Source organism: Marmota monax, unplaced genomic scaffold (genome assembly GCF_021218885.2).
Source record: "Marmota monax isolate L192 unplaced genomic scaffold, Marmota_monax_Labrador192_F-V1.1 WCK01_AAM20220418_F8-fsc00021, whole genome shotgun sequence".
In the NCBI taxonomy this organism is placed as follows: domain Eukaryota; kingdom Metazoa; phylum Chordata; class Mammalia; order Rodentia; family Sciuridae; genus Marmota; species Marmota monax.
Window position 1 is genome coordinate 15,422,584 of NW_026695228.1, and position 143,598 is coordinate 15,566,181.

At 45.8% G+C, this 143,598-nt stretch overlaps 3 protein-coding genes and 1 pseudogene across 6 annotated transcripts; 3 read left to right on the forward strand and 1 right to left on the reverse strand.

Moving 5' to 3' along the window:
- The first annotated feature begins 7,141 nt into the window (after positions 1 to 7,141).
- Positions 7,142 to 64,241, forward strand: Gask1a (golgi associated kinase 1A). 3 transcript variants are annotated; one of them, XM_046437668.2, is made up of 5 exons: positions 7,145 to 7,714; positions 43,281 to 44,576; positions 61,505 to 61,627; positions 62,803 to 62,906; positions 63,246 to 63,472. In XM_046437668.2, the coding sequence occupies exons 1-5, from the start codon at positions 7,712 to 7,714 to the stop codon at positions 63,349 to 63,351; spliced, it is 1,632 nt and encodes a 543-aa protein (XP_046293624.1). In that variant the 5' UTR covers positions 7,145 to 7,711; the 3' UTR covers positions 63,352 to 63,472. The 3 variants fall into 3 exon arrangements, with proteins under 3 accessions (XP_058432586.1, XP_046293624.1, XP_046293623.1); XM_046437667.2 differs by lacking the exon at positions 63,246 to 63,472 and adding an exon at positions 63,500 to 64,241 and having other exon boundaries at positions 7,149 to 7,714; XM_058576603.1 differs by lacking the exons at positions 61,505 to 61,627; positions 63,246 to 63,472 and adding an exon at positions 63,500 to 64,241 and having other exon boundaries at positions 7,142 to 7,714.
- Positions 64,242 to 71,208: 6,967 nt separating this feature from the next.
- LOC124087623 (small ribosomal subunit protein uS13-like) lies at positions 71,209 to 71,645 on the forward strand (annotated as a pseudogene).
- Positions 71,646 to 73,663: 2,018 nt separating this feature from the next.
- Pomgnt2 (protein O-linked mannose N-acetylglucosaminyltransferase 2 (beta 1,4-)) lies at positions 73,664 to 98,570 on the reverse strand. 2 transcript variants are annotated; one of them, XM_046437431.2, is made up of 2 exons: positions 98,387 to 98,570; positions 73,664 to 75,961 (listed from the first exon to the last, which is right to left on the reverse strand). In XM_046437431.2, the coding sequence occupies exon 2, from the start codon at positions 75,855 to 75,857 to the stop codon at positions 74,115 to 74,117; it is 1,743 nt and encodes a 580-aa protein (XP_046293387.1). In that variant the 5' UTR covers positions 75,858 to 75,961; positions 98,387 to 98,570; the 3' UTR covers positions 73,664 to 74,114. The 2 variants fall into 2 exon arrangements, with proteins under 2 accessions (XP_046293387.1, XP_046293388.1); XM_046437432.2 differs by lacking the exon at positions 98,387 to 98,570 and adding an exon at positions 96,008 to 96,496.
- Positions 98,571 to 100,872: 2,302 nt separating this feature from the next.
- Positions 100,873 to 103,090, forward strand: LOC124087826 (akirin-1-like). Its single transcript, XM_046436951.2, has one exon. The coding sequence runs from the start codon at positions 100,984 to 100,986 to the stop codon at positions 101,560 to 101,562; it is 579 nt and encodes a 192-aa protein (XP_046292907.1). The 5' UTR covers positions 100,873 to 100,983; the 3' UTR covers positions 101,563 to 103,090.
- The last annotated feature ends 40,508 nt before the right edge of the window (positions 103,091 to 143,598 follow it).

Here is a 143,598-nt window from a genome sequence, read left to right on the forward strand (position 1 = left end):
CATGAAACCCTTCGTTGGGACCTGAAAAACCCTAGCTTTTGGTAATGGGCAGGGAAGATTGAGGGTAAATATACAACTCACATTGCCTGAAAAATAGGAGTTGAAAGCAGTCCTGTGTTTAGGATAAGACATAGTTTATCTGCCTTTTGTAACTGCTGATGCTTATTTTTCTCTTGACCCTTGATGTTGGGAACCATGGTTTATGGTTCACAGCAATGGAAAATTCATTGTAGTGTCACCCCAGCTGATGGGTCTTGGGTGTCTGACTTAGGTGTGTTGTAATCATGGCATTAACAGTCTTTTTAAATTTTGTCTATAGATTAATCATTGGTTTAATTTTGAACATCATAAATATTATGACCACGTTTTCAAAGAGTTCAGATAATGAAAATAAGAATGATTATCAAATCATTGCCAGCATGACCCAGACATCTCTGTGGTTTAAAAAAAAATGGCTAAATGACTTACTTTAATGACAGATGGAGAGATGCAACTGAATTAAGGAGGTGAGTAACCAAAACAGAGCTTACTACACACTATATGGGAAAGAATTTGGGATTGAGCACACTGGAGAAGGAGATATGAAAGCCCGTATTTAGCCTGGATCTCACAAGCTAGGCAGGCAAATGCCTCAAAATCAATCAAAGGTGGTTTTGTTTGTGTTTCTGTTTTTCCCTTGCCCTCCCCTAAGGACATCAATGCTTGGTCAAAAATAGAGGCCACTGATCTTGTTTGGGTCACTCCCTTGATTGCTTTATGAAAGTAAGTAAAATTATTGCATTAATCAGCCTTTTGTCACTGCGATGAAGTGCCTTCGGCAGACTGCTTATGGGGAAGAGTTTTATTTAGCTCACAGTTCTGGAAGTTCCAGGGCACAGTAGCTGCATCAGCTCAGTCTCATCCTGGCAGGTGGAGATGGAGAAAGTACACACAGTGTTATGCATTATGTCACATAACAGGAAGCCCTTTGGAGACAGGGTGGCCTGGCCTCAGGCTCTTATAACAGTCCTCCCACAAGAGCTACCTTAATCTCTTCCCAAGGCCAGCACCTTAGTCAACCTAAGAACCTCCCAATAGACCCACATCATCTCCCACTACCACCTTGGGGACCAAGCTTCCAGCCCATGAAACTTTGGAAGACAAATGACATCCAAATCATAGCATTCTGTGCCTGGTTGCCAAGGTTCATGTCTGTCTCATAATTCAAAATGAATTCATTTCATCTCTGGTAGTCCCAAAGTCTTAACTGTTCTATCATCACTCAGAGGTCCAAGTCTGAAGTCTTCTGAAAGTCAAGGCAGACTCTTCTAGCTCTGAGCCCCTGTAAAATCAAAACACAAGTTATATACTTCTGGAAGATAATGGCAGAACAGAGAGAGGTTAAACATTCCTGTTTCCAAAAAGGAGGAATAGGGAAGTTGAAAGGCATAATTGGCTCAAAGCAGGACTGAAACCTAAACCCAGCCAGGCAATGTTAAATCACAAATTCCAAGATCATATCTGTGCACCCTGCATGGAGGGTTGGAGACCCTAAGGCCATGAGCATCCCTGCCTCTACTGCTCTGCTGGTCACTGCCCACATGGCTGCTCTCTGGGGCTGCAAGCTGATGTTGGCGCCTTTCCCTATTGGCTGTTGCGCATTATTGGTCTCTGTATTTCTGGGTTCTCCCCATTAGCTCCCCTCCCTCAGCTCTACTAGGCACGGCCTCATCAGGTTGTCTTTGTGGGGAGAGTCTTTGGCAGGCAGTTTTCTTCCAGGCCTTCCCAGGTCCTTCTTGGAAATCTTGGTGGGAGCTGTCATGACTCTTGCATCCTGCAAAGTCAACATCATGTGAACAATGACACCATGGTCTTCTGCCAGCACAAGCTGTGCCTGAGAACTTGAGCCACAACTGCAGGAGGCTTCTCCAATTGAATGCAGGGAAACAAATCTCCAAGTGGTCCTGGGTGGTGAACCTGCATAGAGTGCATTATTTCTCTGAAACAATTCTGCCCTGGAACATTTCTAAAGCAAATTTGCACTTGTGGGCTTTTGGGCCTGTGATGGCAGAAATTGCCTCAAAGATTTCTGAGATGCTTTTGAAGCCATCTTTTCGTTTGTCCTGTTGAAAAGCACTTGGCTTCTTTTTATTGCACTAATGTCTTCAATAAGTAGTTTGCCTATACCCTTGACTCTTGTACACATTTTTTTTTTTTAATTTCCTAGTCAGGTTGTAGGTTTTCCAAATTTTCTACTTTGCTTCTTTTTGCTCTCCAATTTCACTGCAAGTCTAACTAAAAGCAGTCAATACCCATGCTACAGCCTGCTCTGCTGTTGAAGTTGTCAAAGGGTGTGGACACAATGTAGCCAAGTTCTTTGCCAGGAAGTAACAAGGCTAGCCTTTTGTCCAATTTCCATATTTCCATCAGAGATTGCTTCCCTGGAGTCCTGCCATCTGTGCCCTTACCAGAATTACCCATAACATTATTTGTAGCATTCTAGGCTTTTCCTGGCCTGCTCCTCCAGAATCTTCCAAACTCTACCAATAAACAAGTTCCAAAGCTTGATCCACATTTTTAGGTATGGTAACAACTCCATTCCTCGGTACAAATTTTCTGTTTTTTTTAAATCACTATAATGAAATATCTGAGACCAGCTAATTTGAGAAAAAAAGAAGTTTTGGAGGCTTAGGGTATGGTACCTGCATTTGGTGAGGGTCCTCTTACCTGCATCACATCATGATGGATAGCAATGGTGGGAACAAGTGATTAGCTCTGAAATGGGAATCCAGAGAGAGCTGGGTAGGTCAGACTCTGGTTGTTCTCACAACCTTATCCTGAGAACTACCAAGGGATTACACAAGAAGTACCTTAATCCTTTCCAAGGGCAGGGCTCTTCATGACCTAAGGATCACCACTAAGCTCCTCCTCCTAAAGGTTCCATCAGCTCCAAATACCACCACACCTAGGACCAAGCCTCCAACAAACGACATCTAAACCAGAGCAGTTATATTCCTGATTACAGAGGTTGCAACTAAAATGTCCTGTGGGCAAACAAAGGGAGATAATATTATGAATGTGTTGGGCCCTTAGAGTGCAGAGCTCATTCTGAACAATCATACTTTCTATGATTATCTACATCAAATGATATGTCAAATCATGGCAACGACAGCAAAAGTTGTCCCTAGTCATTAGATGCTTGGATTTGAAAACTGGAGTATCAAATTGTCTTCTTGATTTCTATTAAGATCTTAATGAAACTGTGAGAAGCATAAAAAATTGTTGATATCGTGTCCAAGCATAAACTAGACTTTCCTTTTCAATCTGCCTATTAGGCAGACAGTGCAAATATAAATCTTTGGCAAATTCCATTCATCTGGTCTATGATCTTCATCCTAAAGAAAAAGAAAAGGCCTTGCCTGATACATGGCCTGCATATCTTGGCACACTGTCAGAATGGGGTGTCATGTGCTCACTTGGGATATTGAACCTTTTAAATTGAAATTGGCCACTTTAAAATTGCCTCAATGCCTATAGAAGCACTTCATGAGATTTTTGTTTTTACAGAAATGGAACTTTCTAGACCTTTATAGATGTGACTAATTGTTGTTATCCATAGAAAACATTAAAATATTAGGCTGGAGGTGTGGCTCAGTGGTAGTGCACTTGCCTAGCACATGTGAGGGACTGGGTTTGATCCACAGCACCACATACAAACAAATAAATAAAATAAAGGTATTGTGTCCATCTACAACTAAAAAAAAATAAAGAATTTAAAAAGATATTAAAATATTGGCCGCCAGAAAATCAAATTTTCAAAGTGTGAGACAAGAAGGGCATCTGATTTAGTTTGCTTGGGCTGCCATAACAAAATCTCATAGACTGGGTAGCTTAAACAATGAAAAATTATTTTCTCATGGTTATGGAGACTAAGATCGAGGTGATATCAGCGTTGGTGTCTGGTGAAGGTTCCCCTCTTGGGTTTCTTGGGTTATAGATGGCTTCTTGTGGTGTGCTCACATGATATTGTTGTGCCATACAGGATGGAGGATGGGGGTGGTGGTGGGGGGTTGTGGTGGGAATGGAACACAGCAGACTCTCATAAAGATCTTACTCCTACAGGATCCCACCATTAGGACCTCCATTAGCCTTAATTACTTCCTTAGAGGACCTATTTCCAAATACTTCCACACCAGGGATTAGGGCTTTAATATATGAAGTTTGGAGAACAGAACTATCTAGTCCATGATGATGTCCTTTGATTTCAAAATATATTGAGGATGAGAATAGAGAAAAATGATTCTAGTAAAACCAAAGTTTCTCCAAAACTCTTTCAGGAGGCCACAGGGAACCTGAAAAGATTACCTCTGAGTTATGTGATGTTATGTGCTAAGATGTGACAAAAACTCATATAGCAAAACTTGCTTTTAGAAGTAAGACTGCTTCAGAACTCCAAAACTGCCACCAAAGGAGGATAGCCAAGATGAGCAGGAATTTTCAGTTTCTTTATTAGAAGTTGTAATTTATTTAGACTTCAACTTCAATTTCAAAAGATCCCATTACCTCTGTGCTTGTTTTCACTTGGCAAATCAAATACCAGGATGCATGCAATGCTGCACAATTGCTCGTTTCTGTCTGCTCATGCCCTATCAGTCAAAGTTAGTCTGTGGCCAAACCCAACAACAAAGGAACAAAGATCCAAGCTCTGCTCACTGCAGGGGGAAGAAGAGTGAACATTTGCTAAACAATAATCTAAATTACTCCAGCCCCCTTCAAGAGCTTTCTGTAGGCTTCTCTCGATGATTTCCATTTACTCTTTGGCTGTCCTCTTTTGCAAGGAAGATTGTGAAATAAGTCATTTTTTTTGACCAGGTACACTTCTGTCCCTAAATTATAGGGGTTCAGCAAATGATGAAAAAAAAAGGAACATAAACTGGATGTTTGCAAACTCGGTTGCAAAATAAGCTCCTTTCTCATTTATTATTCACGGATTCAACAATTATTTTTCCATGTTGACCTTGAGAAAAGCCCTGTCCTGGATGATGTAACTTACTTGAACATATTCCATGGTCATAGGAACCCAGGGAGGTGGGCTGGGTAAGGTTGATGTTCCTTATTTGTCAGATGAGGAACCTGAAGTCAGTGGAGGGGAAGTTGCTTAGCTGAGGACCCAGAGACCCAGGGTGATGGAGGCTTCACCTTGACATATACTTTTTAGTCACTGACTAAAGGAAGGAATGTGGTCAATCATGCCTGGGTTCTTACAGCTTCCAACCAGAACTGATGTCACTTCCTTTCCCATCTCTTTGGCCAAAGCTAGAAAGATATCCACACCTAATTTCAATTGGGGTAGAGAGCATATCCTAACCATTGTCCGAAAGGTGGAGAGTTAGGTGTTGATTAAACAGCTCTAGTGACTACCATAAATTAGCAACTTGGAAACAGGGCCTTCCAAATCTCCATTGCAATATAACTAAGAGACCCTTTGATATCTACGTGATATGAGGTGGGTCAGGAACAGTTTAAAGGAGATCTTGCTTTCTAGAATGAAACAATTAAGTCAAACACTGTGGCACACACCTATAGTTCCAGCTACTCAGAAGGTCAGGAATTTAAGGCCAGAGTGGACAATTTAGGAAGACTACTGTCTCAAAAGAAAGGAGAGAGAGGGAGGAGAGGAGGGGAGGGGAGGAGGTAAGGTAAGAGGGGAAGAAAGAAAAGAATAGTTAGACTTACAGGCATAAGTCTACACCTCTTACAAAACTGCCTGGGTCAAAACTTTAAAATTGTACTTTTTTTTTCACCCTCATGGGGTTGCAAAGCCCACAGGGGTGAGAGGTTCTGCTAGAAGATCCTGTCTTCAGCACAGGGAGGTACCCCTGAGATGGGGATGGAAATGACAGAAGATCTAATTCTTTGCACCTTCTCTGTCCTCTTAATTGTGTCCTGATGTTTGTAGACCTGCATCCTGCCTTTTGTTCTTGCCTTAAAAATATCTTCCTCTTCATTATACTCTAGATTTGGGTTTGCTAAACCACTTAATATCTGGCCTCAGGAAAGTCATTTCAGTCTCCTAATCCTCAGTTTCTTCATTTATAAAATGATCATCAAGCCGGGCTTGGTGGTGCGTGCCTATAATCCCAACAGCTCGGGAGGCTGAGGCAGGAGGATCACGTGTTCAAAGCCAGCCTCAGTGACCGTGAGGCTGCTAAGCAACTCAGTGAGACCCTGTCTGTAAATAAAATACAAAATAGGGCTGGGGATGTGGCTCAGTGGTTGAGTGTCCCTGAGTTCAATTCCTGGTATCTGCCCCCCCCCAAAAAAAAAAGATCAATTTTTTCTGTTAGGATTGCTTGTGATGATTGAATAAAATAACGAACAGAAGATACCTGCAACATTAAGGGCTGATTACTTTCCCTTCCCCTGCCCTGGCCCCAATATGTAACCAAAGAGAACCCTCTGGGTCTTTGTTTCCCTTTTGAAACACCATGGTCAATGATGACCTCCAATCATTCTGGGGCAGAGGACTATTGGAAAGATGTCAGTTTTAGTCATCTAGTGATGTTCCTGTTAATTTCAATCTTGGAGTGTAATTTTTCAGGCTGGTCCACAGATTCTCTCAGGGCATCCTACTGCTGACTCTTCCCCTACTCCCACCCATTGCCTGTAGGTTCTTAAGAATCCTGAGTTCAAAATACTGGGCTACCTAGGGAGGGAAGTCCAGGGACTAGTTGAAAGCCACCTAGCTGTGAATAGTGAAGCCAACCTGGTTCTGGGCTAAGAGCTCAAGTGCAGTGCTCTCTCCAACAAGGAGCATGCAGACCCTAGGGTCCTGCCCTGATTGTGCCACGGTGGGCAGTAAGTAGGCCACTCAGGAGACATGCAGGAACGGTCTACACATCCGAAGAGGAGAATGTCACCGTATCCACCTCTTACTCCAGCAACTGTAACAGTGATTAGTTCTCCAGTTTCTCCAGAGGAAAATCTGTTCATTGTTAATGACCTTAAGCGGTCAACGGATTTTTCTTCCAAACCGCCCTTGGGAGCTGAGCCCAAACCAGGCGAAGAGGTGCCAATAAAAGAGACTTGTCTTTCCGAGGCTTTGCAGCAGAGGCGGTTTGAGGGAACCTCAGACAGGCGGTCGCAAGCTCATAAAGCATCCGCACACCTTACAGGAGGGATTGGGGCGACGCATCCAGGAGCCTTCGCAGGCTTGGCGCTTCACCCTGCGGGCGGGCAGGGAGGAGCCCTTTCCTTCCCCGCACCTGGGCCCCTATTCCCGGCAACTGTGGCTGGCTGAGCCCCGAGCAGGGCTCTTATTGTGAAAGGAGCTTCCCCCTCCCTCACTTCAGGGGGGAATGGGGGTGCTGGGCCAGGACTTGCAGCGGTGACTTTGCAAACTCCGCAAGCGTCCCCAGCAGATCTAGGAGGCTCCAGGGTGCGGGAGGGCTAGGGCAGAACTGCAGATATTGGCATCTGCACAAATCCCGCGTTAGCACCTGGCTCTTCACCCGTTGAACATCCCAGGACTCATTGCACGCCCGGGAGTTGGCGCCGGGCCACCTGGCCGCCAGAGAGGTGTGGACCTTCAGTACGCGAAACCCAAGCCGAGTGCAGCAGCCGCGTGTCCTGGGACGCCTGGAGAGCCACGGCGCCGGGGCCGCCCGGAGGTGGCGGGATGAGTTTGCAAGGCGGCTGAGCGCGAAGGAACTGGCCCAGTCACCGCAGGGACATGGTAGGATGGCCCAAGGGGGTGCGCGCAGCGGGTAGGGCGGGCACCTGGACAGGTGGTTTCTAGGGCGCACACTGTCTCTGCGGCGAGTCCGCGCTGTCTTCTGGGGCCTGTTATTCCCCGAAAGTTGCAAGGGCCGCCGGCGGTTTTCTTTTCTGCCCAGAACTGGGAGAGGTCAGAGTTGCTGGTTCCCTTGCTGGGAGCACCTTGGTGGCTTTCATTGTTTTTGGACTCACACTTGTTGGTTGAACCATAACCCACACGAAGTGCTACTCAAATTTCATCCAATCCACAGAGAAGGGAAATGGAAATATTCTGTATGGCATCCGAGGCTCCTGACGATGGGCAAGAAGCCTTTGAAGTCACAAGGCTTTCTCTGGAAAATGCATGTGAATTCTAAATATGGAATTATATTTCTACAGTTTAGCTGTGTGTCCATATTTAAAAAACAATGCCTTATTGTTTTTTTCTTTTTTCCTTTTTTACCACGTAGATGCTCTACTAAGGTTCCTCGCCTGGCTCTCAGTGCCCCCACCTCCCTCTACCTGCTGGTCAGAGGACTGTTTAGGGCAGAGGTGGGAGACTGGTCAGTCTGAGATGTCACTGATGAAGCTGGATCTGTGGACTGATAAACCTCAGAGATACCAACAAAAGGAAAGATTAAAAACCCTTTGAGAATTTGGCCAGGCAGTTTAGCTAAAACACTTAGGTAAACCCAAGGAAGAGACTCCCCCTAGGACTGGCTCAGATTTGATCTACTTCCAGAAACCATTTGAGAATTTGGCCAGGCAGAAAACCAGTGGTTCCCACCTGGTTTTCTGAGTGCACTGAGCTCCCCTGTTTCTATGTCCTCCCTCCTCCCTTCCCTTCCCCTTCAGGCTCACCGAGGACACATTAGAGCTCCACAGAGATGCTGTGGGCCTGGAATTTAGAAGGATATCTCAATACTGGATCTGAGATGCTTTATCCAGTAATTCCTTTATGCCGTCATATTACTGATCCAAGGTATACAAGGTGGGAAATGTGGGTTAGAAATATAAAGCTGAAAGTTTGGAAACCTTCAGTGTCTTTTAGAAAATGAACCTGAATTGCAAGACCTGTGGGGCATTTTTGATCATCTGGAGGTGGGTGTGGTTTTCTGCCAGGGCTGGGTGTGTATATTTCAAAAGCTAAGATTCAGACAGTTGCCATTTTCTTTCTTTGCACCAGTAGTGGGAGATTTGATGTATGCCAAGGGCTCTGAACTTGGATAAAAAAGACTGATAGAAATTAAGCTATTACTACTAGGGCTGGGGATGTGGCTCCTGATAGAGCACTTTCCTATTATACATGAAGCCCCTAGGTTCAATCCCGAGCACCAGGAAAAAAAGAAATGTTTTCCTTCTGTATCTTTGAAAAAATATACAATATATACAACTTCTGCCGGTACCATGATTATCACTGGGCATGTTTCCTACTTTTCTTTTTTTTTTGGACTGGGTATTGAACTCAGAGGTCTTTAACCACTGAACTACATACATCCCCAGGCCTTTTTATTTTTTTATTTTGAGACAGTGTCTCGCTAAGTTGCTTAGGGCCTCATTAAGTAGCTGAGGCTGGCTTCCAGAACCTGCAATCCTCCTGCCTCAGTCTCCCATGCTGCTAGGATTACAGGTGTGTGCCACTGCTCTGGCTTTCTTACTCTTTTTGAATATTATTTTAAAGAGATGAGATTTTATCAAATGTGCAATTTTGCATCTGCTTGGTATTTATTCATAGTAAAGCATGTTTCCATGTCTGGAAGATCTCTAAAGAAATCTTTATAACCCCACCTTTAATGTTTAGCATCATGATTTTGGTCACTAGCTCCTTGTTTGGGGGAAATATGAGTGGTTTCCAGTTTGGGGTTGTTTTCAGTAGTGTGTGGCCAGCGTCCTGATTGTGGAAATGGGGATCTGAGTATCCAGCAAAGTGGAACTCAGGTGAATTCCATTGTAACCACCTTCCAGGACCCAGAGAGTGTGTTGTGGAAGTTTGTATGGCATTTTACTCTGTCATGTGGGCATGTGATCAGGTGGGCAGTCACAAGGATGGGATCCCAGGGGAGCCCATACATGGGCCAGTCTTTTTGAGAAGAGCCAAAGCCAAAAATCCCTGGAGATTAAGATTCAGAGGGGGAGGAGCTGAGCCCCCATCCCGTCTTAATCTCTTTGGGGTCACTCAGAGTTAGTGAGGACCCAGTCTCCTCCTCTACTCCTTTGAAGGCTCCGCAGACATCCCAGACTGCTTATATTAGTTGTGGGATTGGTGTAGTAAACAGTAGAGGAAAGGCCCAGGGTTTGTGCCAAGCAGGTCATAGCCTAGTTCTGGCAAAGCAGTCCATTATTCTGAACCTCAGTACTCATCTGTAAAATGGATTGTTATGGGGAGCAAATAGAATCATAGAAGCAAAAACACTTAGTGCCCCATAGATGATATGTGTTGGAGTCTTGTGGGACACATGCATTTTTTTTTTTTGTCTGAACCTAAAAGAAGTAAAAAAAAAAAAAAATGCCTTTTTCATTCAATGCCAGTCCATGCTTCTGGATGCTTCTCCAGGGTGGATCAAGTAGAACAGATTTAATCCCCCAATAGTTGTCTGGCTCCTTTCAGCCTCTCTTCTCGGTAGGCAGGAGAAACCCAGTCTACAGAGATGCTTGTCCTGCTGTGAATGCTGCTTCCTGGGAGTGGACAGCCCACAGACCCAGCAGGCCCTGGGTCTGTCTGGGTGCCCTAGCAGTTGCCCGAGCTGAATAAGTCCCAGATGTTCTCAGAATCAACAGGAGAAGAGGTTAAACCAGTTTTGGAATCAAGAGTTGAGAACCTTGAAATCCAGCTGCTGAGCTTAGAGAATTTGATTCTCTCTCTCTCCCTCTCCCTCTCCCTCTCCCTCTCCCTCTCCCTCTCCCTCTCTCTCCTTTGGGCACTTCCTGCTGCATGCACTCAGCTCTGTGTAGGGCTGGGCTGGAGCAGAGGCTCTTTAACAATCTCCCACCCCCTAAGCAGACCACCAAACTGAGCAGGGGTTGGTCCACAAATCGGTGGCTGGGCAAGAGGGGTGGAAATAGGCCACGCAAAGAAATTAGTTCCTTACTTATATCAGGAACCAGTGAGAGAAACATACTGTAATTAGGTCTCAAAGAAGATGATGAACCCTCAGGATAGGCCTGGAAGACCCAGTCCAACTCCCCACTGAACTACAAGTAGACACAGAGCATCAGTTTTCTTCAGGGCTTGGGTGCTGAGAGTGACAGGGGGCTATCTTTACTTGGGTCATTTTTTGAGTGACTGCTAAAATGTTCCCACCAGGAAAGTTTGGGATGCAATTCCTACGTTGTCCCTGCACGTGCACAGGCCTGCATGCAAAGGACCAGCTGGCCTGAAGTAAAGATGGAAACCTTGATTTGTGGATAATCCCCAGATGCCTTTCTGAGTGTGGAATCCATCCCCCAGCCATACACACCTACTCTTGGGGTCTGGCCTTATTTCCCAGGACTCTGCCTGGTGGCTCAGAGTTGCTTGCTGAGCAAAAGAAGAAATGGGCTTTAAGACAGCAGCTGTCGGGTCCTGGGGTTAAAAGTGGTAGGTAGGGAGGAGGGGGATGTGGAGGTGTGGAAACACTGAAGGCCTCAGGCTGGTCCCAGGCCTCCACTGGATTTGAAGGAACAGGGGCTCCCTTGGGCAGGGGCTGGGTCTTACCCCCAAAAGGCTTTGGAATTCTTGCATGATGTGTTAAGAAGGCCACAAAAGGGGATTTATAATCCATGTGTAAATATACGTTAATGCTCCCTTCATTCCCAGCTGCCTTGCCATTCACTTACTCACTCACTCACTCATTCATGAAATGCCTACCTTGAACCTGAGGTGGTGCTGGGGCAGAAAATAAAAAAATAAAAACACATGCCTTAAAAATTAAAAAACAAAAAACAAAAAACAAAAAACAAAAAACACATGCCTTGCTCCCAGGGACTGCAGAATCTAATGAGGCTGCCTATGGGTACCTGTGGGTGCCTGGGGGTGTGGATGGGGATCAGGAGCTGGTGGTTGGTTTAGAAGAAAGGGAAGCACAAAATGTTTCAGTCCTGTGAACTAAATGTTCTGATGAGGACACAGAGGAAGGGTGGACCCAGACTGAGAGGAGTGGGGACACAGGGAGACCCCAGGACAGGGAGTATTTGAGGATGACCTGGATCTTTTCAAATGAAGAAAGGAAAAACCATTATACGTCTATTATAATAGGTAAAAAGCAAAACAAAACATCCTGACAGTATCAAGAGCTGGTCAGGATGTGGAGCAACTGGAACTCTGTACACTAAGAATTGTTTCCCCTGTGTGGCAATGATACGGCCACATGAGAAAACAGTTTGCCAGTTTTTTTTTTTCTTTTTTCTTTCTGGTGCTGGTGATTGAACCCAGGGCCTTGTGCATGCTAACTACTCCAGAGTAGTTGGGATTATAGGCAGGCACCACTGCTATGCCCAGCCAACTCACTATCTCCCCCCCACACACCCATGACTGAGAATTAAACCACAGACTAGCACATGCAAAGTACTCCACTGCTGAGCTATAGTTTATTATAAAGTTTATTATGAAGTTAAGCATGCACTTATCAGATAACCCAGCAATCTTGTTCCTAGGCATTTATGCAAGAGGAATGAAAACATATGTCTACACAAAACCCTGGATGCAAATAGTTATCATGGCTTTACTCATAATTGCCCCAAATTAGAAACAACCCAAATCCCATATGCTCCTCTACTGTGGACTGGATAAATAAACGGTGGTAAACTTAAAAGCTTTTTCTGTGTGTTTCCATGTATACAGCATTGTAGACGAGGCAAAACTATAGAGATGCAGAACAGATCAGTGGTTGCAGGGGTTAGGGATGGGGAGGCTGTGATTGCAAAGGGCCAGTACAAAGATTTTTGGAGGGATGGAAATGTTGGGTTCTGATTGTGGTGGCGGATGCATGAATCAGTCTGTATATCGAAACTCAAAGAACCGTACACACAGAAGTTTAGCCTTACTATATGTAGATTAAAAGACAATATAATCAAAAGAGGAGTGGAAAGCCCTCTAGCAGATGAAACAGCATGTTCATTTTGCCCCGGAGAAAAAAAGTGAACTGTTAAAAGCTCCTCTGAAAGGGTGTACAACCAGAGATATGAAAAATTGTGCTGTCTGTGTAATATGAATTGTAATGCATTCTGCTGTCATATATAGCAAATTGGAAAAAAAAAAAAAGTTGTCTGGAAGGGACTAGGGAAGACCACAAGGGAACCTCTGGGAGATGGGACTGTGGACAGAGCCTAGTTCTTGGATGTGGGAGGAGGTCTCTCCACTGAGTTAGGTATTTGTGTTATTGTCCTGAAGACAGAGCAGGCAGTGGAAAGGTTTTTGAGCTTGGAGAGATAAGACTGTGTTTGCATTTTGGAGAGTAGTTTTAGGACTGGGAGGAAGGGTTACTGAAAGGAGTGGGGTGTCTGGGGAGTGACTCAGGTGGCCCATAGGCAAAAGGTAAGAGGGATATTTGGGCAGGAGAAGCTGCAGCCTTTGGTAATCTCAGCTTCTGAGTATGTGGCTTTCTGCCATCTTTCACCATCTTCATTTTTATTTATCTTTTGTTGTCTCTTAACTATCATACTTAGAAGTAATTATGATATAGCCAGGCACAGTGGCACATACCTGTAATCCCAGCAACCAGGAGGCTGAGGCAGGAGGAAAGAAGTTTAAGGACAGCCTCAACAACTTAGCATGATCTTGCATCACAATTAAAGAGAAGTGCTGGGGATACAGCTCAGTGATAAAGTCCCCTCTCCTGCCCCGGGGTTCAATCCCCAGGACCACCCCCCAAAAATAATTATGATATAATATAGAAGTAGCTTCTTTTAAAAATAACTTATCATTTGAATTCTATGAAGTAGATTATTAGGTTATTCTTTTTTTTTTTTTTTTCAGTACTGGGATTTGAATCCAGGGGAGCTCTGCACCCCTCAGCTTTTTGAAAGCTTTTTTTTAAAAAAATATTTTGAGACAGGATCTTGCTAAGTTACCAAGGCTGACCTTGAACTAGTGATCCTCCTGTTTCAGCCTCCCAAAACACTGTACCATTGCATCTGGCTATTAAGTTATTCTTAAAAGGAAGTGGTATCTCTCCCTCAGTCCTCTGAATTGACTTTGTTCATATTGTCTTTATAATCAGAAGAGTAGGATGGAGACAATCCTAATAATAAGTGAGTACAGGGTTGCATATGTCACCTGCGTGGCCTTGCCTGTGATGTCTGATGCCTCCACTGGACCATACATCCAGCTGGTTCCCTTCCTCCTGGCCTCCAGACCCTGCCAACCAGCCCTGCTAGAGGCCAGGCAGGGGCAGTGGCTGCTACTCCTCTTCTAACCCAGCTTCTCTGATGCTTGGGTTTCTGCTAAGTGGCCGTGGGAAAGGACTGTGTCACATGCTATTTACTTGTGGGCAGTTTTTGTTTGGCTTTGGAGGGTGTTTGCTTGCAATGAGCAAACAGCCTCTTCCAGAACCATCTGGAGAATTCAAATACTCCTATCTTGGCTGGGGCAGCAGGTTCGTGGTTCTGTGTTTAGGAGCCAAGTCGGGTAGCAATTTTTCTAGAAATGCCATCAGCCAAAGACTGGTCAAATACAGCAGAATGGCTAGGGCTAGATGACAGACAGGGAGTGGTAAACAAAGAGAGGAGTCCCAGATGATGGATGTGTGATGGAAAGAGGGAGGCCCAGGACGAGACTGGCTCTATGAAGGGCCTTTCACCTGGGGGCACCGTGGGAGCAGCAGGTGGCCTTTGCAGCCTGTGCGTGGGCCATGTGGCAGGGGCTCTGGGCTGTGCTGGGTATAGTGATCTGAGCTGGAGTTCGTCAGTGGTGTCAGCCTTTGGTGGAGCAGTGGTGTTTCTGCAGGTCTGGCTGGCGAGGGCTGCCTGTGCCGCCTCTCTTGTGCTCAGGAAGAGCCCTGTAGGCCTGCTGGGGAGGCATGATCAGCAGACAGTTCTGGCTCTTTCCAGTGGTGGTCTTGGCTCTGCCAGGCTGGTTTTGCTCCAATGCTGTGAGGTGACTTCTAATGCACTGGGCACTAGGAAATTCTCAAGATATATGTGTAAGGATTTAAAAAGTTGCCTTAGTACCTATAAAAGCTCTTGATGCCTTTGAGGTGGAAAGGGAAGACAGTCAAATCGGCAACATCAGAGTCATAATTTCAAGAAGTGCAGAATCTATAATTGCCTTTGTCTTTTTCCCCAAAGGAGATGAATGAACACCAGGCCCAGGGCTCATGTGAGAACCTGTCACTGCCAGGTGGGGAGGGGGAGCACCTTGTGGAGGGAGCAAGGAATGTTTTGTATAAAACTCAGAGGAGGTGTGTCCTGGGGAGGGGCCTGTCCTCCCACTTGCTGTGCTCTGGTCTGGGCCATCTTGTCCCTCTAGGCCTCCATTCTGTCTGTCTGGATTTCTCTTTCAGGGTTCATGTTAATGCATTTTGTGTGTGTGTGTGTGTGTGTGCGAGAGAATGTGTGTGAATATAGAGTTGTAGAATTTTAAAAACTTGTTTTTTGAATATTACTGCTTCTCTAATTATAGAGGAACCCGTTTGAAACTTTTATTTATTTATTTACTCATTTTGGTACAGGGGATTGAACTCAGGGGTGCTTTTCCGCTGAGCTCCATCCGCAGCCCTTTTTATTTTGTCTTTTGAGCCAGGGCCTCATTAAGTTGCTGAGGCTGGCTTTGAACTCGCAATTCTCTTGCCTCAGGCTCCCAAGTCACTGGGATTACAGGCATGTACCAATGCACATGGCCATTTTTGAGACTTTTGAGACCTGATAGTATTTTGAAAATCTCTTGTTTTATCTTCTTTGCTGCTTTTTTTTTTTTAGTGATAAAAGCAATCTCTGCTTGTTGTGGAAAGTCCCACCTGCTTTTGGGTCTCTTTGGAGGAGTCTCTGAGCGGTGTGTCCACAGTAGAGCCTGCTGGTGGGTCCCATGTGCTCTTGGAGGGAGCTCCCCACCAGCTTCTCAGAGTGCTGCTCTCTGGCTGCTCCTGGGTCAGTGGTCGCAGTTGTTTATAGTGGAGGGAGGGGGTATAAAGAGAACCCAAATTAACTAAGTTTACTTATGGGAGAGGCATATGCCTGCAAGTGCCCAGGTCATGTAAGAGCATTGAAAAGGGAATGAGGAGCCCCAGGTCTGGGTAGGGAAGGGACCAGGCATAGTCAGTGCCCTGACTGGGCCTTAGATGTGATATTCTGTGTCCACCAGTGTTGCTCTGTGGTCCAGGCCCATTGTTCTGTGGGTCAGGGTCTTGTTCTGTTGACATGATTCTGCCTTTTTTGGGGGGTAGGGAGTACCAGGGATTGAACTCAAGGGCACTTGATCACTGAGCCACATCCCCAGCCCTGCTTTGTATTTTATTTAGAGACAGGGTCTCACTGAGTTGCTTAGCGTCTCGCTTTTGCCGATGCTGGCTTTGAACTTGTGAGGGTGTCATGTGGGGTCTGGGGGCTTCTCTACCACCCATCTCTTTTTCTTGCTTGTATCTCAGCTTATTCACAGCCTCTACAGAGGCCTGCTCTCTCACACACTCACTCCACACCGTCACATACAACCACATGCTCACACTGACACACATACCCTCACACATACACTCACATAGCGGCTGCAGAGGTGCTATGTGGGATCACAGTGGCCTGCTGTAAGGTGAGCTGTTCAGAAGGTTAGGAGGGTGGGACCCAGGCTCATGCTGTGCCTGGGCTGTGGTGGGGGCTGTGGGTCATACCACCTGGCTGCCTGGGACCAGAGGAGGTAGAGACTGCAGGCAATTGAGGGCTTGAGGCTGGGGTGGCCAGTGAATGGACCATTGGTTGTCTGTCCCTGTGCTGGGTGGAAGGTGGGCAGGACATGCACACCTCTTCCTCCAGGACAGAGCTGCTCTGTCATCTGTCCACACAGAGCTCAGTGTGTGCTCCTGGGGGCTTGGACCCCACTCAGGGACTGGCTACCAGCAGGACTCTCTCCTGGATGGCACAGTGCTCCCTCCAACCCCCACCTCCACATCCGGCCACTGGCTGCTGGCTTTGGTCCAAGTTGGCTGTAAGGTTAGCCATGACACTCACACCCCCGCAACCCCCACTTCTCCTGGTGGCCCATATCCTATTGCATCTACAAAGGTGCTGTTGTGTTCCTTTCTTTCAGAGCATTCTCCCTTGAAACTCTAGTTAGAATCTTCCCTCTCCTTGCAGAGAGAGTGCTGATGTCTGGCTGGGCAGCGACACCCTGTCTAGTCACTTCCTTGTGACTAGAAGCTTCTGGCTTCTCATTAACACATTCTTTCCCCCCAGGCAGTGGCCCAATATGACTAGGTTTAGACTAATTGTCACAGTACCTTAGTAGAGCGTGAAGGGCTCAGAAGGTGGGTTATAATCAGAACTGAATTCAAACCCTGCTTCCCACCTGGGGCAGGTCAGTGAATCTTTTACCTCTCAGCCTCGGTTTCCTTTGCAGAACACTGCCTCCTTGTGGAGCCTTATGCTCCATGCCATCTGAGCGTGAAGGGCCTTGCACAGTATTTTGCAGCCTGGAGCACTGAGCTGTGGACATTGAACTTAGATGGCAGACAGGGCTGGAGACACAGCAAGACCTGGGCCTCCAGGACTGCCCTTGGGTCCTTCAGTGCACCAGGGGGAGCAGGAGTGGGGAAGCCTGGGACTTTAGCTCCCACACAGAAGGCGTTTTGGTGGGGAGTATCTGCTATCAAGATCAGCACTGTGAACTAGAGAAAGATGGAATTGGAGCAAGGGGGAGAGCTCCAGGGCCTAGTACAATGGTTCATGACCTGGGGGTCCATGAATACTACTCAGGGGAACCCTAAACTTGATTGAAGAACAATTAACATCTTTATTCTCTCTATATACTAGATACTGAATTTCTCTAACTGAAATTCAGTATTTCTTCAATAATGAATGTGGGAACCTGTTTTTTGTCATTGTATCATTATGGTGGAAATACAGACATTTTGAAATATAGTCTTCACACATCACTACCTTGAAAGTACATTTGTTACGAGATGTGCTGATCGACTGTGTTATTTAATGTTTTGGTAGAGGAGCCCATATATGATCAGATCACAGATTTGTACTTTAGAAGATTTTAGTTGTCATGTTTCAGTGTCAGTGATTACCTTTGTTATCCTGTCATTCATTTTATACATTTTAACATAGCATCCTGAGACGGGTCCACAGCTTTACCAAATGGTCAGAAGCATCTTTGGTATTAAAATCTAGAAGTCCTGCTTTTGTATGGTACCTATCAGTGTGATCCAGTTGTTGGGGATACCCAAAGTCCATTTTGCCTAAAAGTCTTTCCCCAGCCTCCACTCCGGGGTCATTAAAAATAATCTCCAGCAAAATTCTAGCATGTGTTGCTAATTAGAAGAGAATTTCCCCTCAATAGTGAGAACGACATACTGTGTATATAACTTGTATTATTCTAACAACATCAAAACAACCATATCATAAGCCCTGGGCTTTCTTGCTTTCTCTCTCACAATCCCATTGAATCCCCTCAAATATTCAGACTGGGAACATTAGAAATCAATAAATATAGGCCCAGTGAGGTTGAGTAATGGCCAAGTCGTGCAGTCCTCAAGTCTGAAGCCCTTCAACCATAAATGTGATGCTCTTCTCAATCAGTTCACCTCCAAATCCTCCCACTTGGATGGAGCCTTTTCATTAGAGATTATCTATTAAATGTAAATATCTTTGGAATCAGTTTGTTGAGTAGAGGGTCTCCCAGAGGGTCTGGGTCCCAGGAGCATCTTGGGTAGATAGACAGGGAAGGGTAAGGCTGGAGCAGGGGGACCTGGAGTAGGGGCCTTATTCGGATATGGGGAAGCCTGGGAAGAGGACATTCCCACAGAGGAGGTTGGGGATGGGGAAGCCAGTGTTGGAAGGAGGCATTCCTAAGAAGGAGGAGCTCTGAAGCCGGACTTGACCCTGTGCACTGGCACATGTGGGGCTGAGCCCCTGTCATCTAAACACCTTCTGCGAGGTGCCGAGGGAGCTCCCATTTCTGGAGGCCTGAGAGTTTCTGTCTGGGACTGGGCCGTGAGGGCAGTGGCAGTAGAGAAACCGCGTTTTCTTTGTGTTATGGACACAGAAGCCTGCTTTTCTTCCCTGCCTTCAAGAGGGTCCCCGTGATGCCCACAGGACACTTTCCAGAGCCTCTCGTCTTTAGTTATGGCTCTCTCCTTAATTAGGGAGTTCCTGGGAGGCAGCAGTCCCAGTGCATATCACTTCCCCCCACAGTGCCCAGCATAGTGTAGAAGGCCAAGGATGTGTGCAACAATTGTTCCGATTGCTTGGTAGCCTTCCATGTCTCACATTTAAATCTCTCCAGAGTTGACTGATATAACTTTCTCAGCTGATGAAATATTCTATCCTATGAGGTCAACAGAGTAGCTACGACTCACAGGTGGCCCTTGAGCTCTTGAAATGTGACTGGTGGGGCCAGATATGGAAGTGTTTAATTTCAAGGCATTCCTATGTAAATTGTACCCTGTGGCTAGTGGCTCTCATGTTGGACCGGTGCAGCCCTGGAATAAGAGATGGAAATTGAGGTGCTAACGGAGCTCGGGCTGCTGGCAAAGGTGAATGAAGTAGACTGACCACAGTTTAAAACAATCCAAGTTTAACCGAACAGTGATCAGAGAAGTTTTCATCTTCTGTAAGAACAATAAAGCAAATGAGATGCCAAGGCACCTTGGTGCTGGGGGACAATATGGAGGGGTGGGGCCTGGGGTGAACTGCAGTGTTGTGTCATTGAGAGAGGAAGCCATGTTCTACTCCAGCCATGCAGGAAGCCATGCTCAAAACGTGGCTGAAGTTCCCCCTTTCCGAGGAAAGCTGGAAATCTGAATTTTTATGTAAAATATCCTAGATTTTATACATTAGCTCAAATATATTTACAACACTTTAGGTCAAATAAAACATACCTACAGGCCACATTTGGCCCATGGATCTGATTTACAAAGTCTCCTCTAGGTCTATAGCAGTCCATAGACTTGTTGGAGACTGAGATAGACTTAAGGCAAAGAGAGAGGTGCATTCGGTCCTGAGGCCTCCCTGATCGACTCTGCCTCCTCCCTTGTCACCAATTTGTTCAGAGGGGAGGGCGGATGAAAGATACAGAGCCCCCTCCTCCACTCGTCTCTGTATCTTGGCCTCAGAGCAGCCAGAGAGTAGAATCTCTGGAAGGCTGGAAAAGAGCAACCCAGAGAAAAACCTGTTTTATTGTTTTTTTTAGCCACAATCCCTATCCCCTCTGGCCTCAGTTCCACTTTCCGGCCTGAAAGCAAAATGTGTAGCTCTTAATACGAAGGCAGCCAGAGAAAATTTCCAACAAATGACAGGGTCTCCCAAATTCCATCTGGCCTGCATGTTCCCACACTGGTGCTCTTGTGAACTGGAACAAAATGCTAATTCAACTATGGATTGAGCCGCAAAGCCCCAACCTATAATCAACGTAGAGGCTGGAGGAGAGCAAGCAGCTAAGGCCCAGGAGATGAGGGACACTCCTCTAACTCCTCATCTCAGGAGCGGCAGAGGGTTAACATTCGCACCTATAGGGCATTGGTTCTCAGCCCAGGATCTCTGCCCCAGAGCCAATCCCATGGCATTGCTAGAAAATCCCCGTTATAGTAATGGTAACGAGGTTAGCAACAGCTAACATTGATGAAACTTAACCATGTAGCAGGCTCTCTTGTGAAGGCTTCATCTACAATAGCTCATATAACTCTCATGTACTTAGTTGAGTGACTTTATTTTTATGAGTGACAAATAACATTGTTATCCCATCAGAATTGCGCCACCATAAGGGGAGGACTTTGGTCTGTTTTGTTTGTAGTGCATCGCTCCTTCCTGGGAACAATATTTATCTCAGGGAACATCTGCTCAATGAATGGTCAAATAGACCCCCCCCTACAAGGTACTGTTATCATCCCCAGTGTACAGATGAAGACACCAAGACCCAAGGTCACACAGCAAGGGCGCAGGGGAGTTGGGCTTGGTGCCCAGGCAGGCTGGCTCTCGTGTTATTAACAACTACATTCACTGTGAGCAGATCAGGGTTTCAGTGGGGCTCTCTGGGACATTTTAGATTCAGGGTTCTCATTTCCTGGCTCAGCCTGTACCCTGTGGGCCTTGGGCTGTCCATGCTGAGCCTGAGGACTTGTGGCCTCCCTGGAAAATGTGTACAAACCCTGAGAGACTGTTTGTCTTTCTGATGACAAGTAGGTCCCTCTGTTCCAGGAGCAGAGATCTGGCAGCATGTGTGAAGGGCCAGCGCAGCACATTCCATGTCCCCTCCCAGCTGAGCAGGCGGGCAGGACTGAGCTCAGGCTGGAATAATGTCCCTCTGTGTGGGGGCCCAGGGGCAATCCCATAGCTGGGGCTCCCTGGATTGGGTGGGAGATGGGGAGTTTTCCTTTCCTGCCCACCTCACCCTTCACCTTCTGCAACCCAGACTTGGGTAACATCTGCAAGTTCCTTTCAGAAACTCACAGAGAAGTCATTTAGTGTGTGATGTGTCTGGGGATTGGCGAGGGGGGCCTGGGATCAAGTTGCCAGATCTGGGAGTGAGAAGGCCCTCAGCCAGTCTTGCTGGGCCCACCTCTGGCCTCTGCTCCCTGCTCTGTGGGGCTCCCTTTTGGCTTGAATTTGCAAGTGAGCGTCATTATGTGTACAAGCTTCTATGGCGGGGGTGGGGTGGGAGCAGGTGGGGTGGAGAGAAAGAAGGATAGATGTGGGATCCACAGAATTGGTGAGATTCTTCAGATTGCAAAACAACACATTCTTTTCCAAAATTGTACCTCCCAAGGGCCTTTTACCAAGGGCTGCTGTGACTCAGTGGACAGACTCTTCCCCACCTATGCCTCACATGACAGCTGCCCAGGGGAGGAATCCTCCTCTTCTTTCTGCTCTTTGTTGACATTTATTGAACATCTACTATGAGTGGAGAAATTTTAAGTGTTTGACAGTTATAATTCAATTAGCATCATTGCCATAAAGTTGTGTCCTCTTCTAAGGGCTTCCTCAGGGGGAGACCTTGAGACCACTATTTCAGTGTGAGTAGGTCTGTGGGAGACATCAGGAGGGAGGAAGTGAGACAGGAGAGGTAGCTGGGGCCGGCATGTGGGTGAGCAGGTGGTTGCTATGGACAGCTGGGGCAGGGTCTTGTGGAGACTTCTGGGAGACCATGTAGAATATGCCCCAGGTCGGAGTCATGCTCCACCAGGGGTCTACCAATTCCTGTCTGTCAGGGGCGGAGGGCTGCTCCTGTGGGTATTTACTTCCCAGCAAGCATACTGCTGCTAACTACTTCTGAAGAACGGGGAGGGTGCAGGAGAAGGGGTGGAGGAGGGAGGGGTCAAGGCCAGCAAAGGAGACCTGTCTCCAGTAAAGCTCAGTCCTGGTGCGCGCGCGTGCGCGCGCGCGCGTGTGTGTGTGTGTGTGTGTGTGTGTGTGCGTGCGCGCGTGCATGCGCCTAGTTTGCTCTTTGTCCTAGTTCATTCTCAGTGGCATGATGTTAATAATGGTAGCTGTCATATTTTGAATGGTTACAATGGTCCTGTGACTCTTACAGAGTTTTTACACATTAACTTATTATCATTTGGATATGAAGTATCCCTCCACCCAAAGCTCATGTGTTAGTCAATGTTCAGGAGTGAATGATTAGATTATGAGAGCTGTACCCTAATCAGTGGATTAATCAATTTGATGGATTAATAATTTGAAAGGACTGTCTGGTTGGAAACTATATATGCAGCTAGGCTGTGGTGTGAAGAAGTAGGTCACTAGGGGCATAACCTTGGACTCTATTTTGTCTCTAGTTTCTCTCTCTCTCTTTCTGTCTCTTCCTCTTTCTCTCTCTGCTTCCTGGCTGCCATGAGCTGACCAATTTTCCTCCCATGCCCTTATCCCATGATGTTCTGCGTCACCTCAAGCCCAGAGCAATGGAATCAGCTGACCATGCACTGAACCTGTGAAAATGTGAGCCCCAAACCAACCTTTCCTCTTCTAAGATATTCTTGTAGGGGATATTGGTCACAGTGACAAAAAGCTGACTAACATGCTCATTAATCATTTGCATCAACCATAGGAGGTGGGTGCAATTATTTCCATCATTTTAGAAATGAAGAGTTACAGCACCCATCCTGGGTGTCCTCCCTAGAAACAATGTGAGGGACAGTCTCTTCCTTCTGTCTTCTGGTATGATGGGCACAGTCTTGTGTGGGTGGCCCTCTTCCTGGTGGGTCTTCCTCCCCACTGCTCACCCCTCTTCCCTGTGACCTTGGTGCTAACCTGGGGTTTACCGGGGTGAGTTCACCTGATATCACCCCTGTCATCATAGCTGGTGCTGAGGTGGTCTCTATGCTCAGACTTGGGTGTGGGGACTTTCCATTCAGTGTCAGCTTTCTTAGAATACACAGGCTGGGCAAAACCTGTTTCTTGACTGTCACAACTGTGTCATTTCACCCATTAGCTTTGGCATTTTTTTTCTACTAATGTGCATAGAATGCATTTTACATTGTGACCTAGTGTGTGCATGAACACACTCACACACACACATGCTTGTGCATGTGCATAGATAAATGAAAGTAAAATTTCATGAAATAATGCTCCATGACATTTTTTCCCTCTTTTCTTTCTTCCTTTTCCTACACTTAAAAAAAATTCAGGTAATGACCCAGACACCACTAATAAATCCTAACCACAATGTGACAACTTGTTTGAACTCTTCTCTCATTTTAATGTCTCCCTTCTGGAACTTGGCTCAGGTCCCATAATGAAGCAAGTTTAGAAGGCAAATGCATGCGTTTGCATTGTCAAGTCACCATGCCTCCCTGCCAATGTATAGTCCCTCTTTGGGACCCAGCTAGTGCACATGGTGCTTCCTCTCCAAGATGAGTGAGTACCCCAGAGTGAAGGTGCTCAGATGCCAGTCCTGGGCCCAGCTGTCAGCACCAACCCTGCTCTCCTCCCCACTCTTCCTTCTGGGCAGGTTTAGAGGGAGGGGGTGTCTATCGGTGTTCCAGTGGCTGCTTCCCAACTGCCCACACTAATGCAAAACTCAGGTTCCCAAAGTGGGGTGTGCCAGTTATGGACCTTATGGAACCCTGTGGCTTAGGAACTCCTGCAGTGGACAGATATCTTAAAGAAAGCCAGGTGGTTAGTCCACAGCAGCCAGGGTAGGAGGTTGTATTAGTATCCTATTGCTGCTGTAACAAATGAACACACATTTAGTGGCTCAAAACAATGTAAATTTGTTTTCTGATGGTTCTGGCTGGAAGTCCAAAATCAGAGTCACTGGGCTGAAGGTGTGAGAAGGTCTGACTCCTCCTGGTGGCACTAGGGGGTAATTCTTTTCCTTGCCTTTTCCAGCTTCCAGTAGCTGCCTATATGCCTGACTTGTGCCCCCTTCAGAGACCACTATTCTGATCTTGCTTCCATCACTAGATCGCCTTCTCCTCTTCTGTCATCCTTTTCCCTCTTCTAAGGACACTTGTCATTTTCACTTGGAGCCACCAGGTAGTCCAGGATGGTCTCTCCATCTCAAGATCCTTAATCGTATCATAGCTGCAAAATCTCTTTTTTTAGATGGAGTAACATAGGTCCAGGGATAAGGGCCTGGATATCTTTTGGAGGCATTGTTCAGTTAATGGTGGGGGTCACCCAGCCTCTGCTTTGAGGATCATGAATTACTTACCCCTTCAACAGCTTGCCTGCCATTGAGATTGGGCTGGCGTCATGTGCTCCTAGGGGGCAGGTGAGACCAATGTGACTTCTTCATTGCTTTCCTACTTGCATCTACCAAAAATAAGGAAAATCACTAGTTATGAGATATTGAAGAAACAACTATGGTGTTCTTCCACTTCCAGGGCTAGATTTTCACTCTTCAGCCAAGTTCTTCTGTGGAAAGACAGGGAGCCCCGTCTTACAAGTGGAAGAAACTTAAAGATTGTGTAAGTCAGAGTCTCAAACTGGTGGCCCTGGGCAAAATAAATGAGATTCTCTAGGCTTGGCCCTTGATGCTGAAGAGAGAGAGATGAAAGAATCTGGAGAATTTTCCCTCAAGACAGCAGCCATGTGCACAAAGCCATGCATTTCCACATAATTCCATGTCACATGCCAGAAGATAAACGTGCTCTTGGTGGAACTCTTAACATGTCTTTGTCACAATCCTCTGTAACACTCCCAGGTGGATGGATAAGGTTCTTGGAAGGCAAACAGGACAAGTCCATTAATACTTTGAAAATGCTATCCTTCTTAGATGAGTTGTTTTGGCATGGTGCTCCATGGAATTAACTGTGTAATCATTCAACCAGTGGCTGAGATTATGATCGATTTAATTTTAGTTTTTTTTTTTTTTGGGGGGGGGTAGGATGGGGCATGAAGGACAGTGACAATGAATTTCTCCCACCTGTTAGTTAAGTCTTTTTCCTGACCTTTCCCCCTCAACTAAATTGTACTTTTTTTTTGAGGACAGGGAGAATTTTATGGTTTTGGAGGCCCTCACAGCACTATCATGATCTGGTGGAGGGGCCTATGTACCTGTCATAGGAAGGAAGAGGGAGTTGTGCCCCCATGTGCCTAGGAAGAGTGCTCTTTCCTGGGGTCTTTTTGTCCTCTTCCACCTTTGCCCTGGCCCTGTCCACCAGATACACCGTTACGAGAGGCTCCAATGCTGGGGATACCCAGGACCAGATCTTCACCTTGTCAGCACTCTGACCAGAGACCTCGTAGTGTGGGCTAGTTAGCCTGCCCTGGGTCAGGCATCGTAACAGGTTCTACTTCATGATGTGAGAAAGGAGCAACAGCCTTCCAGCTCCTGCTTTTCTTGGGAGAACTTTGCCATACATAGTCCAGGAAGGGGATCATTCCTTCTAATACTGGATGCATTTAACCCAAACAGCATGTGGTTATATCAAGCCTGAAATGGACTTGGCCTCACCAGAACAGAGGAAGAAGCGCCAGATGTTAAGAAATATTGTTCTGTGCTCAGTGGGCTTGCACAGCCTTTAGCAAGTGTGTGGATGAGGTGGGGTACCTGCTTATTTATTTTCAAATACAGAGCTGAAGATAAGGGCTGGTGTTGATTGGCTTTGCCCCTTTCATAAGATAACTGAGCAGGGTGTGGTGGTGCATGCTTGTAATCCCAGGGATTTGGGAGGCTGAGGCAGGAGGATCCCAAGTTCAAAGGTAGCCTCAGCAACTTAGCGAGGCCCTTGTCCCGACCAGCAGGACACATCAATGAGGGCAGCGAACCTAGATGGGGAGGAATGAAGGCACAAGAGACACAAAGGATGACAGCAAGACAGGAATTCTGATCAAGCTGCAAACTTTTATTGTTCACACAGGGGTATTTATATGCTGGGGATGGGGAAGCTCTCTTATGGGCAGTTGCTGGATGTCTGCACAAAGTGAGATAACCGCAGGATGTCTCAGGGAGATAGATGGCTGCAGGGTGTCTCCCAGGCAGGATGTCTCCCAGGGAGCTGTTTCTTGTAAATGCAGACTATTCTTTGAAGGAGGACTTCCTTCTAGCCCCTGACAGGCCCTAAGAAACTTAGTGAGACCCTAAGAAACTTAGCAAGACTCTGTCTCAAAATAAAAACATAAAAAGGCTGGGGATGTGACTCAGTGTTTAAGTGCCCCTGGAATCAATCCACAGTACCCCCCCCCAAAAAAAAAAAATTACAAAAAAACCCAAACAAAACAAAATACAAAAATCCTGAAATTCAAGGAGAGTTGGTAACTTCTAGAGCACTTAATTTCTCTAGGAGCTCAGTGAGAAACCATGGGTGGTGAAGAAGAAAAAGGTGAGGGTCAGAACAGGTGGACTTCTGAGGGCATGATTACAGTGCTGGCATTGGAGGCCTCTGGGGCTAAAGGTACTTTTTCTGTTTCTGTAGCCAATGAGAAGTGGGTCAAGCTTACTTTGGAGAAGGAATTTCTGAGAGCTGGGGAGGCTTCCTGTCATTTGGATCTTTGGTTCGCCCCTTCCTCTTATCCTGCAGATGCCAGGTATCTGGCTGCTGCCTCTCCTCACCTCCCCTCTCTCCCACCTGGGGTTCTGCCTCCCCATGGCTTCCTGGGCACATGAGGCATGTTCCTGACCCCCTACCACATTCTACTCCTACCCTCCCTTCCTTTTAGATGCTTTTTGTTGCTAGAAACTACATAACATGGAAAACTTGTTGATTGGAAATCTGGTCAATTATGAATGGAACTGGGTAGATCTGCATTCAAATGTTCTTCTTCCCAGAATCCCTCATTAGATGATGTTGCTTATTTTACAAGACTACAATGTTGGAGACTGAGTCTACCATAAGAATTTTCCAAATCTAGTTTCATTTTGTTGCTATAGAAGATTCAGTATCTGTTCTAAGACTCAGGGGAAATGGATGGGTTTACCAATCTCTTTTTTAAGGGTTATTTTCCAAGAGTAATTTGGCTCTACACTTAATTTTTGCCTAATTTGATATATTTAGAATCTGACTTTCCCAAAAGTTGTACTCAACTGTCATGAGTACCTGCTTGCCTTTTTGTTTGTGTTTATATTCGCACTGGTACAGTTTATCCTTTAAAACAGCATTTCTCCACACCCTCTGGGCTCCAAGGATCTCTGCCTTGGTGTGGAGCTGTGCTGTTCAATATGGTAGCCACCAGCCATATGCTAGTCTGCATTGAGATGTGCTGTATGTGTGAGATTCACACTGGACTTTGTTATGGTGTGAATCTGGAATGTCCCTCCAAAGCTCCTGTTTTGAAAGCATTGTCCCCAGTGTAGCAAGATTTAGAGATGGGGCTTTTAGGCAATGGTTAGATCATGAGGGCTCTGATAAAAATCAGTGAATTAATTCACAGATGAATTAATCCATTGATAGCTGGATGGACTACTGAGAAGTGGCATGTAGTTGGAGGAATGCCATGGAAAGGTTTATCTTCTCTCCCTCCCTTTCTATTTCTCTTCACTTCCCTGGCTGCCATGAATTGAACAGCTTTCCTCTGCCACACCCTTCCACCATGAGGTTCTGCCTCATCTCAGACCCAGAGCCATGGGGTCAATTGACCATGCACTGAATTCTCTGAAACCATGAGCCAAAGTAGAATTTTTCTCTTCTGAGTTGTTCTTGTCAAGTATTTTGGTCACTGCATTGAAAAGCTGACTAACACACACTTCAAAGACTTATTATAAGCATTGCGAAATATGTAATTAAGAGGTTTTATGTTGGCAACATGTTGAAATGATAATGTTTTGGATATGTTGAGTTAGATAAAAATATATATATTTAGATCAATTTCCTATGGTTTTTTTTGTAATTTTAAAATGTGGCTACTAGAAAAATTTTAATATCAGATATGGTTTACATTATATTTCTGTTGAATGGGTCAGAGTTAGAGAATACTGGCTCATAGCTGAGCCTCGTTCCCCCAGTATTCTGGCTTTCAGTCTCATAGAACAAACCCCCAGTTTTTGATGGATGTTGTCCAACTTGCCAATACAGAACAAGAGATCAGGGTGTCTAGCTTATTAGGTAGACTTCCAACCAATCCGCTGTTTGTTTGTTTTGATTCATCTTCACTACCCTCATCAGAGGCACCTTGATCAGTAGGTGGCTTCTGTGATATAAGTCGTGGTGTCTTGAGCTTCTGTCTTCCAGTTTAGGATTCACTTTTGTGGATCTGCTAAGGTTGTCCCCACTCATTCACCTCTTTCCAGCTTCCTAAATTTTTCTTGTTTGCCTTCTCTCTTTTCTCATTGTCCTTCAGGGTTTGTCACTTAGAATAAAAATGCTTGGGCTAGGTTATAGCTCAGTGGTAGAGTACATGAGGCCCTGGGATCAATTCCCAGCATCACAGGCGGGAAAAAAAAAAAAAAAGAATGCTTTGCTGCCATTTCACAAGACTTCAGGGGCAAGACAAGGAATAGCATGTGCTTAAATCACCAGTTTTGGCTGAACAACAGAATTTTTGTTTTAGCGTTGTGTCACTGTGACCAAAAGACCTGACAAGAACATTTTATAAGAGGAAAATTTTATTTTGGCTCACAGTTTCGGAGATTCAGACCATGGTTGGCCAATTCCATAGCTCTGGGCCCAAGGTGATAAACAACATCATGGCAGGAGGGCCTGCTACAGGAAAGCGGCTCAGGACATGGAAACCAGGAAGAAAAGAGAGAGCTCCACTCACCAGAGACAAAATATAAACCCCAAAGGCACGTCCCCAGTGACCTACTTCCTCCAGCCATACCCTTACCTTCCTACAATTACCACCTAGTTAATCTATCAGTGGATTAATCCACTGATGAGGTTAAAGCTATCATAACCTAATCATTTCACCTCTTGCATTGTCTCACATGTGAACTTTTTTTTGGGGGGGGGGGCTCATATTTAGACCATAACAACAGCATTGCTTCTCTGAGTCCAGTATCTGCCTCTGAGCCTGTCCTCCTCTACGTGACCCAGGATCAGTTAGATGACCCAGCTCAATTTGTCTCCAGAACTTGTTTGGCTTTTGAAGGCAAAGTCCTCCCCACCCCTTTTTTTTCCTCCTGGGACAGGAAGAACTATGTTTCAGCTCTGCAGGTTTGCTTACTCATTGGGGGGAGAAGGGAGGGAGAGGGGAAACAACTTTTGTTCTTTGAGTCTTTTATAATAGTAGGGACAAAAATCCAGTTAGTATACAGATGGAAGAAGCCAGATTGGAGCTTGAGTCCAGCTTCTAGACTTAGATATAAGGCCATGAGAAAGTGACTGAAACTGTCTGTGCCTCAGTTTCCTCAGTTGCCAAAGTGAGTGATGACTCTTTCCTCATTAGAAAGTCTTAGCTCATATAATCATGAAGAGACAGATCCAATTATTTCTAGGTCTTCTAACACCTGTGCCAGCAATAGAGGAATTGAGCTTGGCAATGCTAGCTACAGGCAATGTCCTAGAGTCTCCTGAGGGGGGTTACTTTCATGTCTCCAAGATGGTGACATGTGTTCCCAGACATGACTGCTTATACTTCCTCCCTAATCAACTTCAGCCTGAAGCCATCTGTCTGGAATGAGCTCTATGCCACATAGTTGTCAGGAAATACCCACGAACCTACTCACTTCAGGGTCCCTTGATCCCACTGAGTCTACCACCACCTATCTGTAGGAAAAGGTAAGAATTTATTTTTTTCATCTCAGGTTCCAAGCACAGTTTATTTAGTCTGAATCTTCCTGAAGGACAGTCTTCCAGGGGTGCCATGGCTCTCCTATGGTGGCCATCCTCCCAGGAGTTCTTTAACCCTCCTCAGGGCTCTGCAAGAGTCCACAGAGCAGCTGGTTGCAGAAGTCTTCCTCATTGGACTACAAAGAAAGGGGGTTCAGAAGCTGCTCTTTTAGTCACCCAAGCAAGTGGTGCTCCCAAGGAGGGATCTCGACATCAGTTCCTAATACTGTTGTCAATCTTTCTTCCCTTTCTTTTTCAACCATGGATTATCAATTCTCAGAATGCAGGGACACTGTTTTCAGCCCATTCATAGATGGAAAGAATGAGGCCCAGAGTAGTATATTAAAACTTATTGACTTCTCACTACAGCACTTTAAGGTAGGAACTGTCATTATAGCCATTTTTCAGATGGGGAAGCTGATGTTAAGTTACGGTTGTCAGTGGCAGAGCTGAGATCTGGCCCTAGATATACCAGCTTCTACATATCCTTCTCCAAATCCTTCCAGATACTGCCTTTAAAGTGTGTGTAATTGCAGCCAGCCCTCACTGTCTGAAGGTCACGTTTCATGGATTTAACCAATATCTGGGTTGAAAATATTCAGGAAAAAATGTGTCTGTACTGAATCTGTGCAGAATTTCCTTCTTGCCATTATCCCCTAAACAATATAGTATGACAACAATTTCCATAGCACTTACATTGTATTGGGTAGTATAAGTCATTTAGAGATCATTTAAAGTAAAGACTATTTAAAGGAGGTGCCTAAGTTAAATGCAAATACTACATCAGTTTATATAAAAGACTTGAACATCTGTGAAATTTGGTATCCTCAGGTGTCTTAGAACCAATCTTCCTCTAATTCTGAAGAACAACTGTGTTTGTCCATTGTCTCAGTCAGTATCCCTCTAGCTCAGTCTGCTGGTAAGGGCTTGGTTTCTGGAGGCTGAAGGCCTCAATGGAAATCCCAGCTCTTCCACTTAGTTGCCATGTCACCTTAAGCAAATTAGTAGGTCTTTCTGAGTCTTGAGTTCCTCATCTGTAAAATGGGCATGATGAGAATTCCTTCTTATCATCCAGAGTCATTGTGAGATATACGGAAACAATATCTTTCTACTTATAATAGTGAAAATGCTAAACAAACATTATTATCAGTCAGTGGAGTCCATAGGAGGTGGCACCCAGCTCTGCTCCCTGGTCTTCTATTCTTTGCCAGCTCTGCCCCAAGCTTGAACAGATACATGGCCTGAATGTAGACAAGGCCAGTTTTGTGGGAGAATTTGAGGTTAGGCAACACTGGAGCAGGGGGTGGGGGGGGAATGAATATCATTCACGTTTTTACTATGAGACAGTGAGTTGATTGAGGGCAGGGGCCACACCTTCTTGACACTGGTGTCCCTATTTCCTGGTCTAGTGCTTGGCATTGGGGCGATCAGAATATAAGGATAAAATTTTGATGTAGCAGAATTGTCCCTTTGGAGGCAACTGCCTGCATCGTATCTCTGGATACCTAGGATTCCCACACTTGTACCCCAAGGGTCTCAGAAGTGCCTGTTGTCACATGGTTTTCCCAGTGTCCTCTATTCTGTGGCACCACCCAGACATGTGTTGGGTTCAGGTAGTTGTAGATAACAGCTCAGCTACCAATAACAGAAGCCACTCTGGTGAAGGAGGGAGAGTGAAAAGGTGAACCCCCTTCAGGTTACCCTGCAAGAGCCTCCTTCCTGCTAGACAGTGGGATCCTAATGTTTTCAATGGCTGCTTCTTGAGTCTTTCTCAAATCCCCAAATTTGAGAAATACTATTATATTAAATACCATTATAGCATGTATGTATAAAAATACAATAAAGTGGGCTGAGAGAGTTAAATTTCAATTTTTATTGCTGTTCTTGAAATATAATTTTTATTTTGGCAAAAGATCTACATGAAACAATTTCTTGAATTGCTTTTTCATTTCATGAGGGCATGGAAATTCGTTTGAGGGCTGGGGATGTGGCTCAAGCGGTAGCGCGCTCGCCTGGCATGCGTGCGGCCCGGGTTCGATCCTCAGCACCACATACAAACAAAGATGTTGTGTCCGCCGAAAACTAAAAAGTAAATATTAAAAAATTATTATCTCTCCCTCCCTCTCTCTCTCACACTCTCTCTTTAAAAAAAAAAAAAAAAAGAAAAGAAATTCGTTTGGATTGCAGGTTTCTGCTGTCTCTAAATTTGACATTCCTTTCTTTATTATTTTTAAAACTAGTATTTTCTGTGGCTTGTCTCCTTGTTTCTTTTTTTTCCTCTTGACAGGAAATAGTCACTTTCTAAACTTATTTGGGTCTTCATTTCCATCTCAGCACTAGCTATTGTTATTAGCTCACCAGAGGAGTTTCCATTCCATCACAGGGATACTGTGTCCCTGATGTCATCTGTGGACACTAGCAGCAGAATCTGATGGAGAGTGTGGGCTCGTTCCACCATGTTTGCTTGGGGAAAATGAGACCAGATCTGAGCTTCAGAGGTATTTCAAATGCCATGGACCTTCACCCCATCCAATCTCCAATAAATCCCCTAAGTTGAGACATCTATAGTCACTTTGCCTGTTCAAAATACTTTTTTTTCTCCCCCAAATATACCAAGGGCATTTACTTGGGAAGATTAAGGAAAAGGATAAGGAGGAGATCAAAAAAGATGTTTGTTTTCAGTAGGAACTTTTTTTCTGTCCTGAAGAATCTACTTTGTGGGCTGCCATCATCGATGAGGCTGGACTGGCTCCTTTGACTCAACACCCACTGAATTACTGCATGTCAGGGACACCTGAAGTCATTGGAAGGGGCTGGAGTTTACCCTCATCATTCTGATGTGAAGTAACAAGTATATGAAGTTTGGGGAACATTTAAGTCCTGCCAGCCACTTGCTAGTTGTGTGACCTTGAGAAAGGTACTTTACTTCTTTAAATTGGAATGTTTGCAATATAGTCACTCCATTAGTGCATGGTGGTAGGGTTTTGAGAGAGCCTTGTGCGTGGTGGGCACCCAGAGTGGTTACTGTTTTTAAGGATTACTATATTTACCCCATAAGTCAGCTGTTTTCAATTTCCTGGCCTGTAGTTGAGAATGCTTGGGCTGGAAGGAACTGGGCCACCACCTGGTTCTGGAACAAGCAAGAGGCCTAGAATCTGCCTGATTGTGAGATCAAGCCTCAGTCTCAATTAGGGGATAACAAGTTATTAGGAAGCTGATTCTGAGGCTGCCTCTCAAATATGCCTAGATTTGAGTGGGTCAAATGGTGGCATTTCTCATTGATATCCTTCTATTTATAGGAGTAAAGTAAGGCAAGAGACACAAATTAATTTTTGTTTTGAATGGAAAACATGAAGCCCACAAACATTTTTAATTTCCCTCAATTAATTTGCCCTGATGCAGAAAGGTGGCCACCCACCTTTGGTCTCATTCAAGTCTTATTTTACAGATGAACAGATCACTCCCAAACAGAGAGGACTCCTTTGAGAGAGGGGCCTCTACAACCAAGCGCGTAGTCTTTTGGAGTTAGGGCTGGAGCAGGGGCTGTGGGTGGCAGCCCCTTCTCAGGGCAGCACAGCAATCAAGCCAGGGGCTCAGGCCAAGCTGCTTGGGTTCACCTCCTAATGCTGCCCTCGCTAGCTGTGAGCCTTGTTTTCCTCACCTATAAAATGGGGATATTTGTATTAGTACCTGCCCCATAACTCCAGTCTGAGGATTAAATGAGGCTTCTTCCCCAAACAGTTTCAGGCACAGTGAACACTGAATAAAAGTTAGTTATCATTCCTTTGGTTTTGTTTCTTTTTTCCCCTCTAACTTGGCTGGGTCAGAAATTACAGGGGCAAAAGTCCTTTCTTGCCTTGAAGTTGCTGATGTGGAAGGAAAATCACAGCCCTCTAATGGAGCTAAGCAAGGGAGCCTGGCCCGGAGGTGGCTTTGGAGACAGGCAGCCTGGGATTCTGCCTGCAGTGGAAGGAGTGACTCCAGTACCCCAGCACCCAGAAGATCTGATCAGGAGGGGGCTGCGGGGGTGCTTGGTGGCTCTAAGGGCTGGGCCCATGCCCTTTTTGCCCCTGGGGGCTTATGTCAGTCCAGCTTTCTCTGCCTGGGGCCTAGCTCTGGGAAGCTAAGGGCAGCAGAGCCCCACCACGGCCTGTAGACTTGCTCCGAGGACTCTGACATGTGGTTTTAATCCAGGCTCTGAAAATCTGCTCATGCATTCTCTCTCACCCCAGGCATAGTTTTGCTGTGACAGTTATTCAGCTAAACTTTAAAAAAAGAAAAAAATGGCACAGAAACTCCGATTTCTCAAGTCACTGCCAGTTTCAGCCAGAGTCTGAATAGTGATAAATCAGTGATCAATTAGTTGATGGGGAGGTGCTGTTTAGAAGAGGGCAAAAGCTGGGGACGATGCAAAGGGCTGCCAGCCCCTTAGTGATGACCCCAGAGTCAGAGTAAAACTCGGCTTCTACTAAACACACACACACACACACACACACACATATCACTAGGCTTCCCACATCCCTTCTCTCACTCAGAAAGCTCCTAAGAAATGCTTGGTGAGTGCTCTGCAGTGCTATCTGTGGGGTAGGGACAGGAGTGTGTGGTCTCTGCCCTCCACAGATTATGACTTCAACTTGAAAACATATTCTTTTTTTTTTTTTTTAAAGAAGAAGGAGGAACCCAAACAAGCATTTCATGGTCATCCTGCCATCCTACGATCCCACTCTCCATGACAGTTTGGTTGAGGACCAGGTTTCTGCCATCTTTTTCTGGTCTCTAGTAGCTGAGAAGAGATGACTTTGCCTCTGTCTCTGCCAGGTCATCCCTGTGCTGCCAACTGGCTGGAATCATGTTTGTTAAGCTCCGGGGCTGTCGGGGGGTAGAGGCAGTGTCAGCAAGGGAGAGCTGGTGCCAAAATGTGAGCCAAATCCAACTGGGTTTTCCAGCAGTAGAAGAGCTTCCTTTTCCCTGTGACCCTATAGAAATGAGAAAAGTCTTCTGTTGGCATCATAGTAGAAACTATCATGAAGCTCAGCATTCCTGTTTCTCAAACTGTCTGTTCAAAGGTCACTAGCTTGGGTTAGAATTTTTTTTTTTTTTAAATCCTTCTTGAGAGCACTCCCTGGTTTCCATTTAACCGGAGGCTCCTTCCAGGTCATCTTCCCATTTCATGGTAAAAAGCAATTTTCCTGTTAGTCCTTCCACACCCTTCTGTGTCTGTGGTCAGGTGAGACCATCAGCCTCATCACAGCCTAAACCCTATCTGTAGTGACAGCACCACACCCTTCTTAGTCCAGGGAGGGTGTTGTGCTTCATTACTAAACTGCCTTGATGTTACCTGACCAAGTGCACACATTGAGCCCAAGAGAGACTTTTGAAGCCAGAAGTCTATAGAGTTGGGTTTTGCTGAGATAATGCTGCCTAGCAAGAGACCCATAATCTCAATGGCTCAGAACAACATATACCTGTATCTTGGCTCCAGGGCTCTGGGTAAACTGAGCCCCAGAGGAGTGGCTGGGTTGACCCCAGGCAGAGGTTGGGATCAGGTCTGCTTCAAATGCCTCCCCTGGAGTTCACTCTTCCCACAGGACAGGTTTGCAAGGAAGTAAGCAAACCATGCAAGCAAGTTTAAAGTCCACTCGTTGGATCCACTCATATTCTAATAACAACGTTAAGTCACATGGCCAAGGTCAGAGAGAGTAGGCAGGTAAGGATTCTCCATCTGCAGCAAAACCACCACAAGGAGGAGAGGAAGAATTGTGAACAGATACCACCATCAGTGACATTGTCCTTCACTTCCTGTTGAGAGCTGTCTTCCATCCTATGGAGGTTGTGGTGGGGTGTGCTCAGTACAGCCTCAGCTTCCCAGTGGGCTGGGGCCTTTTGATTACCATTCTCCTGGCCTCCCTTTGAATCAACCCTGGGGAGCTTCAACCCCACACCTGTCTGAATGTGTCTTTTCCTGTTAGTCCCTCCACCCACTTCCCTCCTGGCTCCCACTCTGTTAACTTCATCTTTCCATATGCTTCTAAGCCAAGCGCTTCCTCCCCATCACATCCTGGTTGTCTCTGGACAGAGCCTCTGCAGAACATTGAGATCCTCCTTATTGCCAGGTGGCCTCCTACTGGCTTACTCTGTAGGTTTAGTATAAAAAACCTTTTTTTCTCCCTCTTTCTTGGGTTGGGCTCCAAAATGTCCCCATTTTTACCCTGACATTACAATGTGCCAATACCTGGGAAGAGGAGTGGGTATTTTACATACCCCAGAAAAATAATGTCTAAAAAATGGGGAGAGAATAACTCGGACACCACCACTCATGCAAATGGACCAAGGGCCACATCCACCCACAGCCCCTTGATGGGCCCTTTACACATTTTGACTCATTTACATAGTTACATATTTCTTCCTTGGAGGGAGAAATGGTCTCATTTCCCTATTCTATAACTCAGGCCATGGAGCAGAGGCAGTGTGTGATTTGCACATGGTACGCAACTTAGAAGGGCAGGCACAGAACTCGGTGGAGTCTTTCCTAAGCCTGTGCTGTTGGTTCTTCTGGCTGATTCCTTTTCTCACTCCTCCTCCACAGCTGTGGGTGGATGTGGCCCTTGGGCCAGTGGGCATCTTCTCTGAGGAATTAATGGGGAGTCCTGCCAAAGGGTTAGATGGTAGGGAATTGAGAGGGAAGAAGCAATAGAGCAGCTGTAGGAGAAGACAGAGAAGGACACACCATTTCACTGCAGGGCAGAGGACAGTGGGAGTGTTTGGATGGTGAGAATCGGGGGGAGCAGGAAGCCTCACCCAGCCAGTGTGCAGCTGGGGTCAGCCGGGGTCCCACCAACAAACGTTCCAGCATATTAGGCATCAATCCCTGCTCTTTTTTTTTTTTTTTCTAATGCATTTTTTTTTTATTCAGCTGAATATTTCTCTACAGAGGATTTTTTTTTTTTTCAGTTTGATCAAAGCTGCCTTTCATTTCTCAAAGCTTTACTTGGGTGGCCCTACCAGGGACATCTGCTCATGGCGGTTCTGAACCTCTCTCCCTGCAACTGCCAACTTTCCCCAGGTTGTCCGAAGCCAAGTAAGGCCGAGAGCAGGATCAAAACAGCCTGTCTCCTTGGAACATCTTTAGAAGATGATTTATTTCTCCCAGTGGTATCTAGTAGTTCGAGAATACAGATTATGACTTCAACTTGAAAACACATTTTTTTTTTTAAAGAAGAAGAAGGAACCCAAACAAGCATTCCATGGCCATTTTCCCCTGCAGTATTGATTTAGAATACTGGTATTCCTGCCAACTCTGTGACCCTAGGCAAACATTAGCTCTCTGGACTTTTTTGTTTTCTCAGCTGCAAAATAGGAATTAAATAATTCCAATTTCCATAGGTGGTTGTGCAGATTAAAGGAGATAATAACCGCCATACAGTGGAACGGGACCCAACAACTTCCTTTCTTAGTGTCTCCTCTATGGAAATAATCAGGATTTTCCCTGGAGAGATGTGTACCAGATATTCCATGCAGCATTGTTTGTTATGAAAAAAAAAAAAGGCAATTGCCAACACCTTGGTTTTGACTATGAAACTGACTTGAAACTTGGCTTCCAGAACTGTGAGGATATACACTTCTGTTGTCTTAAGTGGTCAGATCTGTATAGTTTGTTACAGCAGCTACAGGAAACTGATACACTGTGATGGAGGCCTATATTGTAACGCAGGGAAAAGAAAGGCCTGGAGAGATGTATCCTCAAATGGCTAACTGTGGCTCCTTCTGGGTAGGGGAAGCAGATGTTCACTCTTGGCTCCAATTTCATAGTATTATTTGGATTTGTCATAGGCAATTTTTTCTATATGCATGCTTTACTTGTGTGTGTTTTTAAAATGGTAAGAAAACCAAATTAAAAAGATATCTGACCTGGACAAAACTTTGGACTCTGACTTCAAAATGGTTATCAGATAAAGGCATCTTAGGGATGATATTCATTGCTTGATCAGGTTTGGTTCCACTGAGGACCCGGGGTTATACCATACAGAGTGCCTCTCAGAATTGTCTCTCTGAAGGATGGAGGCCGACTTTTGTCTCCTAGTGACTTAAAGTTTTCACAAAAGGCATTAATTTCTTTCTTTAAGAGAGAGAGAGAGAGAATTTAAATATTTATTTTTTAGTTTTCGGCGGACACAGCATCTTTGTTTGTATGTGGTGCTGAGGATCGAACCCGGGCCGCACGCATGCCAGGCGAGCGTGCTACCGCTTGAGCCACATCCCCAGCCCAAAAGGCATTAATTTCTCCTGCAAGAAGGCAGAGAGTGATTCAGGCCTTGAGGTGGCAGCTGATGTTGTGCAGGAGGATTGTCCGCTGGGGATGTAACATGAGTATGATAACTTTGATTTCCTCTTTTCTATATTCTTGATGCTCTGCTCTCCAAGGCCTTGCTGCTCAGGAAGGTCCTGTTTTTGTAGTGTTAGGTAATTCCTAGATATAGTAGACTTGCCTCTGAGTGTGACTTCATAAGTGAACCAACCAATCCTGGGTCCATATCCTCACCTGCTCCTTCTATCAGGCGTCTGCAGTCTGGGACACTATTCCCATCCCTCAACTCCCCCAGGATCAAGGGGAACCACACACCTGTAGCCCAAAGCCAGAGGAAATTAGTCATGCAGCCCTGAACCTGCTCAGCTTCCTTCCTTTCTTTCCCTATTCTTCCAGGGGCCACCCGTCTCTCTCTCTGCCTGTTTTTCTCCCTGTCTGTGCTTCACCTTGTGGCCCTTTGTGGCATGCCATGCCTCCTGTTTCTAGGGGACCTTGAGTTTAATAAAAACTTCTTTCATCCCAATCATTTTTATGTCTGTGTGTCAAACCACACCTGTTTGAAACGAATCTGAGTACCTTAGGATTGGAGGAGTCCCCTTGGCCATCAGGTTAGCCAGGGAACAGTGTTTGCATCTCCCTGATAACCCCTCTTATCTGAAGCTCATTTCATAGAGAGCTTCCTGTGTCCCAGGCACTGTGCCAGTCCTGAGATGCAATGACAAGTGGGTCAGGGTCTTGTCGACCTGAATCAACCCATCCATTGGGAGAGATGACTGTTAAATGATAAAATACCGAACAAAGAGTGAAAAGTGTTGTGCCTGGGAGGAGCAATGAATTACGGGAGCACACAGAGAGGGTGTCCAACCCGTGGAGGGGCCTCCAGGGAAGACTTCCAGGGGACGGGTCTAAGCTGAGACCTGAAGAATAGCAGGCAGGAGAGGAATGTCCTGGATTAAAGGAACAGTAGGTGTGAAGGTGTGGAGACAGGATGCCTCTGTCCAGAATTAGAAGAAGCTCAAGATGGCTGGAGCACTGAGGCATGCGCACTTTCTCTAAAGAGCTCTGAGGGTGTAATCCAGCTGCAGAGAGTGGATCACACAAGAGCGGGAGTTTGGCACGGAGGCCAATCAGGGGGCTGTTGGCTGTTGCCAGTGTCCTTGATTCAGTCAAGTCAGCACAGTGAGAAATGGACTGACTGAAGAGATGTGTAGAAGGAAAAAGTGTGCTTGGGTATATGGGGCAGAAGAAGGTGTGGAATGAAGGTCAGGCTTCTGGTTTAGGTATCTGAGTGGACAATGCTACCTTTTAGCCTGGTAAGAAACAGAAGCTATTTTGGTAAAATGTGTGTGTGTGTGTGTGTGTGTCGGGGGGACGAGTGCACAGCACACAAAGTCCTCTCTTAAACTCCTGCCTCGAGGTCGACCATGATGCAACTCCCTTAGTAAGTTTGAAAACCATTTTTCTAATGCATCTCCAGTAAGAAGGAAAAGATTCTGGTGAAATCCAGGTTTGGGGAGCACAGTTTTTTTAGGACCACACATTTTCAAGGAAAATCTCCAGGCTCCTTCTCCCCTCAAGGTATCCCTCAAGGACCCAAATTGCCTTAGGGGGTGTTGGTGTTGGGGTTCCTCATGTCTAGCTTTGCTCTGCTGTAGATGCTTAACAGGGGTGGGTGGGTCAGGGGAAGGTCCATGAGGGCCCACATGTGGGTCAGTCCACTTCCAGTGTCCACCTGAATTGGAATCACTGGCTATTGTGGGGAAGGAGCCCTTAGGGTCATTCCATCCAAGCTGGCCCTTTGTAGTGAGGGAGGCTGGTCCAGAGAGTGAGGTCAGGCAGCCAACACACACGCCTCTGCTGACTCCTTTTCTCCCTAACACTATACACTGGCTCCCTGCAGCCAAGGTATCCGGCATGAAGAGGGTCCACAAGACATTAATGCACCAGCCCTGGGGTGGTGAGAGGGAGATGTTGGCCTCATTTCCAAAAGACAGGAAGACCTGGGACAGGGAAGGCATGAGTGTGGAGGAACTGGAGGCAGGAGGGGGCCGTGGGATATTCTGAGGCTTTCCCACTTCCTTTTGCTCATCTTCTGATGTTCAGGGTGCTGAGAAGAGAATGTGTTTCGTTCCTGTAGAAACTGCCACTGGCTCAGAAAGAGACTGAAAACAGACAAAAAGGAAAATGCATCCGGGGGCCATTCCTCCAGGTCACATGGTTGAAGGGAAGTGGAGGGCCTAATGGTGACTCAGGGAGGCTGGGGATGCTCTTCATTGCACAGGGAAGGGACCTCTGAGATGATCTTATGAGGCCTTTTTGGTTGCCTGTAGCAGGAGTGCACATGGTCCATGGCTCCAGTACAGAGAGGATGGGTTACATTGGATTTGCTGAGTCCCATGGAGTCCAGGCAGTAAGTGCAGCTCCCAAGGGCCAGGCTCAGGACTGGGCCTGCAGCTCCAGGAAGCTGGCCAGGCTCCCTTCTGTTTCTGTCACTGGTTGTCTGTAGAAGTCCTCCCTTCTCTCTCCCTGCAGTCTGGCTCTCGACAGAACAGACCAACTGCTGTCATACTTGCTGGGTGGCCACGGGCCCCTACTTTCATTTGATGAGCAGAGCAAGTCAACCTTACCACAATTCCAAGTTCCCAGGGCTGAGGACAGGGGCGAGGATCTGTTGGCCCAGAACTGGTCAGGGTCCAGGACCACCCCATCAGCTTTGGTCCGGGGTCAGGGGGCCTGGACAAATGTTGCTGCTGGGGTGGATTGTGGGGGACAGAACTGGCACTTTTGAGAGAAACTGGGAGTCTATTGATGCTGGACATTCACTGCAGAACTGATCCCGAACAATCCCCTTTTGTCACCCACAAAGGGACTTTTCAGAACAGTGAGCACATACATGAGAAAAATGGAGCAGGGTTTGTTCTGTTGGCCTGGTTTCCTCTTTAAGGGAGATTTTTTAATAATTTTTTTTAAAGAGAGAGAGAATTTTAATATTTATTTTTTCTAGTTTTCGGCGGGCACAACATTTTTGTTTGTATGTGGTGCTGAGGATTGAACCTGGGCCGCACGCATGCCAGGCGAGCGTGCTACCACTTGAGCCACATCCCCAGCCCTAAGGGAGATTTTTAAATTCTGTCTGCTTTGTGCCTAGTTTTCTATGCATTCCAGAAACTTGTCCCATATTTCACGTAGTATCAAAACTCTCTGAGAAGAATCTGGCAAATGCAATAAGTATATTTAATCTGGGGAGAGTTTTTGTGATGTGGGCTACATTTTTTTTTTTTTTATTCATTCAGTCGCCACATAGTCATTGATTCTCACTATATATGAGTGCTCTGCTGGCAGGTGCCATTAAAAGAAATACTCATGGGTATAGAGACCTCACAGTAGATGCCTCAAACAGCTCCTGGCAACTCTGCTCCTACTTGGCCTTGCAGGAACCCATATTCCTTCCCTTTCCAGTGACTCCACGCTGCCTTAGAGCTGTGGTGCTCAGACCTGAGCTGGCATCTGTCGTAGGGGGAAGTTGGGAAAACTCAGGATGCTGGGCCCACTTCTGGTTCAGTGCTTTTGGAGTAGGGTTGTAATGCCAGATTCGTGGGACCCCAGTAGACCTCCAGGAGCCAAATCCAATGCAATCACACAAGAGTCTTTATTGCAAGCTGGAGCCTGGACTCACAACCGTTTCTGACGCAGCGGTCCCGAGGAGTGAGTCCTGGCCCTTAGTTCAGTGAGGATTTATAGTTTTTTTGGGGTTACTCTATGCGTCACAACATCACACAGCAAATCATTTCACACTGCGGGAAAATCAAACAACTCTTAACATTGATTAACATATTCACTTGGCGGGAACAAGTTGGGTAGGGGTGATTGGTGATTTCAAGAGGTGGATAAATTTGAACTGATGGGTGTACACGCTAAAATACACGGTTTCCTAAAGTGTTATCAATCACCGAAACTACTGGGAGGGTCACCTGGCATTTCAGGTATTTTCCCTGTCTCATGCTGATTGGTGGTTGCTAGGGGGTTGCTATGGGTCCTCACCTAGCCTAACTGAGTCAGGGACACCTGGCTCTGCAGATCTCTCCTGTTATTTACAGACAAACAACTCAGCAGGGTGGGTATGTGCCTAGGGGCAGTCTATGGGTTTTTCTAAGGACAAGGGTCATGCCCCCTCCCTCTGGACAGGCCTTGAGGTAGAAGCTGGTTTCTCAAAAATGGAGTCACCTCAGTTTCTCAGGGCCTGAGAATCCACATTTCTGATCAGTTCCCAGGAGATACTGAGGCTGCTGGTCTAGGAACCACGTGCTGGTCACTGCCCCTGGGTGTGCACTTGCTAAAGTGTACAGAGTTGATACTGCCACATTCAAGTGCCAGTAGGCCAGAAAAGGACAGAGAAAGGCCACGGCAGCCAACTTCCTTTGAAACAGGTGGCACAGGCAGAGTGGTTGGCGCTCATGCCAAAGGTAAGGACTTTGTCACATGGCCATGGCCACTGGCCACGGAAGTGGGGCAAAGTCATCTTTCACTGGATGGCCATGTGCCCTGGAAAGGAGGATGAGCATACTAGTGGGGGACAATTAGAAGTCTCTCAAGAGGGCCCATGGAATCACATGGAGATGGGAGCAGAGGGGCTCCCAGCACTTAGTGGAGGACACAGATGTGGAAAATTCCCTTGTGGGGCATGATGGCCAGCGTTGTACGGTGGCTAACCCAGAGGGGAGGCTGAGGAGAAGCCCAAGCCTGTGTGCAGGTGTTTTCTGCAAAGGCCTGCGGAAGGTAAGGGCAAGCCAAGCTGCCCGGACTTTGCTCTCTCTCGAGAGCAGCTAGCTGTCCCTCCACCTGGGCTACTATTTCTTCACTCTTCCCTGCACCTAGGATGCTCCTTTGTTCACTGTCGCCATGGTTTTGTGGGTTGGGGCTGATGTCTTTCCCAGTCTTAAACTATCTTTTCCCACCCCATCCCCCAGGCATCTTGGCTCTGGAGAAGGCTGCGTGGCAAGAGGCGCTCAGCGATGGCATTCTGCCTCTTGATGATCCTGTCTGTGGTGGCTGTTAACCGCTTCCCCCCAGAGCATCTAGCTGCCGGCCCAGACCCTGGTCCTATGGATCCCCAGGGGGAGACTGGCACCCCTGGGCCCCACATTCGCCAAGCTCTGAGCTCCAGCCGGAGACAGCGAGCAAGGAACATGGGATTCTGGAGAGGCCGGGCTTCGCCAAGGAATTCCATCTTGGCCTGTGCTGAGAAGCAAGGCCACAGAGGGCAAATGGACAGAAGGACGCAGTCCCCAGAAGGGGACACCAGGCATTTGGGGAGGGCCAAGAGGGCCATTGCTTTGGCAAGAGATCTGAGAGTCAGTACCCAGCATCTTATGCTTCTGGGGGAGCATGAAGTCAGAGATGTAGGAATCAAAGCCCTGGGACACCCCTGGCACAGCAGCCCCAACAAGGAGACATGGAGAGAGATGGGTTTCCTGGTCAATCCACTCACAGGGAGCAACGGGGCAGCTCTTCCAGCCTGGAGACCTACTGCTGCACTGACCCTCCCATCCGCTCCAGCGGCAGGCAGGGATCAGCTGCTGGGAACTGAAGACAGAATCTCAACTGGTGGGGGACAAACAGAGGACAACACCCCAGGCTTGGGGGCTCATCAGTGGCCTAACTCTGTTGGGGAGCTGCAGATGTCCATATGGTGTGATGCGAAGACTCCTGGGCTCTTGGCCAGCCCAAAGACTGCTGGGCAGGTTCCCCCATGGCTCACAGAACATGATGTGCAGACCCTTCGGATGTTGGCCCAGGGAGAGGTGGTAGGCAAAGCCAGGGTCCCCGCCCATGGGCAGGTGCTGCAGGTTGGCTTCTCTGCCCAGGGTACCCTTCAGGACATGTCTCCTCCCAGCTTCAGCCAACTCTGCTCCCAGGGGCTCTGTGGTCTGATCAAGAGGCCTGGGGACCTGTTCGAAGTCCTTTCCTTCCACGTGGACCGTGTGCTGGGTCTTCGCCGGAGCCTGCCTGCTGTGGCCCGGCGCTTCCACAGTCCCCTGCTGCCCTATCGCTATACGGACGGTGGCACAAGGCCTGTCATTTGGTGGGCACCTGATGTGCAGCACCTGGGTGACCCAGATGAAGACCAGAACTCTCTGGCTTTGGGCTGGCTGCAGTATCAGGCCCTGCTGGCACGTGGCTGCAACTGGCCAGGCCAGGCCTCGTGCCTGGGCATCCACCGTGGGGAGTGGGCACGCCTGGCACTCTTTGACTTCCTTCTGCAGGTAGGTAACTCTTCCCCTGGTCCTGGTTTGTCAGTGTATGAATATGTACACCACAGAAATTAACCAATGCTACAGATCAGACTATCTTTTACTCCTAGAGAATGGGTTGTTAACTGTTTACCAGCATGCCACTGTTTATAACTGCATATCTTTGAATCAACAATGATTCAAGATGGTTTTGTATAGTTTAATAAAAGAGAGAGGAAGAAACAAGAGAGACAGAGGCAAAGAGAATAGGAGGAGAGAGATAAAGGGTAATAGCAGTTCAGTGTGGGCACAAGAGTGCCTGTGGTCCCTGCCATGCCCTGGTGTTGTTGTGTTGAAGGGAAGAATGGGGATCCTAGGGAAGGTTGGGCTCTTAGGGCATGGGATCTAACTGGGGAGTCTGTCTGTCTGTCTATCTATCTATCTATGGTACCAGGGATTGAACCCAGGGGTACTTAACCACTGAGCCACATCCCCAGCCCTTTTTATTTTTTATTTTGAGACACAGTCTCACTAATTGCTTAGGGCCTCCCTAAGTTGCTGAGGGCTTCAGCTCTTTATTAACTGGCCTGTTACCATTGTGGCTGGTCTCAGTTTTTGTAAGCTGGGAGTCAGTTGTGGACTCACACATGCAGAGACACAGCTGGAAAGAAACATAGACAAAAATCAAATAAAGCTCAGCAAAGGTGGACATGTGCAGTACATGCACACTGGGTCAAGTCCCTATTTCTGTAGAGACCTTTATTGAAGATAAAGGTCAACACTAGCTCTTAGGTTCACCTATGGAGATGAGTAGACTGGCCATAGGACAAGATTCAGGGTCACAGCCAGGTAGCCAGGGACAAATATGCCATATTTGGTTGGTTAGAAAATTCTTAGATGAGGACTGGGGATATATCTCAGTTGGTAGAGTGCTTGCCTCGCATGCACAAGGCCCTGGGTTCAATTCCCAGCAACACACACACACACACAAATATTCTTAGATGACACATAATACTTTGGAGATTTCCCATAAAAATCTAGCTTTCTTTAAAATTCAGGGTTGTTTACTTACACTGGGCCTCCATTCCCATAGGTCAGGATCAGCCCGAGCTGAGTAGCTGGAGGCTGCTATACTGTCCTTTTGGCCACGGGCCCCACCTCCTCATGGTCTAACATCCAGCTCCTCCTGCCTCTGTGGCCCCTTGAATATAGCAGACCTGTAGATGCTTCTAGTCACAGATTGGCCAATTCCCTGTAGTCCTTCCTGTTCCTCCAGTCTGTGTTCCACAGCTGTTTTGTGGAGGAGGAGTCATGGAGCCTGACAATCAGGAGCACAGGCTTCAGTATCGTATAGACTTGGGCTAAACCCCTGTGCCCAAGGCCACTTGCCACCATGTGAACTGAGCAGATTACTTCACCTCTCCCAACCTCATTGTTCTCACCTCCACGATGGGATTGGGTATCCCATCCTCATCCTCTCAGGCCTGGCCATTTTAGTACATAGTATCTCCTACATGTCAGCAGTTCTATCTTCTGACTTGCTCTGGGCCCTGCAGCCGGCTCTGGCCAGTGTGTGACACCCTGGAAGTGCTGGGAAATTAATGCTCTCCAGGGGATGTGACCATCCATCCAGGTTGGGGTGGGTTTCCCGGGTCATAGGACTCTCCATGCTGGAACTGGGACATTCCCAGGTAAATAGGGAAAAAAGCTGGCCATGCCACCTCCTGAGGCAGCCATGACTGATGGGAGTTGGTGTAAATGCCCCATGTGCATGTTCTGCACATCTCAGAGTCTCCAACAGGATTGAAGCCCAATTATCACTAGGGGTAAGGCTGGCTTTCCCTATCTTGTCCCCCAAGTTCTCTACTTATGTGTCTTAGAGTTAGCTCACAAATAAATTGCTTTCAGTTGAATCTTTGTCTCAAGCTCTGTCTCTGGGGGAGCCCAGCCTAAGTTAGATGGTAACACAGACATTATACAGTTTCTGCACGTGAAATCCTTTCTGTAACATACTTTAATGCACTTAATGCAGTACCTGGAGGGTACACACTCAACCATCAGCAGGCAGCGAGCCCAACACTTGTCAGGGATTAAGTCACTTGCAAATGAGATACTACATTTATCTCTATTTTAAAGTTGAGAAATTGAGCCCAGATAGGTTCAGTTACTTGCCTAGGGTCACAGCTGCTGGACTGAGGTGCAGCCTGCATGATGGAACTCAAGAGCTCTCTTCATTGCAGGGTCCCTATTCAGCTGGCCATGCATGAGGGCAGGAAAAGGGGACACCTGCAGGGAGTCCCTGGGGCCTCGGTTCTGAGGCACAGCTCCATGCAGAGGCCCAGTCCCAATCATGTGCTTGAGGCTGCTTTCTGCTCCACACAGAGTCCCTCTGTTCATCTCCCAGGTTGCAGCATGAGCATCTTCCTTGCTGCCAAGCCCTGCTGTGGGGACAGAAGTCTCTGCAGCCAAGGCACACACAGATTGGTTGTGTGGTCAGACACAACCCAGCTGGGCTTGCACCACCTCTTCCCGGGTTTGCTGGACAACAGTCAAGTCAAACACCCCTGTCTGGCTGACACCACTTTCCTAGAAGCCACTGGCAGGGCTGCAGATTGTGGGCTTCTCTGCCAGGAACCTGAGATACCTTCTGACCCCGAGCTGGGTATGAACCTACATGCAGCCCACTCTGGGGTGGGTATACATACTCATTGGTTTGGTTTTATTCTATATAATCCTTATTTTTTCTGTTTCTGTGTGTCACAACATACCATTTGCCTGGACATGGAATATACATGCACCACACTCACACATCTCCACATGCCCACGATCCATACGTATGCTTCACAAATCCCACATAGCACTCTGTAATTATCAGTGACTGCTGAAATAATGCTTGATAACAAAGTTCCCCAAAATCCAAAGGCTTAAAACACCAGCTTCTTTTTTTTTCTTACTCCAGGGTCTGTGGGTCACTTGGGCTCAACTGAGGTTGGCTCCCAGCTGTGGGTTGGTTTGAGGTTTGTTCTTTATTTCTCCATTCTGGGGCCAGGTAGAAGGAATGACACTACCACAAGCAAACTCTTCTCATGAGAACTGAAGTTCAAGAGCTCAACCAGACTGCAAAAGCACTGTCAGTGTCACATCTGTTAATAGACTTTTGGCCAAAGCAAGTCAATGGCCAAGCCCAATATCAGAGAAGAGAAGCACACTCTGCCCAGAACAGAAGGAGGAGTGAATATTTATTGGACAGTCATCAGATCAATCACACACACTCCTCCCCAAAGTGCATATTGTACACTTATGCACAAACTTTATGCGCCCACAGGCACACATATGTGTACACCATTCACCCCCTGTACTCCCTACGGCAGTCAGACACGGCCCCACTGGGGCTCAATCCTCCTGGGTCCTCAGAGGAAGTACGCAGAAGGTGCTTCAGAGTTGTCCCATGAAAGGCCAAGGAATCTGGGCTATTTGTCCTCTAATATGTAACTGTCATTGGTTGAAACCACTCCTGGGGACATGACTTCCCAGGACTGGCGGCATGTACAAGCACACACTAAGAGATCATGCTCCTGCAGGCAGAGGATGGTCAAGGCAGAAAACTGCAGGTGTTTATCATAGAAAGCACTGGAGCCTGCCTGGGGAACGGTGAGTGCCCAGGGTGTATGCGTGGGGCACTAATAGCTTCTGCTACTCGTGATGAATAAGTCAAAGATATGTTTCAACTGGCCAATATGACCAGGACTGTGCTCTCAATTAAGCAACTAGTTTCTTTGAGAAAGATAAAGCACTCATAGGGAGTGGAATATCCTCCCACCTTACCCCATGCTATTTCGAAGGAAGAGGTTTGACTAAGAGAAAACCCATTACGTCTAAATGGATCAGCGAGGAATCAGTTGTACTTTAATTGTTAGAAATACCCAGGTGCCGCAAGAAATCAAACACGTGCTCTAAAGTGGATAGGCAAGGCAAGTTTTTGCCCTCTTGCTGGCTATTAAAACCTGGTCAGCAAGTGCACCTAACAGGCAGTCCCTAACACAGCGCTGCCCTTCACCCTGATTGGAGAAGCTCAGGTCATAATCTACTCGATTGGCTAATTTAAAATTGGGGCAGGCAAAGGGAAGGGGGATAATTAAAATGGCTACAATTGGATCCAATTAAGGCTATATTTTGAAAATGAGCCGCAGGGCTTTTCTATTTCTCACATAATGAACAAAGTGGGCGTGGAGAGTGTGTGTGCATGTGCGCTGTGCTTATAAGGAGGAGGTGGCTCAATGAGCTCCGGCCATCTACAGCCACAGTTGCAGTCTCTCTGGTGGAAGGTGGAGTCCTTGTCTTAGAGTCTTGGAAAAGTTAAGATGGTGACTGCACAGCCAAGCTACGGCTGGGAGGAGCCGTGACCTTCATTCTGCTACACTAACAGATCTATCTTCAGGGGAGCCAAGAGGCTCTCTACTCAGGAGGCCAGGAAGGAGGACTTCGGACTTGCTGGGGGATTTGACATTATCTATCCTTTTTCTTTCTTTCTTTCTTTCTTTCTCTCTTTCTTTCTCTCTTTCTTTCTCTCTCTCTCTTTCTCTCTCTCTCTCTCTCTCTTTTTATTTCTTTCTTCTCCTCCAAGAGGACACATGGTGGCTGGACTGGGTGGGTGAGCGGGAGAATTCTGGCAGACTGTGAGCTGGTAATGTTAAAGCATAGAAGTCATTCTGCACCTCTGCCTGTGGGACAGATGGTCTGGGCTGCCACCATCCCAGTGCAGGTGGTAAAATCCCCTGTCTGCAGTTGAGGGCTGCTGGGGGGGGGGTCATTAGCTCCCTGGCAGGGCAGGCATGGGAAAGAGCCCTGTGGAAGCCACATGGCACTAGAAGTTAGAGGGAAAACTTGGAAGTTTGCCCACGTGGTCGGGCTCAGAGAGCACAGCTCTTCCACAGCCTAGTCAGATGGTGTAATTCCCTGCCAAGACCAGATAAGGTCTTCTCAGTGTCTTAGTTATCAGTACTTCAAGTCCTCATGGCCTCAAGGACCTGCACACCCTATCTGCTTCTGTCCTCTCCAGCTCCATCCCTCGGCTCCTGGCCTTGGTCAGTTTCTAAACGCACAGCTCAGGCCAGGCACAGAGCCTCTACATGAGTTACAAGCTGCTCTCCTCCTGGCCTGGAGCCTCCTTGCTCTGACTGGCTTGTAACTCCTCCTCTGGCCTCAGCTCTCCCCACCTCCTCCTCCCCCATTGTTCGCTCTCTTTCACAGATCCTATTCACAGCTTTCTTTCTGATCCTATTTACAAATAATCATTTGTTAACACATTCTCTTTCTCTCTCTCTGTTTAGTTCAATACCATACCCCAGCACCGAGCACAGAGTCAAGCCCTCTGCTGGTCTTAGATTAGCACTTTCTAAATGAAGGAAAGAACAAGTGAACTTACAGGGTCTTTGTGTGATTTTCTAAGTGTTGCTATGCTCTGCTTCTCAAATATCACTTCTTTATACCCCAAAAGAATTCCAGGGCTTTCTACAATTCTCTTAGTCCGCCGTACAATCATAGAGGTTGAAAACAAGACAATCATGACCCTGGCCTTCTGACCGCTAGTTAACCTAGACTCCAGAACAGAAGATGGTGCCTGACAGTGCCTAACACCGTCCCCGCACCTGCAGGAGCCACCCTACAGAGGGGGAAACAGGCTTAGGAGGTGTTTTAGTAGGCTTTTTTTTTTTTTTTTTTTTTTTTGCTGCTGTGATTAAAAGACCTGACAAAGACAACTAGAGGAGGAAAAGTTTATTTAGGGGCTCACGGTTTCAGTAGTGTCAGTTCATAGCTCCATTCCTTGGGGCTCAAAGTGAGACAGAATATCATGGCAGAGGAATGTGGTGGAGGGAAGCAGCTCAGGACAGGGCCAGGAAGTAGAGACTCCACTCACCAGACACAAAATATATACCCCAAAGCCACGCCCCCAGTGACCTACCTCTACCAGCCATACCCTACCGGCCTTTAGTTACCACTCAGCTAAGCCCCATCAGGGGATTAATTCACAGATTAGGTCAACACTCATAACAATTATTTCCATCAGTGTTCTTGCACTGTCTCACACAGGAGCTTTTGGGAGACATATCATATCCAAACCACAAGAGGAGGGCTGAGAAGCCTGCCCACTGTCTCACAGCCTTTGGTGTTGGAGCTGGGATCTAACCCAGTGCAGTTTGGCCACAGGACATCAGATGTTCTGTCAGACAGGAGTCCAGATTGGTGAACCCTGCCAATCTGGGAAACATGATGGTAGCTAATATTCATAAAGTACTTACGCCTGTCTGGCAATACCTGTTGCAAGCCACACATACTCATGTGTGTCCTCCGGCCTGAGACGGGGGATGCCATGCTTGCTCCTCCCCGTTTTACAGATGGTAACAGTCAAGTACAGTGAGACAAGCTGCCTGGTCACGGATGCTGGAAGGTGCCACTAAGCATCTTATCATATATTTTAAAAGCAGGATCTAGATTAGGGTGAAGTGTGATAGGCAATTCTATCATGGCTCCCGATATTCCCACCCACCTAGCAATAACCCCCCCTCCCTGAAGTGTGAGACCTGTGAACATGAGGTAGTATCACTCCAGGGATCAGGTTACTGATCAGTTAACTTTGAGTTAATCAAAAGGGAGGTGACTCTAGATGGCCCTGACCAAATCAGGTGAGTTTTTCAAAGAAAGCAAAAAATCTCATAGTCTCTTGCTGACCTTAAGAAAGAAAGTGAACAGCCTGTGTTGAGTTGCTATGGGGAGGGGTTGCTATGCAACAATAGAAAACTAATTCTCGAGGCAAGGGAGGTACCCCAGGAATTTAAAGGGCTGGCCCTCTCAGCTCTGTGGTTAACTCTACCTTTGCACAAACCTGAAAGTTAATGATTTCTTTGGTTTTTGTTTTATCTCTAATCCTGCCTTCATCTAAAAAGACTTTAAAAACAACAACAAAGTGGTTCATATTCTTTGCCCCATTTTCTTTTTTATTGGGGGTAGGTACTGGGAATTGAACCCAGAGGTGCTTAACCACTGAGCAACATCCCCAGCCCATTTTATGTTGAGACAAGGTCTCACCGAGTTGCTTAGGGCCTTGCTAAGTTGCTGAGGCTGGCTTTGAACTCATGATCCCCTGCCTTAGCCTCCAGAGGCTCTGGGATGACAGGTGTGCACCACTATGCCCAGCTACCCCATTTTCTGTTGGGTTCTTGGTCTTTTTTCCTAACGATTTAAAGAGATTTTTGTAGATTATGGAAAGTGATCTTTTCTTTCATTGTAGTGTAAATCTTAAATTCAATTGTCAATAGCTTTGTGTATATTTTTTTGCTGGGCAGAAATTTTAAAAACTTTACATTGTTGAAATGATCAAGCTTTTATCTTTTGACTTCTAGGTTTGTGTGTTGTCTTAAAAGGCCGTTTTTGCTTCAGAGTTATTTTAAAAATTCTCTCCTGCTTTTCATAAATTTTGGATCCATCTGGAAGTTATTTTGGAGTAAGGATAAGGTGTGAAATGACTTTTTTTTTTCTTTTCAGATGGCAGCCCAAATGTCCTAGCACCATTTGTTGAAGATTCAGTACCCCACCCCCTCCGCCCATCTGAAATACTACTGGATAGCATTTCCTTATGTATACAGATACTACCAGTTAGCCAATTTCCTTATGTATATACACTTCTATTTCCCAGCCCTTTTCAGTTCCAGGAAAGGGTCTATTTATATGCCAGAATCACACTGTTTTAATTACTGAACTTTATACTTTATGTTAATAACCAGTAGGGCTTGGTCTTTCTCATTGCTCTTTTTTAGAATTTTCTTGATATTCTTGTATATTTTTTATGTGAAATTTACAGTCAGCTGTTACTTCCATCCCCTTCCTAAATCCTTTTGAGATTTTATTGGAGCCAAATTAAATTTTTTGTGGACTGATTAAAAAAATTACATCTTAAAATAGAGTAATTCTAGCCAAGAACAGGATATGTATTTGTCTGTGTTTCTCAGAAGCGTCTTGATGTTTCTTCAGCTGATCTTCATTTTTATGTTGGGTTATTCCTGGGTACCTCATTTTCTTGTGGTTACCACAAGTAGGATCTTCCCTTGCAGTATATGTCCAGGTGGATCACCGGATTAAATAAGCCTATTACTATATCTTAATTTCATTACCATTGCCTACTAACATGGTCTTCTAATGGTTGTTCACTTTACCCTCCGGGGTTTTCCATCTGTTATGAAAGGAATTCTGTCTTCTCATTTCCTCTTCTTTCTAGTGTTTCAACCATGACTTTTTTTTAAAAAATACTGGAAACTGAACCCAGGGTGCTTAACCACTGAGCCACATCCTCAGCCCCTTTGATTTTATTTTGATTGCTAAGTTGCTTAGGTTCTGGCTGTTGCTGAGTTGGTCTTGAACTTTTTTTTTTTTTTTTTGGTACTGGGGATTGAACTCAGGGACACTCGACCACTGAGCCACATCCCTAGCTCCCCTCCCTTTTTTTTGTATTTTATATAGAGACAGGGTCTCTTTGAGTTGCTTAATGCCTCACTTTCGCTGAGGTTGGCTTTGAACTTGCAATCCTCCTCCCTCAGCCTCCCAAGCAGCTGGAATTACAGGCTTGTGCCACCTGCACCCTGGTAGACTTGAACTTTTGATCCTCATTCCTTAGCCTCCTGAGTTGCTGGGAATACAGGTGTGCGCCACCACACCTGGCTCTCATGCTGGCTTTGACTGGAGATAGGAGAAAGCATTCCTTATTCCTGCTTTGTTAAGAATTGTCAGGGATGGGTGAATAGTCGAATGCCTTTTGGGGATTTGTGGAGGTCAGTGTTTCCCCTCACCGTGTTTCACTGGGCCCTTTCTGTGAAAGCTGTTTAGACGACAATTCACTCTAGCTTTCCCAGTCGGAACCTACCTTGCTCTGGTGGATTTTCCTTTTCGTGGCTGCTGGTTTTGTGTTTAGAGTTTAGACTGATGTACAGATGGCTTTTTAGATAAGCAGTGGTTCTTAATATAGCTCTCAAATCCCATCACCTGATTCCTAACCTGGTGCTGAGGATGTGGCGTTGGGCATGGGGCTGATGAGCTGAGGTGGATCAGTTTTTCCTTCCCTGGACCTGTCGGGGAAGATGCTGTGTTGCTCATGGAGGGAGCATGGCAAGGTGGGTCTTTAGAGGAGAGTGAGAGAGTCAAAGCAGCACTGCCAGCTGGTCAGTCACTGTGGTCCCAGCCTGCTGCCTCCATGGAGAGAGACATAGGGGTTGTAAAGGGAGCCCCACATCCAGCCACGATGCAGCCCTCTGACCCCAGGTAGTGAGCCTGTCCAGCCAAGAGCCACCCTTTCCATCCTGTGGATCCTGTGACTGCCCCAGGTTGGGGAAAGATCCCTACCAGGGTCAGTAGGTATCCCTCTGGAATCTATCAGACCTGGATCGACACTGGCTGAGGAACCCCAGAGTTGGCTGGGGAGCCTGGTGGGTCTTGTTATAGGATTAGGGCCATACCCATCCCCTGGGCGGAGCTTCCCCCTGGACCTTCCTTTCCACCACAGCTGGGTCTGATGTCCCTCCTTGGCAGACTGCAGTGCCTTGTCCCATTCAGAGATCCTCTATGGGAGGTGACCATGCTAGGCCACCCCTGAAGCCTGGGTGGGGAGGTGGGATGCAGTGGGTAGGTTGTGAGTACCATCCTCTTGGGAAGAGTCCACTTGCCCTGTTCTGCACTTCATTTGTTCCCAAATTCAGAGTGCCTCAACTATGTCCTATGTGCTAGCCTAAGCACCTGTTGGGATCAGATTGAACCAAGTTCATTTTTGACACTCAAGAGCTTGTGATGCTGATGCTAGAGAACAACGTTCCTGCCACACTGTCTGACTCAGTGGTCAGATCCAGGCACCACCACTTCCTAGTTGTGTGAACTTAGGTATAGTCAGTCCCGTGACTCAGTTTCCCCTCTTGAAATGGGGATACTAACAGTGTCTATTTCTTGGTTGCTGGGAGAGATCAAACAAGTTGTTCTGGGTAAATCGCTCAGAACGGCACCTTGGAACAGCGTAAAAGCTTTGGGATGTCTTAACTAAAATTAAACAAAACTTCAATTCACATCATGATTTTGCAACACTGCTAGTTTGGTTCAGCAAAAGAAAACTGCAAAGGGTGGTTATCATTTCTTTAAGTAATGCCTCATTTTTTTTTTTAAAAAAAAGAGGGCAAAGGATCATATCCTGAAAGAATGTGGGAATGAAATTTCAGCTCCATCCTGTTTGGCTGCTGATCTGCTGTCTCAACCTAACTTCTCCTAGTGGAAAAAAATAACCAGACTGCGTGGCAAAGTAATCAAGCTGGCAGTTCTGCCGGCTAAGCTCCTCCTGTCAAACATTCAAATGGGAGTAGATTTGGGGAAGCCAAAGCTGTACATATGATAGGGGCCCACATTCCTTATAGCTTCCTCTGGAAATGAATGCTGCTGCAAGTTAATTTCCTGCATGGAATGGCCTGGAGATAGGTCAGGGAGGGTTGGCAGGACCAGAGGGCCTTGTCTGGCCTTGTATCACAGGGCATGAAGCAAAAACCAGAGCAGTTACTGTATCCTAGTCTGACTGGAGTTGCCCTGACATTTCCTCTCCCAGCATAAGAGAACTCGGGTATTTTTGACTCACGAATACATTTGTCCTCAAAACAGTAGTCCTGCTCTTGCTGGGCCTGATGTCCCTCCTTGGCAGACTGCAGTGCCTTGTCCCATTCAGATATCCTGTTTGGGAGGTGACCATGCTAGGCCACCCCTGAAGCCTGGGTGGGGAGGTGGGATGCAGTGGGCATGTTGTGAGTACCATCCTCTTGGGAAGACTCCACTGTGCCCTGTTCTGCACTTCATTTGTTCTCAAATTCAGAGTGCCTCAACTATGTCCTGGTTAGGCTAACCACCTGTTGAAGAAGGAACGTGGGAATGTGTCACACTCTGGCTCTCAGGTCTGCAGCTCTGTGTCAGCTAGGGGAGGCTTGACCTTCCTGGGAGCCCAGAGACAACTGAGAACTCTCCATCAACAGTCCCCTACTCTATGCATCTATCGTCATAGATGTGTGTGTGGCTGTGTGGCTCTCAGAGAAGTCCCTGGGAGTGTCACTGCTCCTTCTTGTTGATGAGATAACTGAGGTGTAGCAAGGCCAATACTTCTTTGGCTTAGTGGAGATAGTGAAGATACAGTGGAACCAGGATTTATCCCTAGGATGAACAGACTAAGAATTGTTTTAGCACTTTTAAATGGCTAAAATAAATTAGAATTTTGTACAGGGTACTGGGGATTTAACCCAGGGGTGCTTTACCACTGAGCCACATCCCCAACTTTTTTTTTTTTATTGTAAGATGGTCTTGCTAAGTTGCTGAGGCTGGCCTCAAACTTGTGATCATTCTGTCTCCCAAGTCACTAGGATTACAGGCATGAACCACTGCACCCGACTCAGAATAGTATTTTTTTGATATAACAAATTATTGTGAAATTCAAAATTTAGTATACATAAAATTTTATTGGAACACAGGCATGTCCATATGTATCCATGGTACATACAATAAGCACACCAGTGGCAGAGTTGAGCGGTGGTGACAGACTATACAGCTTCCAAAGTCTTTAAGTATTTGCTCTCTGGTCCTTTATGGAGCAGTTTGCCAAACTATACTCAACCCCATTGGCCGCCCTTGGAGTGACCCTTGCTCTGTAAGGACAAGTATGAATGAAAGCATGGAATACCATCTGTAAACAAAAATAACCAAAATGGGAACCTCAGACAGATCAGAAAGCTTTCTCTATTAAGCAGCGGCGGAATGGCACATTTTCAGGAGAGAAAATGGCAACTGGTTACAAGATGGGTCTTTTTATATATATATATATATATGTTTTAATGATAATCATAGCAGAATGTTTAGGGTGTCTTAATCACTAGAGACTTAGAACATGCCAGCTGGGTAGTCAGGAAACTAGCTGTGCAGGTTCAAAGTCTAAATTGAGAAAACTTAGATAATACGAAAATGTGAAACCCACTGTTACTGGGATGAAAGTCCACAGCCCAGAGCCCATTGTTTGCCTTCCCCTCCTCCCCTCCTGGATCACACTGTCCTCCTTTCTCCCTGGGGGCTGTCATTCCCCTTTTCTTGGGGGATGTTATTTTCCGTATCCTTCAGAGTCTCCCTTGCTAAGTTCAAGGACAACATGGAGACGCATGGTGATATGAGACCAGCTTTAGTGGACTTGGAATGAATTGCTGCAGGGCCCTATCCTCAGGCTTGTCCTGGCCGGTCTTTTAGTTGTCTGAATGAGGACTTCCTCACTGCAGGAGACCCAGCTGTCTGCTCTATGCTCCTTCCTCTGTTCCAACTTGACTCACTTTCCACCCACTCCTAGATTGGGAGAAGATGGGTTCAGGGATCAGTACGTCACCACTGACGGTTGTTGGACTAGGATGAATATATGTCAGCTGCTCCCTTTGGCAGAAGGGAGGAATTTCTATGCTGTGGCTGTTGGTGGGACAGGTCCTTTATCTCTCTCCCATTCTCTCCTACTGGCCACCAACAGGAAAGTGGACCCACAGCAGGCCCCTGCAGGCTTCCTAAGGCAATATGGGGACGTTGGTAACATTGTGGGTGGAAAAGTAGAGAGCAGCAAGAAATCTGAGTCCTGATCTTAATTCTCCCACTGGGCTTGGGAGACCTTTGGTCTCTACCTAGCGGAAAGCCAATGATGTGAGAATATCTGAATCCTGTAAAAGATTCCCCCACCTTGCTAAAGACAGCATCTGAGTCCTGGAGAAGGGATTCCCCTGCCTCTTTATAGTCCATCTGCTTGGTGACACCACCTACTTTCTTTTGTGACTATAAAAGCTCCTGTAACTTCTTCCACAGAGGGAAGAGCTATATCATTCCATATCTCTTCAAACTGTGTTCCTGGGTTATGGTCACTGATTTGGCTCAGAATAAACTATTGTTTTCTTAATCTCCTCAAAGCAGAGTTATTTTAATTGCAATTGAAGACCTGGTTGGATGGCCACAAATGAGAGTCTTGGACTTGGATATGTTCAATTGGGGCATGCTCCGTAGGTATCAGCAATGTGAGCAGACTAGCAAGGATGCTACCCAGACTCAGCATCTGGAATCTGTTTCCACCCGGCTCTAATCTGACCTTCCATGGAGCATCGTGTCCTGTGCTAGATGCTAAAGTTTAATTAAAACATTAATCAAGAAGTGCCTGGACACATGGCAGCAAATGGAGACTGTGAGGGGCTTCTGCCTAAATTTGGGGTCTTCCAAAAACAGACCTCGAAACTAGGATCTGTGTACCAGAAGTTCATTTTGGAGATGGTTCTAGGAAGCCTGGCGAACAAATGGGGAGGAGAAAGAAGAAAGGAAGAAAAGTCCACCAAGGATGCAGTAATGAACGAGCGACCACTGTGGGCGAGTGAATGGGCGGCCACTGTGGGCGAGTGAGGCTCAATGCAGGTGGGGACCCGTGACAGACTGTGTAGTACACTCCTGTAGAGTATTATCCTCTAGGAGGGAGGTGCCATGGTATTTGTCACCAACTCCCATAAGACATTGGTTGATGGTAGAAAGATATTAATTTTATGGCATTTTTAGTTTGCTGAGTTGGGAGGCCATATCTGTCCAGGGGCCAGAGGGCTTCCCTAGACTAGGGAGCTATATGATGGGGACCTTTCCAGGTTCATGGGTGGGTACCAAGATATCTGCTATAGTCTTAGAAACTAAGCATGTTTCATCCAAAAGAGAAAACTCAAGCCACAGACTTCAGCAATGTGAGAATTTGTTTTTGGTAAGACTTAAGAACTGGGGATGGGGTTGCAGCTCAGTGGCAGAGCACTTGCCTAGCATGTGTGAGGCACTGGGTTTGATTCTCAGCACCACATACAAATAAATAAAGGTCCATCCACAACTAAAAATTTAAAAATTATTAAAAAAAAAACTTAAGAACTTCAGAGAATGGAAGAAAAAAGCCCTGGGAAGCCTTGGGAGCCAGGAGCAGGGGTGAAGGTGAGTGGCCAGGGGAACTTGGCCCCTTTCTACCTTGTGATTGGGAATGCGGGGGACTTTGATGCCAACAGACAATATTCAGCAGGGAAGACAAGTTCTCCCACAGGAAAACCAGGTCCTCTAATAAGTGTGTGCTTGCCCAAGCAGCCCCGGCTCTCCTGTTATCCTGCCCCGCCTTGAAGCACAGGAAAGCCTGAGCCACTTGCAGAGGTCAAAGGAGGTCTCCATTGTCACTCATTATGGAATTAATTAATTAATCTGGTCTCAGTCTTACTAATTAAGGCTGGAGAAAAGAATTCAAAATTGTGAAGGAGGAAGAAGACCCAGAACCTACCACCCTCCATGACAGCTGAGGCAGCAGCAGGCCTGGGTGGTGTCTCAAGGGTCCAATCTATCTTCTGTGGTCTAACCTGAGTCAGACCTGGTTGGGCTTTAGCCAGCACCACCATCTTGTTTCCCTGGGCCCATCTGCAGCCCACCCTGCACAAATAGGGGAACCCAGCCCATCACCTCCAGAATGAAGCACTCACTCATCAAATTCAAATCCCAGCTGTACCCATCTTGCATTTATGACCTTGGGCATGTTTGAGCTCTGGGACCTCAAGGGTAGAGTGAGGATAATAATGCCTTCCCTGCAAGGCTGCGAAGAGGAAGAAGCAAGCTAGAGGTGACAGCGGTGGTGGTAATGGTCACCTGATGATGGTTTTTTCCCTGATCCAATCAACTCTGCAACACCAATTTGGTGTCAAGACTGTCTACCCAAAGTCAGTATCTAATCCTGCAAGTCAGTCTCCATTCAGATGCTAGTTACAGTGTACTTCTGAGCAACCAGCTATGAAGTAAGGGATCCTCCTCGATGTGCAAAAAATGTGCAAAAAAAATGACTCTGAGAACTCAGAAAAACACTTTACTTTTATCGGTTTATTGTAAAGGGTACAAGTAAACATCCAGATGAAGAGGTGGACAGGGGGAGGTTGGGAAGGGCCCTAAGTGTAGCCTATGTCCCTGAGGATTTGGGGAGTGTCACCCTGCCACCGAGAAGTGATAGATGTGTTCACCATTCTGGAAGTTTTTGGAATTTGAAGCTCTCTGCATTGTTCAGAAGTTTTTATAATCCCATCTGCAGCCCGCATGACCCGCTTGGCTGGAGTCATGGGCTTCGTGAAAGTTCCCACCCCTATTCACCCTGAGCAGCCACATTGGCAAAAACACAGATGTGACCCAAAGGGCCTCGTTGTGGGTAATAAAATATTGCTATCACTTGAAAAATTCCAAAGCTTTTAGGAGCCTTTTGCCAGGAATTGGCAACAAAGACCAAATGTATTTTCTACCATACTATAGCATCACTGCTGAGGGATGCTCCATCATCGCTTCACTGGATGAAAATGGCTCATTTCTGTGGAGGCGAAGCCTGGGCCTGTTCTGTGCCATCAGCACTAGGGTTGGGAATGAGTCTGGCTGCAAGGAACTGGAGCCTCTTGACTGTTGAGGGAGGAAGTTTGCCAGCTTTGCTTGGGCTCTCCTCCCCTTCCTCCCAGCGTGGGGCCACCTGGCTTCCTGTACCTGCCCCCCTTGGCTGTCTTTCCCTCACCTCTGCCCAGACTCTTTCCTCTCTTACTGGGTGGCCCCAGCCCCAGGCATGTTCACTGGAGCTGGTTTGTAGGGCCGTTGCTGGTGTCTTTCTCCCCAGTGGTGTTCCCAGGCTTTTTAGTGTAGACCAGCCATTCTGCAAAGATGGGATCATAGTCTTCCCCATGCAGTGCTCTTTCAGGAACTTGGTACACTTTGTGGCCGGAGAATTAGGCACCTATGTGACTTATCCAGTGCCCAGAACTCAAATCCTTCCTCCCTACTGCTGCCACCTCCTGGAGACTTAAGGAAATGACCCAGAAAAATCCCAGAGAGCTGGCTCTTCCTTTTTTTGTGTATTTCCTGTGCCTCATGCCCTAATTCCCCCTATCCATACCAACTGGAATTCAAAGCTCAGCCCCATTACCAGCACCCACTAAATAATTTACAGGGATGACAGCTTTGCTCCAAGATGGAGTGACCGAAAGGCACATCTCACCCCTCTGCCCCCTGTGGCTCCCTACGGCACCTAACCCCTCTCCATTCCTCTCTCCCTTTCTACAGCAACAAACTGAATTTTCCTCCTGTCTCATGCAAAGCAAGTCCTTCCACACCCAGACCTCTTGAGAGCTCTCCTTCTACCTTAAGTGCTCAACAAGGTCATGTGTTAAATCAAGATCCTTTCCTAAGAGGGGGAAAAGTGCAAGTCTTCCCTACTAGTGAATCCTGTAAGTGATGGTGATTCTCCCTGGACACTCATCCTGAATTCATCTCTCATCCAATCCCAAGCCTTCTAAAATTGCCTCCCCTTTTTACTATGGTCCTTCTCCTGTCTTTCTCTCCCTAGCAGAACCTTCTCCTCTATCTCCAGAGGATTCTGCCACCTCTATTTAGGCCTCTCTCTTGGTTCTTGAGGCTCATAGCAGACAATATCTTCCTGTAGGTCAGGGCGAGGGGCTGACCCACAATCTTGTTGGTTCCTGACCCATAGGCATGACTCCTGCCTTCTAAAGGGAGGATAATACCAAGTGTTCTTATGGAACCCTTCTGGCCCACTCTAAAATGCCCGGTGTGTCCTCAAGGCCAGGGTTCAGGAGCAGTGGGCATCGGGTGCAATCCATACCGAGCCATGAACAAACAGCTCCTGTTGGACGGAGCAAGCTGACCAGAGCAGCAAATTGGAGGCTCCATTCCTAGCTGGAGGTCAGCCATGGAGCTGACCAGCACAGAGAGCCACTGAGGATGGGCCCCAGAGAGGCCCCGGTGTTGTGAGGGCACGGCAGGCCTGGTGGCCTCAGAGCTGGGCCTGCTAGAGGCAGGCACTGTGCCACCCCTTCAGAGACTGGCTGTCCCTGCAGGTTCATGACCGCTTGGATCGCTACTGCTGTGGCTTCGAGCCTGAGCTCTCAGACCCCTGTGTGGAAGAAAGACTCCGAGAGAAATGCCGGAACCCTGCAGAGCTGCGACTGGTCCACATCCTGGTATGTCTCCTCCGCACAATAGCTCCTTGTCACTCCAGACCTGGGTCTTCCTGTCTCTTGCGGAAGGCACTGTTGGCGAGTCTCAGAGGATCAGACACTACTGTTTCCCAATCCTGTTCTTCTTAGCAGCAGAACCCTTTGCCTGTATATTTCCTGGAATCTGCAATGAATGCATAAAACTGACCAAATGGAGCTTTGAGAGTGTGGCTGAGGTGGGGTGGGGGTGGAACTCCACCACCCCAGAGAAACTCCAGAGAACCCTGGGGGCTCCTGGAAGCAGAGTTTGAGAACAAGGTCTTTGAGTGGACTGGAGAAGAGGCAGAGAGCGGGGAAACAGGGGTCCTGAAAACAAAATCTCCTGACTTAAGCTTAGGTTGCTAGAGATGATTGTGGGGAATTAGCATGGAATTTTGGAGAATGCAGGGGATGGAGTGTGTGCATGGGAGTAGGAGCCAGAAAAGATGGTTTCCAGTCCTAACCACACCTTATTTTTTTTAAGGTACTAAAGAATTCTGTTGCTGGTTGTACTTTGGAAAAGGGTTTGGAGACACTAAGCTCTCCTCCTCTGGAAATAGTCTGATCAGTGCTTTCTGAGGATAGATGGTGTGAGTCACTTGTGCTTTTAATGATGCTCGGGGAATGCCAGGTGCTCGGGTGCAGGTGGCAAAGTAGGTGTGTAGGTGTACACACGTGTGTAGTGTGAGCATGCACGTGTGCAATTTCTTGTGATGACCTGAGGAGTAGAACCCTTTTGCACCTCCCAGCTCCCACTCATGCCCCCGCAAACAGGAAGCAGTTCCTTGTCTTGTTCGTTAGCAGGTGGTGCTGGGGCTTAACTCTCTAGGTCCAGGTGTGAACCAGCCAGGCTACTTATAAGCTGTGATCTTGTGCAAATTGCTTTTTTATTGCTTCTGTTAAATGAGGCTAATCCTAGTGTGTTCCTCCTAGGGTTGCTAGGAGGATTAATTGAGATCATGTTTGAAAAACACTTAGCATAGTACCCCTTATAGAGTAAGCACTCAGTCACGGGGACCATTTGGACAAGTAGGATGGATTGTGGGGACTGACAGCTCAGGGTCCCCAGCCCCTTAAGACTGACAGTCCATAGGTGCCAGCTATCCTGCACCCTTACCCACCCCTCTCTGTCCATCCTCTCCCCCTTCCCCCCACCCCAGGTTCGGAGCAGCAATCCGTCTCATCTGGTCTACATTGATAATGCCGGCAACCTTCAGCACCCTGAGGACAAGCTGAACTTTCGGCTGCTAGAAGGCATTGACGGGTGAGGATCTGAGGGGTTGGGTGGACGCTCACTGAATGAGGCTCGATGGCCCTGCTGCAGACTGTGGGACCATGGATACTGAGAAAGCCACAGTCCATCAGACCAAAGTTGTTGGATCTGAGCTTTAGGAGAAGTGGGGAGCCCCGGGAAAGCTGACAGGGGTACACCCTGATATCCTCCTGTTTCTGAAGAACCAGCAGTCCTACTGGGGTCTGGGAAGGCTAGTTCTTCCCCTGCTGTGGATATGAGAGCTAGCCTGGGGCCTGAGATTCCCTGCTCACCCTTTGCAGGCAGCTGGGTCCTCCCAGGGCTTATTCTGGTTCTGCATTTGCCAAACAGAACAGAGGAGAGCAGACTTGATCCACCAGGCTTCTCTGTGGGATGGGCCCCATCTAGAAGATCTGCCCTCTGCTTTCACAGCACAGCAGGTCAAAAAATCCCCTGAGGACAAGATGGCAGAAGCGGGCCTGGGAACTTTGCCTGGTTTCTCCAGCTGTGCAACTTGGACAGTCTGCCTTCGCCTTTCACTGGAACTTTCTGAGATCACTTTTGCTTTCCCTTTCTATTGTGGGGTTCTGGGGACTTTGCTGCAGGTTTCCCGAGTCTGCTGTGCAGGTTCTTGCATCAGGCTGCCTACAGAATCTGCTGCTCAAGTCGTTGCAGATGGACCCAGTGTTCTGGGAGAGCCAAGGTGGAGCCCAGGGGCTGAAGCAGGTCCTGCAGACCCTGGAGCGGCGGGGGCAAGTCCTGCTGGGACACATCCGGAAGCACAACCTCACTCTCTTCAGGGACAAGGACCCGTGAGCCCATGGCTGCCCAGACAGGGCCCGGTTGCTGGTGGACTCCTCACAGCACAACCCTCAGCCAAGGAGCATCCGTCTGATGGCCATATTTCCTTGGGCTCACCCATCTCGAGGACAAGCAGGAAAAGCCATAAACCAGAGGGTCACATGGACGCCATGGACTGTTCCACCTGGCTGGGCCAGGGGATGTGTGTTGAATTTTCAATCTCTCCACATTTTTTCCCTGCCTTCTGGGCTCTGGCTGTTAACCCTGTCGCACAAATAAACGAGGTTGATTCTGGCCTGAGATTTTAAAGCCTATAAAGACAAATGCTTAGGTTTAATTCCTACCAGTTACGGTTTTTTTGTTTGTTTGTTTCTTTAAAAGTGATAAAAGTAATCATGCTCACCAAAATCAAATCCATGAATAATAGAAGCAAAGAGGACAATAATTGAAAGTACCAGAACCTCCCTCGAGGATGTTTGTGTGTATATGTTCTTTAAATACACACTACGTGCAAATAAAGAATTGGAATTGTGCTTTGCTTTTCAATCACACTTTTTACTTTTTACTAAATTCTATATTCATCTGAACTGACTTCATTTTTATTGGTGGGTACATGGAATTCCAAGGCAGGAATGTGTCATATTTTATTTAGACATTCCCATAATAGTGAACATTAAATGGCTCGAATTTTTTTTTCTTTTACAACAATTACAAACAATGGTGCTGTGAACATCACTGCATGACATGAAATATTTGCCAGCTAGATTCCCAGAAGTGGGTTTCTGGGTCCAAGTTATGGGCATTACTGATTTTAAAAGAAATTGCTGTCTAAAATGTGCTATCAATCTAAGAGGGCAGAGAACTGATTATTTCCCTACACCCTAATACTTGATATTCTCAGAGTTGGTTTTTTATCACTTGAAGAAATAAATTTATTCATTATAAACACCAATTTATTATATTCAATTTTCCAATATCTTTGTATTTTTGTTTTGTTTTGTGGTGCTGGGGATTGAACCCAGAGCCTTGTGCATGCGAGGCAAATAAGCACTCTACCAACTGAGCTATATCCCAGCCCCGATATCCTTGTATTACATTTTTAAAAAGTTTTTGTTCAAATTGGTTAAACATGAACATAGAATGCATTTTGACACATCATACATAAATGGAGTATAACTTCTCGTTCTTCTGGTTGTACATGATGTAGAGTTACACTGGATGTGTAGCACATAGGATAATAATGTCTGATTCATTCTATTATCCTTCCTCCCCTCCACGCCCCCTCCCTTCACTCCCCTCTATGTAATCCAAAGTACCTCTATTCTTTCCTAGCTACGCCCCCTTATTGTGAATTAGCATCTACATATCAGAGAAAACATTTAGCCTTGGATCTGTAGGATTGGCTTACTTCACTTAGCATAATATTCTCCAGTTCCATCCACTTACCAGCAAATGCCATAATTTCATTCTTTGAGGCTGAGTAATATGTCCATTGTGTATGTATACCACATTTTCTTTATCCATTCATTGGACTTGTTTTTTTATCTAAGATGGAGACCTATTTTAAAAACTGCATTTTCTTTTCTTTTCTTTTTTTTTTTTTTTGTCCTGGGGTTGAATCCAGGTATGCTCTGCCACTGAGCTCCATCCCCAGGATTTTTTTGAGATGGGGTCTCACTAAGTTGCTTCAAACTTGCAACCCCTCCCACCTCACCTCCTGAGTTGCTGGGATTACCATGCTCAGCTGCATTTCTCTTATTACTAATGAAATGATCTTTCCATTTTTAGGCTTGTCATTTGCATTTTCTGTGGGTTGTCTTGTCTTCTGAAGGTATTTATCATTTCCTTGTTAATCTGGTAGAGATCTTCCAGTCTAATTAGTGCAATCAATCATTCCTGTTAAACATGTTATAAATGCTTTCTTCAAGTATGCCATTTGTATCTGTTAATGGAGTCTTTGGCCAATTGGAAAATTTTAATTTTCATGTGTGTTGCGTTCCAGGACTAAAACACTCAGGGTCACTCCAGGTGAACTGGGCTGCACGAAATAACCACACAAGAGACAGAGATACCTTTCTCTTTGGGGTCCTTTGACAGCTCCTCTGACCTTAAGGGTCCACAAAAAGAGAGCAAGTGAGTGAGCAGGTGCTGAACCCTTTTATTGAGGAGAAGCCATTCAAATGAGGCCAGGGGTCAGGTTTCAGGGGGTTGAGTCTAGCTTCCTGATGTCTGCTATCAGCTGGTTGACTGTGGCAAGGAGGAAGGCCACACACAAAGGCAGAGCAAAAGAAGGGGACACACAAAGGGAGTTTCCATGGAACATTCTATCCCAAACAGGGCAAAGGGGTAAGATTATAAAAGAACAGGTGAGTGTAGCTCTTTCCGATCCCCGTGGTGCATCAGGACTGGAAGTCGTGGTAACTCAATGTGGCTCCCCACACATGTGATCAAATTTGCTTCTTTTCCTTTGAGTCTCCTACATTTCATGTCCTCTTAGGCTGTCACTATTCTGAGGATTATTTAAATACTCATATAGTACTTATTTTATATTCATTTTCAGTCCGAATGAAATTTATACTTGAAAATGGTGTGAGTTAGAGATCTTTCATTTTCCCTCCAGTGGAGAGTCAGTTGTTTCAACATCAAGAGTCTATTCTTCACTGATCTGGAAGTTGTACCTTAGCAGATACGAAATACATGTCCACCACGGTCCATTTGTGATTTCTGTTCCACTGATTTTTTTTTTAATTCCTGCATCAATATGACCCTTTTAATTTAAAGTTTGATTTCTTCCTATCTAGTAGGGCAAGCTCCCTTCTTTTTGTTCTACTTTAATTTTTTCTTTGCTATTTTTGTGCATTTGTCTTTAATATGATCTCATTTCCCTGAAGTATGCCACTCTTCTCCCACAGTTCTCAAAATCCCATTGGTGTTTTGATTGGGATTCTGTCAAATTATAGATTAATTAGCATCAATCTGACTCATTTATTGAGTGCTCAGCATTCAGGGACTTGGTTTATCAGTTCACTTATTCTTTTTTTAAATATTAGTTGTAGTTGGACACAACACCTTTATTTTATTTATTTTTATGTGACATTCTGAGGGGCTGAGGATCAAACTCACACTTGCTACTGCTGAGCCACAACCCCAGCCCCCCACTTATTCTTTAATAAAATTTTAAAGTTTTCTTCCACAAATAAGCTCACTGTAAATATATAATTTTTAGTAATTGAGAATGCTTTTTTATTTAGATCTTTAAAGTAAATATTTAGGTGCATGTCTTAGGGGTTTTTTAGTAGAAAATAATATTTTCACAGAAGGATAAAAATTACCTTTCTAAATTTTTTTGTGTATGAATGTATACCTGTCAATTATTTCTGTTGTCTTATTACTTGGGTTGGGATCTCTCTGGAAGAAAGTTGAATAATAGCAATAAGAGCAACATCTGCATCTTATTCCTAACTTTAATGAGAGAACACTACGGTTTCACCACTGCCTATTATCAGACTTACATCATTTCTGAAATATGTCTTTCCCCAAGTCAAGGAAGGCCAAATTTATTCTTATTCTTTAAGAATTTTCCAAAAAATCAAGATTTTAGGGGATCGAAGATCAAGATTGTAGGCATTTTATGAAATGTCTCTTCAGTGTCTATTGAACATACTGTTTTTCTCCTTTATTTTCTAATACTAAATAACTTTTATGTTATCAGAATAAACCTGTTGGGCTGAGGTATTTTAGTCTTCTAGGAACTGAAGCATTGATTTACTAATATTTTATTTCGAATCTTTGCATATATATTCATGGATGGTCTAAAGTTTCCTTCAGTACTCTATGGCCATCTTGTTGAATCTAAGCAAGTCTCATAAAATGAATACAGAATCTTGTCCTTTTTTTTTGACTAATTTAAATATGAATCATTTATTCAAAGGTTTTACAGAACTCTCCCATAAAACCTTCTGGTCCCTGTGCCTTTTATCGGATTTTTTTTACAACCTTTTCAAGGAGCTTCCAACCCAGTGTGCGAGGTGGTGTGAGGGCTACAGTCAACCAGCACACCTGCTCCGTGGGCATGGAAAGGCAAGGCCCTTGGAAGAGGGATTTTGGCTTCAGGTCGCTCAGGGGTTTATCTGATGGTCACCAAGACATGTTTCTTTGACTTCTTGTCTTTTCTCCCTTTGCTCTAAGTTCTTTCCAAGGATACCCAGGCCAAGCTTTCCGTCTGGACCCAGCCAGTTTCTATTTACTAGACACTGCTCTTCCTTCTGCCTAACGAACCGACTCTTAGCCAGAGGTGGGAGTGACACACTGACCACTCTGGGAAAATGGCAAGGAGAGAGGAATACAAAGAGACATTTCATTGCCAAAGCAGAGTTGGGGCTGTCCCATCAGGTGAGACTCATTCTACTTAGAAAAAAATAACCTAGCCGACACTGTCTGACACTGGGGGACTGAATATACAAACGGTCAATAGCCAGACCACACCTGACAATAGAACTACGACACGCAACCTCGGCACAACCAGCCCAGGAAACCAAACCACAGCATCTCAGCATCAGCCCAGTAGGGTGAGGACTTGGCCGATGGCTGTCAAGCTTCTCCACTTTTTTTTGGTCTCCTTCTCCAGGTCAGGACCAACCAGAGAAAGCCACCCCGAACCTGGCTCATAGGCACTCCAGTTCTAGGTAACCCACCTTCAGAATCCCCATGTCAATAGCATCCACTCAGGGACACCTGACACCCTCCTTGTCCTCCAGTGTAAACTCTCCCATTCCTCTGCCTGTCTTGGTGTCTCTGCCAGACACAAGTGATCCCTGACTCCCTAGTGAGAGCAAGCCTGTTCTCGTGTGGGAAGTCTTTGTTGATTCCACACCATGGCTCTGAGAGTTGAACAGAGATGGTAATCTGGGTGACGGGCAGCTATCTGGCCTCTATGGGGCAGCAGAGTCACATTCTGAGAACAGGTTCCCTTACATCTAACTGGGTCTGGTTCCCTTACATCTAACCTGGGAAAGGAGGGGTATTCTGCTGGCAGGTGGGATGGCTGGGGAGGGTGGGAAGCTTTCCTGAAAACACCAAGCCAGACTCTTCTTGTCTGTGGGTGATTTAAGCCCTTTGTGTCCTGGACATGAAGAAAATTCTGTTCAGCACAGAAAGGGGAATGTGTGGACAGACCCTGAGCAACCCCCTGCTAGACTGTCCAGTGCATATCAACCACGTATGTGTGAGGCATTGGGCTCGATCCTCAGCATTGCATAAAAATAAATTAAAAAAACAAATAAATATAAATAGCATAGGGAAAATACTCTTAATGTTAAATTAGCTCTTATGACTCCTATAATAAATTATTGCATAATTTCTAGTTAAACAATTGTGACTATGGGGCTGATGGAAATGATCTGTGGGACAGGGCCCAGGTCTCCCTGCCCAGCCCACCCAATGAAGATACCATTTCTGGATGCTTCTCTCAACTGGCTTCTTCCTCCCTCTGGTGGGGTGGGCTCACCATGAAAGGTAGCTTACATGGATAAAGCATTTCATGGTGGGCTCACCATGAAAGGTATTATTATCTTCATATTATTGATGATGCACAGAGCGGGGTAACTTACCTGAGGTTACACAGCTTGTAGTTGGAAGGGTGAGACTTCAAACCCAGGCAGGAAGTGTGCTAGCAATTCTCACTCCCAAGTCCACTATTGAGTGATGCTCTCATTGCCCTCCCAGCCACGGACAGCTCCTCTCCTGGCTGTTCCTTTGGATGCATCTCTTTCTCTTTTCTGTTTTTATTTATTTATTTTTTTGGTACTGGGGATTTTGGATCCAGGGGGTGCTCAAACACTGAACTATATCCTCAGCCCTTTTCAATTTTTGAGACAGGGTGTTGCTAGGTGGCCCAGGCTGGGCTTGAACTTGTGATCCTCCTGCCTCAATCTTCCCAGTGGCTGGGATCCTAGGTGTATACCATCGTGTCTGGCAGGGCCATTTACCCTGAATGGGGGAGCAGCAATGCAACTCTTGGCCAATCACATTGATAAGCATTTGGCTGTTGCTGGTTAAAGTCTGCTCAGTCTATTAACTGCATCCTCCCTGCAAACTGGAAACTTCATCCACTTTTCACTTAAAAAAAAAAAAAAAACCACTCAGTTTGAGTACTTGCTACTTAACCTCCCTAAGACATTACTTTTGGAATGAGAATGCTCTGCCATGCTGAGGAGCCCGCACAAGGAATCAGGACATTCCCATCAACCTGAAGAGGCTGCCGGGAGAGGCCCTGCAAGGTGTCTGCAGTGTGGTGGTGGGGAATGGGGGAGAGACTGGGGTTCTGCTCAGTTTTAGGCAAATCAGCCTTGAGAAAGGCCAGCTGAGGGGCCACAACTGCTAGCCTCCGTGCGGCCCCAACTGGCTTCGTCCCAGGCCCAACTCTGTCCCTCCTGCACCCAAAGGGCTGCTCCAAGGAAAATGATGCAGTCTCCAAGCTGGAGGAGCTGACTATAGTAACACAGGTTCACAGTCCTCTAGATGTGATTCTAGAAATCCTCAAAGCTCTGAAAATCAATAGGTTAGTGCCCAAACCCATGTTACCCTCAGTGTGAATTCCCTACAGAAATCTGAGTATGTTTGGTTTTTAGGTCTAACCTCAGACCCAGCCGAGGGTATTGCATGCTGCATAGTCTGTGTGCCATGTCACCTTTCTAAATCTAAAAAAATTCAGAATTCCGAGTCACACAAGGCCCCAGGGGTTGAATATGTAATAATTAATACTAAGGGCTTGTACCAGGTTTTGAGGAACTTCCTGTGCACCCCAAAGCCCAGTTCTCAAATTCTCCTGGTTCTTTGATGGGGCAGAGTGTTAAGATACAGGGTTAAAATAGCAGGGACTGCGGTTATAGCTCAGGGGTAGAGTTCTTGCCTAGCACCTACGTGTGAGGCACTGGGTTTGATCATCAGCACTGCATAAAAATAAATTTAAAAAATAAAATAAATATAAAATAAATAGCATAGATAAAATACTCTTAATGTTAAATTAGCTCTTATAATGTTAAATTAGCTCTTATAACTCCTATAATAAATTTTTTGCATAATTTCTAGTTAAACAATTGTGACTATGGGGCTGATGGAAATGATCTATTTGTTAGGCGTCCAGGTTACACGGATATGTAAACTTTTCAAAAACTGTGAAACACTAAAGAGCTGTGCATTTCACTATAAATACACATAATAAAACATGTTTTAAAAACATCAAAAAGCAGCAGCAGCACAGGGGGAGCGGGTACTGCTCAGCACTGACAAAGGTGGCCTGGGCTCCTGCCCATGAAGGCCCCACTCCTGCTATGCACAACAGTGTGACCTGGGAAAAGATGCTAGCTTCCAGTGAGTCCACGCAATGTTCTGTAGACACCCAGAGTCCGTTTTCAAATAATGCTCAGTGACATGACAGAGTGTCCATATTATTATATTAAAGAACAAAACAAAGCTTCATTCTTCCACAGGAGGCCTATATGCCGCCGCCGCCATGTCTCTAGCAATCCCTGAGAAGTTCTAGCACATTCTGCAAGTATTTGACACTAACATTGATGGATAGCAGAAGTTAGCCTTTGCCATCCCTGCTGTGAAGGCTGAGGGGCAAAGATGTCCTCATGTCGTGTCAGGAGAGTGGATGTGGACCTCACCAAGAGAGCTGGGAGGTCCCTGAGGATGAGGTGGAATGCGTCATCACTGCTATGCAGAAGCCACACCAGTATGAATCCCACACCAGCCCTGAGCAGACAGGAGGATGTAAAGACGGAAAATACAGCCAGGTTCTGCCCAACAGTCTGGACGACAAGTTCTGTGAAGACCTGGAGTGACTAAAGATTAGGACCACGGACAGCTGTGGTTCTAATTTTTCTGGGCCTTCGTGTCCAAGGCCAGCACACCAAGACCACTGGCCCCCATGACCATGCTGTGTAGTGTCCAAGAAGGAATGAGTCTGTAGACCTTTTCTGTTAATTGTTTATATACAAATAAATAAAAGAAACAATGCCATCAAGTTTCACATAAAGCAGTGTCCCAAACTTATAAAAACAGTTTTAGACTTAGGCAGAAATCCCTTCACTCATCGAACCAATGAACATTCGCTGAGCTCCCAGCCAAGGAGCAAGCCTTTGTGGGCACCAAGAAGCCTCCTGGGAGGCTGTGGTTGGGTTGCAGGGTTGGAGGTCAATTGCATGAAAGGCTGAGTTTTATCTGGGGAGCTGGAGGAGACACAGATGGGGGTTTTCAGGAGAGCTGGCCCTAAGCTGAGAGGTTTCTTTTTAATCAAGGTATAAAACCTATGTGGTGCAGGAAGTGCGTATAGGGCACTAATCTTAAGCTCAAAGAGAGCTTCCGTGGACTCTCACGGTGCAACCACCACTTGGATCAAGATGCTTCCAGCCTCCCGTTTCCTGTGTCCATTCCTAGTCTTTACCCTCTTCCTGGAAACCACAATTCTGACTTCTCTGGCCATGGTTCCCTTCCTAAGGACTTCATAGGAATAGTCACACAGTACATGCTTTGGGGGAGGTTTCTGGTTTCTTCCGCTCGACATCATGTCTGTGAGATCCAAGTTCTTGCGTTCACCCACATTTCATTCTTTTATTTTCAAACTGCTTGTGTCCATTTGATGAATATACCTGTGATGGTTTCTTGGGTCACTTAGTGGCTGACTGTCAAGAGTGGAGCTGTGAGCATTTTGTACGTATCTTTTGGGTGTCATAAGCTGTCATTCCTTTTGGGTTTCTGCCTAGAAATAAAACAGCTGAGACCTGGGGTAGCTAAGTGCTCAGCAGTTGTAGAAGTGGCCAAATGGTTTTCCAGGTGGTTGTTCCCCCCACCCCCTCGCAGGATCTGAGACTTCCGGTTTGGGGTTGAGTCATGATGTGTGGACTCACATGGCAATTTATGGTGGTGGCAGATGGGGGCTATAGTTAGGGAGAAAGATGTGCAGGGTGAAGGGAATGTTATGAAGGCACATGGCAACCATGAAAATACGCCCCTTGGATCTCCTGCTGTGGAGGTGATAGGTGGACAGCCTGGCTGCTGCTGTACTGGCACCGAAGCCAGCCTTCCCACAGCACCTCTCAGCCGGGGACTAGTGTGGCAGGGATGCCCAGCTAATGGACAGCGTTGGCTTGGGGGCTCCTGACCAGCCTGGGAGACACTGAGCTACCGCCTGGGGGGGTCCACTTCCTTGCCCACCACCCTTTCCTTCCCCCACTGCTTTCATGAAAGTCTGACCTACAGCAGGGGCTCCTCGCCAATAAAGGACTAAAGTGTCTTCTCTCAAGTGGAATCTGATCTTGGGTTGGTGGTCCAGCCGGTTCCCATGGAAGCCAGAGGAATATCGGGTGCAGTGTTGGGAGAAACTACTGATGGGGGAAAGGGGATTAAAAACCACAGCTGGACTGGAAAGATGAGAAGCTGGTATCTGGTGGGCCACTGTTGCATGAGGCTTCCCTCAGGGCGATCACACTCAGAACCGAGCACGTCCACTGAGGAACCCTGGGATCTACGGCTGTCGGTTGTGGACACTGTACTGGCTCCTAGGGGGCTTCTGGGGTGGACCTGGTATCCTCACACTTGAGTGGTCACCTGGGGCACAGTGGACTAAGGTGAGGATACTCCACAGGAAGAAAACTGCTTGCCACACCCTGATGAGTGAACTGACCTCCATCCTAACAGAACTGACGCCAGCTCCGTCTACCCAGGTCTTGAGTCTAAGACAAACTCCTGGTGGCCATGCTCGTCCTCATCGCCGTCCTCTCCCACCTACTTCTGGGCTTTATCCCACATACACAATACAGGTGGCATGAATCCAGCTAGGCAGATGAGCTCTCTCCAGCCTGCTCACTGCTCAGATGTGCCCACTGCCACATCTCCTTGGTTGACAATCGGGATTGAAGGACTACCAACCCCCTTCCTACTACTCAATGAAAAGACGTGACCAAGATGTTTATAATCATTTAATGACTGTTCCAAACACCCTTCACTGGGCTGCAGGTGAATTTCATGGCAATGAAGCTGATGGACCACCCAACCTACAACTCGGTGGTTACTCAGTTCCCAGAAGGCTGGACATAACCCAAAGGACCTAGAAGATCACTTAGCCAAAGCGGTTCCCTAGGATTCTTACTGTCCTTCCTCCTTCCCCTCCTGCCCACTAAGGAATTCTCCAGGGTATGGATGATCAGGCCAGCAGAAGGGGGTAGGGGCCCACCTCTCTAGCACAAAGAGGAGCCCTGGGAACACCACACCCAGGTGCGATAAGACAACACAGGGACACAGGCCTGCCCAATAAATAAACAAGTCAACCCTAGACGTTGCCACAGCAGGATCAGCGGGCTCAGGGCACAGAGCTGGAGAAGCCACCCTCCCTGGGGCCTGGCGGTGGCCTGCTTGCTACGTGCTGCATACCAGGACGTCTGCAAAAGGTCCGAGGAGGATCTTGTTGAAGATGCAGCGGACCCACACCAGGTAGGTCGTGAAGGGCTTGATGTTCTCGGTGAAGGTGTGGTTCTGCAGGGCCAGGATGTAAGGCACGTAGGTGTTCTCCCCCTGCTCCTGCAGCCACACCTCGTACTTCACCTCCCTCACCTTCAGGTACTTGAGGTTCCAGGGGATCTGCCAGGAGACAGTGAGGCGAGCCTCGGAGGCGCCCTGCACCGATGCCTGGCATCGCGCCTCCCGCACCTTGCCCGGGTACAGGCCCACTGTCCACTTCTGCTTTCGTGGCCCTGGCTGGCCCTTCACCACACGCCGTATGGTCTGCATGAGGGAAGAGACATCCACCTTGGTGTCCTGGTAGATTCGGAAGAGCCACTCAGGGTTCCGGCAACAGAGATGCCGGGGGACCTCACGGCTCTGCAGGATACGGGCCTGCTCGGCCCGGTCCAGGTGGGTGATGCCCCCCTGGTCCCAGGGCCGCTCAGGGTGTGTGACTGTATTCTCTGGCATCACGTTCCGCCAGGCGACATACTGGAGGTCCATGCCGGGCAGCGTGGCCAGTGTCTTATAGGGGGTGTAGTGTTCAGGATTGACAGCATATGGGAAGAGCTCAACCACAGTGGCCCCCCGGGGCAGGAAGAGGGCGGTGACCAGCTGGGCTCCATGCATGCTGACCAGCATGGAGGCGTTGCTGACCAGCCGCACAACATCTGCAAAGGTGTGGTCCTCCAGGGACACTGTCACCGTCTTCATCTGGAACTCCTGTGCCAGCGCCAGCAGCAGCTCTGCTTCGTTCAGGATGAGTCTGTTCTGGGTGCGGCTGAAGACCAGGATGTACTCCTCTCCCAGGGCGGCCCCAGCATGGCTCACATTCAGCTTCTCCATCATGAACTGTGCAAACTGGCGGATCTCGTTGCCAGAGACGAGGATGTTGGCCTTTGGGCCCTGGGGCTGGACAAAGCCATACTGGTACCAGGTAGTGATCTTGGAAAGGCCCACAAAAGCATGGGAGAAGCACAGCAGCCGGCCCAGGGTCTTCAGCTGGGTCCGCAGGAGTGGCTGCTTGGGGCTGAGGAGCTTGTACAGGTCAAAGTGTGCCCCCTCGCCCCAGCCCTCCATGAAGAAGAGCCGGGCCTCCTGGGCCAGGCCGGGAAACTGCTGCAGGGTGTAGAAGAGGGGCAGCAGGTCATCGTGGAAGACATGCATGAGGTTGTCGGGGTTGAAGCGGTTGGCAATGAGGGCCACGTCGGGCACGAACACCGGTTTGGGCATGAAGCGCAGGGCGGCGGCGGGCAGCTCCACGAAGTTGAAGTACTGGGTGTTGTGGTCCTCCACGGTGGACAGGTCCAGCAGGGCGGGCTGGAAGCGCCGAGAGCCCAGGTTGGGCAGCATGACGGAGGTGTTGCCGTGGAAGAAGATGAACTCCTCGGCCTCGTTGGAGTAGCAGAGCCACTTGAAGCGGCAGATGCGGTCGGTGTGTGTGCGGCCCGTGCACACCATGTGGGTGCCGCCCTCCATCAGGATCTGCAGAGCCTTTGGGTAGTCGATCCTCAGGGCCAGCGTTGGCTCTGGGTCCTGCTGGCCCAGGGCCAGCTCCTCTTCCAGAGTAGCCGCATGCTCACGTAGCCGCACGTGCTTCCAGAGGACTGCGGCCAGCACGGACACCAGGAGGGCATTGAACACCGCTGAGAGGTGCATCCTAATGCCACTGTGGGGCCCTAGTGAGATGATGGCTGCTGGGAGGTGTCACAGGTCAGGTGGGCCTCACCCATCCCTGTGGGTGCCCCAAGGATCAGGAAAGCCTATAGGGTAGAGAAAGGAAAAGGAGTTGACGCAGTCAGTCCAGAGTCATGACAAGCTCCCACTATGTGCCAGGCACTGCACTAGGCTTTGTATGCCTGCTATAGCACTGGGTCTTTGTAATCACTGTGAACATGGGTAGCTGCAACAATAGACTGTTGTTCAAGAGCCACTCCAGCCCATGGCTCCCGCGGGTACAATAGGCGTGTTTGCACCTGATCTTGGACCTGGCCAGTGAGATGTTAGTAGGCAGAATCTAATGAAAGGTTGCAGAAGGTGCTGGGACTGCCTTGGCCTCTTTATACTTGGCCTCTTTACACTGCTGTGTGTTCAGGCTAACTTAATGGCCCCAAAGGAATAAGAAGTGTGTAGCAGAGCTACTCTACTCATGCCTGGACCTGCTCAGTAGGCCCCCAGAGGCCTGAGTGAGCCCAGCCAAGATCAGCAGCGCCATCAGCCGAATCCAATCAGGCAACATGTGGACATCAGGGCAAGCAGTACTTATTATCATGTCATTGAAATTCTGGGGCTGTTTACAAAACACTGCTGTGGCCAAAGTTAACCAAGGTCTGTGTGATTGGCAGGCCATAGAGAAAATGCCCTGGAGTGGCCTGACACTCCTAGATGTCAGGTAATAATGCTCCTCACCAGGAGAACAAATGGCACTGAAGCCCCGTGAGCACTGTTCCTAGGCTGCACACCAAAACCCCTTCTGAGAGACACATGCGTGGACACACAGGGAAAAGATCAGGCAATGTCTGCTCCTGCTTAAAGCTCCCTTAGAAATCACTCCTGCTGGTTTTCAGAATTCTGGAGAATGGGTAGAAACTCACCCTCCTCTGTGGTCTGACAAAAGAATATATCTGGGTGTCACCACTGACCAATGTTTTGCATAATGAGGTCCCCACACCTATAGAGAAGCTTGGCTGGGGTGGGCATTCACTCTCCTTTTTTTGTGACACTGAAAGAGTATTACACCTGTCCTGGGGATCAGGACTATTCAGACGGTTGAAGCAGCTCACCCTCAGCAACACAGGAACAGCATGGGTGGTATGCACTGCCACTTCCCTGGGGAGGCTCTATCCGCCCCTTTATTCCCTTGCAGCTACCTTCTGATGCAATGTCTACCTTGTGACATCCAAAAGAATCAAAGTGCAATCTTACCCAGAAAGAAAAAGTGTCTTTGGTTAGGTTCCCTAAGAGGCAGAGGCAGAGGCAGAGAAGGATTTGAATCCAAATAGTTTGAGAAATTATCCTGAGAAATACTTGTAGGTGAGTAGGAAGTGAGACAGAGAAAGGCGGTGAACCAACACAGGGTACGCTGATGAGCTGGCCTCTGCTTGGGGAAAGCTGAGATGTGTGTCTATCAGCTCCTGTCCAGCACTGATTGAAGGACATTCCTGAGGGACGATCTCTTCTGACCTACCCTCATTCAAGGATTGAGCACACACACAAATCTGTTATAGAATGCCCCCCACCTGCACCCCCACCAATCTCAAGTGTAATGCACTCCAGTATTTTTTTCTTATTCTTAAAAAAAAAAAAAAAAAAAGGCTGGCCATGATCATCTTAATTGATTTTACAATGCACTAATAGGTTTGGCCACTTACTATTTAAAAAATACTAGTCTACACCAGAGGTTCTCAAACTGCTAATTACCAGGATCCCAGGGACATATGCTAAAATCCATAATCATGGCACCAACCTAGAAGTCCCGATTCAGTAGGTCTGGCGTGTGGTTTAGGCAACCACATTGTTGTTCTCTTTTCCTACCTTCTTATGCACTAATTGGATTCCATTTTGACTTGTCTACCATCTACCGTGTTTCTGAGGATACCTCTTGGTATAATTTGTGGTGCTTTCTCCAAGGTCTTACATTTTACATACGAACTTGCCAATCTGCTAGTTCCACATTTTGCCTTTTGAGTGAATACAGAAATGCTACCTCCATCCAGTTTATTCTCCCCTCTTTATCATGTAACGACAGTAAGGATTCCTCTACACACATCTGAACCCATACTGGACAATGTAACAATTTTTGTTAAATATAATTTCCTCAAGAGGAATAGAATAGTCTGTTACATTTATCCATTTTTACTTTTGCGTTTCTTTCTTCATTTCTGACGTTCTCGTTCTCCTTCGGTCACTATATTCTCTCTTTTGAACTTTCGCTAGCCATTCTCTTCAGGCAGATCTGGCCACAAGTTCCTTTGGTTTTTCCTTCAAATGAAAATGTCTTTCACCTTCCTCCTAAGACATTTTCTCTGGGTATAAATTTGGGAGGGGGCGGGTGGGAGGGTGACAAATCTTTTCTTGCAACATTTGAAAAGTGATAAACAACTTCCTCTGGTCTCCTTGATTGCGGGTTAAGTGGCTGTCATTTGAGTTGCTTTTCCTCTAGAGGTCAAGTACTATTTGCCTCTTGCTGCTCTTCAGATTTTTTTTTTTCTCTGTCTTCAGAATTTTGATTATGGAGTGTCAGCATGTCTTTCCTTGGGTTTATTCTGTTTGGGGTTCACCAGATTCTTGAATCTGTAGGTTTCTGTCAACAAATTTGGGGAATTTTCAGCTATGATTTCTTTGGATACTTTTTTTTCAGTCTCACACTGCTCTTCTAGGTCTCCAATCACACTGACAGATTACAAAATTTATGGTCCCATAGACCTTTGAGGCTCAGTATGTTTTCTCTGTTCCTCTGAATGAATTATTTTTTGTTTGTTTTTTAATGATTTTTTTTAGTTGTAGTTGAAATAACACCTTTATTTCACTTGCTTATTTTTTATTTTTTTGTATATGGTGCTGAGGATCGAACCCAGGGTCTCGCACTTGCAAGGCAAGTGCTCTACCGCTGAGCCACAACCCCAGCCCTGTCTGAATTCTTGAATTCCTTTTTTTTTCTTTCTTTTGCAGTACTGGGTACTGAACCCCGGGGGTGCTCTACCACTGAGCTACAACCCAGGCTTGGTAAGATTTTTCTTAAAGTAGAAAATACAAAGTTGCTGAGGTTGGCTTTGAAATTGTGATCCTCTTCCTCCGGCTTCCCATTTGCTGGGATTCCAGGTGTGTGGACCACCATGTGTGGCTTGATTGGGTATTTTGTCGTTCTGCCTTTGATGTTCACTGATTCTTTTCTGTCATTGCCATGCCTCACTGAGTCCACCCAATAATTTAAAATGTTTGGTTGCTGTATATTTTAGTTTTCAAATATGCATTTAGTTTTTTATATCTTATTTCTTTTCTGAGACTTCTTTGGACATTGGAAGTCTCATGTGATGATACTCTGGATCTTATTTAAGTATTCCATTTTAGCAGGCTTCTGCTAAAGCTGTGCTGCTGGAGGAAGGGTGACATGGACTCTTCTTTGAATGGGGACTGAAGTCCAGGATCCCTACCTGGCCTCTGCCAACCCTAGCCAGGTGGATGTGAAGCGTGTCATGACTTTTGAGTTTCCTCAGCTGGCTTCCACTGACCTCTGACTGGAGGGAGGTGTCATCACCATTGGGGCGGGGGCCTAGGGTCCATGACACCTCAAGGGGATTACAGTGAGGAGGAACACCTGTTGCCACTAGGCAGTGGCACAAATCCAGGCCTCCAGCCCAGCCCCATGCCACAAGGAGGAGGTGGGCACTGGGTCCTCTGAACAGTCTTGGGCACCTCTCCGCCATGGAGAGCAGGTCTGCTCCAGTCCCTGAAGCTTGCTCTGAGATTCCTCTGGAGTCCTCCCCTTGCCAGCACTGTGCCATCTCTTCCACCCTGGCTTGGCCAGGGACCATCAGAACATGTCTCAAGGAGCCGACTCCACAAATTAGTTTAACAGATAGCCAAGTCTCTGAAAGAGCAAACCTAAAGGCCCACTAATCAATCAGTTATCACATGGGGTCCCAAACCAGCAGACTGACCTCCTGGTGCACTCCTGGTGGCAGGCAGCCCCCAGAAGAGGGTGTGTGCTGTCTGGGGAAGCTTGAAGATAAAAAGCCACATGACTCGTTCAAACTCCAGCTCCCTGACCTACTGGGTGGCCTTTTCCTCTGATCTCTGGTTTCTTGACAGTAAAAATAAGTGGAACAGCACCCTCCTCCCAGGGCTGTGGAGGAGGTCAGGATTCATATACAGGTTGAAACATGAATGCATGAATACTTGGGCCAATTTTGATGTGCAAAAGTAGCAATTTCATTCAGTTAGGTTCCACCTAACAAGTGAAGTATATAACAGGGAGGAGAGAGAGAGGTTTTGAGGCACCTTCATGGTTAATAAAGGGCTGCAGAGAATTTGGCACTTCGAAATAGTTTGGACACACTTGGCTGCCTTTCATCTGATTTCGAGCAAAAGCTGATCAGTGCTGAGGCAGAAACTGTCACTTTGCATCACCATCATTGGAAACAAAGGATTTAAACCCTAAGAAGATTCTTTCCAAAGAAGACAGAGGCAGAGAGCAGACAGCAAATGTCACTGGCTGTGCTGACTGTAGCACGTTGGGTGCAGGTCAGAGGTGACCCTCTGCCTCTTGGGCACCCAGGTCAAGGACACTAATCAGCAACCTTGAAGACACTGCTGATCCACCCAGCATCCACTCCATATCCTCCCTTTCCTAACACAACCCTGTGTTTGCAGACAGCCACCCCTCCCTCGCTCCCCACGAGACTCAGAGAATCCACGACTTTGTAGCTCCAGACACGGCTCCAGCACAGGGCATGCTCCCGGAGCCAGATGTGGACCCCAGTGTGGTACACTGCCAGACTAGGACCAAGGGGAAGGAGTCATGGTCCATATTCCCACCCATGAAAAGAACAAAGAAGGTATTGTCCCGTGGCTGTTGACAGCCACCTGCTGACCATATGGAAACTGACTTGGGGACAAAGAATGCCCAGAATGGAACAGCAGGAGAGACACAGTGGACCCTGGGGACATCCCCAGCCCCACCTCTGGCCTTCCTGCTGTGAGAGGTAACTCTTCTTACTGTTCTTAAAGCCAGGCTGTGATGGGGCTTTGGCATCTCACAGAAAAGAGCATTGTGACTGGTACCAAGGGAGCATCTCTGCAAATGTAGTGTACAGCGTGCAGCAAATGCAAGGGGGAATTACTTGGCATGGGTTTCCCTGTGACCCTTCTAAAGTGGGTAAATGAAGCCCTCTCCCTAAGAAACTTTTGCATGAGAAATGAAAATGAATGGTGGGCCAGAGAGGAGCTGTAGTTTCCCACCAGGGTGCCGTCTGCTGGTAGGGAAGACTAGGGCAACTTGAGTGTCATGGTGCAGGTAGCAGGTGGCTCCAGGGAACCCTACAGGCAGCAAGTGCCTGACTCCTTGAGTAAGAGTCCTGGTTTGGCAGTTTCCTGGAGCTCTCAGGAGGAACACAGGAATATGATCTCAAGGGTGGAAAGGAAGAGGGAGACCAACAGTCCAATCAGGATTGGAGCAGATCACAATGAAGCAGTGGACAGAAGCTTAGAAGAGTCAGCTAAGAGCAATGTCAAAGGCTGGGTCCCAGCTCAAGGCACTTGAACTTGGCAATAGGAAGCTATTATAGATCTTCGAGCAGAGCAGCCTAGAGGCAGAGAAGCTAATTAGGAGCTTACGGGCTCAGTGTGTCTCCCTCTTGGCAAGGGAGAAGATGGCCTGGGAGTTAGGCTGTGGACACAGAAGAGGGAGCAGAGGGCCTGGTGGGTCCCGCTCTGCATGGAGGGGATGCAGGGCAGGGAACTTCTGGTCCAGCCAGGAGGTGGGAGGCTAGGATGCCACAGGTACCCTCTTGGAAGAGTTTTGACCTTTTGGTCAGCCCTGTTCATCTTCAGGGGAGGGTTTCTACAAGCCCAGGTACCCTGAGGGTGAGAAATTGACTTAAACTTCAGTATTTCCTAATCTTTTCAAACCCATGTACCCACTGGTTAAACACACACACACACACACACACACACACTTCATGCCTCAAATTGGTCTACATCTTTCCCTGAGAGACTCAGTAACAAGGGAGTCTCTTCTTTAACATCTGCCCCTGAGGATGAGGGGATTTTATCAAGCTGATGTTGGTATTTTCTATCTGTACCTATACCTGTTTATCTGTTTCCTGATGTAAAATCATGCCACTGCCTGTGCCTTTTCAAATATACACATCCTCATCTGCAAATTCCCCATCCAGTCCCACTAGCCAAGAACTATTACTATGGATCTGAACCACATTAAACTGCTGATGTATGACCAGTTTTGATCAGTATCCATGGTCCTGCCACAAGAACCAGCTCTCCTTACTGCCACCACGACCTGGAGAGTATCAAGCCTGCTCAGAAGAGAGAGACTCTGTACTAAGATGTGATCTCAGCTGGACAGCCAGGAACCAGCACTGGACACAAGGAAAGAGCTCATCCACCCTTAAGCTCAGGAGAGGAAAACAGAAAATAAGAGAAGGTACAAAAAAAGGGGTAAGCAGGGAAATGCAAAGTCAGGGAAGAGAAAGTCTCACCAGGATGTGAGAGAGCACTTTGAAGTCCTTAGCTCAAATATGGTCCAGGGAATTGAAGACTCGGACAGAATGACAAGGAAGAAAATGAGCAGGAAGGACAGCTAGGACACATGTGATCACATACTATCCTACGGACAGTCCCTAGTTCTGTCCCCTGGGAGAGCCTGAAAGCAAGAACACCACAGTAGTAATGAGCACAACCATATCCAGTGTCGATCTCAAAACACCTTTTTCTGCTACAAGGAACCAGGGCCCCTTGAGGAAGTGGCTGATTCCAAGGGAGGGAAAGGGAGGTACAGATGAGCTTGGAAAAGCAAACTCATTAATAGAGATTAGTCCATGTGTAGATTCATAGTTGAATGGACTGTTAGGGAGGTAGTGAAAACTGTAGGAGTAGGGCCACTTGAAGGAAGTGGCTCTTTAGGGATGGGCCTTTGGGAACTATATCTTGACCCCAGCCCCTTCCTTTTTCTATTCCTCTGCTTTTGGCCACCATCAGGTGAGCAACTTTGACTTTGCTTTACCACACAGCTACCCCCAACTGCCATGATGTTCTGCCTTACCAGGGATCCAGAAATCATGGAGCCAAGTGACCAGACTAAAACCCCTGGAACCATGAGCCAAAATAAATCTTTCCTCCTTAAAGTTGTTTTTCTGAGGTATTTTGTCACAGTGACAAAAAGCTGATTTAACATACACATAGTGCCAGAATCTAAGAAAGTGCTCCAAACAGTGGGGACACAGCAAAAGATACAGGAGCCAACCTAAAAGAATTCCCAGTAGAGAAATCTGAGATAATCTGAGTAACAAAATTAAAAAGTAATAGTAATGAGTTATAACCCATGGAATACTATAAATATCCATGAGTCAATATTGATATGAATAATTGAATGAAAAGAAGGGACAGATCTTCCTTTTAGGATTCTAATTAATAAATGTAAAAGCAATGATAGAAATAGAAAAGTCACCATTTGGCAGACAGCACAGTAATGACTGTTGCCGAAAAGATCTGCTGATAGATGCTAAAATTAGTGGGTGAAAGTATAAAGAGAAATAGGATATTTGCATAGTCTCAAAGTATCCCCCCATGAGAGACATGTTACTTACAAAGGTAAAAATGGAGACTATAGGAGCAAGGCCTGGCAGACATCCCCGGAACCAAGCAATCAAAGTCAATATCGCCAACCAGAACACACTGACATCATAAGCCCCAACATGATGCAGTGAAAAGGGGACCTCACTTCTGCAGTTTTCTGCCCAAACTACCCACTTCAATCTGTATTTCCCAGTGTGGAACCTTGGCCAGTTCACAGAGAAAATATTAAACACAAATCAAGGGAAGGTCTACTGAATAACTAACTGCTCAGTTCTTTCAACAGCAGTAAGGTCATGAAAAATAAGGGAAGACCTCGAGGAGCTGTCCCAGGGAGCAGACCAAGGAGACTGAGCCACAAAAATCAATGTGGGATCCTAGTTTGCATCCTGGACCATGAAACAGGACCTGAGGGGGACAACGGGCAGAATATGAATAAGGTCTGTGGTTTAGTTACCACGTTGTGTGAATGTCTTGTTTCTGATCATTCTACTGATGACCATGTAACAGGTTCACCTGGGGGAAGCTGGGTGACTGGTTTTTATAACTTTTCTGCAAGTCTAAAATTGTTGCAAAATAAAAAGTTATAAAAACGGTCAGATGACTAAAGAAACCCAAGAACGTGGGTCTCTTTAGCTGAAGTGATATGTATGTGTTTTAAAATACTCCAGCACAAAAAGAAGACACGGGCAGAAACTGGCAGGAGGATACTCACTGTGGAAAACGATAATGGGGTTTTTTTACATGGCCCCCTTCTGTATGTAAGAGATGGGTTAACATAAGAGAGAGGTTAAAAGGAAGCAATCCTTAAATGAATCATTATTAAAAATGATGAGGATTCTGGTGGTGAGACAAGAAATTAATATTTAGAAAAAATAAAATCCTACCTAGAAAGATAAGAGGCAGTTGCATATAGCCCAAGCTGACACATATTTTGCTCTGATTAGAGACAAGAACGGCTTCCAACAGAAGCTAAAGCTAAAACGGCCACACTCATGGAATATCAGAAAGCAAGACCCTCAGGAAAACGAGGAAAGTAGAAAGGGAAGACCCACCTCCAGCCTGAACGGACCCCCCAGGCCCTGGGTACTCCCGACCTCTCTGTACTTGTTCTGCCCATCTGCCCCTCTCCTGGGTATCCCTATGGTCCAGGGTAGGCTTGGGAGCAGATGGAAATGTGGGGCAGGGGCCTCCTCTGAACCTGGCTGGCTGTGTGTGCTGTGGCCAAGCCCAGCCAATAACTGAGCTCAGGGCCATGGGGCGAAGCTCAAAGCATCTGGAAACCTGGGGTGGGATAGCAAAGACCAGTCTCTGAGTCACGGCTGGACAGTGGAAGAGGTTTTTACATTAGATGCTAAGTCCCCTACCCCACCCTCAGGCTCCACCAGCATGATGTTGTCAGAAGGCAGGACAGATCAAGACTGGGCACTTGAGGTTCCTGAGTTACCCATTCCAAGGGCAGGAGGTGAGGAACAGGAAGAAAGCTTTCCTGGTGATGGAGAAATGAACATTTTGCTAGAAACAGAGTGGGCTCTGAGGGTTGGATTGCCTGGGCTTCAACCAACTTCACAATTTGCGAAGCAGGCAGCCTGTGCTGCTGTGTGACGATGGGACTTGGGGCACAAACACCCCACGCCCCTCCTCCCCAGGTGGGACAGCTTGAAGCTGTTCTCCATTGGCTCCCAGGCTTCACCAACACAGGGAAGCTCCAGTTGTCCCAATCCACACATTCCGACTGCTTTCCTTCCTTATCTCACTTCCCCATGCTCCTGTTGCTTATTGGGACCTAGTAAAAAATCCACCTGCATTTGAATCCTTGTTTGAGGATCAGTTTTGAAATCCTAAATAGCACAGATGTGCTTGTATTTCAGCACTGCGGGGACACACGGACCTGCTGTAACATAGCCAAGGTATAAGCAGGAAGGCAACAAGCACTTGGGCAGTCAATGGTCACCAGAAAGTCCTTCCAGTCTTTCCCACACCCCTGAGTGTCCCTACCCCCATCAAGTCATTGCAGCCTATGTAAGCCAGCAGAACTGAAGGATCAGGCAAAAGATAACAGATGGAAGCAAACAGTACAGTAATCAGATCCCCAGCCCTAAAGAAGATAAACGGGCCTCTCCCCATCACTGCATCAAAGTGCTCCTGGATAATAAGTACAGAGTTCTCTAGGAAGAAAATTCAAAATGGTGAAAATAACTGGGCCAAGCTGCTTACTGGGCAACAGGCCCAATGATGTTCCCTTTCTCCAGGCCAGTTTTCACTGCTCCTGAGGTTACCAGAGCCTGGAGAGGCTGCTAGACTCGGTGACAACAGGGCAGGGAGGCAAGGACCTTGAGAGAGAACTTAGATTGCCATCCTTGGCCTTGGAGACTGAGAGGGACCTGGGGCCAAGCAGCTGCCTTCTGCAGGACTGGAGTGTGGTTGGGCTGATCCAACAGATGCTATTTGGTCCTGCTGTTTGACTAATCGTTCAAGGCAACTCCAGGAGCCAAGAGCCAGGAGCCTCCCCATGGCAACAGTGACAGAGTGCAAGAACTCATTGACTGAAGGCCTTCATGCCCACTTTTTCATCTGGTTCTGCTGTAACAGGTGCAGGGGCCAGATCACAAAGAACCTTGCTCTGCAGTGACAGGGACCTCCCTCCCACTCCAAAAAAAGAAGCTCATTTTTCTTCACATGCTTCCTCTGAACCCTCGAAAGCTCAAAAGCAGAGCCTGCCCCTCTCCTGCTGCCTTTCATCCCCTCTCCCAATGAAATCACTTCTGAGCAGTGGGGCCGTATCCACCCTATACAGTAGCTGCCACATCTGACTGTAGATATGCCAGCTACTGTATATGTAAGGAGCTTAGTGCACACCTGGGGAGAAACACACACACACACACGCCTCACCACACTGCTGCTCAGCAGGGCAGTTCACTTTATCTCCATTTCTCACCCAGAGGGAGGCTTGAGGCTGGGCTGCATGTCCACAGTCCAGGACCCAACTCCACACATTTACCAGTGCTACCTGTTAGAGCTGAGGGCTGTAGAGAGGAATCCAGTCATGGTCAGTCATGAGGCTCCTTCTGAAAACCTATGCTGGTTCTTTTTTTCCTGGTGGTACTGGGGATTGAAACACTGAACCCAGGGGTGCTTTCCCCCTGGCAATCTACTGAGCTACATCCCTAGCACTTTTTTTTTTTTTTTTAAATTTTAAGACAGAGTCTTGCTAAACTGCCCAGGCTGGCCTTGAACTTGTGATTCTCCTTAGCCTCCTGAGTAGCTGGGATTAAAGGTGTGTGCCACCACACCCACCCCTGATCTGTAGATGAGCACAAAGGTCTGGTAGCCTGTTAGGAGCAAAAGACACAATTGCTTCTGGGCTTCAAAAATCCATCCCAGGGCTGCAGTGGGACGGGATCTGGATGGGATGGAGTTGTCTTTGACATGGGCCGTTCCATGCAGAGGAAAAGAAAAGTCTGACAGTCCCTTTCCTGTTTAGGCAAGGCCATGAAAGGTGCTATAACAAAGTTTGTCAACCTTGCCCTGGCCAGGACAGCTGAACATAAAAGTGAACACCAAGCTGGGTGCAGTGGCGCATACCTGTAATCCCAGCAGCTTGAGAGGCTGAGGCAGGAGGACTCCAAGTTCAAAGCCAGCCTCAGCAACTTGGCAAGGCCCTGAGCAATTTGGCAAGATCCTGTCTATAAATAAAATATAAAGAAAGGGCTGGGGATATGGCTCAGTAATTACTATCCCTGGGCTTAATCCCCAGTAAACACACCTCCCCAGCAAAAAAAGTCAAAACATACAAAAAAAAAAAAAAAAAATCTGCCTATGCAAAATGGACTCCACAACCATTTTTTTTTTTTTTAACTGTTCAGGACTTAAAAAAATAACTCAAATTTCCCATTTTACCCTACATGCAAGAGATGTAATTGTTTTGCCCAAGGATTCTCCTTAGTCCTGTCTGCTGGCTGAGGGGACTTGTCTTTACCAGGCAGGAGGTACAAAGTGAGAAAAGGAGGTCAGGGGTCCCTGCTGCCTTTCCCAATGACGTCTCACGTTGGAGGCTATTTCAAAGCAAGCCTGGCTGGGGGTGAAGAGATGCTCAAAAGGACAAACGCAAATCTTGATTCTATTCCTGAAATACTTAATAGATACTTAAATAAAGTCAAATATGGATTCCATTCTTCACTAGAAATGGCCTCAGTGGTACCTTCTCTGCTTGGGGGTAAGAATGTAAAACTGTCTTCTTTGGAAATAGACTCGTTACATGGCAAAGATCTCCCCCACTGGACTTGGGAGATACATCAACGGCTTCAACTGTGTTGTTTTCAGAAAACCTCTCCCACCCCTGATGGGGGACCTAGGAGGGTAGGAGTCTGAAAATCACAGCCAGACCTCCCTTGTCTCATGTTTCCTGCTGTGTTACTTTGTTCCAGACAAAGCCTGGTCTATTGCAGTGGCACCTCCTTCCAGGAGAGGTAAGGAGCAGGGGAAGGACTCGATGCCTATGGCTGAGTCAGAGCACAAATTCCCTTTAGGGATATCAGGACACCAAACAGGCATGTGCCTGAGTTCCCATCTTCCATCTTCCAGCAAGGAGCCAAGCTCTGAAGAGGTCCCCAAAAGAAATCTCTTCTGAAAACATCTGCTGGGGCCTGGATCTGTGGCACGTGGTGGAAAGCCGTGCCCATGAGTCTCACATGGCAAAGGTTTTTAGATTGCTACCTTCATCGTCCTGACAACAGGCATCAGTCAGTGTGGATATGCATGACTCTGAACTTATTTAATAACCAGCATGGCACAGCTACCAGCCAAGCAGAATGATGTCAGCCAGCATGGCTGTACCTACCCCAACGGGCAGCACAGTGTGAGGGCCAGGGCAAGCCATCCCGATTCCCACTGATGAGAAGCTAAGGGAGCAGAGTAAACAGTATATATTTTTCTGCGAAACTGAGCCCAGAAACTTAGGAAGACAAGAACAGAATGGAGGAATGAGGTTCTGTACTGGCCTAAATTAGAGTATGTGCCAAAGATACGAAAACGAACAATGACATCCCTGTCCTCAAGGTTCTCACTGTGACAGAGGAGATGCAAGGCCACTGTTAACACCTGATATGACCCAGCTGTCAGACAGGAAAGGAATACGTGCTGTGGAGCAGTAATGAAGAGAGCACCTGAGCTGCTGGGGCCAAGGTGGGCCACAGACATCAGGAGAGCCCTCTATCACGCAGGTTATGGTGTTCCGTCTTCAGTGGGGCCAGCCCAACTCCTCATCTGATGACCCCTCCCCTGCTTCGATGTACCACAGTGCTTCCATAATGCTCCCTTGAGGAGGACCACCGTCAGGTGGGTATAGACAGTCTGCTTAGGCAGCTGGAAAACCCAGCAGATCTCCAACACCTCAGTGCACTTTGGTCTGGGCTAAGAGCAGGCACCAGGGCACACAGAAGGCTACATGCAGATTCAAGTTCTACCCCCAAAGGTGGCAGGCAGGGGGTTCTTCCCTGGCCACAGACCTTACACACAGCTGCCTGCCTTCAGACTCAGGGGTAAAGTGGCCTTATGATCTGGGCTGGTTCCTTCACTTCCTCATCTGTACAATGGGAATAATCACCTCCTTAGGGTGTTCCAAGGACTAAATGAGGTTAAGGAATGGAAAGACTCTAACGCAGGTCTCAGCACTCATTAACTGCCAAAATTGTTTTGCCATTAGTGTTTCTAAAATTAATAATAAAAGGAAAATAAGAACCAAACCAGCCATATAGCTTCAAATCAATTCCTAAAGGGACTGGACCCCCAATTGCTTTGTGGATGAGGGCACACTATTATAGACTTCCAGGTTTGCTCAGTCTCTCAATGACTTCTTGACCTTTTCCTGTTAAGATGGTGCAGAAAAAACTCCTCCCAGCCTGAGCAGTTTGCAACATAAAGTAATCAGAACCACCACCTCTAATATATTATGTCCCAGACAGTATACTAAAAACAATATATTCATTTCCTCATTTAATCCTCAAAACAATATTAAAAGACAGACACTATTTCTATTACCCCATTTGACAGAGGCTGGGAGAAGCTAAATAAACTTGTCCAGATTCCTTAGTCTGTATGGACTGAAATCAGGATTTGGATATGGATCCTAAGTATTGTGCAAAACTTGACAGCCCAGGCACCACTTGGGACCTCATCTTCTCAATGCTCCATGGTAAAAGCAGTGCAGGGTACTCTAATGGTCACCATTCTTACCATTCCCAGCCTCCTCCACCTCAGGCACCAGATTTAGGATCCAAGTGGCATGAGGAACAAAGAGCTTAGTGGCTTAGCCAGGATACAGCATAACACAGCAAGGATTGTTTTCCTTTCTCTTGGGGGAAAAAACACAAGAAATAAACAAGATCTTAAAATCATGCTTTAAAAAGCTGCTTAGAAACTGAGGCAGAAAGAGGATACTGCCAACTCACCCCTACCCCATAACCCACTGTACTCAGCTCCCAGAGCAGCTGAATATTATCAGATTCCCCTAGACTAAGTGAATCCTCCTTTCTAGGACCCATCTGTCCTAAGACGTGCTGCAGCACAGTGCCAATAATGCTGCCACATCTGTCAGACACAATGCAAGCTGGACAGTGGGGTGGGGCTGCTTGCCTGCAGGGGCTCACCAGCTGAGGCTGGTCAACCAGCACTGGGTGCAGAGTCCACTTCTGGAGTGCTCTGGCCAGACCCAGGCACAGAAAAGCCCACATGGGCCTCAACTTTTGATCCAGGGTAAAAGCCCCTGGAATCCCTGGCTAGAAGAGGGGTTGTAAACTCATGCTTCTCACTAGGGTCAGGAGCCAACAGGGAAAGAAAAGCTGAGTGGTCATGTGACCTTGAGACTGGGCACCTAGGTTAAAGAGCAGGTTGATGCAGGCCTGGTAGGAAAGCAGCCTGGTGGGACCTACTTGTATCAGTGGGCTTGGGTGGCCATAATGAAACACCACAGGTTGGGTGGCTTAAATAACAACAGTTTATTCTCTCATAGTGCTGGAGGCTGGAAGTCTAAGATCAAGGTGCTGGAAGGGTTGCTTTCTGGTAAGGCTTTTCCTCCTTGTTCTGTGGATACCTAAGCTGTTCTGCTATGACTTCACATCACCCCTTGTGTGTGTGTGCATGGAAAAGAGATCTCTCTGGAGCCTTTCCCTCTTTCTTCTAAGGACACCAGTTCAACCACACTGGGGCTCTGGCCTTATGACCTCCTTAAAGGGCTCACGTCCAAATACAATAACTTGGGCTTAGGGGTTCAACATATGAATTTTTATGGGGGTATCATATTTTAGTCTATAATAATACTGTCCAGATTTTCCCAGAGAAGCCAGAAATCCATTTAAAATGTGAAATATCCTAATCTGTAACTTCCAACAAGTATACAAATGGAGTGGAGACCACCTTCAGGCCCAAGGACTGGGCTGCAGGCCTCACTGCTGCTGGTAAAAACAGGTGTGTTGTCTGTGAGCGCTAGTCTAAGGCAAACCCCCTCCTGCTGGCCCTGCATCCTGCACCTGGTCCCCAGCTGCTTGTCTGACAGGAACAGCTGTTCACTGGTCACTCATGCAGGCACAGGGACTAAGGCGAGAGAATGGGTTCTGCCAGCACCTGTCAGACCCAGGCTTGCAGACAACCCAGCAGGTCCAGTCCAGACGGGGAACTGGCATGGTTTTATTAATATTATAGCAATTAGACTTTAAAGGGCTTATAATTGAAAATGACAGAATCTTATTTTGTCACTGCAAAGTGATTTTATCCTAAATGCAGCCTGAATATACAAGTACTAAACTACGGAAGCTTTGGGTTCTGCATGGATGTGTCTCATACGCTGAGTTCATAAGGAGCCAATGACTTTCACTAATTTGGGTCTGCCCTTAGGATGGTCTCTCACACCTTCCCCTCATTCTGTTACCAGAAGTTGGGTAACCAACTGAAAACCATGAACTGAAACCATGAGCCCTCAAATAAACTGCATACATGGAAGATGTAGTAACAACACGTGTACCACAATTAAACATTAATCGGATGCTGTTGATAAACTTGCACATGTACCAGAGATCAGATTTTTTAGCAAATGTATTTATCCTTTGGCAAAATGTCGACAGCTTCTGAGTGGTACCTGTAAACCTTAACAAGGATAATACCTCCTTGCTTTAGTTTACTTAGTTGTTTTTCTTCAGTGCTAGGGATAGAACCCAGGGCCTCACACATGCTAGGCAAGTACTCTACCACTGAGCTACATCTCCAGCCCTCCTTGCTTTAGATTAAAGAGCAAAGCAAACTCCAAGCTGGAGACAGAATGGGTTTGGAATGCCTTTCAAGGGGAAAGCCCTAGTGGAATTCAGGCCCATGACTCTGCTGAAGGGTGATGTCAGTCTTCCTGAGGATAAGCCCAGGCTTGCGCAGGAGGCAGGAGGCTCTGCTGAGCTGGAGGTGAGCCCAGCCTCCCTGATGTGGCCTTTGTCCCTCTCACCAGTGTTCCACTTTGGAATGATGCAAACTTCTGCTCACCACACAGTCTGTCATATCATCTAGCTTTTACTTGACACATGTGGGTCAACTGGAAGCTAAATCTGTCTGTATTGTCCTCTCTGGAGTCACAGGGCAGCACTATAGGTCACACAAAGAGACGTAGATGGGAAGAGAAAGAAGACAGCCTATCATGGGGTTCACCTAGGTGTCATAGAACCCATTGTGCCAAGTCTTCAAAGCAAAACTACAAGTTAAAACAACACAAAACAGAAAACAATTTCGTACAGGGAAAGCTCAGACCCTAACCCTATGCACACAGAATGCAAGGGCCTTGTGCAAGAGGGAGAACTGAAGAAGACACCCTCTATAAGAAGGCATAAGGCAGCCACAAAGAAATTTAAAGAAGTACATAATACAGAGTTCTAGCACAAAACTGTCCAGAGAGGCTACCTGGAGAGAGGGTGCATGAGCTTTGAGCAATGTTTTGAAGGTGTCTGGTTGGAAATGACTATATAAATCTGTCCTTTGTGGTCACTGCTGTGCCTAGTTCTCCTATCTGCCCAGTAAGTCATGAGGCCTCCATGCCATGGGGTTCCTTCTCCACCCTAGATAGTGACAGCCAGGCCCAAAGCCATGTGCAGTTCAATGAGCAGACAGGTAGAACCTGGGAGCCCAGGCTGGGAGACAGGCCTGGGCAGGACCATGGACAGCAAGAGATGAAGCTGCCTGGAGACCTGAGTTTCTCCAATGGAGCCTGATGGGCTCACCTGATCACTTGAAGCCCCCTGTAGGATAAAGCTTTGTTGTGGCCAGATGACCAATAGTCCCTGCCAGATGACTAGGGAGCCTGGAGCCCAGCATTGTTGAGTGGAGGGAGGTGACAGGCCTCAGTTTGGGATTTCCGTTGGTCTCATCACCATGGTGTCACCCTTGACTCCTCCCTTTCCTAACAATGATGATACAATCATAGCTAGTGGCTAGTATCCACTGGCCAGGCTCGAGAAGCAGGGTTCTGTGTTTTACAATGACAATCTTTACTGTATGGTTGGTAAAACCAAGGCTCAGAGAGGTCAGAAAGCTGCTCTAGTTTACACAAGAACCCAAGCAGGCTGGCTAGAGTGTCTGCAATCTTTTCTTCCTTTCCATTTGGAAAGAATTTCAAACATACCAAAAAGTTGCACGTACAGTGCCAAAAAAAAAACCTCCCACACTCTTACCCACATTCACCAACTGCTAATTTGACACACTGTTCTAGTAGTCTCTCTCTACAAACTCTCTGAACCATTAAAAAATAAGTTGGAGACATCTTGCCTCTTTAGCCCTTAACACTCTGAGCACTTCTAAAGAACAAGAATATTCAGGAAATTAATATTGTCATACTATTATTAATCTGTGGTCTCTATTTTGTGGTACAGAATCCAATCAAGGACGAAGCATGACATCCACAATGTCTTTCTGGTCCCCTCTAATCTGGGGCAGGTGTCTCAGTCTTTCTGTGACTTTTATGACCTTGGCAATTTTTAAGTCAAAGATGGTTATTTTCTAGTATGTTCCTCAATTTGGGTTTGCCTTGATGTTTCCTTATGATTGAGTTCAGAGTATGCATTTTTGTCAGGAATCAGCCTACCCACTTAACCATTCAGACAACCTGCTCTATGTGGCTCTTTCTGAGAGACTCACCTTGGGGCAGCCAGGATGAGGAAAGATCAAGAAACCTGCACTATATAGACTGTTCAGAGGAGGAGGGAAGATTCCCTGGAGAAAGGAAGCCTCTAGACCCACAGCATTCTTCAAGCCTCTGAGGGGGGCTGGGTGACAAGAGTGAGGCTGCTCCAAAGGGATGGGGTACAACCCTTTCTATCTGTGAGGACTTGCATGTGCTTGAGGGTGACACATGTGATACGGGCATCTAAGCATAAGCATGGAATGCAGGTTCACTAACTCCCATACCCTGCCCTGCTCCAGCATAGCCATGAGGGCTGCTCCAGCGACTACAGAGAGAAGCCATGGGCAGGCAGCACAACTCCAAGGTTAGGGCTGTTTGAGCAGAGCAGGGCAGGGCCAGTGATCCCCTGCTTGGAAATGGCCCAGCAAAACAAGATCAAACTGCCAGGGCTTCTGCACAGGGGAGAGAAGTGCTGGTCATGGGATCCTCCTAAACAAGACTGGCAGTATCTGCATGACCCGGGATATTAGAAATATGGACCTACTGAATCAGAGTCTCTCTGAGAGTAGGTCCCAGGAACATTTTAATAAAACTTCCAGGTAATTCTTATTGTGTTCAATAGAGGAAGGGACCTCTTTTATGTTTTGCAAGATGGAGAAAAGAAACAAACTCTTGGCATATGTTATGGTTTGGATAGGAAATGTCCTCCAAAAGCTTACATGAGAGACAATGCAAGAAAATTTTGGAGGAGAAATGATTGGGTTACAGCCTTATCCTTAACCTGAGTTAATCCCTGATGGGATTAACTGAAGTGGTAGGGTAAGGACTGGGGCATAGCTTTGGGTATATATTTGTATCTGGAGAGTAGAGTTTCTCTGTTTCCTGATGTGAGCTGCTTCCCCCTGCCACCTTCTCCTGCCATGATGTTCAGCCTCACCTCGAGCCCCGAGGAATGAAACTGGCCTTCTATGTACTAAGACCTCTGAAACCATGAGCCCTCAAACTTTTCTTCCTTACAGTTGTTCTGGTCAGATCCTTCAGTCACAGAAGCAAAAAAAAAAAAAAAAAAAAAAAAGACCAAAACAGCATAAGACTGTACCAACAGTCCCAAGTGGCAGAGTGAAAAATCTGACTTTTAGATGCTGGGCACTGGCTAGGCACCAGTGAAGATATGGGAAGCCAGAAAAAAATGGAAAGCTTGTTCCCTGTCTAGGAGAGCTAAGGAAAAGAAACTGCTGGCCTCTGTGGCAGGGAGGAATATCAATTCTACCACTATTTAATTTTATTGAGCATCTAGTATGTTTGAGACACTATCCTAGGCCCTCTTCATGCCCTATTTCATTTAAGCCTCACAAAAGCCTTCCAATGCAGGTACAAATATTTCTCCCCCACTTTCTTTTTCTCTTTTTAAATTTTAAATTAGTTAATTTATTTATTTTGGAGGGTGCTGGGGACCAAACCCAGGATCTTGCACATTCTAGCCAAGAGCTTTATCACTGAACTATCTCACCAGCCCTCTATTTTCTTTTGATAATAGAAAACTGAGGCTTAGTAGGGTTAAGTACTTGCTTAAGGTCTCAGAGGCACCAGGATTAGGACCTGCCTCTGACTTTAGGCATCTTCGCCTTGTTCTTCAGAAGTGTGTTAATCTGTCCTTCGGACTTGAAGGAACAATCAGTGGCCGAGAAGCAGGACAGACCTCAGAGCAGTAAGCTTTTATTACTTAAGGGCAGAGTAGGTGTGGATGGCTCTGGAAACACAGATCCACAGGCCATAGATGGTAGCTTAGCAACCCAAGGCTTCTTGCTGTAATTACTCCCCATCCAGCCAGGCAGCGAGAGTACCAGGCTGTGGCAGGTGGCTTAAGGAGCTGTGGCCATTCTCTCACCCCAAGGAGAGTCTAGGCAACACACCGGGGTGATAATTGTCCCAGCTGCTGTGCCCTGGTGCTGTGCTGAGATGGTTACAGCATCAATATACAATTACAAAACCACCGCTTTTTAGACCTAAAAGAGCCCTTAGAAATGATTTTCTCCAACTCTTTTATTTCACCAAAGAGGTTTTGAGAGGTAGTGTGAGGTCTTACAGGCAGCGAGAATGAAAATGATGGCCAGCTGGCTCTTGAGTCCTTCTTTCATACCCAATGCTCAAGAGCTGCCTTCTTCTCAAAACAGAGATCAGCCCAGAGACAAACCATGCAGCTCTGACATGTCCCAGGAGCAAAACAAGGGTATTCTTCTCATAACCAAGCCTTCCAGGTCCCAGCCAGACTGCAGCCACACCCACCCTGTGTCTCTGTGATGAGAGGCCACAGGGTTTGCCTCCTCCTAACCCCTCCTCCTGAACTCACCGAGGGGATGCCCTCCTTGGCTGTCGCCACTCATCCATCAGCAGGAGGAAACACAGGAGCAGCCAGGCTGCAGGGCTCTGCAAGTGGTGCCAGGAGACCCCTGCTGCAGCACTGGAGGCTGCCCCGGATCAGATTGGCTTCAAGAATGGCAAAAAACACAGGCAGAGGAACAGAAGGATTAAATGGTACCAGTTCTGGGACTGGAGATGCCAGCTTCTGAGTTCCTCACCTGTCACTTAGCTACGTGACAGGCCAAACCTCAAACCCTCCAAGGCCTCCACTTCCTGCTCTGGAAAACAGACCCAATTATACTCACTTCACAAGGAGGTTCTGGCTTTGTGAATTCAAAGAGACAACACAAGCAAAGCACAGTACCTGACAATTATTCTCATCATATTAACAATAATAGTAATATAACAATTCCTATTTACTGGCTCTTACTCTATGCCAAGCTAAGCGCTTTACATGGAAGATCTCAATGACCCCCTACTACACACCACCTAAAGGAGGTGTTATTAATTCCATTTCACACTCAAGGAAGGATGTTCCTATTAAGGGGGGGGGGGGCTTGGGATTTGAATCCAAGTCTGCTTCCAAAGCCCAGGATGATATCTCTGGATTCTTCCTTTCACAACATTATGTCATCCAATTTGAAAAACCCTGGGAATTATATGATCAGCAGATCCTGGAGGAGAGTATACCCTCTGACAAGCAAGCTGAGATAGATGAGGCCTCTTGGGGAATGAGGCATTTTGTAATTTAATTTTCTGGTGAGCTTAACATTCAGTAGAATATACCTCCAGTCCCTTTTAAAATTTTATTTGGAGACAGGGTCTCACTAAGTTGCAGACACTAGCCTTGAACTTGTCTGTGATCCTCCTGCCTCAGCCTTCTGAGTTGCTGGGATTACAGATGTGAGTCACTGCACCCAGCCTATTACTGCTATTTTCTGAAGCAAGGCTCAAAGCAAGCACTTGCCAAGCAGAAGGCCAGTTAGAAACACACGAAGCTGCCCTGATATCCCAACACACTGAGATTATCAGGATGCTCATATGGCCACCATGACCCAGTAACAAGTACTCTTCCTTTTCTCTGCTGAGGATCTCCACTCTTCCCTCTTCTCCTCCCACAGGGACTCAACACTCAAGCTCTGACATGCTAGCCTCTCTAAGGATGCAGGGAGGGAACTTAAGTTCTTTCCTGACTCTGCCACCACCTGGGATTCAGAGCCCTCATCTGTAATGTGAAAAGATGAATTGGAAAACTTCCAAGATCCATGGCAACTAGTTCCAGTAAAAACATACCTGGGTCCCAATCTCACCTCTAACACTCTATCGTTAGCAAACATGGCTGCTGACATTGGCTGTGCACTCACACTATTCCAGATCCAGGGCTGAAAACTTGCTTGAGGATTCATTTAATCCTCACAGCAACCTTGTGATGAAGGTATTCCATCCCAATTTTACAGAGGAAAAAAAAAAAAAAAAAAAAACAGGATCAGACAGGATAAATGAGTTGGTAAAGGGCACACAGCTAGTAAATGAGCCAACTTTTTAATGTTCAGCACATGTAACCATAAACATTTGGTGAACGAACCCTGGTCTGTCTGTGCTCTTAGCTACTGAACTCTAATCAAGCTCACTCCATAAAGCTTAAGTCCTCTTTTCCCATGCGGGGCCATTTCTCCTAAGAGTAAGCTCTGAGAGCTGGCTGGCATAAAGTAAGTGGACACTGGTTGCTCACCACCTGCTGCAGGGCTCCGGATGAGGGTCCCATACTTTAATAGCAATGAAGTCTGGTCAGTGACCAGGAGACGGGTTTCTACACATGAGCCCACTGGGGTGCCTCCATCATGGCTACACTGGCACTGTCAGTCAGGCCACAGCAGGCTCTTACCACTGATTTCTCGGTTGGTGTCCTATTGAGCCCAAGGGACTCGGGGTCAGCTGCAGGCCTGCCCAGGTATTGCCTTTAAAGGCAGCTCCGGCGGCCCAGGGCCGCTCCAGGCACCTCGCCTGGCTCCGCGCCACCCGCATTAAATGCGCACCATCCTTCCCAAAGGAAAAGGGCGTGAGGACCGGCTTCCAGGGCCCGCCACGAGCTAAGGGCTTAGGCAGGACAGTCCCTGCCCGACCCACGGCCCCCGGGCCCCGGAGGACCCTCCCCCGCCCCGCCCACCGCCCGCGCCTCCTCCAGTCCGCACACGTCACTTCTCCGTTCTGCAAACTCGCGGGCTCCTGAAGGCGTCTAACGCTTCGCCTTCACTCCAGGGCCAGGCACCCCGCGAGTCCCTTCCTCAGGAGGTCGTGGGGCCGAACCCTCCACTCCAAACCTCAGCCGGGTCGCGGAGTCCGCGCCCGCCCCGACCGTGCGCCTCACCTGAAGCCCGGGCTGCGCGTCCGGGCGGCCCCTCTGCTGCACTGGCTTTCCCACGCCGCCGCCGCCGCCCATCCAACTCGGGGCGGCCCAGGCAGTGAACGAGGATCGTCCACCCGGTCCCGTCAGCCGCCAGCTGCAGGCTCACAGGTACCGGCGTGCGCCTGCCCGGCTGGCCAGCCCAGCGCGGGAGCCTGTACGCGTGCGCAGGCGCGGACTCCTCTGTCCAGGCCTCGGCCGGGACCACCCCTAGGCTCGTGGAGTCCTGGGAGTTGTAGTTTGCTGGGAGGACAACCCGACCTGTCAGCCTATACAGTCTTGGGAGTTAGTCAATGCCCCAAGCTTACACTTGGCGTTAGGCATACAGGATTATAGAAGTTGATAATAAATTTAAGTGAAAATTACAACAATAACCAAATGTCACTTGTAAAGGCAAAATGACTAATACCTTGACATAATTTTTAAAAATGTGCTACAGGGAACTTGAATACAAAAACGCCATTCCTTTCCAAGTGTTCCAATCATCCACCCCATCCTATCCCACCCGGGGCCGTCCAGCTCCTAAGGGCAACTGCTCCCAGTTCTTATGGATGTTGCAACTGGCATTTGCTGCTCTCAGAATATGCATATGTCTCTATGTTTGATTTATGAATTTAAGTCATTTAGAGATCCACTAACCAGGACCTCCAACTCCACAAAGTTATTTCTGTATTTTCTAACATCAAGTTAGGAAAACCTGTCATTAATTTATAATTGTTAATTTATAATTATAACTTTATAATTGTAATTTATATCTTCAGATGATAATGTCCAAGTGTTGAGGCAGTAAATTTATTCAGGGCAATTTTTCAATAGTCCGAAGCTTTTAAAAACAAGTAGTCAAAAGCCTCTAACCAAGAAATTATAATAATTGTGGATGACTGCAAAGACAGAACAGTGTTGTTTATAATGATAATAAATCAAAAGACTAATTACAGATAGAGTGGAATCAAGAGCAAGGAAAATTACTAGGGATAAAAAAGAGATAATTATAAAAATTACTAGGGAAAAAAGAGAGACAATTGATTAAAAAGGTCAAGAAAACATCATAAACCAATATGCCAATGTATCTAACAACTGACCTTTAAAGTAAATGAATCAAATACTAGTAGAACTAAAGGTACAAATATACAAATCTGCAATTATAATTGGAAACTTCAACATCCTTCTCTCAACAATTGAAAGAACAACTAGACAGGTCAGCAAGAATATAGAAAAGCCCAACTTGGTCTAACAGATATTTACAAAATATTTCTCTGAACAACAGAATACACATAATTTTAAAGTATCTTGGGGTGTGTGTGTGTGTGTGTGTGTGTGTGTGTAAAGATAAACTGTATCCTGGGCCATAAATTTTTAAATAGGCAAAAGAAATGAATAGATATTTTACCAAAGTGGATATCCAGATGGCAAAAAAAGCACATGTGAAGATGTTCATCACTATCCATTAAGGAAGTACAAATTAAGACCACAGTGGAATATCATCATACATCTATTAGAACAGCTACACTTTAAAAAAAAATGATGCCAATTCCAAATGCTGGTGAGTGTGGGCTCTCATACATTGCTGGTGGGAATTGTTTGGTAATTTCTTTTTTTAAAATGAGCTGAGTGCAGTGGTTTGGGAGGCTGAGCCAGAAGGGTTGCAAGTTTGAGGCCAGCCTCACAATTTAATTTAGCAAGGCCCTGAGCAAGTTAGCAAGACCCTGTCTCAGAATAAAAAGGGTTAGAGATGTGGCTCAGTGGTTAAGTGTTCCCTGTGTTTAATCCCTGCTTCTCTGCCCCCTCCCATCGAAAAAAGAAAAAACAAACATACGCTTATATGATTCATATCCCTGGGAATTTATCCCAGATAAATGGAAACTTGTGTTCACACAAAAATCTGGTATGCGATTTGTTCATGACTTCCTTATTTACAACTTCCCAATAATAAATAAGCTGTGCTTCTGTCGGTGACTGAAAAGACAAACTGTTACATCTATACCACAGAATATCACTCAGCAATAAAAAGATAACAAAAACAATTGAGACATAGAACAATTAAGCACTGTGCTAGGTGAAAAAAAAAAGTCATTCTCAAAAGGTTATATAATGTATGGTTCCATTTATGTAGCATTCTTAAGAGTAGAGGGATGGAGAAAATATCAGTGGTTGTCAGGGTTTGGGGGGTGTAAGTAGTAGATGTGATAATGTAGGGGGTAGCAGGAGGGACATTTTTGTGGTGATAGAGTTGTTTTATATCTTGATTATGGTGCTGGTTACACAAATCTACACATGTAATAAAATTACATATAACTAGACAAACTTAATACAAGCATCAAATTTCTGAATTTGGTAATGTACAAAACTTATGTAAGATGGAATCACTGGGGGAAACTAGACAGAGGTTCTATGAAGCCTCTCTATACTATTTTTGAGACTTCTTATGAATATATAATTCCTGGCTGCCGGGTGCTGGAGGCGCCATTGGAGCCGGCTTGGCTTGCGAGCCCCGCTGAGGAGCCGGAGCTTGGGCCGCAAGAGCCGCCGCGTCCGCCCCTGGTCCCTGGCCCCTCAGCGGCATGGCGTGCGGGGCGACGCTGAAGCGGCCCATGGAGTTCGAGGCGGCGCTGCTAAGCCCCGGTTCCCCGAAGCGGCGGCGCTGCGCCCCTCTGCCCGGCCCCACTCCGGGCCTCAGGCCCCCGGACGCGGAGCCGCCGCCACCGCTTCAGACGCAGACCCCGCCGCCGACTCTCCAGCAGCCCGCCCCGCCCGGCAGCGAGCGGCGCCTTCCAACTCCGGAGCAAATTTTTCAGAACATAAAGCAAGAATATAGTCGTTATCAGAGGTGGAGACATTTAGAAGTTGTTCTCAATCAGAGTGAAGCTTGTACTTCAGAAAGCCAGCCTCACTCCTCAGCACTCACAGCACCTAGTTCTCCAGGTTCCTCCTGGATGAAGAAGGACCAGCCCACCTTTACCCTTCGACAAGTTGGAATAATACGTGAGAGGCTTTTAAAAGACTATGAAGATAAAATTCGGGAGGAGTATGAGCAAATCCTCAACACCAAACTAGCAGAACAGTATGAATCTTTTGTGAAATTCACACATGATCAGATTATGCGGCGATATGGGACAAGACCAACAAGCTATGTATCCTGAAGCTTTCTTGCATTATCTGGGTACCAGGTTTGACCTCAAGAGATGGCTGCTGTACACTTTTTGCAACTGGTTTGATATCACATTTCAGCTCCAAAACTTTGCATCCTGAGAACACTTAAACGTTTCTGCAGGTCCATTTTATACAACTTGAAAGACCTTAAAACTTTCTGGTTGCCACAAGCATATCTTTCTTTTCTGCTCATCCAATAAACAGCTGTGCCCTACTGTGATAGATTTTCCAAACAAAAATACCTGGAGCAGCAGTTTAGCAAAATATGCCTTCAGTGGCACTCAACAAATGGAGTTTCCCCAAGCACAGTTCTGTAAGAAGTGTGTGTGAGAGTGTGTGTATGTGTGTGTATGTATATTTTAAGTTATTATTTGTATTGTGCAAATTTTTTTTTGATCTTGGGGATTCTGGCTGTGAATTTGATGCACGACAATTATGGTTACAAACATTTGCTTGGTCTATAGAAGATCATTAATGTTTTGTGACCATATAAGTTGTAACAGTGGATTGTTTTATGTGTAGGTATTATTGTTAAATACAGGGACTGTTTCCAGGCACAGAATATGAATCATAAGTTAGGATGGACATTAGATGTGATTATGATGATATAGCAAAGGTCTACGGTCCTAGATCTACAAATGTGTGGTAAGAAGTTAGAACAAACTGGAGACAGGCCATTGACACATGGACTCTACCTAGTCGTGTTAGGAAAAAAAAAAATCTTTGACTCCAAGCCTTAAAATACCCCGTGGAGTCGCCGCTCACCTCATTCATACAATCAAAGAGCTCCCTGGACACTGAACCTCTAAAGGGAAACAGTCTCTCCTGGAGCATAAGCATTGGGGTTTGCTCGGGAGCATAGTATAGGTGAGCAAGGGACTGGGCCAGGCCCCAGCAGCACTGCTATTTTGGAGGAACCACTTCACCTTTGTATTAGTTATTAAAAATACAATTCAGATTCTTTGGTCAGGTTCCCCCAAATTCTTCTGAGGTGTCCATGTTCAACTGCTTGAGCTTTGTTTTGGCAACCCCCTACCCGAAGTTGCTTATAGGCTGTTCTTCACCTTGTTTCCAAGGCTGCAGAGCAGAAAGTAGCCTCTGTTTTGAGGAGGTGGAGTTAAGTATACATTTATTTTTTACTGTGACTTGTTCAGGACCACATTTTACAAAATGCCTTGTTTCCTTTATTGTTTCTGGAAAGGAAAGTTCTATTAAAATTGTTTTAGTTTGAACATAGAATAGTTTTTTAAATTATGGCTTATTTTGAAAATTTTTGAGTTTAATTCAAATGTATGCCAATACCTTCCAAAGTAAGGTAATATTCAGAGACAGTTGTTCTGATCAGATGGCTTAGAGAAATTTCTGGAATATTCACATTCGAAGATTCCTTATTAATGAATGTCTGACTTAAATCTAACCAAAAACTGCAACATTATTCTTTGTACATTTTCATTATATAGTGTTAACAAGCTTAGTTGCAAATAAAATACTTAAGCTATTAAAAAAAAAAAGAATATATAATTCCTTCAAAATTTAAAGAAGGAAAAAAACCCTTGGAAACAGTTTGATTCCTCAAATAGAATTGATTATATAAAATTATGGCCAGTCTAAGAAATCATTAAAATTATGTTGTAAAATAATATTTGCTTAATGTTGTGAGACATTTCAAATTGCATCAAATGTAATAAAACCAACATGAAGCATTCAATATTGTACCTTTTTTTTTTTTTTTTTTTTTTTTTGGTACCAGGGATTGAACTCAGGGGCACTCAACCACTGAGCCATACCCCCAGCACTATTTTTTATTTTAGAGACAGGGTTTCACTGAGTTGCTAAGTGCCTTGTCATTGCTGAGGATGGCTTTGAACTCAAGATCCTCCTATCTTAGCCTCCCAAGCTGCTAGGATTACAGGCATGAGCCACCACACCTGGCCTCAATATAGTACCTTTTAATAAAAGAGTATGCTTATGGAAAAGAGCTCAGCAGGATGTCAGCAAGGTGTGGAGGATGGATTACCTGGAGTGTTGAGATTACACGTGTTTACATTTTCATCTGTGTATATTTATCTCCACAATGAGCATTTATTGTTCTGTGATTTTTAGATATAAATTGTTCTTAGTTTTTAAAAGCTCCTATGTTGAGTTCATGGTTCTCTACAAGAAAGCCAGCCATGGCCAGCTGATGATGATTCTCTCCTCCCTCCTCATTGTTTTTGGAACACACACACACACACAGAGGACATGCTTGACTATGTTAGTTTGCTAGGGCTTATGTACCAAAATACCACAGTCTGTGTGGCTTAGACAACAGAAACTCATTTTCTCAGTTCTAGAGTCCGGAAGTCCAAGATCAAGGTGTTGATTTCTTCTGAGGTCTCTCTCCATGGCTTGTAGATTGCTGCCTTCTCCTCATTGTGTCTCTACATGGTCTTTTCTCTGAGCACATCCTTGGTGTCTTTTAGGTCCTAGTCTCCTTATAAGACCACCAGTCAGATTGAATCAGGGCTTACCCCTAACACGAACCTAACCACTTCTTTTTAATTTAATTACTACTTAAAGACTTTATCTTCACATACAGTCACATTCTGAGGTACTGGGGGTTAGGGCTTCCACATATGAATCTGGTGGGGGATGCCATTCAGCCTATAATAATGGGTGCAACAGGCCCTCAGCTTTCCTCCCATATCAACTACTAGATATGCAAGTGAATGAGCCCTCAGAGGATTCCAGACCCAGCTTTCAAGTGTCACTTGATCCCCAGGACATCATAAAACAAAGATAAGCCAGTCCTGTTGTGCCTTACCTGATTTTCTGACCTAAGGAAACTGCTATCAATAAATGATTTCTGTTATTTTCAAGTCACTGAGTTTTAGAACATGGTTGTGTAGCATTCATTAATATCACCCTCCTGGATGAGTTACTCGTTGCTGCAGAACAACAAACCTTAGTGTCATAAAACAACAATATTGATTCATCCCATCTAACAGTTTCTTTGGGATGGGAATCAGTTGTCTCTGCTAAGGGCCGCTCATGAAGTTGCAGTCAGATGTTGGCTGAGGAGACAGTCATCTGAAGGTCTGGCTGGGACTGAAGGACCAACTTCAAAGACAGCGAGCTCAAAAGGTTAGAAGAGTTGTACCCCGAGGCTGCTGGAGTGTGCAGGGTGAGGTAGTTTGTTTCATCCAAAGCAAGTGATCTGAGATACTAGGGCAGAAGCTGCTAGATCTTTTGTGAAGCCTCAGAGCTTCACATTCGGTCACTTTTGGGGTTCTCTGCTGGTCACATAGGCCAGCACTGCATTGTTGGAGGGGACTGCGCAAGGCTGTGAGTACCCAGAGTCAAGAAGCACAGTGAGGGGCTGGGGATGTGGCTCAAGCGTTAGCGCGCTCGCCTGGCATGCGTGCGGCCCGGGTTCAATCCTCAGCACCACATACGAATAAAGATGTTGTGTCCGCCGATAACTAAAAAATAAATATTAAAATTCTCTCTCTCTCTCTCTCTCTCTCTCTCTCTAAAAAAACAAGAAGCACAGTGACCTTCTTGGAAGCTGCCTACAAGAATGTTAATAAGAGAGACCACCTACTTAGTACCCATTATGTGCTTGGTTTTATAGAGGAAGGATGCCGTTTATCTTTACCAGAACCTTATGCAGCAGATAGTTTTCATACTGAGTTTACAGATGAGAAAACTGAGACTCAGAGTTATTAAATCTCTTGCCCCAGGCCACATACAGAGCAAAGGGAGGAGCGCAGGTGGAGCCTAGCTGGCTGAGACTCCACCCTAGCCTCTCCTGTCTATGTTCTCTTCCTTTCCATCTTCCCACTGCCAATTTTCACCTCTGTATCCTGTTTCCTCCCCATTCCCCAGGTGTATGGATCCCTTTGAGGACTGTCTTCCTGCTCACCTTCTTCTAGGCTTGATTCCACTGTTCTGGTTCAGGGTGGGCCTGTACATATTAACTATTTCAAAAATCATGACAAAAAAGGACTTGTCTGTTAAATGAATGTCTACTGTAACCCTATACAATTTGAAACCCATGCATCTATTTGGATCTTTCAAAGGAATCCTCAAATTCAAGGCAAATGGAAAATCAAGAAGGCAGATAATCCCAATGGAATCTGTGCCCAAATCAGAAAAATGGGGCCAGGGCAAGGTCTGGGATAGCTGAACTGATTGAAAAGGCAGAACTGGATTCCTCCTGCATCCATCAATCTAGGGCTAGTTTCTCCAGATATAGCCCTAGAATGAAGATTGGAAGGGCTTTAACGTACTTTTTAAAATAGGACAATTTCATTGGAGAAAAAGTAAGTTTCTTAAATATTCCCTGTCATGTGTTTTTAATTCAAGGTTCTATTCAGCCAGTTCGCAGATGGTGTGATGGGCAGTTCTGTTGTCATTGGGCTTACGAAGCTGGTTGGCCATGGGCACACTTCACTTCCCCTCCCATGGTGGGCACTCACTGCCCTGCAGGAGCAGAAGATGGAATCAGGGCTTTGTCAAGGTCTCTGCTGTGCAATGCATTGGATAAATAATTAAATGTGACCTGGGGGGAGAATAATTATAAAAAAACTTAACTGATTGGGTGCCTTTAATAAATGCTAAGCTGTGGAGGAAGATGTGCACCATTTGCCTAATTCCCAATCACCCCAGTCTTTTGTCTCCTCACCCCGACAGGGCCCCTTTGCTCCTTTTGCTCCTGTTAATGGCTGACATTTGAACTGTCCAGCCCACGCAGCCTGTGGAAGATTTTATTCCAAACTTGAGAGGGAAGGAAGACACCCCTGTTTTTGTAAATGCCATCAACATCACATTGAAAAGAGGTGCAGTTGGTCTACACATCTGAGGAACAACGCAACTGAGGACCCCAGGAACTGGCCACACCACACCTACAAGACTGTCTTGGGTCACTTCCTTGTATCTCTCTGGGGGTTTATTTTGTCAAATAGATGCAGCTACCCCCTGAATTTGGCTACTTCTGAATTCTCCAACTCAGTGTCTTCACTTCCCCCATATCTTCAATTTCTTGGAGGATAGTTCCACTGGAAATTTAATTGTCAATAGATGAATAGATAAAGAAACTCTGGTATATATACACAATGGAATATTCCTCAGCATTAAAAGAGAATAAAATCATGGCATTTGCAGGTAAATGGATGGAGTTGGAGAACATCACGCTAAGCATAATAAGCAAATCTCAGAAAACCAGGGACCAAATGTTTTCTCTGATAAGTGGATGCTAATCCATAATGGGGGTGGGGCATGGGATGAGTGGAGGAACTTTGGATGGGGCAAAAGTCAGGGGAAAGGGAGGGGACACGGGGGTAGGAAAGATGATGGAATGAGATGGACATCATTACCCTAGGTATGTGTATGATTGCACAAATGGTGTGACCCTACTTCGTGTACAACCAGAGAAGTGAAAAATTCTGCTCCATTTGTGTACAATGAAAGGAAGAGCTTTCTACTGTCCTGTATAAGTGATTAGAACTAATAAAATAATGCAGAGTGCACTGGAATGCCTACTATTGGTGAGGGTATATAGGGAAAGACACTCTCATTTACTACTGGTGAGAATAAAAACCAGTGTGAATCAGTTAGGGACTGCTTCAGGCTCTTAGCACCTGAGTCCTGCCTGAAATAGGTTAGAATAATCATGTCTTTGTTATTTATAAGAAATAGCCCAGAACTATTTGATGGCTCTAAGATCCTAGACTTATGTTTTTTTCTTTACTTTCCCATCCTAAGAGTACACAGCTTCCATCCTTGAAGTTATGACATAGTAGTTGTAGCTCCTGCCATCACCACAGAGATCCACGAAGGAAGTGGAGGAAAGGCTAGAAGCAAAGGAGCTCACTCAAAACATTTCCCTATATTTTATCTGCCATCCCTACCTGCAAGGGAAGCCCAGCCTTTTGACTACTAAGGGAGAATGGATTTGGGGTAGATTACTAGCACTCTCCCCCAGGAAGTCTTTTTGGAGGAAAAGTCAGAGATTTAAAAATTTCAATGCATTGACTATTGACTCAGAAATCCCACTGCTAGCCAGGCACTGTGGAGCACGCCTGTAATCCCAGTGGCTCGGGAGGCTGAGGCAGGAGGATCACGAGTCCAAAACCAGCCTCAGCAAAAGCAAGGCACTAAGCAACTCAGTGAGACCCTGTCTCTAAATAAAATACAAAATAGGGCTGGGGATGCGGCTCAGTGGTCGAGTGCCCCTGAGTTAAATTTCTGGTACCAAAGTTGGGGGGGGGGAAAATCCCACTGCTAAGAATGTATCCTGGGGATATGTTCTCACAGGTGTGGATGCACTTGCAAGCTGCCCCCTGTTACTGGCTCAGGAAAGGACTCATGGAAATGCATTTGTCACAAAATCTAAGTCCCAGCACATGCCAGGCTCTGATCCACTGAACAGTCAGTGCCTCTTCCTAAGAAGGAGGTGGGTAGAGACTGGGAGCTGAAGTGCAGAGGTAGGGGCCCCTCTCTGAGCCAAAGCAGGACAGGAGGGAAGGATGCATAAGTGTGTCTCCTGCAGTCCCCCAAGCACCCACTCCGCAGGAAGGCAGAGGGCAGGCCAGGCATCTCATGATTGCTGAGGGATGCTCCAGTGTCAAGGGTGAACCCTGAAACCTGGGCCTGTGTGCCAGGGCCCTGCCTGGCCAGCCACAAAGACACAGCACTAGTAGCTCAGAGCAAACAGCTCTCTGGGCCCCTGGTGGTGCCCTTCACTCACTGCTCCTTCTAACTGAGAGCCTGAGAGCCTGAGAGGACCCCTGGAAGGGAAGTCTTGGAGATTCCTGTGGAAACAGCCCCATCTGTGGGGAGGAATGAGGCCTGAGTCAGTCGGCAACTATGCTTTCTTTCTCCAAATTCATGAGGTTTTTGGAAAAAGAGGACTGAGTTGTGACATGGCTCACGTGAGCAAGCATAACTGGTCCCTCTTGCCTCCTCCCCTCTCCCCACGGAATGCTCAAAGGTCTCAGCAGGCAGGGGACAGCATTGTCACCTGCTCAGGACATCTTTCCTATCTACCTGAATCTTAAGCAGCACCTTCCTTAATGGAGAATAAAAGAAACAGAGTAAAGAAATGGAGGCGGAAGTGAAGGAGAGTAAGAGAGACAGACTAGCTGAGCCCCTGGATCAGGTGAGGACCTGAAGCTAAACCCTGGGCATTTTAGAAATGCATGCCAATCATTTCTCTCCTCCCTGTTTTTTCCTCCCTTTCCTTGATCCAATTTAACTAAGGTTTGCCCCGCAGCTAGGGTTGAGTCAAACTGATAAAGATAGGGAATTGAGAAAGAAAGGACAGAAAATTTCTTTCTCTTTCTCATCCTTCAAGTTCTCCAGGCTGCCTTGGGAGGGGGAGAAGAACACACCAAAGGGATGTGACTGGGGCCACAGTGTGCTGTTGGTCTCCGAGAGAGGCACTACCGCTGAAACCCAAGGGAAGGGGAGTGGAGATTTGGAGACTCACAGCAGAGAGTGCAGCACAGGTGAGGGAAAGCCAGCTCTGAGAGGTTGGTTGCTCAACCCTTCAAGGCCCATGAGGAGATCCAGGCACCCCCAGATTGGGACTGACAGGCACCAGGAGTGTCCCCTGTTCATACACTGCTCACATGTTCTCTCCTGATGCTTTAATTTATCTTTTTAGCCAGACTTGTTGGGAAACAACACTGGACTTCAGGTTTGAAATCCGACCTGACCGTGAACGCTCCGAGTGGCTGTGTGAACTTTCTAAGCCTCAGAATGTTGGCTCAGAAAATGGGTGTCATGACACTGCAGGCATGATGGCACAGATGTCACCTGGAAGCTTCTTGCTCCCTTGAGAATCAGGAAAAATTACCTGACTCGTCCCCCCTCCTAGAGTCTCAGGTCCTGGCTGTTCTCAAGGCCACCCAGGGACTTCAGTGGACTTGCATCCCCAGGGCTGCTGTAATGAATGAGTTTAGGCTAGAAGCTTTGCACCTTCACAAGCTTCCAACAAAACTCCTCATCACAAGAAGAATTTGTGAAAGGAACCGAACAATAGACTTTGCTAGAAAACGGACATCAAGAATTGGGAGGTGCTGTTCACCACACCCAAACAGCGTCCACATTAGACATTCTTGATCTGAAGCCACGAATGGGGCTTTTCTGTTGCCTCTTCCTTCCCTCCAAGCTCTGTGTGCACCGTCTGCCTTCCCCACTCTCCTCTCTTTTCCCCTTCCTTCCTTCTTCCCTTTCCTCCCCCCTGCTCTTGGCTTCTCCAAAACAATAATTCTTTCTCTTTGCCTTATATGGAACAGCCACTGCTTACTTCTGAGACCCCAATAACAACTACACCCAGGACCACGAGGCCTCAGCTTGTGTCTTGCATCAAAAGGGTCCTTAGTTGCAGACAGCACAATCCACGCTGGCTGGCTTACGCATAACAGGGGTGATCGGGGGATATTAAATAACAGCTCTGTTGGGATAAAGAAGGATCAGAGGGGACTGGGCTTCTAGGAATAATTCCCACAACCACAGTGTCCCAAAAAACTACCAAAGGATTTGCGGCCACAGTGGTCCCAGAATCTGGGTCCCCTGCCAATCCTAGAGAAGCCACATTTCTCTGCCATCCTTTCCCCAGGAGGGATACCAGCACACACAGTTCCCTTCCTTCTTCCAAGTTAGAGGGCACATCTGCCTGGGAGAGCCTCGGTCATCAAATAAGTCTGTGAAGTTATTGGCACATTACGGGTGTTCAGTGCCTATTAATTAGGGAGGATCCTCTCCAGGTTGGAGAGGATTTTCTAAACCAAGATGCTTAAGGAGAAGGAAGAGAGAGGAGGAGACAGAAAAAAAAAAGGGAATAAAGGGAACAAGAGTTGATTTTTAGGATCCCCACCCCCTCTGGCCCCTTTTGATTTTGTTCAAATGCTTTTTTGTTCTACTCTAATGACCAGCTTCACTCAGCATCATCGCAGCCCCATGAAGCTGAGGAATGAGTCTGTCCTTCTGTGTTTAGTCCTTGACTTGGTGTCCACTGTGTGTCTTCTCTAGTCCCTTGTCCAGAGGTATCATGACTGGAGAACCTGTGATGCCCAGGCGAAACCTCTGAGGTTAAGCAAGATGGACGACGTCCACTCCTTGGATGGTGCCCTGAAAAGCCTGGAGATCCTCGTGAAGCCTCAGTTGTTGAGTTTCCCACGCAGACTGCATTTTCTTTACAAACCACCTAAGCAGTCTGCTGAGCATCACATGCAAACCGAGAGGCATCTGTCAATTAGGACGGCACCTCGTTAGTGGGGTCCCAGCCAAGTTGATTTCTATCTGATGCCACGTGGAACACCATTGCCTACTCAGGAAAGCTCCCACGAATGAAGAGGGAGGCTAAGGTCTCCTCTTCTGCATGAAGCACACCATTCTTCAACAATTGCCCTCCTGCTGTATTCTATCATTTGGGGCATTTATTGATTTATTGGGGGGGGGTTTGCAATGCACATTTTCAGACCACATGACCTCAGGAAAGACATCTGGTTGTTACATCCACCAAAGAGAAGGTGGAAGGCTCGCTGGCTTTGCTTCTTTTATTTTTTGAAAAATTCTTCAAGTCTGATTGAATCTACTTGGTTCACAGCCAAGCTGGATGGGCGCAATCATCTGACATTCTTAATAATTCTAGGGGCGGGAGGGGAAGAAACCCTCTGTTTGCCCTACTCTAATCAGATGGCCATCACTATGCCCCATTTAGCTCAGAGGGAAAATTGCCAGCCCTTGGCTTGACTTTGGGGGATGCAGAGACCGGGCTCTTTAATTTGCTCTGTCCTATATTTTGTTCTTCTGTCAAGTACTTGATCCTGGATTGTGAATGAGACATTTTGTAAAAGCAAAAAATAGTAATAAGGCTGATTTGCCAATGTGACCTAAAGAGCAAATGATCTCACCCGTGCATTAAGATTCACCAGTTCAGTAAAGGAAAATTGTTCCCGAAGATGAGGGAGGAGAATTCTTATCGGACCAAAGACGGCTTGTTAGAGCAGTAAAAGTCATTCCTTCCCTGGGACAGGGAAGGAAATTCAACACGAGCTGCTCATTTTCCCACACTTCTTTGAAGCGTTGCACCTAGGGCTCCCTCCATGTCCCCCAATTCCAGGATTTCAAAACCCAATTAGCCTTATAGATATGCCTGAAACCAGATCTTTCCCACCTGTAGGTAGTGCTCTCCCCTCTGTGACTTCCACTTGGTGTGCTGCTCTTTTAAGTTGGGTTTATTTGAGAGGTGGTACCAGAAAGCTCTGACCAGGGAGAGAGAAGAGAGATAAGAAGGGAAGGAAACTGGTGTAGGTGAGTGACACTAGCCCTGAGGGGATCTGGCTTGGTGCCAGTGGCGAGGCTACATAGACCATTCCTCAGAAGCATTCTACCCAGCAGGCAGGAGTAGCAGAAGCTATTTTTGGGAGCATCAGCAACTCTTTCTTCCCCACACCAGAGACAGGCTCAGGTGAAGAACCCCTGGTGTCTGCCTTAGGAAGCCTTGAGCATACAGAAGGCTGAGGGGGTGGGGTCAGAAACCAACAGCATCTGCTCTACTCTGTCTCCTCCGTGAATGCATCACCTTGAATGAAGCCCTGTGACAGATACTGTAGCTGCCAAGGAGAATGATATAGATGCTCTCTGGGATCTTCTGGAGCTTAGAATGTAGGAGGTAAGACCGATATATTCACATAAGCACACGAGTATATAATGAAATCAGGGACAGCAAGAACTGAGTGCTTTGGGAAAGGATGGCAGGAAATCATATTCTAGCTGGAGGTATCAGAGTGCTTCTTTGAGGAAGACATGGCAGTTATGCCAGTAGAGATGGGAGAGAGATGGAAAGCACATTTCAGGAAGCAGATACAGTATTTGCAAAGGCTCTGAGGCACATGGGGTCACAGTGATGAAGCTGGAGATGATCAGGGAGCAAGAGGGAGTGTTAGCTTAAATGAGACTAAAGAGGTGAACGTGGGACCGAGTGCAAAGAGCCACGTAAGTGGTGCTTAAGGTTTGGGGCTCTGTTGTTAAAGCAATGGAAGTTGCTGAAGGGTGTTAAGCTAGGAACTCATATAATTCAATTTTACTCCTCCAATTTAATATTGTGGTAAGTTACACATAACAAGGTTTACCATCTCGATAACTGGTAAGTTCAATGGATTAAGTGCATTCATAATGTGCAACCATCCTTCTCCAGTGAAATTCTGTACCCATTAGACACGAATTTCCCATCATGCCCTGCTTCCAACTCAGCCCCTGGCAACCAGTCTTCCTGTGTCTAGGACTTTGACTATTCTAAGTGCCTCATATAAGTGGCTCTTATATCTGGCACTTATATCTGTCTTTTTGTGATTGATTTATTTCACTTAGCACAATGTCCTCAAGGTTCGATATGATGAGATTTTTGAGTTTTAAAAGATAGATGTCTATATGATAGCTGTTGGACAGAGGATGAATCAGCGTGGGAAAGAGAGACGTGAGCAGGAAGTTGTAGATGACCATGTTTTAATTAAACTTTTTTTGTGGGGTGCTGGGGATTGAACCCAGGGCCTCACACATGCTAAGCATGCACTCTACACCTGAGCTACCTTCCAAGGCCCCAGATGACCATGTTTGGAACTCAGAGGAAAGGTCTAAGCTGGAGAGAGGTCCTTGAAAACCTCTGGTGCTGACTGACCATGAGATGACCTTACACATTTTGGGTGTGTGCACTTTATCTTTCCATCTAGGCTATAAGCTACATGGGCTCAGGGTCTTCAACTTGTCCTTCTATCCATGTCACATGCATCTCATTCCAGTTACTTTAGCAGAAGCATCATGATGAATAGAATTTACAATAAGAAGAGCCTGGCTTCAATGCCAGACTCACCACAGACTAATTGCATGAACTCGGGCAAGTTACTTGCTGTAATATGGCAACAATAATAATAATGGGACCAATTTCACAGATGACACTGGAGGGGGGCACTTAATATGATAACATAAACTTTATGCTTAGAAAAGTGCCTGTTGAAAAGGAAGTGGGCAACAGAGATTGGCTATCAATTTGTCAGAACTAAGTCTCAGTTTCTCCTCTATAAAACATACAAAATGAAAACTTCCTATCAGTTAGTCATTGCTACATCACAAACCATCCCAACATTCAGAGGCTTAAAATATCAGTCACTTATTATTATCATGATTTGTGCATCTGTGTCAGCAGGGGCTGCTCCTCTGATCCCTGCGTGTGCTTGTGTGTCCCCAGGTGCAGTGCAGCTGGCAGCCCTGCTCTACCCTCTCACCCTCCTCCTGGGTCCAGCAGGTTTGGAGTGGCATCCATTTTTCATGGACATGGCAAACTGCAAGAGCACAGGCCCCTGAACACTTTTACACACCTTTGTTCATATCATGTCGGCTAGCAATTCCACTGGCCAAAGAAAGTCACATAGTTGAGTGCAGGATCAAGGCACAGGGTGCCGTAATAATAAAAGCTGGAAAAAGTCTCCCTCCCCCACACCTAATCAAAGTCTCCATATACACAGAAACCTGAAAACAGGAAAATAATCCCTCTACTCTCCCATGGGCAGTGTGGACAGATGCCATACTGAGCAGGCAACCACAACCTGGGCACAGATTCCCAGGGAACCCAGGCTGCAGCATCAGAGATTGCTGGGTGTCTGCTGATAGGATGGCATCTGTGACACAGTCCCTTCCTGAAAGGCTTATTATACTCACTCAGGAAGTGGAAGTTTGGAAAGAAGAGGTGTTTTGAAAAGGCTTTTGTGTTTTTCTTATTGAAGCAGTAATAATATGCTTTTCATTGTGGACAAAAGTAAAAATGTAATTGAGATCTCCCTTCATTTCACCCTCTAGAGTCTTGCAGGTAGCCTTCTGGTCTACCTCCGCCAGGAGGTTTTCTCTGTGTGGGCGAATCAGCACGCAAAGCGAGGTCACACTGTGCGCTTTCTTTTGTAATCTGTCTTTTCCTCTTTTCAATAGGTAGCTGTGTAGGCAAGAGGGTCTTTTGGGGGTGACAGCAGTTCTCATGGGAATCACAGGTGGGTGGGAGTGGGGGGCATTGACTCACCTATGCGGCCAAAACCCTTTTACTTTAAGTGCCTTAGAAATGAGCACAGACATTTTAAAATTATCGTTTTCTATTTTTAATAAGCCCATAATTTTCTTTGTTGCCATGGGTGCATGTTTTCACTTTGTTCATGATTACTGTATTTTGTTCCATTGAGGTGAGTCTCTAATTATACCAGTGAAGTGAGCTAATTGCTCACTCTTGGGGATCGTAGAGAAATTATTTATTTTACAGAGGTTAAAGGAACCTTGACAATGATTTGGTCCAATCCCCCTAGTTCATGGATCAGAGAATTAAAGTCTAAGTTAGGTGACAAAACTGGATGAGGGTCATAAACCTAGCAAATGACAACATCTTCTGACCTCGGGAAAACTTTGCATGTTTTCCAAATGCTTCCAACTTGTGGGAAGATGTGAGAATGTTGTAACACTGTGATGAGAGAGGGGGCCTTGGTTGAACATCCTGTTCATGTCTACCTTAGCTGTGACCTTGCTTTTGCAGAAACCCACACAACCAGGTGGGAACTCTGGCCATGGGGGCTGACGGCAGAGAGGAAGAGGGAGCAGGGCAGTTAAGAGTCATGCGCAGGAGGGTATGTTGAGGGTGAGACTGGAGCAACCAATGATCAGGAGCCTGTGACCACTGAAACAGGAAGAAAGGCACCAGGCAAGGCCAGGGATGAGGTATGGAGGAAGGGGTAGAAATGCCTCTCTACATCAGTGATTTTCAGTGGGTTTCCCTCTGGCTAGGAGCCTCGGCACTACCTGGGAACCTGGGCTCCCTCCCAGAGCTACTGAACCAGATGCTTTGGAAAACAACAGCCTGTTTTTCTAACAAGCCCATCAAGTGATTCTGTTGGGATACAAGTTTGAGAAGCACTGGTCCAGCTCAATGTTCTCCACCCAGGATGGCACATTGTAAAATATCTGTTATCTGGGGCTCACCCCCAAATATTCTGATTTCACTGGTCAGGGGAAGGATCACATCTATCATTTCTACTCCCAAATTCCACGGGTGATTCCAATGTGCTACCAGGTGTAAGACCCATTGAGGTGGAGTAATGGGCAGGGCTGGATGGTGTGTATGTGTGTGTGGGGTCAATGTTGTGCTCATCAGAGGCTCTTGCCTGAGGTCCCCAGCCTTTCCTAGGACATCTCTCTTCCAGTTTCCCTCTATGGTAGGGGAGACTAAAGGGGATCACTTCTCTTTATAACCAAGAGAATAAATAACAGTGATTTCCAAGTGTCTCATTTTTCTCATGTCTCTTCCTTACCTCTTCCTGGCTCATTACTTTCCACTTCCTTCCAGCCAGGTGGGTTTTCCTTTGACGAAACCTATGGGATTTATGGGTATCACAGGGAGAGAGCAAGAGGTATCCAAGGTGTGAGTGTGTGAGGAGCGACATCCTAGCAGGCAAACACAGCTCCGAATGAATGATAGTCACGTAAAACGTATATGATATTAACCATGTAAGTTATAGATCGTAACTTATGGAGGTATGTCATCTACAACAATGTGCAAGATCACAAAGATTTCATCAAGGTAGAAACTATCAGCTGAAGGAAACCCAGACTCTGGCATGGCTGAGTGTCAAGGACATGGGGTGTCACCAGCTCTGATCTGATGCTTGCTATACTTGTTCCTTCTCATCAACAGGCACGTCTCATGGGCACATTCTCGGGACACAGGTATCTCGCTCACCTTCAGCATTTTCACTTCCAGTAGTGGTTGGTGGGAGCTTGCATTTCTTACAATTATTTGAAAATTCTGTGAAAACAGAGGTCCACCTTTCTTCTCCACCTCCCATCCCCAGCAATCTCTTAGCAGATCTACATCTTCAGCAGCTCCTCTGACTACCTATTTCATTTTCTTTCTTTTTCTTGATCTCTCTGGATATCACTCCTGTCTTCTTTCTACCAGGCTCAGAACCTCTGAAGGGGTTCAGGAGGAGGCCCTTGGAGATGCACAGTCAGGCTAAAGGACAGCAGCTACATGGTCTGTGGCAGATCCCTCCAACCCCTCACATTTGACCATGACAATCTGGCTAAGTTTCCTCTCCCTCCTGGGGGTCCATGGAAAGCAATCCCCTTCCCTATGCAAATAGAGAGCAGTTTTAACTGCTCTAGTGACAGCTAAATCTCCTCAACTCCTATCTTATGAGGTCTACCTACAGTCATATACTAAGCTGTTTCCTTTGCTGCTTTTAGGGGCTAATTACCCCAGCTGTCAACCAGTCCTTCTTCTTTCTTTACAGTCCTCTTTTCCTGGTTCTCAAGAATGTTTGACAAATATTTATTGACTATTTGCTATATACCAGGCTCTGTGCATGCTTCAGGGGACACAGTGAACAAGACAGAATGGTTCCCACCATCCTAGAGAGCACTGCCCATGGGGGGTTGATTGACAGACAATTTGCTAAACAAATACAACAGGATGTAGTGGGCACTAAACCAGACCTTGGGGGTCAAAAACGGCTTCCCCAGCTGGGTGCGGTGGCACACACCTGTAATCCCAGCAGCTCCAGAGGCTGAGGCAGGAGGATTGCAAGTTCAAAGCCAACCTCAGCAACTGTGAGACACTAAGCAACTCAGTGAGACCCTGTCTCTAAATAAAATTCAAAATAGAGCTGGCAATGTGGCTCAGTGGTAGAGTGCCCCTGAGTTCAATCCCCAGTGCCAAAAAAATATGTGTGGGGGGAGACGGTTTCCCCAGGGAATTGACATTTAAACTGCAGTTAAAAAATCTGTAGGAATTGAACAGTTGAAGGATGGTGGTGGAGGAGAGTGTGTCAGGAACAAGGAACAGAGTAGGCAAAAGCTTGTCAATGAATCACAGCAATGAGCTGTTAGGAAATGGTAAAAAATATGGTCATGGCTGGAGCACAGGATAAATGTTCTGTACTATGAGCCTGAGAAGCAGGCAGAACCGTCTTGGCCTTCACATCACCATTTGTATTAGTTATCTGTGTTATAACTAATCACCCCCAAATTGAGCAGTTAAACATAATGCACATCTGTCATCTCTCGTGTCTGTGGACAGGAATCTGGATGCAGCTTGGTGGCTCTGACTCCGGGGTGTTGAACCAGGGTTTACTCTTTGATCTGAAGTCTTGACTGAGGATTCACTTCCCTGCTCACCAGGTGGCTGCTGGGATGTCTTGGATCCTCTAGCTGTGGTCCTAAGACATCAGTTCTCTGCCTCCTGGGACTACATAAGGCAGCTAGCATCTGGCATCCAGGGAAAGGGCTCTGAGAGAATCTTTGTAACCTAATTTAGAAAGTGACATCCCATAACTTTTGTTTTATTTAACTTGTTTAGGAGTGAGTCACCAGGTCGGAGACACTGGAGGGGAAGGGATTACACAAGGCTATGAATCCCAGGAGACAGACTACCACACTGTTCTTTCATATAATTAGTTCCCATAGATAGCCCAGACCTCAGGGAAAGGTGAGCTTGTTGGCTCATCCATTTTACATGCCATTCCCTTGTACTGCTTTCCTCCTTATAGCACAAGAGCTTTTAAACCTTGTATCTGTATTCATTCATAGTCTGGGGTCAAAATAAAAGAATTCGGCGAAGAAAGATTTTTTTCAACGTAATTGCATCGTGTGATTTATCAGGTTGTCCCTCATGTCTTATGCCTTCTGTGTTTTGGTTCCAGAGCTGCAGTATTGCGAGTTGTTCTAACTTCTCACTTGGACGTGGTACTGTGACTTGGAACCTGTAGCCTCTTCACATAAATAGTTTCTCTTTGTGTGTTTACAAAGATTCTCAAGCTCTTTCATGAAATCCTATTGTTTTAACCTATGAAAACTTGACAAGCTTTTTAAAAAAATAAATAAAGCTCAGGAGTTTACAGGAACATGGAAGCAGGCACATGGGTGGGCAGTGGGTGCTAGGAGCAGGAGGCTGAGTCACAGCCAGAGTCCTTGCTGTCCTGAGAAGCTTCCGACATTCTGAGATTGCCGCACAGGCCTCTGGTCCAGAAACTCTGTCTTGCTCATGCCCCAGAGATGAGCAACTAGACAGAGGCTGACTGACCGATTTTACCTATAAATGACTTGTTATGTCTACAAGCCATGGATCAGCTTTATAACGTACATGGAGAAATATAAATGCTGGAGCCTGGACACTTGTGCCCTTTGGCCAATGTCATTTCCTCATAGGGACAGCATCCGAATGAATGGGAACCAGGTGAGCTGGTTTGGTGACCTGAGTAGCTAAGAACTTTGTATTCTAATGGCTTGAGATACCACCTGCATGACTGGGATGGCCGCTCCTGTTGGGATACCCAGTAACCACAAAGTCTAGAGCATCCTCCCCTGTTCAACCTGGACAGTAATCTCAGTATCTGTGGCACAGGGATGAGGCTCACCAGCCAGCCACACAGGAACTCCATCGGTTGGGGAATTTGGACACTCGTCTATGGACCATCCCTTTGAGTAGTAGAGCCTTAGATCCCTTTTGTCCATAATAGGAGACACCAGCCACATATGGCCAGTGAACCCTTAGAGTGTGACTAGTGAGATGGAAGACCAAGATTTTAAATGTTATTTGTTTTAACTCATTTACTATTTAAAACATACTCAGGCCGGGCACGGTGACGCACGCCTGTAATGCCAGCGGCTCAGGAGGCTGAGGCAGGAAGATCGCGAGTTCAGAGCCAGCCTCACCAAAAGTGAGGCCCTGTCTCTAAGTAAAATTCAAAATAGGGCTGGGAATGTGGCTCAGTGGTCAACTGCCCCTGAGTTCAATCCCCACTACCTGAAATTAAAAAATACCCAGTTAGTTGTTTCACATGGGTTTGATTAACTTGGGCATTTGAATCAACTTTTTCAACTGTAAATTTTATGAAGTCTCCATTCAGACCAAGTATTTTCATATCATATATCATATGAGTGTGATTTAAGTGCAAAGGAAACACTTAGAATTTAAATAATTGAAAAAAGAATGTGAGATATCTCATATTTATTCCATGTTGAAATATCATTTTGGATATGTTGGGTTCAACATAAACTATTTAAGTAAATTTGGCCTGTTTCTTTTAACCTTTTTAAATATGGGCACTAGGAAATGTAAAATTATGTGTGTGGCTCCGTAACATTTACAGCCCTGTTGTTCTAGGGGAGAGGTAGGTTGCCAAGAGACCCAGGAAGACTCCTGGACATGGGTATGAGATAAAAGTTTATTAAGAAATGCTTCTGGTGGAGCTCTGGCGACAACTAGCTGGACAGGTACTTCTCCAGAAAGTCCAGTGGCAGTGGGCTGCACCGTGCATCTCTGCTCCTTGCTGTGCTTTGGATACCTCACCAGAAAGTAGCCCCTTCTATTCCTCTCCCTGCTTTACCCCAGACAGCCGCCAGGAGGAGCACTTCCCTCTCCTTGTTGCTGTAATCCACCAGTTATAAATCAGGGTTTTATAAATCAGGCTCCAGAAGCAGTGACATCATTAATCTGCTTAGTTTGCTTTATTCCTTATGTAAACAGCATCCCAAGAAGCAGCTATCCTGGCACGTGTACAAGAAAGAAGCTTTCTATAACTTGAGCTTACCCTAAGTCCCAGCACACCTGAGAGAAAGCCAGTGTCCGTCAAGATAATGTATACCTGGGCATGGCAGTCCAGTCCAGCTTTCATTATTCCCTAAAGTTGACCAGGTTTTGGGGAACAGAAAATGGCACTCGGGGACATGTTGCTTTGCTATCTTCCTTTTCTTTAAATATGGCACATGCTAGCACTGGTGGCTCACACTCAGTTTCTTCTATTGGATAACACTGCCACAGATGAGAAGGAGCTATTTTCTGATGGTCATCTAAAGAGAATTTCTGGGAGTGGCTGATGGTGTATCCACTTGCAGAGTTGCTAGTTCATGGTGATTCCTCCCCACCCCATTCCCCAAATGTGGGCAGATTGAAGACGTGAGGAAATTGATGTATTCTGGGATGGTGCCCTGGAAAACATTTATTTAAAGATGCCTGTGCCTCTATCCTTTCCTGTCCTGCATCCTTTCACAACCTAATATTATTGGGAAATGCTGCTAATTCTCATTACTTTTCTAGCCAGGACAAGAAGACAAACGGATGCATCTTACATGCAGCCCAGGGAACTCAATGCCCAGCCTGTCACAGCTCACTTTCTGGTACACCTGTAACCATGACAACTCTATTGGCGCAAGTTGCCATGGAGCATAATTTAACCCGGACCAGATTTAAAAAAAAAAAATGAATGTGAAAAAACTCAATTTTGTCTTCTCAGGGGACCATCAGAGATGGGCTCTCTGGTGATATGCTCTTAACTATCCTGCTCATTTAATTACTTTTTCTTGTGATTTCCCTGGGGAGGAGTTTCTGCCAGGAATGATTTCCTGGGAAAGCTAGAGATGCTTATATGGAAATGATGGGTGTGATGAGGTCCAGTGGCTCACAAGACCTTGGGCTAGTCTGTGATAGAAGATTTTTACCATGTCCTCTTAATTTCATCTTATTTCGGCTGCATTAGTTCTCAGGAGGGGAATAACCAGACTCTTATTACAATTCAGAGCTAGAAGGAGTTCAGGTGAGAAAACGGGGAAGGGAATAAGAGATGGAGTTAAACCCACTGGATTTAGGTCTAGGGCCATCTATCAAATCCAGGAAGGCTGAACAAACTGGAAAAGGGTAAGAAGGAAAAGGTGGGACTCAAATAATGGTAAAACCCCATAATCTTAACTTTAAATAGGAAATATCAGTACCTCATTATTACTTTTGTTTCTTAAAAGAAATATGCGTTTCTTAGAACTCTTTATAGCAATGAGCAGCTTTCATGGCTGAATTAAAGTCTCTAAATACTGTTTCTCAGAGATTCTTAACAAATGGCTGATTCTACACCTGAGGCAGGAAATGTACAAGGTGGTCCTGGGAGACCTGGCTGTGCAGAAGAGGAAGAAGCTCTCAAACATTAATGGGGTGATATCAGAGGCACCCCAGGAGATCAGTATGAATAGTCCCCTACTGCTAAAAATAGAACTACTTGGACATAAAAAATTAATGCAATTGACCAAATTGGAATCCTTAAGTTTCTACTGATACTTAAAGGAAAAAAAGTTCAGTGGTTGATTTTTTTTTTTTGGATATTGTTAGGGATCTTGATAAAGAAAGGGAAAAAAAAAATCAAGTATCTGTCCTGTCTCTTTTGTATAGCAACTTTTCATGGTAACCAACTAGTTGATCCAAGTTCTTTGTAGACAATTCCTACTAATAAATGCAGATGGGAGGATACTCTTATTCTTTCAGAGCAATGCATTTAGGTAACAATCAGCAATGGATGCTGAAACCCCTGAGTGAAATGTTGTTGAGGAACTTCATAAGGCTAGATCAGCTAAATCCACTGATGGAACTTAGCTAGACTAAGATTGAAACAATAAGACCTCTTGTGCTTACTGATGTGGTACAGCAGGAACTATACAGCATCATCTCGGAGGCATTCTGGTTTAAAAAATTAACTAGAATCTAGCCAAACATTTGCCTTAAAATTTTTTGAATTAATTTTATTAGGTAGGATCATGGCATGTTGTTCATATATTTTTTAAAAATGTCCTTATCCATTAGAAATGCACTCTGAAGTAATTTGGAGTGATGTGGCATAATACCTAGCATTTTCACTAAGTTACTCTTGCAAATAAATAAACACCCAAAAAGATGTGTAGATAAAACAGGGCTGACAAAATGCTGATAACTGCGAAAATTGGGTAGTTAGGGACTTGAGTTATCCTCTCTATTTTTATGAGTGTTTGAAGATTTGCATAATGAAATATGGGCTACACAGTTCTAGGAGACGGGAAGCAATTATTTTTTGCTCCAAAAGGAATAAAAAGCAGCTGCATTTTATGTTGGTTATGAGAGCTGTCCAGAGTCTTCACGCCGATGCTCTAGTTTAGCAAAAAGTGAGCCACCAGCAGGTTCTCATCACAGTCATTCCTCGGAATTTACCTTTCATCAAGCATGTAATTAGCACCTGAAGTCTGAGAGCTTTTCTTAGTTGTTCCTGCCTCTCTCATTTTTCACTTTTTTCTCTTTTCTCCATCTAGTCTCTGATTGCATGTGTACACTCAGAGCTAGGGCTCATTAAAAGACTGTTGGCTGATATTAGAGAATATGTCTGATTCTGAATAAGCAAAACATTTAAGGATACATCATTTTCAAGTAATTTATTTAATTACTTAATTTAATTTTTTTTCTGATAACCTGGTTAGTATTAAATATCTGACAGGGCAACAATCAGCTAGTATTGACTACTAATCCCAACGAATAATAGAGTCATACAAGACTATCGTGCATCTATGCCATGACGTGGCAACGTTCAAAGAAAATCAAAACAAATAATTAGAGCAATGCTTAATTTCCTTTTTCAATTTCCATCTATTTTGAAAGTAATAGTCCAAAATAGTCTCCTTTAATTCCTCTACCCTAAAGCTACTAATTTTACTCTGTTTGCCCCTCGTGAACATATGCTGTAATAGTTGTAGTGAATTTGAAGCTTTGGATCTATTTTTTTTAAGCTTATATTACAGGGATATTTGCCTTCTGTTGGAACTTAATATTTTTTAAAATTTTTATTGATATACAACTCATATACAATAAAACTCATGCTTTAAAAATATATCAAACAGTGGCTTTAATATATTCACTGCACTAATTCCAGAACATTGTCATCAAAAATAAACCCTGTACCTATTAGCAATCATTCCTCATTTCCTCCACCCCAGCTTTGGTAACCATAACCTACTTTAAGAAATGAATCTACCTATTCTGAATGTTTTGTATAAGTGGAATCATTCAATATACGAACTTAGGTGTCTGGCTTCTTTCAATTAATATAACATTTTCAGGTTTCATCCATGTAACAGAGTGCATTTGTGCTTGATTCTTTTTGTGGCTGAATGCTATTCTATTTACGGTTATACCACATTTCATTTATTCATTCATTAGTTGATAGACATTCAAATTATTTCTACATGTGGCTATTATGAATAATGATACTATAAGCAATGTCTACAGGTTTTTGTGTGGATCTATGTTAATTCTCTTAGGTATATAGGAATGAAATGACTGGAGCACATAGAAACTCTGTATAATTTTCTGAGACATTATCAAACTGTTTTTCTATGGTGCTGCATCATTTTACATTCCCACCAGCTGTGTAAACATTCCAATTTTCCCACACCTTCATCAACACGTAGTATCTTCCATCTCTTTCATTATAGCTATCCAAGTGGGTATGAAGCTCATTATGGTTTGATTTGCATTTCCCTAATGACTAATGATGTTGTGCATATTTTTGTGTGTTTATTGGCTATATGCATATCTTCTTTGGAGAAGTGTGTGTGTGTGAGTGTATGTGTGTATGTGTGTGTGTGTGTGTGTGTATTTTTGGTCATGTATATACATATTTTTTGTCATTATATATATACATATATATATCATTTATACATCATTTGTCTTTTTATCATTCAGTTGTAAGAATTCTTTATACATTCTGGCTACTAGACCCTTTTCAGGTATGATTATTTGTAAATAATTTTCTCCTATTCTGTGGGTTATCTTTTTATTTTCTTGGTGGTGATTCTTCATTGTTGGCTTTTGACAGTTTGATTACAGCATGTGTAGGTGTGAATTTCCTTGAGTTTATCCTTCTTGGAGTTTGCTGAGCTTTTTGGATGTATAGATGTCCTTTCATCAAATTTAAGGAGTTTTAACTTATCATTTCCTCAAATATTTTTAGGACCCTTTTTCTTTGTCTTTGTGACTCTCATTATGCATATATTGATATACTTCATGGTGTCTGTCTTAGTTCATTGGGGCTGCTATAACGAAAATACCAGACTGGGTGGCTTTAACAACAAACATTTATTTCTCACCGTTCTGGAGTCTGGGAAGTCCAAAATCAAGGTACTGACAAATGAGATAGATGTCTGGTGAAGATCTACTTTGTGGTTTATAGATGTTTGTCTAATTGCTAAAGTCCTCACATGGCAGAACAGAGAGAGGAAATAAACTCCCTCATAACTCTTAGAAGGACACTGTGTTAGTTTTTCATCACTGTGATCAAAGCACCTGATAATAACAACTTGCAAGAGGAAAGTTTTATTTTGGCTCATGGTTTCAGAGGTTTCAGTTCATGGTCAACTGACTCCCTTGCTCTGAGCCCAAGGTGAGGCAGAACATCATGGTGAAAGGGTGTAGTGGAGAAAGGTGTTCAGTGAAGCAGAGAGTGCACTCAGCATGTGAAGAGCAAGAAAGAAATCATATAATCCCCAAGGTTTGCCTCAGTGACCCACTTACTGCAGTCATGCCCCACTCACCTACAGTTATCACCCAGTAATCCATTCAAATTATTAATTCATCAAATGGATTAACCCACTGATTAGGGTATAACTCTCATAATCTAATTGTTTCACCTCCTGCATCAACACAGTTTTTGAGGGGATACCTCATATCTGAACCATAATAGACACTAATCCTACTTTTTAGAACTCAACCCTCATGATCTCATTCAATCCTAAGTATCTCCCAACTTTGTTTAGCAACAGAACTAGGAATGGATGTCCTGCATGCCACTGGAGCCTCTGTGAGGTACAACCTCGCATTTTACTGACAGCCAGCATTTGTGCAACCCAGGTGAGGCCTTTCCAAGCATAGCTATGTTAATGACATCTAAATCCAAGTCACTAAATCCTGAGTCACTGTCATATCCCACTGTGATTTTTTTTTGAGCCATCAAAGCATGTTTTCTTATGGTTGGTATGGCTGTACAGTTTGGGATTTGCCATCTAACTTTCTGAAAGTTCTACAAAAGTCACTTGCCCTGATTGACCTGGGGCAGCCTGTGTCATGGGCACTCTGATGAAGAACCATTTGATTCTTAAGGTCCACTTCTCAGGTGCGGAAACTAATATCTGTGTTCACTCTATGACATCACCAAGCAAGACAAATTGTATAGTCCTTAGAGTTCCAAGAATGTCCTTGCTTTTTCTCCAACACTGGGCCAATGGAATGATTGTGAATAAGAAATTTAAAAAAAGAAAAACAATGGTTGTCAAGTGGACTGAAAAATATCATAGCATAATATTTTAAAATATCCCCATGGGATAATAGTGGGTATTAGGCAAAAAATTAAAAAGTAATTTCTAGTTAAATAAGTTTGTAAAACATTGGGTTAAACAAAGGCAGACAGTTTTCTTTAAGGCTTGTTCTTTCTCCTAATATGTTATATCTATCCATTTATTTAAAATTTTAGTTAACTCTTAATATGTGCTAGGCCATCTTTTGGGTACTTGGGATATGTCAGTGAACCAGACATAAAATTCTTTGAGTTTATACTTCTTTAGGGTGTGGAGGAGGCAATAAGCACAATAAACAGATCAATGATGTCATATGTTAGAAGGTGATAAAAACTATGTGAAACAAGTAGAGCAGAATAAGGGAATAAAGAATGTTCAAGGAGTGGTGGGGTGGAATTGAAATTTTAAATGTGGAAACTGTTTCATTGAGAAAGTGATATTAGGTTGAGAACTTAAAGGGACTGAGAGAACTATCCATGCAGGTATCTAGGGAAGAACATTTCAAGCAAAGGAATTAGTTAGTGCAAAGGCCCCAAGGCAGGAACATGCCTGGTGTGCTTCAAGGAATCGTAAAGAAGCTAGTGTGGCTGGAGTAAGGAAAAGGAGGCTGAGGGATTAGGAAAGGAGGTCTGAGAGATATTATAAACCATGATCAGGACTTTGGATATTACTCTGGGTAAAGTGGGGGCCACTGAAGGACTTTAAGCAGAAAAGTCCCCAAGAGAAAAGCCTTGGGCAGACAATTAGACATGCTTCTAAGACTGTGGGAGATTCACCCAGCACAGAAAATCAGGAGTGCATCTATATATTCCAGCAACAAACTCTTACAAATGTAATATAAAAAAGAAATTAGTTAAGTAGGAAAAACAACAACAACAAAACAGAAGTAAAACCAAAAGAAGAAAGATAAGACTTATGAATAATATTCCAAAGATTATTGAAAGACATTGGGGGGAAAAATTGAGTAAACAGAAAACTATACCATGTTCATGAACAGGAAAATATAAAGATGTCATTTCTCCCCTGATAAAGATGTAAGACAAACTTTCTCAACAGAGTTTCTTTTTGAGACAATTTAACATATTCTATATAGAGAACAAATATTTTTAAAATAGTAGATAAAGTTTGATGGAGACAAACACACATATTTTAAAGTTAAAACTCATGTTTTAAAAGCCCATGTGGAGCAAAGATGAATTGATTTCAGGGTAATGTTCCCTTTTGGAGACAGGGTAGGAAAGGAATCAGCAAAGAAGGCAATGCTGCTTCAACTCTGTCTACAGTGTTTTGTTTTGACATGGTAGTGTATCCCATAATCCCAGCAACTCGGGAGGCTGAGGCAGGACAATTCCAAGTTTGAGGCCAGCCTCAGCAATTAGAGAGGTCCTCAGTAACTTACTGAGACCCTGTCTCAAAATAAAAAATAAAAAAAAGGACTGGGGGGTATGGTGCAATGGTAAATCACTTCTGGGTTCAATTCCCAGTACCAAAAATAAATAAAAATAGTAATGAAGGAAAAGTGAACCTGTCTGCCAAAATAAAAAAATTCACTATCTGGACTAAATAGAAGAAAGGACAAAGCTGAAGGGAAAATTAGAGAATTAGAAGATCAGACCAACTGCAGCATAGCAGAAATGTCAGTGGTATTACTGTGGCTGAGGACCCTCTGTCACACTGTCCCAAGATTCCTAAGATGGCACAATGGCACAACCAAAAACATTTCCTATGACCCCAAGAGGAGGCATGAAATTGCTAGCAGGGAGAAAATTTTGCTTCCAATAAAAGGTGGTCTTAATAATTTTAAAAAAGGTGGTCTTCAAGATGCTTTGAAAAGAAGCCCAAGGAGAAGTAGTAGCAGAGGTCAATGTGGAGAGATGACTCAGAAGGTCCCATGTGAAGAGATGGAAACTCTCTGAGGGTGATGGGATATTGCAAATTCAGCAAAGTCAGCACAGGAAGGATCCAGTGCCAACTTCCCCAAACCACAATGCCTTGATGTTGCATGACTCCTCAGTGGGATACTGGCCAGGGGAGAAAATGAGACACTTATATATTGAATGGAAAGAAAAAAAATCACGAATTGAATGGAAAAAAACTGAATTGACTAAGGTTGACCTTAATTAAGCAAAAGCCATATCAGTAAGTGGTACAGGGGCATAAGACAGAAATTCACTTTAGTTATAAGGAAAACAATCACATTTAATCAAGAGAAAGGAGAAAACAATAAAAACAAAAGAAAGAAGGAAAGAATGAGGGAAAGGAAGGGAGACCATAACACGTTAGCAGGTTCTGAGGATTCACCTGCGTTCAGCAACTTGGACCTTCCTCCACTCTGAGTATCACTGAATGCCTGCCAACAGCAGAGGCCAATGTTGATCCTTCAATACCTCCAGTTCCCTGGGGGGTTGATCAGCCTCTTTATAGCATGTTGAGCTCATGGGTCTCTTTCATCATATAGGATGCAAAAATTTGTCCTCACTTGAAATAGATATAAGTCTGGGTATGGATTTGCCTTCCCTATCCACAAAACTTCTGCTAGCAATCCCATCCACAGACTTACAATATACCTTACTCACTATTATGGTATCACTTATTTTTCCAATAAAAGAATTCATTTTATTGGGAAGTGTAGCAATGGGCTCATACCATGGACTTTCCTATTCTAGTCATCTACCCATAATCTAGGAGCATATACTCCATGCCTGACTGAACAGTGGTATGGCCTCCTGAAGACCAAATTACGGCCCCAGCTGAGAGACTATGTGCAGATGGGGTGCTGTCACATAGGATATGATACATGTTCTAAACCAGCAACCAACATATATGCTGTACTTCCCAGAGCCAGGGTGGACAGATGCAGGAGTCCAAGGACCCAGAATCTTCTAACATGACAGCCCAAGTTGTGCAGAAGACAATGGTGGTGACACTTCTCCTTAGTGTACCTAATAACACAGAGATAATTTTTTTTGTTCCTTTATCCACATCCTTGGGTTCTGTTGGTATGGATCTTGATGCCTAAGAGAAGAGAGCCTTTATGGCACTGAACACTGCATTTATTAAGTTGGAGACTGGAGATTGGGTTCTTATGCCATCAAAGCAAAACAGAGGCAAGATTCACTTCTCCTCGATCCTCTAGTTGAGTACTACTACAGACTCTGAAAATAACCCAAGAGCCAATCAAAGAAGAACTCCAAATGATAGAAAGAGGGAGGTTGACTGGGACCTTGTGATTGAAGGAACAACATGGTGGCCGGGCAACTTCAATCCCTCCACACAACAGAAGAAGATGACCCAGTTCCAGTGTTTCCCAATCCCTGTGTTAGCAGCAGAAGCTTATTCAGATAGGTTTTCTCAGTCTTCCCTGAATTGAAGGGATCCAGGGAGACCCAATAACAATAAGCAGCCAGGGATAGTGCTTTCCTTTCCCACTGGGCCTGAGATTGGCCTCCCCTGCTAAGAGCTATTTGGAAAGACAGGTGCTCCAGATAGGAATTCTACTGTAATAGGTGTCCCAGCCCACAAAGCATCTTTCTCTCCAGCAGTTAGAGACTCCCCTTCTCCACCTGGGTGATTGGGTGGCCATGGAAGGTGTATCCTACCACAAGTGCCCTTCCCAGAAAGCAATTTTTTGTCCCTGTGGGCCAGAGACCCCTTTTCTCCAACTAGAGGCACCAGGCAGTTGACCTGGGAAATCTTTGGCCCATAGGCAGCATCAGTAGGGATCAAGGGAAGCCTCAGTGTACCAGACATACCACAGGCCAAATTACATTGCAAAGACTGAAAATTAAACTGATATTGGAACTACATCCCACTAAAGTAGGCCAAGACCTGCATGCTGAACCTAAATAAGTAATAGTTTGCTACAATGAATGAACTAAACAGGAGCCAGAATCTTATAGCATGACAGCCAAGTTGTTCAGAAGACGATAAAAAGTCACTCATACCAAGAACTAGAAACATCGCAGATAAGAAAAGACCATCAATCAACATCAACACTGAGTTGAATCAGATGTTGGAATTATCTAGCAAAGATTGGAAAGCAGCCACCATAAAGATGCTTGAACAATTATTAAAAATTCTTTTGAAGCAAATGAAAAAAAATAGAAAATCTCAGCAAGGAAACATAAGTTATTTTAAAAAGAAACCAAATGGAAATTATAGAACTAAAAATATAATTTCAGAAATAAGAAACTCTGGAGATGAGAAAGGGTACAACAAATGGACTTGAAGGACAGATCTATAGAGGTTGCCCATTCTGAACAATGGAGAAAAAGTAGACTGAGAGTGAACGAGGAGAGGTCTTTGATGGCAAAGGTTAAACAAACTGGTTTATCTGAACCACGTGACACTACTTGGTGGTAAAAATTATTGATACATGCAACAACTTGAGTGAATCTCAAGGGCATTATACTGCCTGAAAAAAGCCAATCCCAAAGGTTACAGACCATACAATTCCTTTTATATAACATTCCCCCAATGACAAATTATAGAAATAGGTAACATTTTGGTGATTGTCGGAGGTTCAGGAGCAAATGGAGCATGGAGGAGGGAGATGATGTGGTTATAGAAGGTAACACCAGAGGTCCTTTGATGGGAGAACTGTTCTGTGTCTTGACAGGTGGCAGATGTACAAAATCTACAAATGGCATAAAATTCCATAAAACGAAATACACATACTCAAATGAATACCAGTAAAATGGGAAATCAGGGTGGTATCCTGGTGTGGTAACATGCTATAGTTCCCTCCATGGGGGATATGGGGTGAATGGCACATGGAATCTTTCCACATTATTTCTTATAGCTGCATGTGAATCTATGATTTTCTCAAAATAAAAAAGCAAAGGGGTTTGTTTGGTGTCCCGGCTGGTAATTGTGCTGGCATTTGGTCTGCTTGTCCTCACCTCTCCCCCTTCCCTCTCTCTGTATCACAGGGACAGGGATCAGCCCAGTAGGCTCCCTTGCTCTCAGGCTTCTGGCTGAGGAACATTGGTGGAAGACGAAAGGACAGGCAAAGGGCAAGAGCCTCCCTTTCAAGTTTTCTCTCCCCTTCTTCACCATCTCAGGTGGCCTTTCCAGCAATGACTGACACTTCTACAGCTCCAGCTCCTGGCAGATAGGTTTTCTGGGAGTAACTCCAAGCCCCTGGGCTCCAGTACTCTTCCAGCCTGGGAGTGGCATGGCTCTCTGCTCTTAACCTCTCAATTGCCTTACCATCCCCACTGGCCTCTCATTCTTTTTTTCCATAGCTTTATGGATGTAAAATTGAGTGCAATAGAATGCACATATTTTGAGGGCTGAGGTTGTGGCTCAGAGGTGGAGTGCGTGCTCAGAGGTGGAGTGCTTGCTCAGAAGTGGAGCGCTTGCCTAGCATGCGTGAGGCTTTGGGTTCAATCTTCAGCACCGCATACAACTGAAAAATAAATGTTAAAAAAATGCACGTATTTGAAGCATGCAATTTGATCAGTTTTGACACATATGTAACCAATACAATCAATGTAAAAATATTTTCATTACTTTTTTTTTAAATTTGAAATCATGCAGACTGTGTTTCCTGCATAATTTATTATATTAGAAATCGCCTTCAGATATATAGAACCCCATTCTCCATGTCAACCATTTCAAAATTAAATGGTGCACTTATAAATATTTCAAAGGTCAAGGAAGAAAGCTCAAGAAAAGTAAATAAAAAGTGCTTTGAACTAAGTGGTGATAAAAGCTTAAAATATCAGGATCTTGTGGGATTAAACAGTACTTGGAAGAACACTTATAACTTAAAGTACTTGTATCAGAAAGAAGCTAGAATAACAATCAAATAATTTTCGAATTATGTAATAGGAAGGAAAAAATAAGAGTAGGAGCAGAAATATATGAAATAGAGGAAAAAATAATACAGCTGAAATTTGACAAAAATCAAACAAGTCTAATCAAGAAAAAAGCAAGAAAACAAAAATTAATGTCAATGGAAAGGGAGCTACCAAAATGACCCTACAGATGCTAAAATATATTAAGATATTTTTATTACAATTGTATGCATACCTATGTGATAGCTTACATAACATGGTGTATATTGGAGAAGGATCCTTGTGCTACTGTGGCCTCTCATTATTGATTCATTCTCCTGTCATATTTGTAGCAAATCCCATATATTTTAAATACTTGAGTGCTTTCTGTTTTCCTGTGGATCCTGACTGATATGGCTAGCAGCAGTCATGGTGCCTACCTAAGGTGGTAACAGACCACAGTTTATTGTTCTATTTCTCATACCGGCTTGACCATAAATAGGACTGTGACGATCATTAACACTGGGGTGGGGGATTGTGGTTGTGTGTCTCATAAATCCCCAAAGGACAGTGTATATGCTACCAAAGATGAGGAAAGCAGAGTGTGTCACTGGGCCTTTCCCAAGAAAGGAGAATCTGGGCATTGTGCTGAATCTGAGAAGGGCTCTCTAACTCTTGCAATAGTAACAAGGACACGGTGGGGTACCCTGCCCATTTCCCTTCAATACACCCTAAACACCCCCTGATGCTTCCATGGACAGTTATTGGGCATACTGACAGTGTCCCACCACAGTTCCTGCGAACTATTGCCCGGGCTGTTCTCTGGTTGTAGAACTGTACTCAACCTATATGGCGGGGGGGGGGGGCAGGCCAGAAATCCCCATGACTCCCCAAGAGCAATCTTCAACTAATAAGGGGAAAGAGTTGGTGGATTAATACCTCAGCTTCCTGGTTGGTCCTATATCCTGCCCAGTGCATCCCTGTCTGCATTCTGAAGCAATGACAGACAGGTTTGGGAGAATCTGGGGACAGAGAGCATATGGACCCCTATTCTTGAGTAAAGCCCAGGAAATGGCAAAATTCCAAAGCAAGGAGGTGGAGAAGTAGGACAGGAAAGGAGAAAACACAAGGGAGACTATTTCAATGAGTAGGTTTCCTGTGTGGGCAACAAGAGCTCATTTCTATTGTGGGTCCCTGAGAAACCTTAAAGATCACATTTGTCCCATAGGAAGATGCTGAAGCTAGGGCATTTGTCCACTGATCCTGTCCCTTCTTGGGAAAGACTAGCCCCAGGAGATTAACTCCTTTGTGTTCCACGATAGAGCAAGCTCCTATGGTGATGGAGAAAAACCTTCCTCCCATCACTAAATAAAAGAGCAGAGAGCACAGATGCTTGGGGAGGAAGGCCAACATCATACAAGCATGCAGAATCCCAGCTGCAGGCAACTGAGTTCTATAAATCCTGATTGTGCTTGTCTGTTTTCTCCATCCAGGGGAATCGCTAATTTCAGAGTCAGAATGGTTTGCTTTTATGTTACCATGTATTCTTCCAAATCTATTATTTTTGTCATATTCTTGTGAAGTCCTATCGGTCCTAAAATGTTCAAAGTAAGGAATTTTTTTCCTTTTTCCCAAATCTACATCCCTTCCTCAAATCAATGAAGCCTAATCAAGCCTGGCTGATTAAATGAGTGGGGGTGAGGAAGAGTCCAAATACAGATAAATATGGTAAGAAAAAACAGTCCAAAATATTTCATAGAGACAAGAGAAGTGAGGTTTGCAAAGGGATTAAATGTCATGCTCAAAGCTCACACAGTTAATTAACAGAGGAGCTGGGACCAGAGCCCACATTGAGCCAAAAGAGTGGCTCCCAGAATGTGTGTTGAAATTCAGCATCCCTCATAGAATCAGCCTCCCTGAAGAGCAAGGCCTCTAGTGCCTGATGCATTCAATCAAATTCTACCTTGCAGAAATTAACACTGGCAGGGATCCAAGAAAACCTCTGCCTTCCAGAATCATTCATTGTAAAGAACTGCAACTACAATCAGCAAGTCACTGTCCTTTAATTTGGGGATGTTTTCCTTGTGTGCCTGTATTATATAATCACAGTATGTTCCATGCACAGAAAGAAGCACCTGAAGATTAACCCACTTGCTAGGCAATTTCAGGAACAGGTCCAGGATGGTCTCCAGCTTCAGCTCGCCTTGATTCTGCCTGCAGGGTTTGTGCTCTGCCCCTGAACCAGCCTTGGAAATAAAACCTATTCAGTCTGAATGCATATGGCCCGTGGGATTGGTTTTTGGCTTGCTAATGCATTCAGATTAGAAATAAATAATGATGCTATGCACCAAGGTTACCAGTCCCTCCGACCTCTTGGAGGGTTATTTTTGTTCTCCACTCACAGAGACAGCGTGGAGAGAGTAGGTTCAGAGGAAATAACCTTACCCCACCCTCCCTGGTGTGCTCTAGTGTTCTGCCTTTCAGCCTGCCCCTCTCTAGGTGTCAGATGTCAGTGTTTACTGCAGCCCTAAGCAGCTGCAGAGCAACACCGAAGGGACTTGCAAAAAAAATCCATGATGCAGAAATCCATACACAAAGCGCAGTGTTCAATTTATGTGCTGGGTTTTTTTTTTTTGTACTTGGGTTATTTAAAGCCACTACAGTTTTTTCATACTACACTCCCTGATGTGGCCCTAATGCCCCCCTGACATAACCCTTCTATTATAGTTTTTCTTCTAAGAAAAAGAGAAATAATAGATGATGCTAACAAGCAGCAAGTGAATCACTGGGTGACCTTGGGGAGTCACATCAGGCTTGGAGTATCTTAGTGCCCCAGGAGAAGGCCAACCATGTGGATGCTCATAGGATGGAGGGGGTGTCAAGGCACGCCTCCCTTCTGGCATGACAGATTTCTTTCTCTGTGAAAGCCTGACAGGGTTGCCCTACAAAGACTCCTGGGCTCTAGATGGTTGTTCAGATCCCTGCCACTCTCCCAGCTTGGCCAACTGAGACCTTTGGAATGGACCAGCCCAGTTTTTGCTGTGGGTTTCTAAGAGGAGCTAGGAAGATATCACAGTTTTGTAAGGAGAGCTGCTTCTGATGGTCAGTGAGGGACATATTTGCATCTGAGAAATCAAAGAGGGCAGGCCCTCTGCTGTCAGAGATGGATTGTTCTCCAAAGACGACATCTCATACCCCATGCAGCTCCCAGCTGACCGTGAGAATGGAGGGCACCGGTTGGGTTCATAGGCACTGTCAAATGGGCTTGTCAGCTAACACTGCTTATTTTTTACTTTGAAATCCATTAGGTGACAGAAGGATTATTTCTTTCATGGTCTTTATTTTAGAAATATTGGAATGTATTCGAAATTTCTGATAACATAGCAACAGAAGTGTGGGAAGCAGCTCTGAGACCTGACAGAGATCTTTGTGTCAGTCAGGTAGAGCTGTGGATGCTGGATGTACCCACTGCCCAGGTCCCCTTCAGGAAGAAAGAACTCCTCACTGTTGCTGGACAGGGAACAGTGTCAGCAACTCCCCCGGGGAAGCACTTCATCTCAAGAAAACCCGGTCTTGCCCCTACTTGGCACAGCTCCAGGACTGAGGGTTTGTGGGACAGCACCACAGTTCAGCTCAACTTCTTCTTGTGTTCAATCCTGCTTGTATTCTCTCCCTTCCACAATTGGAAGAAACTTCTGTAGTCTCAGTGTGTCCCCCAAAATTCCATGTGTTGAAAGCTATGTCCTCAGTGTGGCAATGTTGGGAGGTGTCATCTTTAAGAGGTGGGGAGTGGGAGGTCTTTAGGTGCCTCTTATGCTCAGAAGGGATTTCAGAGGCTCAGTCTGTCTTCCTGCTTTTCAATATAATCTCTCGTTCTTGCATGTGCTGCCACCATTGCCAATGGTCATGAGGTGATGTGGCTAGGGGAGGCCCTCACCGAAAGCTGCACCATGCTATTAGGACTTAAAGCTTCCAAAACTGTGAGCTAAACAAACTTCTAATAGACTGCCTTAAGTAGTCCTTTTAAGTAGTGAAAAACAAATTCACTTCTCTAATAAAAATCCTGCACATGATTCTTGGTCTTGGTGTCTGCTTCCCAGAGAACTTGACCTGAGACAGTATTGCCACAATAATCCTGTCCAACACCCCTCCAGCTTAGTGGTTTCCAACAACAAGGTCATAGGTCTGTGAATCAGCAGAGGAGGCTCTCCTCCAGGTGCTGGTCATCTGAACTTGGCTTCAGGCCTGGAGTTTGGTTCAGGACTGCTCCCTAAGTGCCTTACTCATTTTCCTTGGACTAGAACTACTGGCTCTTTTCAGGTCGGATCACAGGAGTGCAGGATGACGAGCAGAAGCACAGAGCAGAGCTGGCTCTGACTCTTCTGTTTTCATGTCCCTAATCAAGTCCAACATCAACAGGGCAGAGGAATAAGAAGAGACTCTGCTCCCCACGATGCATTGTGAGGTCACGCAGCAGGTGGGGAGCAAGAACTGAGAACAAGACTCCAATCTATGCCAATCACTAATTCACTCATTTATTTGTTCATGCAAGATTTGCTAAGCATGAATCATGTGCCAGGCATGGTCATGGGTGCTGAGCTAAAATATGGGCAGGAAAGCCCTCCCTGCCTTCAGGATGCTCACAGATCAGTGGTGAGAAGAGCCAATAAATAGTTCCTGACTGTCCAGTGTAGTAATTGCTGAGAACAGAGTAGGCAAGGTGCCACGGGACCATGGACAAACCTATGTTGAACTGGGTTGCTGTCTGTCCCTACAGCATTCAATCCTCTTGCCCATTAACACCCTGATCCTCTTTGAGAATTGCTTGTCCCACATTTTGAAAACCTACAAGGGACCGTAAACGTGGGGCTGGTCCACAGTCAGCGCAGGACATAGTCTGAGCCAGCCATACTTTCTTTAGGCCTTTGGTTGAGTGACATGAGATGATGGATGGAGAGTACCCATATTCATACCTGGTGAGCGAGAGGCCTGACCCATGAGGAAGTGCAGCAGAGGAAGAGGAAAAGTGATCAACCTGATGCCCAGAGTCTGGGAAATACCAGAACACAAGGTGTGGGAGGAACACAGTATTCAGTGAGGGAAGCCAGCCGTAAACAGCAGGAGCTGCTGGAATTCTGGTATCTAGAATGTCCCTTTTGAGTCTCCAGAAATGACACATCAGGAATAGACAGTGAGGTCCAGCTCTGGCCCTTCCTCCTTGGAGGCTGTGGCTGTGATTTGTCCCTCTGTTTGGAAAGCATGGTCATCTGTGTTCCTGGACCCCTGGGGTGCCAGTGTGGGGAGGTGGAGAAAGCAAAGCTGGAACGGAGAGGATGAGGTGATGTAGTAGGAAGAAGTAGAGGTGAAAAAAATCCAGGGAAGGCACGGGGATGGCAGCTAGGGGACACATGGTCTTCAGGGTTAAAACAGGGAAGGGGCCTGAAATCCAGGTCTTCCTGTAGGAGACAAGGACGGAGGAATCTTCAAGGATAGAGGACCACTGGGTACAAGAGGGCAAGGGATGGGGATGCCCCGCTCACCTTATCATGAAATCAGTCAGAGGAACTGTGGTGGCCACCGGCCTACTTCTTATTCCCCTAAAATTCTTCCCTGAGTCAATGTCCTCACGGGAACTCCAGCAGCTCCTGCTGTTTACTGCCGGCTTCCCCCTGGTGGCATCTCATGGAACTGCACCATGGCGACCACAGGCTGATTCTTCAAAGGTTGAATCAGCCGTGCGCAGGCATTGGATGGAAGGGTGTGGGAGCAGGGAGGGAACTCAGGGGTAATTTTGTTCAGCCATGTTTTACAGATTTTGCCAAGACTCACAAAGGGAAATTACATATTCCAGGTCTTTGGCCATATTAGTGGACTCAAGTTTCCTAAAGTCAGAGATGATCTCCATGTCCCAGAATTATTTCCAAACAGGGGAAACAGGGGCTGCCTCTGGGAACACACCCTGGAAAGCATGGACAGAAACTTGGCCACAGCCATGAAATTTTGGCTATCTTTCATGTAGGTGCATATCATCCTAAACGTGTTGAATTCCAAAGAATTTGAGCCCAGAAAGAATTAAAACCCAACTAGAGACCTGGTTCCCTATCTCTCCGGAAAAAATTCTGAATATGGATACTTCTAGATTCAAGATATGCCAGGAGACGAGATGGGACAGAAGTTCTGGAAGACTGTGTAGTTGATCAGTTCCACACACTTCAGGTGGCCAAGTTAGTGTCCTCAAGGATGAAACCCAAAGGTCTTCTCTTGATCTGAGCTGCTGTAATTCTGCTCTAGTTGTAGCTCCGTGCTCAGCCCCTTTCCTTTGAAATCCAGCCACACAAGCACATCTCTGACTCTCAGGAAGTACCTGTCTTGTCTTTGTAGATAAAAATGAAATATTCATAGTCTCTGGGATGTGAAGGTGAAGGGAGATCCTATTTCTGGCCCTCCTCTTATCTTGGAAGTGTCAAGTATTGGGAATGCATCAGGCCAAGTAAGAATATACCTGCTGTCTGAAATGGTGATTATAGACCATGGTCAACAGCAACTGCAGAAGTTGGCAGGAGTAAAAAGGGGTATAGGCAGAGAGAAACTTCTAGGCTTAAATGCTGAGTTGGAGGCTCTGGGTATAACCTATAGGTTGTAAAAGATTAAAATGGCAGCTTTAAAACTGCAAATATACATCCTTTTTCTAGGTTAAAATAAAGTAGGCACCCAGGGACTGGCCCATAAGCCGTAGGTAGAGTAAGGGCGCAGAGGAACAGTGTCCACAGAGAGCCTGGCCAGGGCAGCAAGAGGGGGTGAGGCACAGGCAAAACCTGTGAAAGCATGATCCACCCAGTGCGCAGTTTCACATTGCCAGGTTGACAACTGTAAAATTCAGGGGTGAGGCAAGTCTGCTTGCTTATCACCAAAACTTTTTTCCTTTTCTTCCTGGATACACAAAAAGATTACGGTTCCAGGTTCCCTTGCAGATAGATGTGGTCATGTGACCAACTTCCAGCCAATGGGACAGGAGCAGAATTCCCAGTGAAAGTCCCGTGTGTACTTTTCTCTATTTGCCTGCCTGTCAGCTCCTTGTCAGTGCCCAAGTCAAGCTACCAGAAAAAAATGGAAAAACCTCAGTCAGCTTGGACCCTGAATGACTGTGTCAAGATGACATCTCCTTGTTTTCCTGCCACATCCTAAAAACACTTATTTTATACCATTATGTGTAAAGTCACAGAGAGTGGGGGTTTTGTTTATTACTGCACATAATGATGCATTTTGATACAAAGAGCAAACCCCAGAATCTCCTAAGCTTGCTTTGAGTACTACCAGAGAACCATCAAGGAAATACCACTCCCACTTTGTGTAACCTTTTACAGGAAATCAGGACATCCTGACCCTGTAGGGATGCAGAGAGGCGATGTCACTCTCTCTGATTTCACAGTTGATTATGTTGGGACTCAAAGACATATGGGAACTTGCATGGACTGGCACGCCTAGTAAGTCCCTGGTTGGGACTCAAATGCACATTTCTAGAAGGTCTGTAGAGTACTGTGCAGGAAAGGACCCTCTTACATATCACATAAGAGGCCATGTCGGATCTCCACCCATATGGCCTTGCTCTCTTTACCATCCTCACTTCCAAAAGGCAGCAACTCCATCTTTCCCTGAGGGCTGCCCACAGACTGCCGAGTCCACTTTGCCTCTGTAAGAGGGGAGCTGGAGGAACCTGGAATTTGCACCCCTGCAGGGGTGTCCTTGGCCAAGGGGTATACATTCTCCAGTCTCTCAGCTCTGACCAAGATACTCTAGGGTGTGACCTTCACTGTCCCTGGGGTCTCCCATGGGTTGCAGTCAAGTGGGACTCTTTGGGGAACATTGTCTGATACTGCACCCTTATGTGTCTTCCTTTCTTATTGCCCTATTTCCTTCCTAATAAATAATTTTCTTGGTGATTCTTTTCTTGGACTAGGAATCTACCTTAAGGTATTTGGAGTCAAAGGGGAGAAGCTGAGGGGTAGAAAGGGGAAGGGACTTGGGTGGCGGTCACACAAGGGACAGGGGACCAGAGCTCAGTCCCTGAGCATTATCCTCTGCTGCCCAGCTAGCTGCCTGGTGAAGAACTCCTCACTCTTAAAATCTGAGCTGTCAACTGCAATGACTGCCACAGGAATAAGGATTCTAACTTGATTCAGTAACTGAGAGAATCACCCAGAGAGCTCTTGCCTGGACTCCTGACCCTCTGATATGCATTTGTCCTAATGTAAAGACAGATGGACAATTCACCTAATAGGTATTACCTGTTGGTACCAGACAGTGTTCTGGGGGTTGAGGATCAAGGTGAACAAGATGATCCAAGAGAGAGGGATGGGTGGGAAAATCTGTAACACTAGGAAGTGATAAAATTCTTAGAAGAAAAGCATCAGGGACTGGGGGGTATTTAAAAGTGATTAGGGGCTGCTATGTTCTAAGGGGATCAGGGAGGGCATCATGAAGAGGTAATAGATGCCTGACCATCTTTGCTCTCTAGGTCCCCCTTCCTGGGGCAGGACAGTGTGGCTGTTATTGATGGGTGCTGACTCTGCCTGGCAGGGGTTCTCCAGGGTCCACAGATTGTCCAGTGTTTCTGCAGAGCCCAGAGGACAGGCTGGCTCTTGCTATGAGAGGGCAAAGGAGGTGGACTGAAACCAGGGGACTGTGGCTTGTGACTGTGTGCAGAGCTTGGATCCCCCGAAGAGGTCTTCCAGCCACCAAAGGACAGAATGGGAGTTGTCCACAGCCCATTTGGACCAGTAATTGTCCTAAAGAGAACATCTGAGTTAGACATTGCATGCTCTCCTCCATGACTTCAGAGAGCACAGGACTTCATATGTCAGACTCAGGGCAGGAATTTCCTCTTTTCAAACTGTAACTCTCTGAACATCCTATACAAGCTCAAACCTTGTGCTAGTGGTATTATTGGGTCCACCCCAGTGCTGGATCCTCACAGACTCTCTGAGCTCAGACCTGAAGGATGGGCCCAGGCTGAAGGCACAGCCAGGCCAAAGCCTCTAGAGAAGAATATTCAGTGATCCTTTGTGAAAGGGGGTGTTAATGGCAACTCCCTTCTAGGGTTGCTTTGAGGTCATTTCCACCAAATACCCCTCAAGCTTCTCTCAGAGACACTCATGACCCCTGTATCTGTGGACCATGGAGGCCATGATGCCCTGAGCAAGCCCAGTGCTTCTTTGGTGGGAGAGAGGTAAGGGATTCCTCTCCAACCCCAGGGCCATGTCACCTCCCAGGCAAGGCCCTCACAAGACACAGTGTCCCCCTACTCTGCTTTAAGCCCTACTGTAACTGACTTTGTTGGGGGAGAGAGAGGGTGCTTTTAAAAATACTTATCTTTATGCTTCGCTTTTATAATAACAAAGAAGAAGGTTAGTCAACTTTGGGACCATCTTTCCAATTTTTGGATGTATTTCATTCTCATCTTTTGTGATATTGATCTTTTTTTCCAAGTTGAGAAATCATCATGTATCATTTTCTTACTTCTTTCCACCAGTTCGTTTATTTTCTTAGCCTGACACTCCCTATAAAAAGTACAACAGATGGCAGAGAAATTTTCCTCCACCTGGGGTTTTGGGAATAATTCAAAATGATTCTTGGGTCTTTGTTGATTGAAATGTGTTTTATTTTATGATATCCACTTCTTAGAACCAGAGGTCATAAAGCTGAACACACCCAGGGAGCCCAGACTGACTCCTGTCACAATAAAGGGTCCTTCACGCAAGGAAAGGCACAACATGGATATGTGCTAGGTCAGAACCCAAAGTGTTCACAGGGATTATGTTTCAAAGAGTTTTCTTCTCTTTTTTCTTATTTGTCTACAATAAGCCTATAATATTTGTATAATAAAAATGATTTTAAAATACCTTTCAATTCACTAAAGCAAGGGGGAAAATAAATACAAGGCAAATCACTTTGTGCAAAGTATAACCTAGTGTATTATAGAATAATAACTATTCCATGAGGACATGGGATATCCATGTGATATTCCATGGAATGATATTCTCATGGAATATCCATGTGTCCAGTGATGAAATGAATCAGGAAACACTGAGTTAGAGTTAATTGGATTTCTTCCTTGTAGGGCTTCTCAGAGTTTAGTTTGTTTATTCGTTTATTTTGGTACAAGAGATTGAACCCAGGGGCACTTAACCATCGAGCTGTATCCTCAGTCCTTTTTCTACTTTTTTAAAATTTGAGACAGGGCCTCACTAAGTTGCTAAACCTGGCTTTGAACTTAAGATCCTCCTGCCTCAGCCTCCTGAGCCTCTGAGATTACAGGATGTGCCATTGTACCCAGTTCAAAACTTTTTTTTTAATTTTTAAAAATTCATATTGGTACATTGTAATTGTTCATAATACTGGGAATCATTATATCTGAACTTGCACATAAGATAATTTGATTAATTTCCTTCCCCAGTAGCCTTTCCTTCCCTGCCTTCTCCCTCAGAGCTTTTTGAATGCTGGCGGGCATTATGACCTTTAGGAGGGGGTTATGCCTGGCAATGTTGCCAACCTTGTCTGACCTCTGAACCTTTCTTCTGAGAAGCACTCCTAGACTGTTTGTCTGTAGCACGCACTTGGAAAACTGTTATAAAGCTCTGACTGTGTGCAGAATCTAGGAAGTGATTGAGTCCCACTAACATGGGACAGAAGAAAATTAAAAAGAGTTAGAAAAGAGGCAAAATGAGGCTAAAATTTTAATCTGAAAGTCTTGTGCTGATATTCTTTAAGCCATTTTTCCCCTCTTAAGCCTGTCACTCCCTAGACCAGTTTTTCTCCCAGTCCTGTCTCTCCCAAATTTCTGAGAAATCTGCAAGTCTGAGAGTTACTGTAAATTCACTCACTTATGAAAATTTCATGGTGCACTTCTAATGACCCACCCAATGCACTAACACATAATTTTAAAATAGATTGAGCAAAGGAAGATATGATATTTTAAGAAACCTATAATATAGAGTGTGTAAGTCTGAGAGTTACTGTAAATTCACTCACTTATGAAAATTGCCTGGTGCACTTCTAATGACCCACCCAATGCACTAACACATAATTTTAAAATAGATTGAGCAAAGGAAGATATGATATTTTAAGAAACCTATAATATAGAGTGTGTTCCAAATGTTATCCACTCATCAGATAATGGAAACATCATCAACCTAAAGATCCTGAGCACTGTTAGACCACCCCCTCCAAGTCATCTTGTGACCACCCGACTGATGTCATCCCCATATAACTTCCCTTGCCCCCCACTCACAAAGTTTCCTTTAAAAGGAGAGCCCCAGCCAGGGATGGTGGCATACTCCTGTAATCCCCAGCGGCTTGGGAGGCTGAGCCTAGAGGATCATGAGTTCAAAGCCAGCCTCAGCAAAAGCAAGATGCTAAGCAACTTGGTCAGACCCTGTCTCTAAATAAAAAACTACAAAATAGGGCTGGGAATGTGGTTCAGTGATCAAGTGCCCCTGAGTTCAATCCCCAGTAACTTCCCCCACCAAAGAGAAGGCTTTTCCTCTCTTTGCTAAAACCTGACATGGCCTTAATCCTTTTCTGTGATATGTCAGGATCCTGGAAGTTCTGAGTAGAGGACTCCTATGCCTCTGGAGAGACCTCCTTGAACTAGTGCCACCATTAGGTCTTGTTCTGTACAGTTAAATGAAGTGCTGTTAGGTTGGGAAATCTGAGATGACAACCACTCTCAGACCAAGAGCAATCGTGGAGATCCTGTAGCAATGGTCCCTTCACCTTCTGAATATAGCCCTCATTGCTGTAAGGCTTATTTTATTTTTTATCATTTTATTTTTGGTACTGGGGATTGAACTCAGGGGGACTCAACCACTGAGCCACATCCCCAGCCCAATTTTGTATTTTATTTAGAGAGAGAGTCTCACTGAGTTGCTTAGCGCCTTGTAGTTGCAGAGGTTGGCTCTGAATTTAAAATCCTCCTGTCTCAGCCTCTAGAGCTGCTAGGATTACAGTCTTGCACCACCACGCCCACCAAGGTTAACTTTAAAAAAAAAATTATTATTTTTTAAATCTTTCTTCTCTCCTTTCCTCCTCTGTAAC

Bases quoted from the DNA above. Each gene is read 5' to 3' on its own strand.
- Gask1a (XM_046437667.2), top strand. The intron at 44,577-61,504 runs GTAGGTAACTCT...CTGTCCCTGCAG, and splicing joins TCTTTGACTTCCTTCTGCAG to GTTCATGACCGCTTGGATCG. The intron at 61,628-62,802 runs GTATGTCTCCTC...CCCCCACCCCAG, and splicing joins TGCGACTGGTCCACATCCTG to GTTCGGAGCAGCAATCCGTC.
- Pomgnt2 (XM_046437431.2), bottom strand. From the start codon at position 75,857: ATGCACCTCTCAGCGGTGTTCAATGCCCTCCTGGTGTCCGTGCTGGCC.
- LOC124087826 (XM_046436951.2), top strand. From the start codon at position 100,984: ATGGCGTGCGGGGCGACGCTGAAGCGGCCCATGGAGTTCGAGGCGGCG.